This window comes from Lepidochelys kempii, chromosome 2, assembly GCF_965140265.1.
Source record: "Lepidochelys kempii isolate rLepKem1 chromosome 2, rLepKem1.hap2, whole genome shotgun sequence".
NCBI lineage: Eukaryota > Metazoa > Chordata > Testudines > Cheloniidae > Lepidochelys > Lepidochelys kempii.
The window spans coordinates 195558581-195685362 of record NC_133257.1 but is presented as its reverse complement, the minus strand read 5'-3'; the positions used below and the strand labels follow the sequence as shown (position 1 = coordinate 195685362).

Genomic DNA, 126782 nt, shown 5'->3' with positions numbered 1-126782 from the left:
ACTCTGAGTGCTCAGTGCTGTGGCCTGTCAAGGAGCTCATAGGCTGTTCTAACCCTACAAAAACATACTGGCACACTGTTAGACCCCCCCACACACACACACGCAGCCCAGCCACTAAGATCTGTTTAAAGTCAAAAAGCCTGTGGCATAATCCAGTGTGAAAACAAACTAAAAAGCACAGCCGATACCTTTGCAAGGAAAACCTCAAGGAACATTCAGCTCTAAAGAAAGTAAGCACTCTGCTTTTAATATGTGCCAATTAACCCCCACCCATTTGTGTTAGCCTAAAAATTGCCATCAATACCCTTCTGCTAGTAACCTTAATTAGCCAGGCAATCACAGTTTAAGGCCAAAGTACAAAGCACACAGAATTCACCTGTAGAGGACAAAGCACGGGCCTTTGGTTTGCTGTTGAAGGAATACAGAATTGCAAAAAATTGTCTGTGTTACTGGTTTGTACAGCACCTAGCACAGTGGGGGTCTTAAGTCTTTTTTAGGGCTCTATGGCTAGTAGAAAACAAGTAGTCAATAATAATGCATGGCCCAGCCACTGAGCTGTACTCACTGCAACTCAGGAGGTAGGCTGGGAAGATGGCATTGAGGCTTGGGGAGAGCAGACTCCTAACACAACTTTGAGCAGCCTGTGCCTGGACCCAGCATCAGGGGGCTGACAAGGCAAAGGTGGTCCTGGCCCCACTCCTCTGTTTGAGGTTTCAGTTGTGATAAAACACTGCATATTGAAGAATAATTAAGGATGCTTCCTTTGCAGGTGTCACTAACAACAAGTACTGTACTAAACTTTCTACATGGATGCACTGGGCCTTGTCCTTGACCCCTTTCTGGCCTCTTTGGGCAAATGTTTATGTAAGCGAGTTTCATGAGCGTGACGGCTAAGGGGGTGGGGAGGAAGGGGCGCAATCCTCACAGTGCTTAAGGCCATGCTCAACTGTGAGAACTGCTCACGCATGTCACAATTGGCATAAGTGATTGAGGCGAGGGCTGTGCAGTCTATTGCAGGCTCAAGCCCAGAAAGCACACGCCACCCAACTGCATCACAAATAAATTTGAGAAAAGCTTACTCTGTTCCCAGGTAGACAAACAGGCAACATGTAACTAAGTACAACTGTCCGCAGAACTGGATGTGTTGCTACCACTAATTCTGTAAGAAATTATTTGTTCAGCTGTAATCTCTTCTTTTAAAAAAACACGTTAAACTAGTCTAGTATGGGCCCTGCCTGAACTTTCTTTGCTGCTTTACGGTGCTGCTTGCAGTAAGCAAGTTTGCATAATGGGGAAGCCTACGGTAGTAGCCCTCAATGGTAAGGCTGGCCAGGGGCGTTGCTGGGCCCAATCCTCGGTAGGAGGCATATCTGGAGAGCAGCGACTGCACTCTGCGTTCACCCCCTGCACAGCTCTGCTTGAAGGTGCAGGATTAGGGGTTTAGGCTGAAAGCAGCAGATATATCATTGTTATCTGAGTGCCACGTCTTGGGTCCAATTCATCCCTGCTATATCACCTCTGAAGTCGATGGCATTAAAGCCGGTATGAATCCAGCCTTTTGTTATCTAGAGCTTTTCCTGATGAGAAGTGCCACCCGTATTTATTTTGATGTATCTGTTTGTCACTGGAAGATGCTGCTATTTAATGGTGTAGTGGCAAATACCCCCAGAACTGGTATTTAATATAGGTTAGGATAGTTCACCATAGAGCTGAATACAAAAAGTTAAACCAGCAAACAAAATCCAGAAAAATGGCCAGCTCCATCAAAGCACTGCACGCAACTCCCAAATGATGTAATTTCATCCTGATTGCCAGTGGCTGACAATTCACTCAGCTATTTAACAATATAATTCATACTTTTAAGTCTAGACAAACAGAATCCCAAATGTTTGCAGGTTGTTCACCAAGGTTTGTGGCTCAGTCAGGAAAGCAGGTCATTAGGATTGCTAGAGGAGTCATTCCCATTATAAAATTAATTCATTCCAATTATGAATGAGATAGGGAGCACATAAAGGAAAGGAATTGAAACAAAGATAGGCACAGCCACCCGACCCACACTCTCCACAAGCATTCAGCTGTAAAATTAATTGCCCACTTTTCCTGAGGCCAACATGATTGATTTCTCTCCTAAGAATAATATAAAATAATACAGAAGTGCAGATTAGCACAGCTCTTACACCCATCAGGAACTAGCAAAAATGGTCAACCATCCTTCCCCCAATAAAATAAATAAATAAAAAGCAAAAGCCTCCTGTAAAAACACACAATGTTTCATACAAAGATTTCAGTTCCAAATATTGTATATGGAATATATTAAATATAAGGACACAGTAAACAACAGTACTCTTTACTCCAGTACTGCACTCGTGGTTACATGGTTCTGCGCAAAAATTGGTTATTAGCTATATTAAAACCTCTGCCAGAACAGACGCCATAAATGTAGTAGGCTAACAAATGATGCCATGGAGACTGGCAAAACTGCAAAAAATTGCTCCATCTTTGTGCCAGCCTTGAGCCCCTTTTCCTTTCATTCTCCAAGTCTCACCTCTGTGCCTTTCTGACAGTGCCTCAATGCATGAAGCAAAATGTGCTGTCCTCAGGAATCAGAGAGCAAAAGCAAAAGAGGAGTTAAGAACTCTCACCACCTGGAAGACCAGCCCTAAAATGGCCACTTTAAGGCTCCAGCTCTTGCTGCATGCCGGATTTAAAGGGCCAATTCCCAGAAAGGCACACTGAGAAAAAGAGTTCCTATCAAAGGACAATCCTACAGTGGTAAGGGTTAGAGAGCAGGTAGTTACAAAGGCAGGTGCTGTCTTTGTTTTATGTACCGCTGCTATCTCACACCCGCACCCTGTTTAGGAAGTCATCACAATCTCTTCTTTCAAATTCCGGGAATAGTTAGAGTTTAATTTGGGGATGAAAAGGGCATTTATTGGACTACATTCCCAAGCCAGCAGCTGTTGCCACTTGAGGGGGGATATCTGGCCACCTGACCAGTGGCTGGGAGAAGCACCTGGGAAACAACTCTCTTTGACGGAATCTAAATAGCGGTAATCATAATGGTGAATGTAACAAACTAAACAACTGAATCCGTTCTGATGGCAGTAAAAATGAGATTACCTCCTCCTGCTGCTGGCTGCTCCTCAGCAATCATCTAATCCTGTTCTGGAATGTTTGCATTTTCACCCACTGCGGGATCTATATGGATACAGGAGTCCTCCTCCCACAGAGATCCTTGCAGGATCAAAGTACAGGGAAAAACACTGTTAAAAAAATGGGGGGAGGGATGCAAGGGGAGTTTCCCATTTAAAAAAAAAAAAAAGATAATTTTTGATGAAAAAAATATTTGAAAAATTTCAACCAACTCAAGTTACAGGGTTTCCATTAAAGGCTTTAACATCTTCATTGGCATTAGAGTTTTTCCAAGACCACATTTGCAATAATATTTTATGATCAGGTCCCAGTTACCAAGATCATGTTTTCTTTGAATGCTTTAAAACGAGCTTTATGTTGAGATATGTGTAAAACATTGCCATAATGCAAAGGGAAATTATTCCCTTCAAAGGGCTCATCCAGAGTAAACAGACAGACCATAATATTTTTTTTCTTTTTGGTCAGGGTGCATAAATATTTACATATGTGAGTTTGATTGGCTGCAGTACTTATCAGTTCACAACTCCATTGCTCAAATGGTGCTTTATAATAATAGTCACAAGACACAACAATTAATGAATATTACATCAAATGGAGGTTTAACCATCACCCTGAAATTATTTCCATTCATGGGTTTGTCACAAAACCTTTCATATTCTTTTTATTGTACCTCTTGCTGTGCAAATTTCCTTGTTTTGTTTTTCAGTGTAATTTCTGATTGATTATTGTGTAGTTACAGAATTAGCGTAATACCATCTAATTGTATATCTGAAGCAAAAACATCTAATTGTGTAGAGTTAGATTCAATTTAAAGAAAGAAAAACCCTGCACCACGATTTCTCATGAGTTGCACAGTGCATTTACCCAACAGGGCTGTTTTGAATGTATCCAACCTGCAATTAGCATGGGCAATTATGACATAATGAATATGTGCAATTGCATTATTTCAGCATGTAAGAACAACAACAACATTTAGCTTTTACCTTACTGCATACATTGCTGATATTTTCAAAGTGCTTTACAACATCAACCAACTCACCTATAGGAAAACTGGACTGTTCACAGGTGGAAGATATCTGGGGGTTGGCTAATTTCCAGGAGCCAGGTGCCTCACTGCATCTCGCAAAATGATCACACCCCAGTGTCTTGTTGAGTCAATGGAGGTAGGGAATGGGGAAAAAGGGCTGGATCTGGTTTGGGGCTATAAAAAGGAGGCTCTCAGAAATTAGAGGGACAAGCATGGTTCAGATGGATGGATCCACGAGAATACATACAAGTTAGAAACTAGGGGACGACTTCTGTCTGCAGTAAATCCCACTACACCACGAAATAGCCCTTCTCCTCAGGCTGATGCCGTCAGGTCCTGCCACCGCACCTCTCAGGCCGGGAAGCAGGAGGAGGAGGTAGGGTATGCTTAAAGAAGCAGCTGTAGGTTGGGGTCTTCCTGAGCTGAGAAAAGATCAATACTAAAGAGCAAACCTAGGCCCACACGGTGACAATGCAACCCAAACAGAGCCTCAACTCCATTTTTTCCCACTAGTCCCACTAATATGGATACCCAGGTTCCAATTCCAGTAATGGCCGATGGGCCAACAGAATATTCAATTTTGGCATCACTCCTCTGTTGTCTGGAGCAGTTTCCACTCAGGTTAGCATGGAGCAAGACAGGCTTGGCTAGAAACTCCGGCACCAAAAACAAAGAAAGAAAAACTAACTCTTCTTAGGCACCGAGCTGCAGATTACTTTTACGTTGTGGCTAGAGACGCTTACCATTCTGTGTTAGGGCATCCCATTTAACGTTCTGGACAGACAAGCCCTCTGTCTTACGTCTTGGATGCAGGGGATCTACTGAGTTTGCAAAATGAGACTGAGAGCTCTGCCCTTTAAGGGTCATAGGCTGTTAGGGGGCTTATTCCTTCACCCACTTACTTCCCTGGTCCTTCTCGCATGAACAAAGAGCAACAATACCCGAAGTCCAAAGGTGCAAACAATTCGATGTTTATTGGGGTGAACTTCCAGCAAGCATGATTCCAGTTTCCTTCCTTAGTATCCTCCTTCCCAGCTCTGACACCACAGAGCCTTACACCTGTGTCCCTGTTCCCATTCCTACCCTTAGCCAAACATGATTCCAACTTCCTTACTCCCATTCCCTGTTCCCATTTCCCCCTTTAGCAAAACATGATTCCAATTTTCTTACCCCCATTCCCTGTTCCCATCTCACACACCCACATGCCCATGCCCACCCCCACCCACACCCTTCCTCATTGACTACAGGTTATATAGTAAAACTTGAGTTCTGCTTAGCTATACCTTAACCAATCATTTTCCTGAAATTTAACTAACCAATCCTAACATATTGTAACATGATTATGTAACCAATTATATCCCACTACCTTAATTAGTGGTACACCCAGCAAAATTAATTATACAGCAGACAGGAACAATCACAGAACCAGACAGAGATTATACAGACAAACAATAGCAAAGTGGGAACTACAATGACAAGACAACACAGAAGTGAGGATTTCACATCCCAGCTATTGATAAGTGAGTTCTTGCCAGACAGGATTCTATCAAACTAAGTTTCCTTTTACATTTTCTAGGCACTTCCCTTTCTCTGGAGGTGATAGGAATACAATCCTGTCCTGATAGTGCCTAACCAGCCCAATAGCACCTTATTTCAATGTGACTAGTTTGGAATGTGAGGATGTGACCGTTCGCTTCCCAGCTTATGGCTGCCTCTGCTGCTTAGCCAAAGGCCTTAGCCTAAGAACAGGGCCTCAGACTGTCACAGTAAGAGAAGGCCCTTACACCAGCAGATAGTGATTTTGATTCTTTTATACCTCTATAATTAGCCAAGTGATAAGAATACACCTAAATTCTTAGAGTATAGGCCTTTACAGACAGGCATGAATATCTATATCCTAACACTGGACAGACAAGCCCTCTGTCTTACGTCTTGGATGCAGGGGATCTACTGAGTTTGCAAAATGAGACTGAGAGCTCTGCCCTTTAAGGGTCATAGGCTATTTGGAGAGCATGCTGATGTAGCATTTAGGGTTATAAGTGAGAAGACTTCAGTTCTGTGTGATGCCAATAAGGATAAACCTCAATCCCTTCAAAAGAGAAGTTTAAGGAGGACTCAGGGCAGATAAACCTAGATAGTCTGACTGTTACACAGCTTGAGACAGGGCACAGCAACGCCCTAGGCAGGCTAAAGAGAGTTTTTGATGGCATGCGAAACCACTCCCAGGTGATTTTTCTAGGAGCAGAAGCAGTCCATGCCTCTAAAATGGCCATGGTCTAGAACATGACAGATTCTGTCCTCACCAAGGTAGCCCCTTCTAAAATAACCCAGAAATAAGGGGTGGCATTTCTAGACACTGTACACTATTTAGTAGACAGACATTCTCCTAAAGCACAAAGGAGCTTTATTAACTGTATAAATAAATACAGATCACCTCCCCATCACCGGACGAAGACCCAGACTCCATCACCTCCCCAGAACAGGACGAAGACCCAGACTGGACTTAAAGTGATTAAACAATTTTGCAGAGTACAAAAATTTCTAAATGGATACTTTAAGAATCATTACTTAACCCTGTGACCAAGGAGACTGTTTAGCAACTGTGTACTTGCAAGACGCACATTTAAATATACCAGCAGCGTTAGGGGCCAGATTTTGGTACTCACTGACTCACACTACACCATGAGCAGACTATGGTGCTTCCAGTATGAGAAAGGGTATGATAACATTTCTTAGGGTTAGACTAAGTTAATCTTCTTTGCTTTATGGGGGATATGCATCCTTTGCTTGTAAAATTCTATCCAGACATATACTACAGCATTGACAAATCAAAGAAGCTTCTTTGTAGTACAAAAATCCAAATTTTGGGCTATGATGTTCAGTGCCCAGTCAAGCAAGCCCTCCAAACACAAGATTTATCCTGAAGTCAATCGGAGTTTCATGCATACAAATCTTGCAGGATCAGACACTATGCCAATCCTATAGAGGAATTCTTACTAGCAGGATCTCTATAGTCCAAGATTATTTCTCCTGCATGTGCTGTACCTGTTTTATGTGTGTGAAATTGCAGATGGAGAGAGAGGCAAAATTCCCAAAAAAATAATTATGCTCCAAGTTATTGCAATATGCATGCACATAGGGGAGGGCACAATTTGGCTCATTGTATCCTCAGTCTAAGAACTTCCTTTATGACAGATAACACCATAATACCAAATCCATGTACGTGAATCATAAAAGGCACACATCTAAAACGGTTTGGCTAGTGAGACACCAGTAATGATTAGAAAGGAAACCAAAGACAGTGAGTCAAATTCTGTCTTGAGTTATATCTGTGCATTGGAAGAATCTGGCTCAGTGCTCTGAATGATGGTAATTCCCTGACCAGAAGAGGAGGAGTTGAGTGATCATTTCATTTTCAACTGAGATACTTCAGAAAATTAACACTACCACTTGCTGCAAAGACTGTTTAACTTTTGCATTTGACAGTTTAACTGAGAAGAGGAGTAAAACTGTAACACATCCTTATGCCAGCTGTTTATCAAAAATAATATGGGCAGTATTCTTCTGTCGCCACATATTAATCACCCATAGCCTGCACCAGGGGTAGAGCGCACCTGACATTATCACACCCATGCTGCTTCTTCCATCTGGAGCACCCACCCTTTGTCCTTCTTTAAAGGCGACATGGTTTTTACATTTACAAATGACAAGCACAGCCTCCCTTTATAAGAGTGTCATTTACTTTACTTTTTATTCAAATCATTGACTAAAAAATAGACATTTTGCATTTATTAGGTCTAAATAAGCTACTATAGGAAAATGCTGTTACAGTCCTGAAGAAGGACCCGCTTATTACATACCTCAGGCGTTACAGGGAGCGGACGGCAACAGAGAAAATACAGAGCTCAAATAAGTTAATTCCATCATACTGTAAGGTTAACCTTCACCTTTCAAGAAAGCAAATACAGTACAAGTGTAAATCCAAGAAATATTTTGTGCAAACATTCAAAAAAAGTTCAATTTGGCTTTTGTTTAAAAATACAGCTACTGCTATGACAGAATTGGAACTATGGTGTTTCAAACAGACAACCAGAAGTGTACAGTGACTGTCTCAATCACTGGAAATAAAGGAAAGCAGTAATTTGTTAAGATGAATGTAATCGCATGGTGACACTTTTCACTAGTAGGAAAGACAGAGGACCAAACCGTCAGCTGGTATAAGCTGGGATAGCTCTATTCAAGCGAATGGAGCCAGGCTGGTTTTTATCAGCTGAGAATCTGGGCCAGAATCAGAAAACGCTGACACTTTCTTTTTAAGCCAGAAAAGGAGAATGGTTACTCTACAGCATCTATCTCAAGAAGCAACAACAAAGCAATTCTGAGAACTCAGCGCTCTTTAGGTTCTTTGCACACCAGTCAAGAGGGGGTGGCTGTCTACCAGAGTAATTGGGTGCTGACCTGCTGAGTGCTTAACTTTAAGCAGGTACTTGAGTCCTTTGCTGGATCAGGGCTTTAAATTATGTTTTTATGGTGGCTGGTATACCCAGAAGTCAAAGGTAAGGCTACGTTTTAGTCACGGGTATTTTTAGTAAAAGTCACGGCCTGATCACGGGCAGTAAACAAAAATTCATGACCTGTGATCTGTCCATGACTTTTACTGTATACCCCTGGCTAAAACTTGGGGGGGGGGGGCAGCGCGGGAGGTGATGCGGGAGGCACAGGCCGGGGGGAGGGGGATGGGGGACAACCACAGGTGCTTGGGATAGGGCGCGGCCGGGGGGATACCACGGGTGCTCCAGTGGGGGCACTGCAGGTACTGGGGAGGGGGGTGGACCCCAGGGGGGTGCCTCGGGTGCTTGGGGGGGCCCTGTGGGGGGGGCACTGTGGGGGAGGGGGGCTGGGACAGGCTCCCTACCCGGCTTCTTTGCTCTACGTGCTGCTGCCTCCACTCAGCCCCAAGTCCTGGTTCTGCAGCTCCCATTGCCTGGGAACCACGGCCAATGGGAGCTGCGGGAGTGGTGCCTGCAAGCAGATGCAACACATGGAGCCCTCCCCACTCCAGGTAAGCACCGCCCACACCTCAATACCCAGTCCTTAGCCCCACCCCCCACCCCCAAACTCCTGCTGCTGGAGGGTCGGGGGACCCAAGACTGCCCCAGCAACAACCAGGCACACCAGCTGCTGCAGAAGTCACGGAGGTCACAGAAAGTCGCAGGATCTGTGATTTCCATGACCTCCATGACAAACACAGAGCCTTAATCACAAGTAGTGTTTGATGATGTGAACCAGTAAGTATTACAGGCAAAAACAAAAGGTTAGGTTATGCCAATGATTTTTATCAAGAACTCACCAATACCATCAATGATGGACCATGGCTCAAAAGTATCCATTCCCATATACTCTACAGAGGTCTATCAAGCTCTTGTTCCCATCTAGTGCACTGATAGTGTGACTGATACTGATGAACTTTCCACACTGATGTCTTGGAGACTAAAAATGGGAATGTTCTACAATACTGGATACTACCACAATACATGAATTGAAAACATCCAGCACTGCATTTAAAGACAGCTTTCAGCAATACAGATACATTACAACAAGAAAGTTCATATTGGTTAGTGCTTCCTCAGAGACAGATTATGGAACAAAGAATAAATCATCAAAGTAAGTTAGTGTCACAAGTGAAAAATGTGGCCATTTCCTTAAATTTACTGCTAGAACTCCCACCCAAAGATACATTTATGATTTCTATTTTTATGGTTGAAAGAATAATTTTATAGACAGAAAGGATTAAACTAGATCACTCACAAAATTATTTGTCAAAATATGCTGTAATTCTGAATAACTATAAAGGTTAGAATTTAATTTTGGTATTTCACTTATTATTTTTTTAACAATGTTCATATGCTAAAATCACAGACAAATTTTAACTTATACAGCAGCTTAAGTTTAACGCCAAAAAAGAATTGCACACTGATCACACGAGAGCTAGCGTTTTTTAAATCTGTAGGAAAATTATAAGGAACCATGAGAAATACAATGCTTTGTTACATCAATTCTTAATAAATAGCTACCCTGCATAAAAACCACACCCCTTTAAGATAAATATATTTTTCTAACTTTTTGGTTAAAATTTTATCATGCGTCTAAAGCTGCTAAAGAACTGCTTACACTTTAAAAAGAAAGGAAATAGGAACAGTAGTTCAGAAACTATACGTATCTCCTGTTGACAAAAAGTTAAAAAATGATACTCTCCTCATTCCAACATTCTCAGCTCTGCTAAAATCATGATAGGTTTATGTGTGGTCAAACGCTGATTGGGCCCATTTTGTGCTGGGCAATTTGCTGGTTTAGGGGCTTTCATTAAGAAAGCCACAGGACCCCTAGCATGAGGCCTTACTAGTTCAATCACCAACTGGGCCTTTATCCTTAAATGCATGCCAGGCTAAAATCTTAATGTATCAGAGATGTGCTTTGATTTTAATACTCACTGAGCTAAATTCATGGCTGACATAAGCAGGCATGACTCCACTGAAGTTAACAATATCATGCCCACTTATGTCAGTGGCCAATCTGGCCCAGTCTGTCCACCAGTACCTGCCAAATATCTGCCTTATTAGCCTATAGGAGATCATTCTCACAAGGTGATGCTTCTCCGAACGGTAGTGAGGGTGACATTTAGGCAGCTGCTGTAAGCAGTGGCACAGCTATGACCACTTGTAAGAACAGATGCTCAAGTCCAGAGGTACTCTACCTGCGAAATCCTTAGTATTGCTACTTGTTGAACTTTCAACTACCTGTTACAAAATATAATACCAGTAGGCTACAAGCATTCTTGATCGGTAAACATCAGGCATATAAGCAGCGCCTGGTGCTGCTGACCTACAGCTACAAGTCTCTGCCAAGCAAGTCAATCTCGTCCAGCAGGAAGTCCATGTCCTCACGGCTCACCTGGGGACTGATCACTACCTGGCGAAAGAAGTTGACTTTGCCACGGTGGGGTTGGTACCCTAACATCATGCTGCCTTTCTTCATCATTCTCTCTTTAATTACAGGAGCAACCTACAGTGGGGAAAGAGAACAGGTGTTTAAAGTTGTAAGCTTGAATCATATTTAGCACCAGGACAGGGGTTCTCAGCCTGGACGTTGTGACCACCTTGCCTTGCCGCTAAATGGGAGGGAGGGTCCCCAGTATGGAAAACGTGGTCCAGTTAGGAACAGATTGAGAACCATTGAGTTAGGACAAGATCTTGCCACCCTTTACTTACATGAATTGGCCCACTGATTTCAATGGTACAACCCACATAAGAGTTCTTTGCATGGATAAGGGAGATCAGGATTGGGCCTATGCATATCTCTATCTACCTATGAACAGCCATATTGGGTCAGACCAAAGGTCTATCTAGTCCAGAATCCTACCTTCCAACAGTGGCCATTGCCAGATGCTTCAGAGGGAATGAACAGAACAGGTAACCCTCAAGTGATCCATCCCCTGTTGCCCATTCCCAGCTTCTGGCAAACAGAAACTAGGGACTCTGGCCAATAGCCATTGATGGAACCATCCTCCATGAATCTAAAACACAATTTACATTTTCAAAGGTCTGTGCAAACACCGACTAATTAATCTTTACACTTCTAGTGTGTGACCTAAGTAGCTGAATGATGGTTACCAAAACCAAATGCCTTACTTAAGAGCGGCATTATCAATCAGCAGTATGAAATGTTGCAATGAGTAATACATCAATCAAGGCTAGAACCTATCCCTGTCTGGCTACTGCTTTTTGTAATTGTTTATTATAAACTGAAACAAATGTTGAGAGATAACTCAAGCCACCTGCACATTAACTAATCTCATTAGCTGATCTCAACTACCACCAGGCCTTGATGTCAGTGGAGTTACTCTGGATTTAAATGAGAGTGTGAATGAAGAGCAGAATCTGGCCCACAACCTTACAGTTTCAGTCCATGCCTGTTTCATCTTATATCATACCAATAACTCAGCCACACACAGTTTCCTTGGGCCTTTATGACCAGTCTGGTTACTTCTCCAAGCTGGTCATTAATCCCTCAGCACATGCTCTGAGTTTCAATCTTTAGGGCTAGCTTTTGCCTTTAGGCTCAGGCCTGAGCACGGGAAGGGTGTGGGGCACAAGGAGAAATAAGTTACTGCAGCCCTCAAAAGGTCACAGTTGAGCTCCCACACGTGCCCAGCCTGTGATTAGTGAAACTGACCTAAGATTCTGCCCCCTCCCCAACCACTCGCTAGGAGGAGACGTATCTGGGGAGCAGGCACTGCCCTCCGTGTGCACCCCCTGCACAGCTGAATAAGAGGCAGCTAAGTGCAGCATCCAGGTTGAAATCCTGGTTCCACTGAAGTCAATGGCAAAACTCCAACAGATTTAAATGGAGCCAGGATCTCACCCCTTAGGTTTTACTGTTTACTTAGTGACTAGTGCTGCCACACTTGTTCCCGTGAGCAGCATGTTACTCTGCAAGTAACCCCATTGCAAAGTAAACATGAATAAGACTCGCTGAATAAGGCCTGGTTTTCTGAACCAGCAAAGTATTTCACCACATGCTTATCTTTAGGCACGTGAGTAGAGCCACGGAGGCCAATGAGCTCTTCACATGCCTAAAGTTAAGCATGTGGTTACATTCTGTGCTGGACTGAGACCAGAGCAATCAGCTCCTGGCATGACCAAGCCCTTTATGAACATGACAAAGTCTTGGCCTGATTCTACAGGCTGGGGACTGACTGGCTAAGCAGCAGTTCTGCAGAAAAGGACCTGGGAATTACATTGGCGAGAAGCTGGATGTGTGTCAGCAGTGTGCCCTTGTTGCCAAGAAGGCTAATGGCATATTGGGCTGCATTTGTAGGACCATTGCCAGCAGATCGAGGGAAGCGATTATTCCCCTCTATTCAGCACTGGTGAGGCCACATCCGGAGTACTGCATCCAGTTTGGGCCTCCCCACTACAGAAAGGATGTGCACAAAGTGGAGAGAGTCCAGCAGAGAGCAACGAAAATGATTAGGGGGCTGGGGCACATGACTTACATAGAGAGGCTGAGGGAACTGGGCTTATTTAGTCTGCAGAAGAGAAGAGTGAGGGGGGATTTGATAGCAGCCTTCAACTACCTGAAGGGGGGTTCCAAAGAGGATGGAGCTAGGCTGATCTCAGTGGTGGCAGACAGAACAAGGAGCAATGGTCTCAAGTTGCAGTGAGGGTGATCTAGGTTGGATATTAGGAAAAACTATTTCACTAGGAGGGTGGTGAAGCACTGGGCTCGGTTACCTAGGGAGGTGGTGGACTCTCCATCCATAGAGGTTTTTAAGGTCCGGCTTGACAAAGCCCTGGCTGGGATGATTTACTTGGGTTATGTCCTGCTTTGAGCAGGGGGTTGGACTAGATGACTTCCTGAGGTCTCTTCTAAACACTAATCTTCTATGATTCATATTTTAGGCATTTTAAAATTTTTTCAACGTTTTCTACATTCAACCGTATCTTCAGAACAGCCCCTCCCCTCACCCTTTTTGGCGAGATTTTGGCTTTAAGCTGAGCAAATAGAGCTACAGATCCAGCCTCAGTTCCTGCAGTAATTTATTTCAGCTCTAAAAGCCTGTGGCAGAAAATGCTACTGGATCCAGAAAAGAAAAATGATGGTGCCAACCTTTATTTAATAGCATTATTTCTACATGGCACGTATGCACACACATTTCACTAGGTAACTCAAGCAATTTGTTTTGATATAAACATCTCATGGTTAGTCAATGTATTTTACAAGATACCATTCTACCACGCTAGTTTAGCTGTGGATCCTCATGATGATCTTGGCTTAAAATCAATTTTGGATTTAAAGAAAATATTCTTGGCTCTAGCTCAGGGTGGGCAAATTACGCACGGGCCAAAGCTGGCCCATCAGGGCTTTGGATCCGGCCTGCAGGACTGCCACCCCCATGGCACAGCGAGGCTAAGGCAGGCTCCCTGCCTGTCCTGGCCTCACGCTGCTCCCGGATGTAGCTGGCACCACATCCCTGTGGCCCTTGGGGGGGACAGAGGGCTCCACGCCCTGCCCTCACCTACAGGTACCTCCCCCGAAGCTCCTATTGGCTGGGAATGGGGAACTGTGGCCAATGGGAGCTTCGGGGGAGGTACCTGCAGGCAAGAGCAGCACACAGAGTCCCCTTCCAGCCGCAGGGACGCAGTGCCGGCCACTTCCGGGAGTGGAGTGGCACAGGGCCAGGACAGGCAGGGAGCCCGCCTTAGCCCCACTGCGCGCCACTGCCACCCCAGAGCCACTCCAGGTAAGCAGCGCCAGGCTGGAGCCCGCACCCCAACCCCCTGCCCTGAGCCCCCTGCCGCACTCCTGCACCCCAGCCCCCTGCCCTGAGCCCCCTCCCTCCTGCCCTGAGCCCCCTCATGCACTCTGCACCCCCTGACCTGAGCCCCCAGCAGCACCCCGCACCTGTCCCCCACATTCATGGCCCTGCATGCAATTTCCCACCCAGATATGGCCCTCAGGCCAAAAAGTTTGCCCACCCCTGATCTGGCTTAATTTGTCTCTACCACTCCTTGTTGTCTTTGTACTAAGTCTACTTTTTTTTTATTTAGTGAGTTTTTTAAAAATTGATAGAGTTAGAATTTTAATTAAAATCCACAACGCGACATAAGTATGAATGAAGTACATTATGACAATGAATAACAATGCAGAATTCAGTCTATTCCCAGAAGTTTGCCTTTTGCCTAATAATACAAACAAGAGAGGAAGAGATTAGTAGTGAAATCAGCATTAATAAAGATTTGGAGGAAAGAGGACAATAACCACAACAAACCTGACAATGAGAATTTGAAAATTCAATACAGCATCAAAAGTTTTAAAGACAGATTGTGATCCCGTTGCTAATGCTGAACAGAACCTTGCATCATGTCCCATAAAAGCCAACGGGACTACTCATGGTTTAGGTATTACTCAGTGTGAGCAGAGGGATCACAGTACTAGTTTATAGCTGCAATGTGTGTGTAATTTAGGGCTTGTCTACACGGTGCACTAGTCTGCCCAAAGAGGTGTAAATTCTCATGTGCACTAGAGTGTTGCACACTAACTGGCCCATGTGGACCCCGGTGGCAGGCACTGTAAGTTCCCTAGTGACCATCAATGTATATCTGTTTCAAACAGGACTACATTAACGTGCACTAGGGAACTTCTAGTGCATGCTAGCTGGGGCCACGGGGTCCAGTTAGCACACAACCTGCTAATGAGCACTAGAATTTATACCCCTCTGGTGCAGACCAATGCACCATGTAGACAAGTCTCTAGAAACAAACGTTATCAAAGACAGCTCTGCCAATATAATATGTGCAAAACCACCACCCTCCCAACCTGGGTTTTTATCTGCATGACAAAAACCCCAAGGACTTGCCAACCTTGGTTGTTTTATAGTATGAGCTACATTATGCTCGTCTCAGGCTCTGTCTACACTACAAGCTAGTGCTGTGATTCCCATACTGGTGTACACATAACTCACGCTAGCTCTCATTCAGCTAGTGCAAGTATAAATAACAGTGTAGCAGCAGTGGCTGTTTCTTGGCTGAGCCATACCGAATACAAACTCGCCCTGGGAACCGATGGGTCTGTATTTGGCATGGCTCACACGTGCCTCCATTGCAGATCCTGGTGCTATTGCAGCTACACTGCTATGTATTTACACTTGCGCTAGCTCACTGAGAGCGAGTGTGAGATGGGCGTTCACAAACAGCAGAATCACAGCAATAACTCCTAGTGTAGACAACCTCATTTACTCCATACTCAAGAAAAACTTCCACTGAAGGACTGCTGGATATGGCTGTGCCACATGAGCCATCCTTACTCACTCTCCTCTGCAGGTAGTCACACTGCAGGTAGGTATTACTCAGCATAATGGTGGCTGAATCTGCCTCTACGCTTGGGACCAAAGCCATTTCAGTACTGTCGCACAGTGTGAGCCTTGGGGCAGAATTTGGACCTTTGAACTGTCCTTGTACAATTTTCAAATGTGAGTTGGACAGGGTAGGGTTTTGTGAGCTTGTACATACAGGTTTATTTGCTCCAAATATGCCCTCTCAGACACAGAATATATTTGGCATGATGGAAATTCTCATGCTCCAATTTGGTTTGAATGTCCTGGTCCCTTTTACCATTACATCAAGTTAGTAACAGTTCAGCTCTTCCACTCTTACTACTACTTTATACTGCACTCAGAAGGAGTAATTATTTGTACTCAGGTAGTGCTCAAAAGCCCCAGTTAAGACTGGGGCTACAGTGTGCTGCTTGCCACACAAATACAGAAGAGAGACAACTTCTGGTTTACCCCACAAGTGGTCCCAGTGGACATCCTCATAGAACAAAGGTGTAACAGTGGCAGACCTGCACCCTTATTATAATAATTTCTCAGGCTCTCCTTTAAGATTCAAATGCCATGGGCAATTTTAATATTTATTGATGTTCTATCAGTTATTTCTTCTTTTGAAATGGATTCCCTTCATCTCACTGAGTGCCGTTCCAGCATGCGTTCTGTAACTCGCCACCTCAAACTGTGCAGTAGTACAAACAGAGATTGTGAAAGCAGAAATATTGAGAGCATCAGCGTCAGCAATACTGGGATAAATATACTGTGCTACAGCAATGCTGGTCTCATGGAAATAGGAGGTAGAAAATCTCTTAAATTATCTAGTTTATCATGCTGCAAATGAAGGCCTGTCCCCACAACACATTCTTAAGTGTCTCTTTCCCTTTGTGCACTATGAAGCCAAGCACTTTCTACTTACAAAGCACAGCTGCTGGTTTGCCATCAAGTATTCTGAAGGAACATGGCTGGGTTGTGGTAACAATTTCACCCATGATCATTTCCACTTGGGGAAAAAAAGGAGCAGAACATAACACACAAACTCTAAGCACAAGCCTCAGAACATAGGCATTAAAGGTTGGCTTGCATGTAGGGCCTGATTTTCAGAGGTGCCAACCATCCATAACTGTTCGGAGCTGCCGGTGCTCAACAGCATGGAAATCAGACCCTTAGTCTATAGGACCTGATTCTGTGAGGAATTCAATGTCTTGAACTTCCACTGAAATAAATGTGAAGTCAATGGGAGCAGAGGGTGCTAAACTACTGGCAGGAGCTGCTCAGCACCTAACAGAACAGATCCCTAGGAAAGCAGTTTGGTAAGAGTGAGACTGCTTCACCTTTCCAATTATTTTACTCCTGGATTTACTTCAAATTATAAATCAAATTCTTTATTTTGCACTTCAGAGGAATAGTCTCAGAATGGTAAGTGAAAGGCAATCTTAGCCCTAAATTCTTTAGCTCTCTCAACAGCTCAACTTGGGCCCTTTGGCAGTGGAATTGCTCCAGGTCTGCTGTGCAAGATAAGGCAGGTGCTAGGGAAGCTATTACAAGGAGCGCACACCCTCTGCTCTGCATAGCCTCCCAGAGCACTGCTACACAGGGGAATTTGGGGGTCTAGACTGGGGGATAGCTACGGAAGAAGTATCTGCTGCAACCTGTATTCTTCTCCTAACTCATAGCAGCTATCCAATTATTAGGCTGGGTTAGCAGCCACAGAGTAGTACAGCTCCTCCTCCAAAGTTGTCCAGCACCCAGCCCTGTTACTCAGGTTGGGGGGAGTTTAGCATTAAGGTTTTAGTTGCCTGCATTTTAGAGTCCAGTCTGTGGCTGACACCTGCACATATTTGTGAGGAAGTGGGTGCAAGGATCATCCTGCCCTGCACAGCCGCCAAGACAACTCCCTCTATGCACCCCACAGGGGACAGAAAGCAGTGAGGGAAGGAGGCCGGGCCTATAAGGACAGTGCAGTTTGCAAACTCCTCATGTGCATCAGGGTGCTCTGGGAATGACGGTCTCTCCCTGAAGCTCTCCTCTCACATGGGGTAGCTCTGCATGACCCCAATGCAGGGCTGTGCCTTTAAAAACACTATCTAGTCCTTCACTGGCATACTTGATGGTATTTAATATTCTTCAGAATGGTGAAAACTCCCATCTGAGCTCAAGTACAGTGTCTTACAAATAAACTCTATTCAGCCCCCAGCATTAAGGCCTAGCCATCAGAAGAGTCGAGCAACTGCAAATCCTGTAGTCGTCAGTAAGAGATGCAGGTGCTCAGCATCTCTGAGGATTAATTCGTGAGTTTTGACACTAAGATCCTCCAAGAGAAGCTGAAGAAATGTCCATTCAAAGCCATCCACTATTACACCAACTACCAAGGTGTAGTAGGTGTCACTTCAGAGTGACAATGCTATATGAACAATACAAACTCCTGGAACAACTTCCTGGCTCATGGAGGAATGACTCAGGCATTTGTTTCCGTGCAATGGGAAATCTCAAAAGTAGCTAGGTTGAACACCTGATATTTTAACCACAGCACTCAAGTGGGACCCTAGCAATCCAGCGTAAGTCACTCAGCCTCATACTCTGCAATATGGAAACTTAATGAAGGTTTATTCTAATGAAAAATAAAACAAAATCTAGATAAAGGGGCTTGGTCAGATGTTCTGTACTAATCATTCCAAATCACATTGACACATTGATAAATAAGTTGTAAAGGAGTGGCCCCCTATTACAAGACTGTGATTCTGTTATTTTATTGGTTGCAAAATATTTAATATGTTTGGGCTACAGAGAACAGTAACCCAGCTCTCTTGTTCTGATTAGACAGATTCACTAGGCTACTGTTCAGAATATCCCCACTGCCTTAACATTCCTTGGTTGTGGGAGAATATCTGTAAAAAGTGAAAGAAATTCTCCTCACAGGTCAGAATTTCCCCAACAGGCATGTAACACCTCTTACATCTATACAAGAGCAGAGTAATGGCCAGCCTGGATGAGACTAGTGTTCCTTCTGGTGCAGTATCCGGTCTCAGACAATGACAAGTACCAGACAGCCCCATATTGGACAATTATAAAATAACCTGCCTATAATGGAAGTTTCTTTCTAACCCCTAGCTTATGTTCTGACGCATGAAGATTTATATCCAATGATAAAGGATACACTTTCTAAAATAACTGTGGATGTTCTCATTGATATGGCCAACAGTTTTAAGCCTAATAAACTCAGACAAAATGTGCATAAAAAAGAATGTTCTTTCATTATCTTTAGCTATATCCCCTTTCAATTTCATTGATTGTTCCCTGGTTCTTAGTAAAGAAGAATGCCTGATTAGTTTCTCTACACTATTCCTTACTCTGTATACTTCTTTTATGGGACTCCTCTCTAGACAACACTGTCCAATATTTTCAAATCTATTCTCTCTCCAATATATTTTCCTGCCTCAAATCACTCTCGTTACCATCTCTGAAAGCCCTCTATTTCTGCTCATTCAGAACCAAAGGCACCTCTGAACTGCTGTAGTATTATATGCTATGGGCCCAGTCCTCTTATGTGCTGAGCTTCCACAGCTCCCATTCAAAACAGTGGGAGTTTTTAAGAGTGTGTGTATTTGGAGACCTAGACTTTGTGACTTTCAAATTTATTTTGTAATTAATGTCAGGCACTCCAGAGCTAAGGCAATAGTGATCATTTATAAATTGATGAATAAATGGGAAGAAAAATGTTGGAATAGCTTATGAAAAGCTTTTTTGGTAGAATTTCCACCCTAAATCAAAGCATAAAGTACCAAAAAACTCCTGATGCACTTGTCCTGTCTGTAAAGTTTGACCAGGAATTTCACAGGTACTGTAATAAGCATTAGTCTAAAGAATTTCACAAAGACACAGTGTCCTCCAGTACTAAGGTTAATGTTAGTATCTTGGTTGAATAATATTTTACAAATCTTCCAGATAAACCAGACAGTTCCCAATTTACTGCAAGCTCATTCACCAACGAAGGACTGCCCCACAATGTATTTTGAAGTGTTGCCTTCCCTTCAGGCACATTCTCAGCCTGGGCTTGGCTGTCATCTCTTGCCCCTGGGTACCCTCAAGACCTGCCACTCCTGGGCAAGCTCACTGTTCCCTGCGGGAGTTGGGCTCACTCCCAGGGCCCTTTCAGAGTCTATTGCCAGTCCACGGCACTGCTCTACACGTCCAGCAACAGGGCACTGATGGAGAGCAGACGTCCAGAGACCATATCAGGGCTGCAGTGTCTGTCTGCCCTAAACAAAAAGGTGGTGGAGGGAAGGGAAGGCTAATCATTGCCTTGAGCTTGGGTCCCCTGGCTATCAGGCTTTCCTAGTAACTTCTCTACTTGGGAAAACTTTCCCACCTTGCTCCATGGCCAGCTTCACCTTTTTAAGCTCCCCTTTTCCAGGCAACACATGCTCTGCAGGTGCACCTAATTGGCACTGCCTGAGTGCAGGGACGTTCGTTAGGCTTGCTGTCAGTGGGATGGGGGCATGTCCCATCACAGTACACACAGCAGACCTTCTACTTACAAAACACAGCTGCTGCTCTGCCAGCACTTGTTCTGGATGTTCTAGTCGCAGAACATGACAGGGTTCTTGTAACAATTCTACCAAGGATCCTTTCCACTGGGGTTAAAAAGGGAGAAGAATGAAGTTGGAAGATGCAATCTGGGGGAATTTAAGAAGCCTAAATCCTCCCCTGATGACTCTTGCCAAAGGAAGACAACTTGCCAGGGACCACTCAAGATGGAAGGCCATTCGACACACCACCATAGCTACAACATAGCCATGTGAATCTGCTGCTTCTGCTTCACTCCAAAGCTATTCCTATTTATGTTAATAGTAACCTACATGCACTGGACCAGATTCTGCTCCCACTGATTTCAGTGGCAAAATTCCTCATTTACTTCAATGGGAGCAGAATCTGGCTATCTAAATTTTCTCCAGATCCACAATTAAGACGGTAGCTTACAAAAAGATTTTAGCTTTAACTAGGAAAAACCACTTGTAGTTAAATCCATATACTTTGTAGGGATCCACAAGAGTCACTTTCTGGAAGGTCGCAGGATACTGGCAGATCAACTACAGTATTAAGGATTTCAGCTGCTCAGATGATGAATCTTTCCAAAGTTTCAAGTATCAGAGGGGTAGCCGTATTTGCCACTCTTACAGATCCAGACTAAGAGTCCTGTGGCACCCTATAGACTAACAGACTTATTGGAGCATAAGTTTTCGTGGGTGAATACCCACTTCGTCGGATGCATGTATTCACCTACGAAAGCTTATGCTCCAATACATCTGTTAGTCTATAAGGTGCCACAGGACTCTCTGCCGCTTTCCAAAGTTTGGGACACTGCAGTAGAATTTGGCAGTAGACATGTAGTGGAAAGAAAAAAAAAATCTCCCTGCTGATAAAACTCAAGAAAAATCACAATTTCATAAAAATGTAAACCATTTTCCATTCTTGCCTTAGCTATTTTGCTAAACGGAAGACAAGTTTATACATGAAACAGTCTCATTTGACTACAAAAATCTGTTTTGGCTACAAAGGAGGCATTCATGATTCATGATTTTGCCTTAAGTATTTGGCCATTTTTGGTTATGCAAAACTGCTTGCTGCTAGATTGGCTGGACCAAATTCACAGATATTTAAAACAGAATGAGTTACTAACCTGGGCTCTGAGACTTGCTGCCACAGGGTATTTTTGTTGTTGTTGTGTAGACATACCCTCTGTCTCCCTGTGGCTCAGTTCCTCATCAGTAACGTGGGAACAACTATAATTTCCTCTTCCCTCACCCTCATTATTGGACTGTCTTGTCTGTGAGATTTCTCAGCAGGGACTATCTCTTATTAGATGTTCATACAGCACGTCGCACAGCGGGGCCCCAATATCACATGGTTTCTCTGGATGCTACTAGAATATAAACAACATTTACCAACAAATCTTGCGAACAGTTGCCACACCACAGCTGCCAGTTTTTTTCCTATTCTGAATACAGACGATGACTATGGAACCAAAGATACCAATGAGTATTAACTGTCGATATACTGACCGCTGTATACAAGTAAGCAAACAACTTTATTTGGTTGTTTATAATCACTACACTAACTCCCCACCATAAATATATGGAAGCAATGGCTCTTTCAAAACATTTTAAAACTAAGAAAACATTCTCCATTGTTTAGTAACTTCTTGTCTTTGTGTTGGAAAATTGGTTGCAGACTTTCAATGAAAGCTTTTTCTTTTTTGGTGATAATTAAAACCAAACCCCGACTATTTGTCAGATGTCACCCCAAGTGGGACAAGCTAAATACCAAATGTTTGCACTCCCAATCACAGCTTTGTTCCTGTAGCCAAGGCGCTCTGTAAAAACCCAAACATGTTTTTCTTTTGTCTAGAATTTGTTCTGGGCCCACAGCCCTAACCCACTAATAAATTATGACAAAACATGACTGCGCCAGCATTTCCCTCGTGTCATACCATACGACAAACAGAGAAATAAATACAATTTGTAAAAGTAACAGTAAACCACTTCCACATTCTTCAGAGCTACTAGAGAATCAAAGTGAGAAATGGATGCCTCTGTATTTTTGCTCTGCCACGGATGTTCTCTGTGCATTTTGATCTGGGGGCTGTGGTGCTACACCTTCCATAAAGCGATCTGTGTGCGCTCCTCCCATTTGTTACTTTCTGTGACCAGGAACATGAATTAATTATAAAAATTTCTTGACCAATAATATATGGCAGGTTGGCTAAGCTTCATCTTGCTTCAAACAATTGTTTTAGCCATTCATTTATGCAATGATTACAGCTGTCTAATGCATCACCTTTTTATTGTGCGTCTCTACCCAATATTGCATTTGACTTATCCTTGATTAAACCACAATATTTACACAGGGCTCCCAACCAATCCCCTTACTAGGGTCCTACCAAATTCACAGTCCGTTTTGGTCAATTTCACGGTCAGGATTTTAAAAATTGTTAATTTCATTATTTCAGATATTTAAATCTCAAATTTCACAGTGTTGTAATTGCAGGGGTCCTGACCCAAAAAGGAATTGTGTGGTGGCTGTTATTGGGGGGGAGGGGAGTTGCGGTACTGTTACCCTTACTTCTGTGCTGCTGCTGGCAGTGGCGCTGCTTTCAGAGCTGGGCAGCTGGAGAGCGGCAGCTGCTGGCCGGGAGCCCAGCTCTGAAGGCAGAGCCGCCGCCAGCAGCAGCGCAGAAGGAAGGGTGGGGCATGGTATGGTGTTGCCACCGTTACTTCTGCGCTGCTACTGGTGGGGTGCTGCCTTCAGAGCTGGTCACCCAGCCAACAGCCACCGCTCTCCAGCCACCCAACTCTGAAGTCAGAACAAAAGTAAGGATGGCAATACCACGACCCCCCAACAATAATCTAGTGAGCCCCCCCATAGCCCCTTTTGGGTCAGGACCCCCAATTTGAGAAATGCTGGTTTCCCCCATAAAGTCTGTATAGCAGAGGGTAAAAGCACACAAACGACCAGATTTCATGGACCGTGAAGCATTTTTCATGGCCGCGAATTTGGTAGGGCCCTAGTCATTACAAAGGTGAGATCTAGCATTTAATGTGAAGGGATTCATTTCACTTTACGTTTTCAGAAAACTGATTTAAATTTATGGTACTCATTTTTAAAAAGGATGAGGCAGGAGAGAGAGTGCAACTGACTCAGCATTTACAGATGAGTGCATGGTTTTCTACAGAAACTACAGAATGCAAACCACCACAAAACAAAAAAAATCAACTTTCTGCTGATGGCATCTGACTCAGATAATGAAAATGAACATGCATTGGTCCACACTGCTTTGGATTGTTATCGACAAGAATCCATAATCAGCACGGACGCACGTTCACTGGAATGGTGGTTGAAGCATGAAGGGACATATGAATCTTTAGTGCATCTGGCACGTAAATATCTTGCAACGCCAGCTATAACAATGCCATGCAAACGCCTGGTCTCAATTTCAGGTGAGACTGTAAACAAGAGGTGGGCAGCATTATGTCCTGCAAATGTAAACTAACTTGTTTGTCTGGGCGTGTCATAAATATAAAGGGAAGGGTAAACACCTTTAAATCCCTCCTGGCCAGAGGAAAAACCCTTTCACCTGTAGAGGGTTAAGAAGCTAAGATAACCTCGCTGGCACCTGACCAAAATGACCAATGAGGAGATAAGATACTTTCAAAGCTGGAGGGGGGAAAAAACAAAGGGTTCTCTCTGTCCGTGTGATGCTTTTGCCGGGACCAGAGCAGAAATGCAGGTCAGAACTCCTGTAAAAAGTCAGTAAGCTATGCATTAGATTCTGTTTTGTTTAAATGGCTGATAAAATAGGTTGTGAGGAATGAAATGTATATTCCTGTTTGTGTCTTTTTGTAACTTAAGGTTTTGCCTAGAGCGATTCTCTATGTTTTGAATCTGATTACCTTGTAAGGTATTTACCATCCTGATTTTACAGAGGTGATTCTTTTACTTTTTCTTTAATTAAAATCTTTTTTTTAAAAACCTGACTGCTTTTTCATTGTTCTTAAGATCCAAGGGTTTGGGTCTGTGTTCACCTATGCAAATTGGTGAGGATTTTTATCAAGCCTTCTTCAGGAAAGGGGGTGTGGGGCTTGTGGGGATTTGGGGGGATAGAAGTTTCCAAGTGGGCTCTTTCCCTGTTATTTTTGTTAGACGCTTGGTGGTGGCAGCAATAAGGTCCAGGGACAAAAGGTAAAATAGTTTGTACCTTGGGGAAGTTTTAACCTAAGCTGGTAAAAATAAGCCTAGGGGGTTTTTCATGCAGGTCCCCACATCTGTACCCTAGAGTTCAGAGTGGAGAAGGAACCTTGATAGGGCGATTGGCTGAACAAGAGGTAGGCCCTGGCTGGGATGATTTAATTGGGGATGGGTCCTGCTTTTGAGCAGGGGGTTGGACTAGATGACCTCCTGAGGTCCCTTCCAACCCTGATATTCTATGATTCTATGACTTGCAGGCTCTAAAATTTTACACTGTTTTATTTTTGAATGCAGGGGTTTTTGTACATAATTCTACATTAGTAAGTTCAACTTTCATGATAAAGAGATTGCACTACAGTACTCGTATGAGGTGAATTGAAAAATGATTTCTTTTGTTTTTTACAGTGCAAATATTTGTAATCAAAAATAAATATAAAGTGAGCACTGTACACTTTGTATTCTGTGTTGTAAATGAAATCAATATATTTGAAAATGTAGAAAACATCCAAAAATATTTAAATAAATGGTATTCTATTATTAACAGTGCGATTAATCATGATTAATTTTTTTAATCGCTTGACAGCACTAGTGATTAGGTTTTCCTATCTTTCAATACTGGCAAAGGAAGGTTCCATGCAGGAATGAAACAACAGCTTGTCATCTTGAAAGAAAGAGATACCAACAAAAAACATCCCTTTTTACTTTGTATGCATAGGGATGAGCTTGTGTTTTCCTTCTCCGCTGGGAAAAGGAAATCACAATGCAATGTGTGTGGTGGGTGTATGTTACAGTAAGCAACTTACATTATTTGGTGACATAAGTTCAAAAACCCAACACACTTCTCCTGTAGAAAAATAAATGTCTCTTCAGAAATTTGGAATGGTTCCCTACTGTTAAGAACTCTTATTCCGTTTGCACAAGCCAGCTTCTGGCATAAGGTACATATGTAGCAACACTCTGTATTTGCATTACAGTAAAGATCAGAGAGCTGCAATGAGCCTTTGTTCATTTTTTTACACTGGATCTAAAGGCAAAATGAGCATTAAAACAAAGCCAGGTTCTTTGTATCCTTTTCTATCTTGTAAAGGAGAGTAATGACCTTCATGGAGGTTGCTGACAGTTTCTCTGCAGGGAAAAAGTGGACTGTTAAGGGAGGCAAGACTGTCTGATCTGATCACCCTATTTAACAGAGAACACATTACTCACCCTCAAAAACCAAAATCAATAATTGTGCCTGGTTTTATTCCTCACCAGTAATTCTTTTTACCTTCCTCAGACTCCTGTTTCAAGCCCTGATCCGGACATGAAATGGGCACTGCCAGACCCCTCCTTCTCCATGGACCTCTGCTGAAGTCAAAAGGGCTCCGAGAAGGCAGAAGGGTCTGTCCACATGCATCTCATTGCAGGATCGAGATTGTGCTAAGGTCACACCATTCCCTCTTCTCCTAATCTCCTATCTATATTCAGCTATCAGTGGTGTGTTGTATCTGACATTTTTCTTCATGACGGAAATGAGAAATGTTACAAAGTCTCTATGCTTTAAAATGATGTGTGATCAGGGACTTGAAACAATAAAACAACCCCACAAATGCATGAGATTTCATGGCATGAGTGGGTAGGGGTGTGTGTGTGTGTTGGGGGGAGGGCGGGGGAGAATAAGAGGAATTGCTGAAATAAGAATTTACACCTGCAGCCTTTCACAAACTGAGTAAGCAAAAGATGCACAAGCGCTTCTGGAATTCCGGTCAACAGTGTTAATCATATGGGGCTAGATTGTGGCAGCCCTTAGACAGCTGAGTTGTGGGTAGGATGAGAGGGAGAAAGAAACTTCCTATATAGCCTGTGTAAGGCCTTGGCCGAAAGTGCAACCTCTGCCCTCCAGGGACTTCTAACAAGATGTTCCCCACACCCTGCAAGCAGCTCACCTGAAAGTGGGTGAGTATGCATGGAAAATAGGCAGGAAGCAGCCCTGGCTGGCCAAGAAGTGGGGGTGAGGGGGAGGTGAGCGGCATCCCATAATGGGGCCTAGAAACTTACACTTGTGAGTATGGAATGGGGGAATTCCAGAAACTTTTTTGTTTCTCCAAGACCAGTCTGTGAACTAGATTTTTACTATGGGCAGCAGCTAAGTGCTACAATCTACACCACAGTCAAAGTAACTGAAACGTACCACCAGAAAAATAACCCTAATGCAACCAAAAGTTTCAGCGGAAAAATGGTTCTAACAAATGTTGTATGCTGTACTCATCAAAAGCGGTGTACTTATCATTAATAACCCATACTATGTTTTGTATAGATGTCTGGAAACAATATGTTTAACAGAAACATAATAAAGCTAACAAAATTCTAGATCTGTTGTGGGATTCCTTGCCACAAGCAACCTATGGCAACTATGCAAGGGTGACATTTAGCCCTGCTGTAATATCACCTTTACTTGAGTTGAATTAAGAATGAATTTGGCCCCATGACTTTAATTACCTTGACATACTTGCAAACCCCCTGCTAATCTTTACTCTTGGTGCCAACAGAATTATTTGTGTGAGTTGAGGCTACTCACAGAAGGCTTTGCAGGACTGGCCCAAAGGGCATCGTGCTCATTTCTTGTAGCAAAGGCAGAGAGACCGGCCACCAGATGGGTTTCAGAGTAACTGTTATTGCTCTCATTAAATACATTATAACTGATCATATAAAGTCTTTATTGCTTTACTATAAATAGGAGTAACAACATTTTTAGTTTTGTGGAGCATTGTTATAGGAATATTTTAATTAAGCAAGCAAAAGCTTTAAGCTTTCATATTTCTAGTACTCCATATGAGCAAATAAATATTAATTAATATTTTTAAAATGCAGCTTTCAAGTTCACTGTACAACACTTCAGTCTGGAGACAGGATTGCAAGAATCCCCTTTTCCTTACACATCTCCAAGGGTTGAAGGTCCAAAGGAATTCTGAAACCTGCTCTGGTATCTGCTATATTAACAGAATTAAAATTTACATGTAACATTCTTTTTAAAATATTTATACACCAAATCACCTTCTTTTGAAGAGATGGGTGGAGTTTGGAGGATGACAAGGAACAATCTTGTCTGAGATTTTCTGTGACTTCTGTATTGTATTTGCAAACTCTAGGTCTTAGTGCTTCTCTGGCCAAGACCATGGGACAGAAATGAGTGTGGGTCACAAGACACAATTTGTAAGGTATTCTGCCTCTCACAACTTTTGCCTATGCAGAAGTGTTGCTAAAATTGAGGAAGCTCTACAAAGATCCAAACAGCCCTTCCAGTCATCGGCATGGTTCCTCTCACATCCCACGGCACAGTGGGGAGGGTCCTGAAACTGGAAAGGGAGCCAAGCTGGGCTGGGTGATGGCAGGTGGCTGTGATGGAAAGAGACTCTGTCAGGAGAAAGACAGGTTTATAGGCATATGATGGGGGAGGGAGTCGGAAAATGGGAGGGACTCTGAGAGGATAGGAACAGAACCAGATTTCTACCAGGGGACAGGAGGGCTGGAAACAGAGGCGTTTACAGGTGATGGAGTGGATCAGTAGCATTGTGCAGCTGCACAACAGGAATACGAGCAAAGATAGGGTGCTGAGTTTCAGGGACTCAGGAACCAAGTCAGACTTCAGGCTGGTGAGGTTGGTGGGAAGAGATGGGAAGGCTCTATAGTTAGGATGAAGAAAAGGAGTACTTGTGGCACCTTAGAGACTAACTCAATTTATTTGAGTATAAGCTTTCGTGAGCTACATCTCACTTCATCAGATGCATAAAAGTGGAAAATGCAGTGAGGATGTTTTTATACACACAGACCATGAAAAAATGGGTGTTTATCACTTCAAAAGGTTTTCTCCCCCCACCCCACTCTCCTGCTGGTAATAGCTTATCTAAAGTGATCACTCTCTTTACAACGTGTATGATAATCAAGGTGGGCCATTACCAGCACAAATCCAGGGTTTACCAAGAACATTTGAGGAACGGGGGGAGGAAGGAAGGGGGTAGGAAAAAACAAGGGGAAATAGGTTACCTTGCATAATGACTTAGTCACTCCCAGTCTCTATTCAAGCCTAAGTTAATTGTATCCAAATTGCAAATGAATTCCAATTCAGCAGTCTCTCGCTGGAGTCTGGTTTTGAAGTTTTTCTGTTGTAATATCGCAACTTTCATGTCTGTAATCGCGTGACCAGAGAGATTGAAGTGTTCTCCGACTGGTTTATGAATGTTATAATTCTTGACATCTGATTTGTGTCCATTTATTCTTTTACATAGAGACTGTCCAATTTGACCAATGTAAATGGCAGAGGGGCATTGCTTGCACATGATGGCATATATCACATTGGCAGATGTGCAGGTGAACGAGCCTTCAGATGTTCTTGTTAAACCCTGGATTTGTGCTGGAAATGGCCCACCTTGATTATCATATACATTGTAAGGAGAGTGATCACTTTAGATAAGCTATTAACAGCAGGAGAGTGGGGTGGGGGGAGAAAACCTTTTGAAGTGATAAACACCCGTTTTTTTCATGGTCTGTGTGTATAAAAACATCCTCACTGCATTTTCCATTTTTATGCATCCGATGAAGTGAGCTGTAGCTCATGAAAGCTTATGCTCAATTGGTTAGTCTCTAAGGTGCCACAAGTACTCCTTTTCTTTTTGCCAATACAGACTAACACGGCTGCTACTCTGATAGTTAGGATGGAAAAACCCAGGGTGGAGCAATCTGTGCTGGCCTTATGGGGTAGGAGCAGGTGAGAACTCAAGCAGGAAAAACTTTGGGAATCACATTCTTGATGATTTTCCACCTGTAGGTTGGTATAAACTTTCGCTCAAATTTTGCTTTTGTGCCTGAACATCACAGTGTTTGGGAGATGTAGAGGTGTCATCTCACCCATCCCCAATAGCCCCATCCAGTGTTTTCAGTCCACATTCAGTGAGGCAGAAAATACTGGACTGAATGTTGTCTAGCTTTTTCCCATTGGCTGTGCCACAGGGCCAGCTCACAACACAAGGAATCATCCCTTTGCATGCTTACCGAGGACTTGAACCCTTCTGCAAATTGGGGGTTGCCTTTAACCTTAAAAGTTGCCAATTTCATGCAAAAGTCTTAGCTCTACTACCAACATCTTTGCTGGTTAAATCACCAATGCAGTAATTTTCTAAATTTCCCTACAAGCAATTCTGTCTAGCTTTGGGCCCCAGTGCACATGCTAAAGTGCTTTGCTAGATCAGGGCCTTTGTGATTTACTTGTCAACAGTGGGATACCAAAGAGAGAAAAGGTAAAATAGTTTCAAACTCTTGCTTTTGCTGAGTTTCTGCACTGAAGTTGTATTTTTACTGAATACCGTGATAAAAGCAAGCCTTAATAGAAACAAATTGCATTATTCTGGCTGAGTAACCTTCCTTATTAGCCAGTTTTTAAATTCCAAAATTCCTATGTTAATTAAAAAAACCCCATGTGAGCAGGACTCCCTGAACAATCTGATGATCTTTTAAAGTAGTTATGACCTAGTTTAGAGAAGTTGCCTTTGATAGTTTGCTAAACTTCCCTTCCTTTATTGAAGAGGTCTGTACAATTTAATAGAGAACAATAATCTTTCTGTAGCGTTTTTGAACCATTCTATTTATCAGTGACTTAGGGTGAGATTTTCACAATGATTCTGCATTGGCCTAACTATGCTCCCATTGAAGCAATGGTAGTTTCATCTCTGACTTATAGGAACAGAGTAACACTGAGCACTTTTGAAAATCCCACATAATTCTTTATTAAATTTTGTAAAATGCCTTAAATATTCTGCTGAAAGGATATAATTCTCTAATGAGTTCTATATGTTTTAGAAGAATTCCTATTGGTTATAACCATATTACATATTATAGGTAAGGCCCTACCAAATTCACAGCCATGAAAAATATATCAGACTGTGAAATCTGGTCTTTTGTGTGCTTTTACACAATTATACAGATTTCACGGCGAAGACCAGCATTTCTCAAATTCGGGGTTCTGACCCAAAAGGCAGTTGCAGGGGGGTCACAAGGCTTAAGAGGGTCACAGTATTGCCACCTTTACTTCTGCGTTGCTGCCTTCAGAGCTGGGTGGCCAGAGAAGTGGCGGTTGCTGACCAAGGGCCCAGCTCTGCAGACAGCAGCACAGAAGTAAGGGTGGCTATACCATACCATGCCATCCTTACTTCTCTGCTGCTACTGGTGGCGGCTCTGCCTTTGCCTTCAGAGCTAGGCTTCTAGCCAGCAGCTGCAGCTCTCCAGCCGCCCAGCTCTCACAGCAATGCCGCTGCCAGCAGCAGCGCAGAAGCAAGGGTAGCAATACCGCGACCCCCATCCCCATACCTCCTTTTTGGGTCAGGACCCCCATAATTACAACACCATGAAATTTCAGATTTAAATATTTGCAATCATGAAATTTACAATTTTTAAAATCCTGTAATCGTGAAATTGACCCAAATGGACTGTGAATTTGGTAGGGCCCTAATTATAGGACTTCTGGATATTTTTGACTAATCAGATCTCTTTATAGAGTGATCTACACATACATACATACATACATACACACACACACCTACATCTACTGTATGTTCATGGGGAAGAAACTTATTCCATTTCAATCCCATTGAGAAATTACTTCTATTTAAACAGGGATCTATTTTTAGGTGTCCTAAAAATACTAAAATCCAAAGTTCTAGAAGACTTTACACCTCAGTCCACAATAGAAAGCTGGATGGTTTTGAAAAAACATTACAGGTATTACCATCAGCATACACACAAGATATATCTCAATGCAGAGGTGTGTACCACAAAAGCATGAGACAAATATGCAGATGCAAATCACCATGCAGCACCAATTTTTCCACCATCATTAGCAATGATTTTTGAATATTTCTGCAATCCTTTATACAAGCAAACCTAATGGGAGTTTTGCCTGAGTAAAGGATGTAGGGATTAGACACCAATCCTTTTTTGTAATTGGAGTGGAAATAGTGCTTCCCACCAATATACTACAGCAAAGTAGAAGGGCAATTGAACTCTACACACTCCGATGCTGGTGACAGGGAACAACTAAGTGCTACTGTGTGTATTAAATGAAGGCCAAACTCAAGATTTATTGACCTGAGAGCAAAAAGGTCAATATTTATTCAAACAATGAATCTTGATATCTGACTCTAACAGATGTTAATCTGTGTATTATAAAATCCATCCTAATTACGCTAATTACATTCAGTGTACTCATGAGTTCTGTGCCAATATTCATTACTATTGCATAGGCTTCTGATAATTAATCTAAATGCTAGGAGATGAAAATACTTATTTTTGCTACTATAATTTTATATTTGTACATTTTATTGGGTCCCCTGAGTTGAGTTCCCCCTTCATGCTACTGCAGATAATCCTTCTATTCAAACCCCAGCAGCAGCATAGCCATGCATTTACACCATTGTCAAGCTCTAATTAGATTTAAACCTTAAAACTCTTGGAGCCAGATTAAGATATTTTTAGGCACTATGGAGGAGTTGGAGGGGGGAGGGGTGGACAAATGGAAAGAAAGTTGCTTCCCCAAAAAAGGCACAGGTGAAAACTGAGTACTTAGGCCATGTTATAGTGCTTTTCATTTGTAGATCCCAAAGGACTTTACAAATGTGCTTCTTAATCCCCATTTTATGCAGATGGGGAAACTAAGGAACATAGAGGTTAAGCTGCCCACAGTCAAATAGAGATCAGCAACAGAGCTGGGAACAGAACCTAGGGCACCTAGTTGCCAAGCCAATGCCTTATCTGTTGGGCCACACTGACTCATAGCAGAATTTTACCATTAATATGTATGCTGCACTATACCTTCAAGACTCTTCAAGCAGGCTGTGCAAAGACTCCAGGTGCAAGAAGTCAGCTTCACAGAGCCAGAGACTACACGCTTCCCCCACAACTGAAAGCAAGGTATGGAAATTCTACAAGTCAGTGCAGCTATTGCCCATATTAGCCTGCTACTCGCAGACTATGGAACACACTGCGTGGGCCAAAGTCACTAATTCATTGAACCAATGGCAACAGGTGTGGATGGCAAACAGACTGGGGGAACTTGGTGCATCATGGAAGCACAGCCAATGTGTGCACTGAACTGATGTTTCCAATGCTTTTCCTATAGTATTTAAGCCAGCAAATTATTTCCTGGTCTTTTTTCATTGCAGTTTTTGGAACTGATGCTTTGGAACATTTTATGTAACATGTACTCTGCCTTTGACTGTGGCAGGAGAGCACGTAGCCCCATACACACCACACAACTGTGCCTTTCAGACTCAAGAGGCCTAAATGCAAAACAAGTCCAGAACACAAGGGAAAAAAACCAAAAGGCACCAAAGAAGCTTCAGATGAGTTGCTCTGTAAATCAGGTGTTCTATAAGTCTCACATGTCAAAGGTCACTAACTTAAAATAATCAAAGTGAATCAACACCAGGTTTACAGGTCAACTTGAGTCTGAGGGCCATCTCTTAGCAGGAAGAACAGCTCAGGGGAACATGTAGCAGCCCATGCCCACTTTCCTTTCCATTTCCAGAGACAGATTTATAAAATTTGGGGCATACAAATAACCCATTACAGTTGCCAAGCTGGTCACCTGCAAGTACCTGCTGTGTGCATGTACACAGACTATTTGAATGTATATACTCTGTACATGCAAATGTAAGCATGCAATAGTGCAGATCTAACTTTATAAATCTGACCCATGATGGACTCCCAATTAAAAAAACCCAACTATTACATGGCATAACCTCTCCATACCCAAAGTCCTATGGGGCACTTACATAGCCACTCTGCATGCATCCGATGAAGTGAGCTGTAGCTCACGAAAGCTTATGCTCAAATAAATTTGTTAGTCTCTAAGGTGCCACAAGTACTCCTTTTCTTTTTGCGAATAGAGACTAACACGGCTGCTACTTTGAAATCTGCATGTAGAGTGGCTACAGAATAAGGCTCTCCTATTAACATTCTAGAAACTCTAAACTGTTATTTTAACCCCAGATGATTTTCATTATAACCAGATTAAATTAACAAAACTAGTGTATCAATCATATCATGTGCTCAGCAGCTTGGAATCTTGCTTGACACTGTATTTCCTATACATAGATCTCCACTTTAAAAATATTTTCTATACACATCCCAGTTTCCTTTTATTTATTTTTAAATTCTGCAATCATCTGTGAGTGGATACTTATCAGTTACCTCTATCACGCTGCACAGCCAATTCACCTATGTCACTGATCTCCCTGTACAAACCTTGTCTTAATTGCTGGCCTTTCCAGAGATTATGATTATGATTCAGTTTATTCTGAAGATGTAAATGCCATCCATTCAGTAAGTTTCTGGACTAGATCCTCAGCTGTACCAGAATTATGCTCAGCATGCAAGCTAATTTAGAGCAGCCTCAGAACTGCTCAAAGTTACATAAAATGATTCAACACACCTGTTCCAAGAACTGCAATAAAAATGGCCAGGAAATAATCCTGCTAAAATAGCATAGAAAAGTCCCAGTTCAATGGCACACACTAACATCCTCTCAGGGATTGTTACACAAATGAGGGATGACAGGAGACCACTACATTTCAGCCACTGCCACACCCACTCTCATCTCCAGCACATCAGAGTTATACAGAGCTGTTTACACCAACTCTTAGCCACTCTGAGAGGAATTCCCAGCTTCCCATTTAGCGGAATTTTATGGGTTCTCTGTTCCTCTCAAGAGGCACATTGGGGCTGTAGTGGAGGCCATAAGGTAGCCCTCTTGATCTTACAGTCCAGAATGTTGTGCGTTTTCCTGAAGGGAACCACACATGCACAGTATTCATTGACCTTTTCTAGATATTTTCAATGGTTGACAGTATTTATTAGTCTTCCCCCCGCCATCACACAGAACTCCTTCCACAAGCTCTAAACCTGAAAGTTATTTTCCAGCTTTTACCAAAAGGAAAGTCTTTGGCTGATTCTCTGTTATAAAACACATTTTCCAGTTATATAAATCTAAAATTCGTCTTACATTCTTTCCCTTAGAAACTGGCAATGCTCTCAAGACACAGGGATGAGAATTATTATAGGGATAGTTTTTATAATTTTGGATCTGGCAGTATAAAATGTTTCTCATCAGTTCAGTTTGAGTCTTACCAAAATCCACCCTCAAACTTTCTGAACAGAACTTCACATTTCCTCTCATTACCTAGTACTACATATTTTATCACATGATAGTAGATTTCTGTAGTCAGAGACTGGATTTCAGGCTTTTGCAATTAAATGGAAACTGGTATATTTGAATTCCTTGATTGTGGCAAAGACACTAATCTGATGCCAGTTTAAGTCATGAGACATTTCATGGATATCTGGTAATGACAGTGGCAGAAGCATTTCCTTGGTTTTATCAAATAACTTGATAATTGCAGTAACAATATCGTAATGATGTACCAATTCCACAGCACCTTTCAAACTCCTTGCTTCTTCTTTACTCTCTAAGAAGATTCTGGAAAAAAGATTAATCATTCTGGGACGGAAAAAAAAAGTTTAAAAGCTTGTCAAGGAAAATAGTATCATGTATTTTCATTTTCTGCTGTGGCAGTGGTAATTTAGGGAAGGAGAGGAGACTAACAACTTGGATTGCTTTTGATCTCCATCTAGTGAGTGAATTAAAGAATTGCATGAATGTAGGGAGTGACTTCCTGATTTGGAATTAAGCAACAGTACAGTTCTTTATATTGTTTTAAATTAACCCTCAACAAAAGACTGAGTAAGCTTGAAAGAGCAGGAATTTCCAAATGGCCACGGTTGTCTGATGAAAGCCAGATGTTCTGCAATGATCTTATTTTCTAATCTCTTTGCTACATTCCTTGCTCATTATACGATGTTTGCTCAAAATTCTACTGGAAATATATATTATTTGATATATTTTTCACTTCCAAAATCCATTCTGTTGGGTGTTTTTACTATCAAAAATGTGTGTCCTTTTTGTGCTTCACATCATCTATAATGCTTATCTGTGCATCAGAGACACTATCTCACAGTCGGTGGGTCAGTAACACAACAAACCTGATAAAGGACCTCTGAGCAATTTCACTGTGACAGTCCCTGGCAGCTTTAGGCTTAGCAGTGATGTAGATGAGTCAGGCAAGCTTGGCTAACCCTGGACTGCGTTGGCTAAGTAGGTCTAGGTTCTGGCCAGTGGCCACTCCCTTCAGAAAACCTATTACCAGGGACTCCTTACATCAATCAAAGCACTGAAACTCAGTGGCAAAATCATTACCTAAGAGCTCCTTTGATCATGCTGGCTCTGAATGAGGGTTCACACAGCATGCACTGAACTCTTCAAAGTCCTGTCTCAGGATGTACTGGGCTCAACATGAAAACTGGGGTATATTCTTTCAGGGCACAGCTTCTTCTGATTGTTCCAATTCCCTGTACAAAGCACCAAGTTCACCTACAGTATTATGGTACTAGATACCAATGTTGAACAACAATATAGTAGTCCAAAACTTTGGTCAAAAATCGAGAAGGAATATCCCAAGAAGTTGCAATACAATGCTCAAGGCCTCTGCCCTGCAGTGAACCAAGAATGGCTGAAAGAAGGATACGGATATCTTTCCATATAAAAAAGCAGCTTCCAGAGCTCCTGATCCACAGATACCCCAAGTCAGGGAGTACTTACCTCCCTGCTTCCTATTAGATGCCATGTCATGTCAGTTCCCCATGGCCACAAAGGGAATAATTACAGACCATCTGTAGAGCCCTGGGCAGATGCAAAAATTTGGATCCACATCTGTGATAATTTACTTGTATCCGACCCATGATCTGCACTCCACCTTTTTATATACATCTATCCACATTCGCATTTGCATCTGCACCAGCCCCCTACCTCACTAAGAGAGCCCTGCATGGATACCAAAATTGGATCCACATCCAATCTGCAAAAATGTTAAAAACAACCGCAATCGCGTCCGCAGATTAAGATATTGCCGGATATAAAGCAGATATTCACAGATTTTCAGGGCTCTAACCATCTACTCAGGCTGAAAGCCATACATAGCAATTGGTCATAAGGGACCTCTCCGTGTATCCTTTTAAGTCTTCACAAAGGCTGAGTAGTTTCTTCCTTGGATGACTGACAGTTCAAATGTCTTCAGTTAAAAGTATATACTAGTTTCTCAAACATTTGTGGATTCAGTTCTCAGTGGATATACATGCTATGTTGAATATAGGATTGTATATCTTTACAAACATGCTTTCACATTTCATTGAACACCAACCTCTCAGTGATAACTACATTCAAAGTAAATATATACTTTCTATTCTAAATCTTAATACTCTGTATAAAATTACATATTATAAAAAAAGGATAGCAGCAATTGCTCCTTGGAAGGTTGGAGAAAATTCACACATACTGTAGGATCTTCCCTAACAGCAGCTTGTCTCCTCAGAAAACAGCACACTGTGGACACATCGGTGAAAATTATGTTCATATAAAAACTGAAGAGAATTTTTTTTTTTTCTTTTTAGCAGTAGATTTTGCATGACTGCACCCAGCAGACATTAACAGTGTGTATGCTAATTAGTAGCTCAAACCTATTCCTGTTGTTCTGGTGCCCCCTAATGGTCTTACTAGTTCACTACCTGCTATGGCTTCAGATATTTGTTGAGCAGAATTTTGCAGGGTTAAAAATGCATGTGTGGCTCTATGTACAGTTACAGTGGTACTGTTTATGTATCAGAATGGCTGCATTCTGAAAACAAGTCTAGCTGTTAAGATTCAGCATAGATTTCAATACATATTGAATGCCCAAGCACTAAAGCCGTTTAAGTCCTTTACCAGCTTTTAACTGGCATGAAAAATGAATCACAACTGAGAGAATGCTTCACTGGGAAGCTCAAGCAAGGGATATGGAATTTTCCATAGAATCATAGAATCATAGAATATCAGGGTTGGAAGGGACCCCAGAAGGTCATCTAGTCCAACCCCCTGCTCAAAGCAGGACCAATTCCCAGTTAAATCATCCCAGCCAGGGCTTTGTCAAGCCTGACCTTAAAAACCTCTAAGGAAGGAGATTCTACCACCTCCCTAGGTAACGCATTCCAGTGTTTCACCACCCTCTTAGTGAAAAAGTTTTTCCTAATATCCAATTTAAACCTCCCCCACTGCAACTTGAGACCATTACTCCTCGTTCTGTCATCTGCTACCATTGAGAACAGTCTAGAGCCATCCTCTTTGGAACCCCCTTTCAGGTAGTTGAAAGCAGCTATCAAATCCCCCCTCATTCTTCTCTTCTGCAGGCTAAACAATCCCAGCTCCCTCAGCCTCTCCTCATAACTCATGTGTTCCAGTCCCCTAATCATTTTTGTTGCCCTTCGCTGGACTCTCTCCAATTTATCCACATCCTTCTTGAAGTGTGGGGCCCAAAACTGGACACAGTACTCCAGATGAGGCCTCACCAATGTCGAATAGAGGGGAACGATCACGTCCCTCGATCTGCTCGCTATGCCCCTACTTATACATCCCAAAATGCCATTGGCCTTCTTGGCAACAAGGGCACACTGCTGACTCATATCCAGCTTCTCGTCCACTGTCACCCCTAGGTCCTTTTCTGCAGAACTGCTGCCTAGCCATTCGGTCCCTAGTCTGTAGCTGTGCATTGGGTTCTTCCGTCCTAAGTGCAGGACCCTGCACTTATCCTTATTGAACCTCATCAGATTCCATAAGGTATGGTTTAGAAATTTCAAGGTTAGTGTTGTTTATAAAAAGAACCAGATTCACAAAACAGAAGCCTGCTTGCAGGGTTGACGGAGGACATGAATTTCCACAACCCAGCTGAGATGCCACACATCCAGCCAGATTGCAGGAAAGCCCTGCAATTGCTGCTGCATCCCTCTTCCCCAAAGAAATACTAATACTGCTGCCAACCCAGCCATCTATCACTACAACCCACTGTCATCCCCCACCCCAGATACCTCCAGCACCTCCCACCATATCACTCATTACTTGGCACCCCCAAACACTCTCCAGCATGCACCCATCCCAGGAAGAGCTGCCAAGTTTTGTGTAGCTCCTTGTTCTACCTTTGTCTGAGTCACAGTATAGAACACAAGGTATTGCACCCAACCCTAGGTACCTATTGGGACCTCACTATGACCAAAAATGATGAATTAGTCACTTGACTAGCAGTTAGAGGATGAGAAAGTACTTTCCAGTCCATTAGTAACTAAGGAGGACGTTAAAGAACATCATCTACTAGAGATAAACATTTTAAACTTAGCAGGCCCAGACAACTTTCACCCAGGAGTCTGAAAAGAGCAGACCGAGGAGATCTCTGGCCCATTGTTAAACATTAAATTGATGTTAATGTTTAATAGATCTTGGAATACTGAAGAAATTCTGTAAGACTGAAGAGTGCTAATGTTGTGCCACTATTTTAAAAAGGGCAAGTGGGATGATTCAGGCAACTACAGGCCAGTTAGCCTGACATCAGTCCCAGGCAAAACAATGGAAAGTCTGATATGGGATTCAATTACAAATTAAATGATAGCTATTTAATTAATACCAGTCAACATGGTTTTATGGAAAACAGGTCTTGTCAAATCAACTTGATTTCATTCTCTGATGATATAACAAGTTTGTTGTACTTTATTAACCAATGCCTAAACACCTTTAAAAATCTGGCCCTTAGGTGTTCTGATGCTGAGTGTTGCAGTGCCTAACTTTTAGGCACCTAGAAAAAAAAAATCACAGGAACACCACTGTGATTTACAAAGCCTGAGAAGAGCACCTAGGCTCTAAACAATGAATGGGGAGAGACAGGCACATTAGAATGCGATCCACAAAGCAGCACACTAGGCGAGGAGCCATCTAAGCTAGCCAATAGGAGATGGAAACCGGAGGGGTGTGCTAAGCCCCACCCCTCTCACAGAGATAGATGACTAAGACCAGGCAACAGGGCCATGCATATCTCTGCCAGCGATTCATTAACTGGGAAATATGGGCGCGCCTGTGTCTAACTCACAGTGGGGTCTGCGCTGGTAAGTGTGCTCAGAAGCCACCTACCTCCACACAAAACAGTTGTGAGGGAGGGCAGAAAGGAGGATGAGGACCTCCCTTATGACCTTTGGGGATGTGAAAGAGCACTGATTCAAGTCCCCCCTCTGCCTGATGAGAATGGATTTAAATAGGGAACAGCCACCTTTCAGGTGAGCGCTCTAACCACCAAGCTATGGGATATTCTGATGTGGGTCTCCCTAAATCTCGCCTCCTGAAGTTGTTCCACTTTAATTAAATAACTGAATAATGACATATTAATTGGACCAACAAAAGAGTTAGAATGACTCTATAGCCCAGTGGTTAGGGAACTCACTGAAGAGGTGGCAGATGTCCATTCAAAGCCCTTCTCCTCATCTGGCAAAGGCAAAAATATAGGCACCTACCAAACTTTTATTCCAAAAACGTAGGGACAGCATGAGTTTAAGCACCTCCAGGCTTAGGCATTAGCCAAGCAGGAGTTTTGTGAATCTTAGTTGTGCCTAAAAACAGTACTTAGGCTCCTAAATCTTAGCATTAGACACCTCAGTACCTTTGTAAACCTAGCCCATAGTCTTAAGGCTTTTGACTTATTACCACAAGACATTCTGATTTAAAAACAAACAGGATTAAAATTAGCATTACACAATTTCAATAAATTACCCGCTAAATGGATTAAGACCTGACTAAATAAAGATTTCAAAAAGTGATGGTCAATGGGGAGGCATCATTGAATGAGGGTCTTTCTAATGAGGTTCCATGGAATTCGGTACCAGGCCCAACACTATTCAACATTTTCACCAATTAGCTGGAAATAAATATAAAATCTCTGCTGATGTAATTTGTGGGTGACACGAAGATTGGTGGAGTGGCAAATAATGAGGAGGCCAGTGCAGTCAGACAGCGTGATCTGAATCTCTTGGTAAGCTCTGCTCCTTGAAACAAATTGCTTTTTAATACAGCCAAATGCAAAGGTTACATCTAAGAAGGCGGCATGCAGGCCATACTACAGAATAGAGGACTGTGTCCTGGTAAGAAGGGACTTTGAAAAGAATCTAGGGGTCAGAATGGACAAACAACTCAACATGAGGTCCCTACATGATGCTGTGGCAAAAAAGGTGAATGTGATCCTTGGATGTATAAAGAGGGGAGAAGAGAGTAGAAGTAGGGAAGAGGGCATGCTAGAATACTGTGTCCAGTTCAGGTATCCAGATTTTTAAAAAGGATGTTGAAAAATTGGAGAGGGTGCAGACAAGAGCCACAAAATTGATTCAAGAGCTGGCGACAATGCCTCACAACGAGACTTAAAGTGCTCTATAAGTTTAGCTTACCAAAAAGAGGATTGAGTGGTGACTTCGTTACAGTGCATCAGTACCTTCATGGGGAGAAAATATTAGGTACTAAAGGGCTGTTCAATCTAGCAGAGAAAGGCATAACAAGACCTTCCAGCTGCAAAATGAAGCCACACACATTCCAAGTAGATACAAATTTTCAACAATGAAATAAAGGTGGAAGATGAGCTTTGTTCCAGTATTTGCTCCGCAATAGTTCCCAGAGGCACTCTTTGGCTGCTCAGGCAGAATGCTTCCAGAACCCACTACTTCTTCGTGGTCTCTCAGCATACTCTCCACACAGTGGCTTAAAGCAGCAATCTAGCCATACCTTTATATTGGCAGCCTTTATGTAATATCTAGTTAAACCATCGTTCCCATTATATGAGTAACTTGGGTATATTTTTGCCATCTCTTTCAAAAATTCCCCATAACAGAACTGAGTCTTGCAACCTAGTGCCAGTGTTCTGCAGTACTGGTCGTGAGCAACAGGTTCCATTTCCAGGACCAAGTTCATCCCTGGTGTAATGGAGTCCCCCAAAGGAGTTACTAGGGGCAAAATTAGCCCAACTTTGTCTCACTTTCTGGGCTAGCATGGCAGATCCCCCCTAAGAGGTGGGAAAAACCAAAGGGAACATTCATATGGTTAAACAGTCACTGTTTTCTGGATGATTAAGGAGAAGCTCCAAAAGGGAGTCCAGTCTGGTCCTCTGGCAAACAGATGACCCGAGGGCTTCCATGTTTACGAGTGAAAGAACCTCACGGCTTCTACCCAGGAGAAGATAAATTGTCCAGCTCATCAACGTGTAATTACTTCTTTCATCACTGACATTCCACCACACCGGGCACATTGTCATCATTCATTAACTTTACACTGAAACCAGCAGAATGCTAGGATGCACCAGGCACTTACAGCACACAGCTGGTGCCGGTTACCCTGGACAGGAATGGTACAATCAGCTGAGCTGACCGGGTAGCAATGGAGTGGTTAGGTATAAATTAGGGGTGTAAACACGGTTTAAAAAGTTAACCACTGAAATGATTAAAAATATTTCATTTAAATGGTTAACTGATTAAGCGGCTGGGGCCGATCCAACTGGTGCCGCTGGGCCTGCTCTAGCCAGGGAGCGCTGCTCTGGAGGCACTGCTCCAGCACTCCGGCCAGGTGGTGCAGGGCAGCTGGGGTCAGCAGACTGGGCAGACAGCGTAGGGCCACTGGGGTTGACGGACTGGGCGGCCAGATCCGGGCCACTGGGGCCGGCCAGCCCGCCAGCCCAGGGTTAACAGTTAAGGCCAGACTTAACCGGTAAGACTACTGCTTATGCAGCTAACATTTTACATCCCTAGTATAAATGGGAATGAACACTACAGCGCAGTATTAATGACTACACTAATATGGTGAAAAGGTTTGTAACCAGAGACAACCTCTATTCTTGTGGAAAAGGTTTGTTCAAAAAGCCGATACCAATAGACAACCCAGTGTTCATTACTCATTTATAAGATTGTGATTTACAACAATTATTACTTCTGACATTTAAGTAACTTCATAAATATTTTACATAACCGAAGACACTCCTGTTACCATACACCGGCAGTAAGAGAAACTGCCTTTAAACTGTGCAAACAAAGACCATTGCAATCTGTATTACACAGACACTTTGTAATCCTTGTGAGGAAAATTATTCACTAACAGTTAAGTGACTGCTAATTACAATTTTGCTTCAGCCATGTTTGCTTTTTCACTGTGGATGAAATCTACCCTGTGCAGAAAGGCTACACAAGGTCCAGGCATCACTTAAGTCCCATTTAAGCTCCTCAAAGTTGAAATATTGAATGTTAAATTTTAGAAGGAATAATCGCATCCAACAGTTGAAAAGCCACAGGCTTTGTTGTCAAAAAATATCTGTTGAGCAATTGTGAACAGTGAACAAATCAGTAAGTCACAGTGTGTTTGCAGATAATTCAAGTACAGAAAATAAGGGTTACACTGACCCAAAAAAAGGTGTTCACCCAGAATCATCATCATTGTCGCATTTACCTCCTCAGTCTATGAATCCTCTCTCTAATTCAAACTGTTTCAAGATAGCATTTATTCTTCACTTATCCTCTTTAAAAAACTCCCTCAGTGAAGTTCAGCCCCTTTCCCCTCCCACCTCCAGACATGCATGCTTGTCAGTAGGCAGAATTTCTGTGTGGGGACTACAGGACAGTTGGGGGAATGGAATCCACTCCCCAATCCACAAGCAGAGAGCTGGGCATCTCTGCAACCCCTCTAACTGCTCTTTGATTTCCTGGACTGAGAAAGGGGCCACACTGCCTAAGCAGACCCAGAACTATAACTATTGGACACATGTAACTGAAGACCCAGTTTCATGCCCCAGATACCCCGCCAGGCTCCCCCTCTTGAGGAGTCAATGCAGAAGTGCTGAGCAAAGGACATGTTCAGTTTCCTATGTGCCTCTTCTCAAATCCCCAGCATCCAGAACAATAATAAGGCAAGGTACTGACAAGGCCTTATGAATACTGCATACAATTCAAGTCACCCATGTTCAAGAAAAAAACATTCGAAACTAAAACAGGTCCAGCGAAGAGCTACTAGGATTATTGGGGAATGGAGAGCCTCTCTTATCAAAGCAGACAAAAACACCAAGTCTCATTTAGCCTAGCAAAAATAAGGCTGAGAAGAGAGATGATTGCTCTTTGTAAATACATCAGGGCGGACTAAATACTAGTGAGAGTGATGAGCTACTTAAGCTAAAGGACAACATTGGCACAAGAACAAATGGGTATAAATTGGCCATGAACAAATTCAGGCTGGAAATTAGAAGGTTTCTAACCTTCAGGGGGTGTTCTGGAACAGCCTCCCAACAGTAGTTATGAGGGCAAACAACTTAATTAGTTTTAAGAGAGCTGGACAAATGTATGGGTGTGATTATATGATGGGGTTACTTGAGATGGTAGGGGCAGGGCTCAGCACCCCTGGGGCTCACTTTTGGTTTGTGTCTTATGTTCCTAAAAGTTCATGCTTCAGGGCTTCAGCTGACCAGGAAGGGATTTCTCCATCATCAATATATTGGGGGCAGAGGATCTGGTCTCCTTCCTCTGAACAATCAGGGATGAGCATGGCTGGAGATGGCACAATGCAAGCTGTAGCCATTAATTCTGTGCATTAAAATCTGATCTATATTTGTTAAAAGAGAAGAAAAGGCCTTTAGTCAGGTAAAATCTGGGCACAATGAACAAAGCTTCTAGCGAGCTCAAGATTCCAATTACTTAGACATTCTTGGGATGCTTCAATTATTGAGTTCTCCTGTGATGTATATCAGGTTTCATTTTGATCCCTAGTCCATTAAACATTTTCTGTGACACATTCAAAATAACTGCAGTTTGGAGTTCAGCATGTAACTCAAACTTGTTTTTCTTCCATCATTGGTTATTAATGTGTGTACAGCATGGAGAAAGACACTGCATAATGAAGAGGTGCACAGAGATGCACGAACACAATGACACTTTATAAAAGAAGCGTATAGCACCGTACAGAAGTAAATAGAACTAAGTAACACAAAATTAACCTCTTGTTGAACCTTGGAATCCATCTTCCCGGGGGGAAAAAACCCACTAGAGCAGGTATAAAAGATCATATTAAATACCAACTGATATTTTAAAACTTCAAAAGGGAATGAAGGAGTAGAAAGTAAGTACTCAGATTTAAGCAGAGCAAAAATTATGCTGTTTGTTCAAAGGGGCCGGATGGAGTCAGGGATCCAGACACACTAACTGAAGCTGACCGATTATGCAGAGTGTATCACCATGCACTGGCTAATACGTAAGCCTCAGAATTGAAGATATTTGATGGTAAATAGGGCAGGAATGACAAAAAAATTACTTTCTGCAAAAATCATACTGCTGACACAAAATCCTCTGCTGCCTGGGAGCCCTAGTTTTTTTTTTTGGGGGGGGGGGGGGGGCGGAGGTTTAAGTAGCTGACAGTAAAATAAGTAGTAAGACGTTGACTATGCTTATCAGAGAGAAACTGGCAAATGCAGGAGATGTAATAATCCAACATCTTTTTCTAAAAATTGAGGTTTAACTCAGTGCCACTAGAGAGTCACCATTACTCCTAACCTAGTTCTACCACCGTCATTTCAAGAACAGTAATGTTTATTCTAGATAAGTCTGATAAAAATCATCATATCTGAAAAGTGTGATGAGCAATTCCTGAAAGCCTCCTGGAATCTGTGGCAAAACATGTAATTTTTGTTCCATTTAATCTCTACAGCAATAGCGAACGGATTCTGGAATGCGGCTGAATATGGCAAAACATGTCCAAGAGTTGCTATTATTGAGCTATTTTGAAACAATTATGATGAATCAGTAAATGCATGCATGCAGGGGTAGGAGTCAGGAACTCACATTCTAACCCCGCTCCATCTATGGAGCGAACTACTTAATCTCTTTGCCTCAGTTTCCTCATTGGTAAAATACTACCTCATTAATTACCTAACTCTCAAGGGTGTGCTCAGGATTAGCTAATGACACACATTCAGCCTAAATTTCCACTAGTTTCCGATGCTCTTTAAATAGTGTCAGCACTAGCAATTTTTAAAAAAATTCAGTCTATTTTCTGGCTGGGTGGTGTTGCACCATTCAACTTGCATGGTAGAGAGGGCTGGTTAATCCAGGACATGCCAATTTCTTCTTTGTTCCTCTTTTCAGCAGATTCTGCTCGTGACTATTTTCTCTCCATTCCTCAAATAACTCCTAATACTCCCAGCCTGATTACCACTGTGGCTCTCCAGTTTTACACCACTGTAACTACTGAAAGCAATGGAGTAACTGAGCTGGTGAATCAAAATCACTATTTCCTTATTAGAATGCTTAGACAGTCTACCTTTCTAACTCTTCGTCAACATAAACACACTGACGGAGGATATCATGGCTCAGAAAAGCGTGTCACAGGCTTTCTACCATGGCCTCATTTCCTATACGAAGAGACAAAGACTGTCTGAGAACTCACTTATCTGGGACAGACGTGGAGACAGATTTTCTTCTTCCTTACTTCTACCCGTGAGTAAAGGGAGGGCAAAATTCTATTGTTCAGACCTGGTAAAATGCTGCACCCACTTCAAATTGACGCAAAAGACTATTTTGTTTTTATTTAGGCCAGGCCTACACTGCAGACCTATCCTGGCATAACTATATCGCTCAGGGGTGTGAAAAATCCACACCGCTTAGCAATGTAGTTATACTGACCTGACCCCCCACGTAGACAGCGCTATATCAACAGGAGGTGGATTAACTACGCTGACAAGAGAAGCTCTCCCATCGGCGCAGCAGCGCCTTCACTACAGAGGCCCAGCTGCATCAATGCATCTGCCCCATTGTTGCACTGTACGTGAAGACAAGCCCTTAGAGAGAAGCCAGCCACAGGAGAATGCCAGTCCACAGCTTGAGGTGCCTTTCCCATCAGGCAACACAATTTGGAATGGCACAAAGTGCAGGGAAATGAAGAATCCAGCCCTACCAAGCCCCAGCATCCTTGGAGTCTATGGTCCTTCAGTTTGGGAAAAAAAAAAAAAAAAAAGGCTCTTTACCCTCTTTCTCCCAGGAAACACCCCCATAAAAGCTGTCCACACTGAGATATTTTGAAATCCAGAGGGTTTATTTTAATTCAATGCTTTTTTTAAAAAAAAAAATATCAATCTGCAAACAGTATTTCATGTGCTGTGGAAGTGTCCTTTCAACATCTGGAATGGAAGTATGAATGAATTGGGCCTTTTGAGGTTTTACTAAGGCTGCATAGAAGATTTAGAAGGCCCAGGCCAAGTGGAAGCAATGCCTTCTGCAGTGGTTTATCCCTCCCCCCCACACCACAAAAGTCCCAGTCTTGTTATACGCTATAGCTCCGCCCTAGAGGGTTCAGTCTTTCACTTTGTTTCTGCCATTCTCCCCAACCTTGGTGTTTTAATTTCCTCTTTGTCTCCATCCTCCCTAATTGTTTTCCTTCCTTTCTGGTCCCTCTTCCATGACCATTTTGGCCATGATGGGTTTTGCCACAATCGAAGACTGTGACAGAGTGCAGGGAGTGATTAGGGGAGCCTGCACTCTGGTCACTTAGATGCTAATTAGTGCCCCAGGAGAAGCTGATTGGGGGTAATTATCTGATCAGGCTGGTGGGACCCATCAGTTGGACCCATCAGTCCAGGGCTGATAAAGCAGGCACAGGAAGGAAGTGGAGGGGGTCAGAAGAGGGAGGAACAGGGCTAGCTGAGTCTAGTCATTCAGGGGCCTCAGACTGGGGAGACCTCTCTGCCCTCAGGTCCTGCTGAGAGGGCCTAAAGCTTGGCTAATATTGTATATAGGCATGGGACTGTGGTGATACTGGTGAAGAGAAACTGACAAAGTTTCACTGAGAGCACACCCGGTGGAACCTGTGTGGTTTCTAAGGGAAGAGGACAGGAGTGGAGACTGGCCCCTGTTACACATGGGGGGTTGTCCAGGATTGTGATTCCCCCAGCTGTAGTGACAGAGGACTAGATAGGGAAAGCCGGTGCAAAGAGACAGCATTTGGGTGATGGAGCAGACACTACTATGGTTAGTGGAGCAACAAATGGAGATGCAGAAGGCTATGCAATTGTTCCTGGCATCCTACTAGGTGGAACGACAGTCCCTCCTTGCGTGGAAGGCTGAGCAGCAGAAGCGTCCACAAGAGTTTATAAAAGAACAAGCACAAGCACAGCAGCAATGCATACAAGGTCTGGTGAGTCTCAGTACCAGGAACAGGGGAAGAGTTGGCTGCAGAGAAGTAGGTCTGAGCAGCAATGTAACCGCCGGCAATGTTACCCTTCAAGTGTAGACATACTCTTTAAAGCTAGTAGTCCTGGCATTGTCCCTTAACAATTCTCAAGCAAAGGGGTGGCTTATCTTGAGCCAGTCTTTCCTTACCTGCCCGTTTTTGAAGACATTCTCCAGTTGCATTAAGTTATTATAGTCATGCAGAAAACAGCCCGACAAACAGTATTAATAAATTATTACAGAGCATCTCCCAATCCATCATAGCTATGACTGTCGGGCCAATCCCACTCCCATGGATTTCAGTGCAAATCTCTCCATTTATTTTAATGGAAATTGGATGAGTCCTTATATAAGGACTCTTTGGCTCACACAGACTGATTCTACAGCCCATGAGACTTTGCTGAGATTAAGAATTACTCATGTAAACAAGAGTTTACAGAATCAGGACTGCAACACCTACTCTCCCGAAGTACACATTTTTAAAGTCAAATTTCTTAATGAGGAAAAGGGAAATGTAAAGTAATGTAAAGAGAGTGATGGGGTAAAAGAGAAACTCTGAGCCCAAATCCTGCATCCCATATGCAGACAAAACTCACAGTGATACCAAGGGGCCATTTGGCTGTGCAAAAACTTGGCCCTCTTGTTTAATGTAGCAGCTGTGAACTGTGCCATTAATTTTTTGCTGTCCTAAGATAAATAATGAAGGGGCAAATACTAGTCATCCAGACTATTCTAGGTCTTGCATTTCTTGCCCACTCAAAACTCCTATTGCAGTCAATGGATATTTTGGGTGTGCAGAATTGGACCCTTGATTTATATTTGATTAATACTACAAGACTCGGAAGTTGCCAAGGCAACCCTATTTCAACCCCCTTACGTTTCTGCATTGATAGACAACTTTTCAGTCTATAAATGTATCAGAACACTACTCATGTGATAGGCTCTTTTACCAACCTCGCTATCCGCTAACCAGAAACATGTTTTTCTCTAAAAGGTGGGTAGGGGTGGGAAGGAGTTAGTCTGGATAAAGGGGGAAATAACACACCAAGGTTTAGGTTTTATAGCACAGCTACATACGAGTGCAGAAAAAGTATCTTACACTCATAAAATGCTTTGCCTTCTGGTCATTGAAATATAATCAAACTAATTTTTGTAAAACTTGACCAAAAAATCCTATAAAGGACAGCATCCAAACACAAAAAGGCAAAATCCAAATAAACTTTCAGACTAAAAGGCCAGTATCAGAACTAAAATAATTTTGTATAGAAGCCGTACAGACATGACAGGAATATGATGCGTGAACATATATTGTTCAGAAATACAATACAGATGAAATTCACCCCAGTGCAAAGGACCCACCACATGGTCAATTACATCACTTAAATCCGGCTTTCTGGGCTTACCTGGTGTCTAGTATGTTCCTTTGGTCCTCTGCACTGGGATAAATTTCATCCTACATGAACACATAAAATTATGGCCCATATCCTCTTCTGAGCACAGATTCCAATGGGCCAGTAGAATAGGGAATCAACCAGAAGAAAGTTACTACTACCTTTTCTTGGTGCTGGTTTTATGCTTGTCCCAGGCCCAGCAGAGTTTGGACCAGCCTGCAATCTCCTCTAAAATATACTAGCTGGCAATGTCATTGGTCAATAGAGGAGATCTGGAGAGCAACATGCTCCAGCTGCACCCCTGACAAACCCCTTCTCCACCCCAACATGGCCCTGGACAGGAGGCTGCAGGGGTGGCATGACCAGGAACCAGCTATGAAATCTCAATGCCTTGTGGGGATTCTCTCATGCAGCAGTAATCCCCAGCTACAGTGATGGAACCAGTTTCCTTCCTCTGTGCTGCTGGGGCCCTGCAAACAGAGCGGGGGGGGGGGGGGGGGTGCAGAACCTGACCCCTCTATGAACAAAAATGCACATGGATACCTGTAGTTATGAAATGATACCATTTGAAGTGTAGAGGGGGCTGGGTTTAAATTTCCACTTTCCTTTCCCTCCCCTTCCCATATGGTAGGGAGCATCACAGTTTTCAGTTTTCTTTCTTTATCATGTCTTTAATTAGCTCTATATATTCCATTTGCTCCCTTTGTTTTAAAATCATACCTATTTACAGTGCATTCATAAAAGAATGAGCAGAAAAAAACCACCAGGGGGCATGTACGGTACTAACAAAGCTATTCAAGGCTTGTCACTTTATCCAATGAGCTGCATCAATTCCAGGTTAGAAGCAATTTCCTTTATTTTGCAGTGAGAAGCATACAGAGATCCACACTAATTTCCTATTTGATTGTAACAAAAGCTTCCCATTTACCAGGACACGCCACTTATTTTTTTTTTTTATAAGCCCAAGAAAGAAATCCCTCCTATCATCTTCTTTTACTTTTTCAGAATCTTGTTTTAAAGCATTTGGTTTGAATCCATTTTTGCTCTGGAGTTTGTGCTGTGTGCCAGGAATTCAAGAGGCGTTTTAGGTGATATAAGCTCTTTAGAGCAATGACTCTCTCACACTGTGCATGTGTACAGGTCCTAGCACAATGAGGCCCTGGTTTTCAATGGGACCCCTAGTTGCTACTGTAAGCTTGAAAATATTTTAGTCTTTTATGGTAAAGTGCTGAATGCTCCAAATAAAGCCCATTTCACTACATTACTAATGTCTGGCAACCTTATTTTTCCCCTCCACCTTCATTGTCTTCTGCTCTTTAAAATGCCCCAGTATATACTCCGATGAAGATCTACTGTTGACAGTATCATATCTGCTTCTAGTGGTATAGCAAGTCCATTCCCCCTCCCCCCCCTCCCCCACCCACACACAAATTTTTGCATTTATAGGAGCCTGCATTCTAGTTTTATATTCTGTACAAATTTACAGTAAGCATTAAACGGAAAAATGCTTTGAGAGAGATAACAGGTTGTGCAGGACAACAATAGCTGTGACATCAAAATCAGATCACGCCATGACCTCAGCCAGTCCTGACTCATGCCCTGCACCACGTGGGCCATGAAATCTGGAGTAAAGCCAACGTGCAGGTAAGCTTTAAGGTTACTTTGCACCACTCTAATGGCACAAAGTCCCCTTAGCAAGGCTGAGTATATGGTCCCAGTGCTGTTAGCTTAGCATCTTTCACAAGCACTAAACTTAAATAACCTTAGAAAATCATGTATAATTCTGAGTTCTATTGCTGATTATGCAGTGTAATAAATCAGTGACCTGCACAAGGAATTTCTAACATACATCCTCACTTAATTATTCACAGACTTGCAGATCATCAAAAAAGTAGATGACTGATCTTTGTCTAAATGAAATAATTTACTGTGTTTAAGTATGGTATGAAAAGATATTGTAAATTAATTTTTTTTAATGTTCGTTTTAGTGAAATAATGAAGATATTCAGGAAGTGCCAGCAGTTAAGAAGGAAATCGTATACATCCCCACACTGAATTATGATGACATGATGCAACAAGCCTCTTAAATCTTCAGCTATCTAGGTCTTAAGCCTCTTGGCAAGGATTGCACTCCTTACTACCCTCTTTTCTTCCACCTTTTCACTAATTAGTTTAGTATTAATTATTAGATTAATTATTGTAAATTATTTAAATCAACAATGAATCATGGAACTAAATTATACTATGTTAAAGACATTAACCCCCAGGTGTTCGAATCTTTCAGCTATATTCTTTTCTGCTTCTCTCTCTCATTGAGTGTCTTTGTTGCACTTTGTGTCCCACATTTGCCTCCCCCCCCGCATTGTTGGGGATGGAGAAATAAAATAACCACATAGCTGCTCCCTGGATTATTGGGAAGGCGAAGGAAAACACTCTTCCCTTCCTTTGTACAGAAACTCCCTTTCTTTCCTTCAAATCCTTTCTTACAACCCACTTTCTACTGGGATGCACAGTCCCGTTCCAACCTTATAAAAGCTAACTTAACAAAGCTAACAGAATGGGATATGTTGCGGTATTTACACCACAGCCCTGATAGGTGGTGCGTGGAGCTGCACTGCTCCACGGGAAGCACTGGGGAGACTCAGGAAGGCATTCTCTGTGTGCCTTAAGGTGCTCACTCTATTCCATCTCTACCCCTTCCCTCCTCCCTAGTGCACCAGCCCTTCTACACAAGTGGGCACAGAGAAAGGTGGGGGGCCATCACCTCCCCTCTTCTATGCTCCTCCCTGCCCCGTTTTCAGAGTCTTGCTCACGGAGGGCACAGGCACTGTTACAGTGATAGGCCATTGACAGTTGTGTATGGAGGGGAGAGGAAGCATCTTGCGTTAAGGGGTCCTCATGATCTGACCCAACATGAGCGGCGTCTTGCGATACGGAATATGGAAACCTCTCTTTCCCCCCCCCTCCCCCGCTTGGGGCCATAGAGCACCTAATGTACTTTATAAGCTTCTTGGTGCAGGGACCATGGGCCAGATCCTCAGCTGATGTAAAACAGCATAGCTCTGTTGCAGTCAATGGAGCTCTGCTGACTTTTACCAGCTGAGTACCTGACCCATTTTTGCTTATGGGGCTTGTAAAAATGTTAGGTAATACTTTTTCTTTTCTTTTTTTTTTCTTCCTTTTTTTATTTTTTTTTAAAGAATAATATATTTGGAGGAGAGAAGATCTCATCCCAAAAGACAGAAGTATCCTGCTTTAATTCAAAGGGGGTCTTTTTGTGTTGTGAGCACCATTGGGAGAAGAGCTGGGCTCTGCAGAAAAGATTTCCTAGCTGTGTCTAGGATTTACATATCCTCATTCCACCTTGAAATTCTACTGCCTAGTTTAATGTATGTTAAAAGGAAAAGCAGAACAAGCCACCCACCAACAATCAGCTAGGCTCACTTTGTGGCAGAGTTTCTTAGTCAAGAATACACAGATATCCCAGTTTCCATTACTTTTCTAATTAATCTTAACTGTTGGCTCCTCTTTAGTTAATTTACTCTGATCAAGGAATTTAGTACATTTTCAAAATATTAGTAATTTTCCATAAGAGCGACAAAAGTTACCAAAAGTTACTTTTTTTCCATTCTAGTCCTACTTCCTTTTATGGGTTGCTTAACATCAGAAATGTATTCTTAAGCACATCTTCCCTTACAATATCCATTGATAATGCAAGACAAGTCCCAAGGACAATGTTAAGTGTATGAAATAGGTAATGAATGCTCTGTCTAGACAAGAGATACAGACAATACTGTTTCTCTTCTCTCAACTCCATCGTCTAACAGTTTTGATAGTAAACTGAATACTTGCGTAATATCTGCTTTTGTTACATTAAGAAAGAAACTTAATTAGCCTTGTCTAAATAGAGAGCATAATAAACTTAGAAATCCTACTAACATCTATTTAAGGATTAAATAACATTCTATTGATGGGTTAATGGTGGGCACATCCAGGAGCTAGTTCTCCTTCTTCCCTGGCAGAAGGGATAATCATAATAAACCAGTAAGCCATATGTGTACTACCCACCTGATGGAGCTTCTTCCAGAACTCAGGTCCTTCCTCCATTTTTCTTAAGCTTGATGGAATGTACCAAAAGCAAATGTTCGCATACTCTGGCTGAGTAAGAGAAAAAATGATTGCTTATTTCTCTCTCATGTCACGTCATATTCACGAGAGCGGGTCAAAAAGTTCTATTATATTTCTGTGAAATTTTTCAGCTAAAACATTTGAGCTTGAGAAAGTTTCATCAAAAAAACCTCACCAGATTGAAGGTGCTTTTGTTTAGTTGCCATAGTAAAAAACCGCAACTGCTGACTTTTATATTTTTTCACCCCCTTTACTCTTATACAATGCCTACACCCACCCCTGCTTTCCCCATCCCGGACGGGAAGGGGAGTCTTCAAGGTTTTACACACACACACACACACACACACACACACACACACACACACCTTCCTTTTCCAGTGGAAAAAAGGAAGAGGGAAGGGAAGCAGAGAGAAGGTGGGCATTTTAGCAAAATTTCAAAATTAAAACTTAAATTTTGATTTTTCCTTAATTTTTAATTTCAAGTAAAAAAATTGAAATTTCATCAATTTCATCAAAATTTCAACAATTTTGTATTATTTCAATAATAATGCACAAAAAAAAAAAATCAGAAAAATTTGGTTTCAGAAAACCATTTAAAAAACCCTTGTAATGGCAATTTTTTTGACCGCCTGGTACTCATACGGTATAATGATGGACCTGATGCCAGAATTCCATGCGTTTAATAAGAGTCCCAAACTCCTTGAGGTGATGTACAAGTCCTGCCCAGGAGACAGTCTCTCAAAATTTCTGAACGTGACTGTGGAACAAAGGAAGACTCTACTTCTCCACCCCGCTCCCAAGTATCTCTCTTAGGTTTTATGCTCAATTCAGAGCTTGCTGTGAGTCTCCCAACATCAACAATGACCATTCACAGTTGGTTAAAATTAGGACACTTCATATTTATGAGGCTTCTGCATGTAGGATTCACAAATTTTCCCAATAGGCCCCTACAGATTCAGCCCAGTCTCTTCTGGGACAAATGAAGGACACATAGTACCATCCAGAGAAACAGTTAATGCATCCCAGTTCTGTTCAAACTTCCCCAAAAAACTCCACCTCCTTAACAGTGACCTGTCATGTCTTTGCAATTCAGTGCTCTACTTGAGGGGGGGCAAAGGATGGAGAGGATTAGAACATACCTCCCCACTACTAAACCCTACTATACCCACAGTTCTCACTGATGCTGGCTGAAAAAGAAGGAACAAATATTGAAATAGGGAAGAAGATAGCTAGATCACACCATCATTTTGCCCCAGTGCAAACGCTGCTGGTAGTTCCAGACCTCCTCCAAAGCACGTGGAGACTACCTAGACCATGCCAAATTCTTTCATGAAAGGGCACTGGGAACTATTTATAGTTGCTGACTCACTTTAAACTGCATTTAATACATTATTTGATCATCAAGGAGAATATCATTATCAGCAGGACGAGATCAGCAGACTTGCCACCTGCTGCCAAAGAATGAAATTAAGTTCAGCTCTAAAAGTCTCAGATTTCTCCAATAGGAATGGATCAAGCCCTGGACATATAGTAGTTTCCTCATGAGCTGAAGCTCTAGCTGACTAATATGGGGTTTTAATCTCAATTCTGTTTCAGGGCAGAGGGTGCACGCAGTCCGTGGCTTAACTTCCCTTCATCAGATGCAGCCGTGACTCAGTTTCCCTTCATTCACTGGGTAGGTTAACCCTCTGACTATGTGAGAAAAACTCTTACCTTTTCCAGAGTCAACAGAAGTCTAAGAAAAACTGGCTCCACTTAGCCATTTTTCACATAGCTTCCAGTCCCTTCCTCAGGGCCTGAACTATCTTACCCCTTCATGCAGCGAGTGAGGGCAAAGCTTTTCTCCCACCTTCTCTAGAAGTCCCAGCCTGGGGCCTCTAAACAATAAACAATTGCCCAATCCCGCCATCAGGCTCTTTTGCCCCAGGTAGTTTCCTTCATGGGCTTCCTTGCACAAACCTAAAACCCTCACCCTTGGTGCAGGACTGACACTTCTGGGTCACTGGCAGCCTTTTCCCAAATGGGCAGCTTACTCCTCCTTAGGGTTCTTATTCTTCTGCAGGCCTCTTCCCATCCGTTCCTCCTTCCCACAGCCCCTCCTTGGCTACTTTCTGCAAGTCCCACCCATACTCCTGCACCCCGGCACTGGAGAGGCTCACCAGCAGCTATGGCTGCTCTCTCCAGGTTTTTCACTCTGTAGAGGACCCCACATCAGATTGGACCTCTTCCCTGAGCTCTTTTACATCTCTGCCTTCCCTTTCCCAGCACACATTGCTGCCAAGTTGTTTACAATTCCTACCAGTTCTTCTGGACTACAAGTTCCAGAACACCTTGCCACTCAAACAGGCTTGAGACAAGCCAAAAAACCTTATTACCCAGGATAATCCTCCCCCACCCGCACCTTTGTGCTCTTTCCAAATTAGCAGAAGTTTACTGGGAAAAATTTGTTTAGAATTTCTTTCCACTTCCACTCCAACCATGATAGTTAATGGATAATCAGCAAAAAAGCAGCACAAATATAAACCCACATTTCAATTTTAAACAATTCACTTGTTTTTGTTTTTTTGTTTTTTTTTAGTTCTCTTTCCACCCCGTTGCTCTGCATGGGTCTGCTGCTCCCTTCCTCCTCCTGTCCCTTTTTTCTCCCCCTATGCCTCTGCCATCCTGTTATTCTCCATCTTCCTGCCTACTCTGCTCCTTCTCCCATTGCTGCCTTTCACTTACACACACACACACACACACACACACATCCTCTAAATAGACTCCCCTCGTCGATGTCCCCAGGTGCTTCCTCTAAATAGACTCCCCTCGTCGATGTCCCCAGGTGCTGATCTCATTGGCCAAAGAGCTGAGCAGGGGCAGGAGCCGAGATCCCTGCTACTCAGCACATTCTCTGCAAACAGGATCTTCATCAATTTACTTTGCCATGGAGTAAATTGGAAGGGAAAAAGAAGTTATCAGTAGAGCTGGTTGAAAAGATCCAGTTGTTCTGCCCTGGAAATTTGGGAGTGCAGGGGAAACGGTGCACAGGGTGGGGGGTTAAATGAAGAAGAGTCCACTTTCAGGACAAAAGTTTTAACTGAAAAATTCCAACCAGCTCTAGTTCTTAGCCATAGCTCTAGGATGGGTGGTCCTTTTGCAACCCTACCAACTGCCATACAAGGGGATTACTCAAGCCATACGTCCCAATACCTACACAACCCCAGAAGCAAGGGAAATGGACAGACTATGTGAAATATGGACAATATGATGTGGTTTAACACTTCTGTGCATCAGCAATTTACAAAGTTTATTTAAATATGCACCCAAAATACAGACGGACATTTGACAAAAACACAAACTCAGTTCTATAGTCACGTACCTCCAACAGAAGCTGGAATCCTTCTCTTTTCTTAATTTCATCTACTAGATATCTGTAAGTAAACACACAATGTTACAAGATGTAACAGAAATACAGGATATGCAGGTAGCAAAAAATTGTCTTGAACAAGTTTAGATTTCTTAATAGCAGAGCTTAAAAATAGTCTCTATCTGCTGTAAAAATACAACAGCTAATGGGATAACCAGCTCCCGAAAATAAGTAAAGACTGGAGCCAAGTGGTGAGTGATGGTGTAGACCAAATGCTGCCCACTTTCAGGGGGAGCAGAAGTAGGGCCTACCTGTATTAGAATTGTGAGCTGCACTGTACACTGCACTGTAGCAACTTTTTCCAACATTGAGGGCTTGTTTACACTTAAAATGCTACAGCAATGTAGCTACACTGATGCAGCTGCGCCGCTGTAGCACTTAGTGGAGACACGATCTACATCGACAGTGTAGGTACTCCACCACCCCGAGAGGCAGTAGCTTTGTCAACGGCAGAAGCTCTCCCATTGACATAGTGCTGTCTACCCTGGGAGTTAGGTCACTATAACTGCGTCGCTCAGGAGTATGGATTTTCCACACCCCAGAACAACATAGTTATACTAACGCAAGTTGCTAGTATAGACCACGCCTGAGTTGTTCTCCATTAATAACTCACTTTCTGTTCCACAGCTGAAAGCTCTGTGCTGTCAGAAGTAGGCAGTGAAGTGAAATGAGATGACATTTCTCTCAGTCCTGCCACTGCCCCCAGTTCTCTTACTCTCTCCTATTCTTCAGCAGCATGGCCCCAGTGCACGGGGCCTCTCTCTCTCTCTCAGCAACCCCCCGGTATCCTCACAATTCCCCTTTTACACAACAATATATATCACTGATGCACAATAATCCCTGGGAATTCTCCAACAGTGCACTAAAAGAAAAATTTCCTCTTTCACTAGCAGCAGAAACACACTAATGTAATAAGCGAAAATTGATCTGAACCAAAATCCTGGATCCAAAAACCCTCAAATTACAGAAATATTTGGATCTTGACCCAAACATACAGCAGGCACAAATCTTCACAGAATTCTAAATCAAAAAGGGTGGATTTCACCCCATCTGATTGTCAGAAGACTTTGGGTGTGGATCCAAAGTTTGCAGCTCAGTTCCATCTCTAGTCATAAAGGTAGTAATTAGAGCTGTGTGTGGAAGATGCAGGTTCCATTTTGTAAAGGATTTCAAAGTTTGGCTTTGTTCCAAATCATAATGAAAACTGAAAATTTTATAATTCTCCACAAAGGAAAACTCAAAAAAAAAAAAACTGTTTTGGGTCAATGAAAACATTTCATTTTGATGGAATCGAAACTTTGCAACATTGGCTATTTTGTATTATAACATTTTTAAAAAATTAAAACAAGGTAATTTCAAAACAAAAAATCTAAAGATTTTGTTCCAAAAATGTTGAAATGGGACATCTCACTATTGTCGGAACTTTTTTCCACATTTTTCTTCTGAAACGAAACAGTGGTAAAATCAACCTGATTTTGCGACATGTTTGAAGTTCAACAGAACTGCATATTCCAATGCAATATGGTTCCATCAAAGTTTTTCCGACTGGCTCTAGAAGTAATGCACCAAGAGTAGAGATAGTCAAACTATTCATTGTGAACAATTTGTCCACATTTTGCCTTTTTTTTTTTCCTGTTTGTGAATTGTTCAGAGTTTCATTTGTTATTCATAATTGTTCAAACTATTGAGGCTGAAATTTTTTTGCTCTTTGAAATGAGCTCTTTGAAAGTTGTTCACTGCCTGTATTTGTTATTCACTTTTACTGCTGTGCAAGTAGTCACCTTAGCCACATGGTATTGTTTCTGTGCCCTAACTCGATCAGTATAACTGTAATAAGGAGTGGAAGTGTGTGATCAAGTCACCCAGTATTTGATTTTCTGAAGTTAGGAGGAGCAACCCTGCAGGATTAGGAAATGGTTAGGACATTTAAAACCTTTTTTTCCCCCTAGACCACTTGAGTCAGGTCTTGCCTAAGACATCACTTCTAGAAAATTTTAACTATTGAATTATTACAGGCTGGGATCAGATTTTAAATTACAACTGACAGCCCGACCCCCGCACCTCACCGCCCGCTGCTGACAGCTGGAACCCCGCACCTGGGGCTGAAGCATGTAACTTAGCTTCCCAGGGCCTGCTGTGGCATGAGGTCCCAAGCAATTGCCTTGCTTGCCACCCCCTAATATTGGCTCTATACTTGCAACCCCCTAAACCCGTCCTGTGACCACTAGCTTGATAAACATTGGTCTACAAAGTCTGTTTAATGTTACACAAGTTACCATCTCTATTTAGCTTATGTACACATATCACAAAGAGTACAATTTAAAAAAAATGCAGAAATGATAATCACAAAGCATTAAAAACAGACTCCCCCTTCCTTATTTACAGCATACACAAACATTAATTCTAGAAAAGAGTACCAGTTTTTTAAAATGCAGAAATGATCATTTTAAGTTGCAACAACAGCAATACTAATGGTAACCACAACACATAATATGCAGAAAGTACAGTACATACCACAATGGTAGGTACAGCAGCACTCACATTTATAATAGCTAGAAAAAAATCTGACAGTTTGTGTTGTTTTAGATGAGAGGTTCTCTTCTTCATTGTGTGGTCATGGAGTTGCTTCATCATCAGCAGTTCAGAGGGGTCGGTATCAGGCTGTTGCTCTACGTACTGAAGGAAGAGGTTTCCTGCTATTGCAGCATCACAGTGAGAATTTTTTTCCATCAATCCTTCCTCAGCAGGCTCTTCAGATACACAGTCGCTGTCAGCATGTAGTACAGTCTGTATGATTTTGGCATCATCCAATAAGGGATGGCCAAGGTAGTTAGTATCATTTTCAAGCCAATCTGCAACATCATCTTTGTCGACTTCTGTGCAGCCAGGAAGTCTGTGGAGAAGATCCACAAATGCACTGGTCTCTTCTTCAGCTGCCAGTGCTGTTGTTGCAGCTGCAAGGTCATTGTTCTGAATGTCAGCAATAACTTCAGGCCACAGATTTTTCTACAATTTTTGTAAGGTTGACCTGGAGATGTCTTCCCATGCTTCTGCAACCCCGTATACAGCTTCCTTGATACATTTTTTTTTTCCAGCGCTGCACCATATTTCCTTTGTTCTTAGCTGCTTCATCAGACATCAGTAGTCGATTAAGAAGATCCCGTTGATAGCGCTGTTTTAGACTTTCCAGGACGCCTTGGTCCATAGGCTGCACAAGAGAGGTTACATTTGGAGGGAGAAAAAAACCCAGAAGTTTGAGTCACCTTGGAAGGTGAGCCATCAGAGTGAGTGGTTGCATTGTCCAGCAGTAAGATAGCTTTCAATGGTGTTTGTTCAAATGAGCTCACATGCTTGGAACAAAAGTTTTAAAAAACTCGATCACAAAACAAAACACTGTCCATCCAGGTTTTTCCCTGTGATTTGTAGATGACTGGCAAAGCATCCATCTTTAAGCACACGCGGATTCATTGCTTTACCAATGATAATTAACGGGAGCTCGTATGTGCAACTAGCATTAGTACAGGCCAGGGCTGTCAAACGTTCTTTGCTCTGTTTGTAGCCAGGCACAGATTTTTCCATTCTGGCAGCAAGTCCCGTCACAGTTGTAAACTTGTTCCAGAGACAAGTTATGTTCAGTTAAGATACTTGCCTTTTTTTTTTTGGTCAGTCAGAAATAACTCCTGAATCAGTAGACAGCTTTTCCCAGGTGACTGTTAGTTGTCGGATGTCATGACGCTTTTTAAACTGACTGAACCATCCCTAACTAGCACAGAAACATGGGTCCCCTTCTAAACCTTGATGAAAGCCTTAAGCCTTCTCACATAGTGAAGGACCACTAATAGGAACGCCTCTCTCTCTTGCCGGTATAAACTACAGATAAAGGGCTTCATCTAGACCAGCATCATTCAGTTTCTTCATGGTCTTCTAGTGTGCAGAGTTGTTGAGTTATTCATGCAATATTTAAGAATTTGCTCTGCATTGTGTTTTCGATGTCCAATACTGTGTTTCTCCCAATGCTATAATTTTGGGCTATTTTTGCTAGTGACTCCTTTTTAAAATTTTATTAATAATCTCTAATTTAGCATCCAATGCCAGTACTACACGTTTTTGCTTAGTAGCGTCAATCGTTTTACAAGACTGAAAACATGGCATGCTAACACTACCATGGAGGTGATATCAATTTCCCATGATGCTGTGTGCGTGCGGGTGGTTCTGTTAATAAGAAGAGCCACATAATGGAGGCTCGGATAAACTGGGTTCTATGGTAATTATATGTTGCCATATTCACACAAAGTAATTACATGTGACATTTGCACGCACAGCCCCAGCTGCAAAGGTTGCAGCCAAATCCTTGTCAGGCCTATTTAATTGCTTCTGAGGCTAAGTCTACACTATCAATTATGTTGGCATAACGTATGTCCCTCAGGGGTGTGAATAAGCCATCCTCCCCCCGAGCGACATAAGCTACACCGACTTAGGCACCGGCATTGACAGCACTATGATGCGGGAGAGCTGCTTCCGCCGACACAGATGTGGCCACTCATTGGGGGTGGATTAATGCAGCTGACGGGAGAGAGTGCTTCCATCAGCTTAGAACAGCTACACGAGAGAGCTTACAGCGGCACTACTGCATCGGTGTAAGCTCTCTAGCGCAGCCATAGCCTGAGTAAAGGCACTAGGTAAGGGGTTTTGTGCGGCCCCTGCTGTGAATGGAGTGGTTGCATACTTCTATCTGTCTTCTTTAACTACAGTGGCTCCAGGACACTGGCCTGGAGTTTGGAGAACATTGTTCCCATGTCACTGTATTGTTGTTAATCGCTGTGTCCCATTCCACACACAGCAATATTCCATACATCTAGCTACCTGCATTTATTGAATGTACTTTATCTCCGGTTTGTTCGGTCAGCAACTGCAAATTCGTAATGCCAGCATGAGTCTGTGTGTGCAGTCAGCATGATCAGACCCCATAAAAGTCCTTTTGCCAGGATTCTGGCCAGGGTCTGGGAATATTTCAATAAATCTGCCCGTTTGTTGCGATACTTAGGCATTTTTCTGCTTGTAACTGCTTTTACTGGTTATCGCCACATACAGTGAGCACAAATAGAGGGAGAAGGAAGAAATCTGTCAGAACACCAACTTTGGGCCCTGTGTACCTGCCAGAGGAAAGTCCCAATATGGGCACCACCAGCACAGTTTCATTGTCACAGTCTGGCACTTCAGCTGAGATCCTGCAGAGATTGTTTATCCAGGGGCTCAATAAAGAATACCTTAGAGAGCATACATTTTTCAAAGCAGAGCATGGGGAGTTGCCGTGTTGTTTGTGGTTAACCAGACTTGTGCATGTGACTCATTACCCTTAGTGTATATCCATATAACCCGATTGCCATGACAAAGTGCTGATGTCAGCTCTGAATGCTGTATCTAACTGCATGCTGCTGAGATCCTTCCACCCGTCTTATCAAAATGAAGCCAGCACTGAATCTCTCTTTCAAAGTCCATTTAGATCAGCAGTTATGTTCGCATTATAGTTTGCCACCTGGTCACCATGATCAACCACAGTACTGTTCAGGTTGACAAACCGAAGCATAGAATAAAGAAAGATGCTTTATCATTATTGCACCAAGGATTAGACTGATTTTATTATGGGCTCGTTAGCAAACTGGGCAAAGACCCACCATGCCTCTGGAGGAGATATTTTTGTGGACTTAAGTGAAACAAGTTTGGTGACCGTGACTACTGGCTAGATGACATTTGTCTATATCATAAAACTACAGCACCGAGCACAACAAACAATCTGCTCAGAAGAGGTCCTAGACTGAAATAGCCAGTGTTCCCTCATTCATTTAAAACAAAACTTTACACGAAAACACAACACCAGTCCTCGTTTTTGGATGACCTAAAATGAGATCACCTTGTTTTTGAAAGAGGTTAGCAATTTTAAAATAGTGTTAGCAAGACGGTTTGCACTGTAGAATAGCTCTCCCCCCATGGCTAGCATTTTGTCTTTTTTTTTTTTTTTTAAATCACCCACTGAAACAAGGTTAAAAGTGGTGTGTCGCTGACATCTGATGTTTCTCTGACCACTGTTCACAGCCAAAAAATGGAGCCACTAGAAAATCCATCACTCTCGATTTCTAATGTCTGGTCCATTTGGCACCAGTGGTGTACATCTTTCCATCATTGACAGTGGAACTGTATTTTTATTATCCCTGGACTGTGGAATCACAGAAGGGGCGGAGTCCTAGTACAACAACTTCATAACAGAGCAGAAAAAACAAGAAGTATTTGAAATTAACACTGCAGAAAATGAGGGGGATCCAGTAGTGAATGAAGCTAGGTTTCAGGAGGAGGGGTCCCTTTAGAAAAGGAATCAGACAGAAGTGATACGAACTGTGGAGATGATGGTCTAACACAACATCCAGATGTGATCGCAATCTTGTGACATATTCTAAAATGCAGCTTATTCCACAAAGCAATAAGGGAATCTAATTATTTGCCACCAGGACTAAATGTAAAGAAAATAATCTCCGAAGTGATCAGCTGAGCACTCTGTCATAAGTACTTTAAAAATAAGTCCTTTCAAGTAAATAGCTTAGGAGCACTCGGATTTGATCTAAATGAATGCTATGAAAACACGATTCACCTCTTTTAAAAAAAAAAAAAAAAAAAAAAAAAAAGGAAGAAATCAATGCAACGGCCAATGGGCAGAGTTTGATGCAAAGGAAGCACAGAATTGCAATCAGATTAAAACCTTTGCAACTCTGCCTGGCAGTGGAAAAATTCTCACCTTCAGATTGTAAGGTCAATGGACTAGCTCCAGGTCATATTCAGGAACGCTAAAATATCATCTCTACAGCATCAAAGTAAACCCTACTGTAACATAGCAAGAAAAAGGCTGCACAGTTAGTCGTGTAGTTATGAAATCTGTTTTAGTGCCCAGGGAAACAGATGTCTCAGCTCCCAAGTGCCCGTGCCCATGCAAAATCAAGATAGCAAAGCAGCTACTGTACAGAATATCACTGGTAGCTGTTATCTGATTAAGGCAATTTCATTAAAAACAAAACAAAAAACCCCACACTGTCACTTAGAAACACCACCAGCTAAATCCTAACTATCAAAGAAGGTATTGATCCCACCATTAATCTGTACATTCTCAGTCAGATGACCTGTGCCGGTGACCTTGATGTGGCTGAATCCTTCTACTGATAGCAGAAGGAACTGACGCGCTCTGTATACATATATTAACAGAGGGCCCTGAAGTGCACACAAGACTGCAATTTACTCAGAAGACTCTAGGGACATTTAAGCAGCAGAATCACGACAGTAGATTTAGTTTTCAATGACTTCCATCTAGCGCCACCTTTTTTCTGTATAATACACATATTTTTAGGCAATTAATGTTTTAGCTTTGTCTTTATATGGAAGTGTGGAAGAGGAACTGTCCCTTTAACTTGCACCATTGTAAACGCTAGGGTATTACTCTCTCTGACATGGTATTTGGCATCAAATTAAAAATAAAATATTAACATAGGTCTGATAAGTATTATTATTTATATTTATTATTTGTATTTTGAAGCCAAGGAGCCCCCGTCATGGATCAGGACCCTGTGCTAGGACCCTGTGCTGTACAAAAAGAACAAGAAAAAAAAAAAAGGACATTATTTTAAAAGATCAGTGTCCATGCAAAATAACCCATATAAATAATTCTCTTCCTAGAGCCTCTGGCAACACCATCTTGGAAGTGCTCATTGAGGGAGAATTTTACACAGTGCACAATGAGCTTATGGAACTTACTGATACAAGACAGAGGTCAAGAACTTAGCATGGTTCAAAAATAAAAAAGGATTGAAAATTTATAAGGATAACAAGAACATACAAAGATACACTAGTAGAGAGGTTTTGCAGGGATGCTTTAGGGAAGAAGCCAACCTCTAATTAATGGGGCTTAGAAAGAAAAATTCCCTGTGGACCAGGTATTCTATAAGATCCTGCTGTACGGTTTCTTGCATGTTCTTCTGAGGCACAAGATACAGGCCACCAATGGAGTATGGACTTGATGAAGCACTTGTGAGATCCACTATGGTAATCCCAACCTTAATTTTTAAATCCAGGTTCTGCACCTGACTTTCAAGAACATTATAGCTCATGCTCAAACATATTTTAAAAACAAAGCATTAATTTCAAATGCCTCTTGGAAGCACTTGCAAATGCTAGAGTGGTGGGATTTCTTGGCTGCTGCAAGGAGCGAAGCCACAGATGCTAACACACTTTAAAAACGATGGCACTCTACATATTAAAACCTTGTCTGCACCAGGGAGTTGTAGGGGAAGGGGAGGAAAACCCACTCTCCCTACAGATGCCACCCCCAATTTGGTGGCATAAAAGAGCCATAAAGGGGCTGCAGTGGCCCCAGGGAATTTCCCCAGCATACACTGTCTATGGCATGGAGCATGAAAGAAGGCAGGAGGAGAATGGTAAATTCACCTCCAGCTGGATACAGCACAGAATCTGGCCCAATGTGTTTTGGTATTAATGAAAAACAGCAGCGCTTATTCTAAATTAGATATCTGAAATAAAAAGGGTGTTCTTCACTGGACCACATCAGTTTCCAGATCACCACCATTAGGCCTAATACAGATTGATGGTTTCCCTTTAATTTGGGCCCTGAACTTTATTTTATCCCTAATTTATCAATTATTAGAAGATTTTAAAGTTACAAAGGTTTAAGTGGTTTCAGGATAGACCAGAGGCGGGTAAACTACAGCCCGCGGCCACATCCGGCCTGCGGGACCGTCTTGCCCGGCCCCTGAGCTCCTGGCCCGGGAGGCTGTCCTCCCTCCTCCACAGCCATGCCATTGCACGGTGCAATGCTCTGGGCAGCGGGGCTGCAGAGCCTGGCCTGACCCGGTGCTCTGTGCTGCAGGGCACAGCTGCCTCTCTTGGTGCAGCTGCACTGCCAGTCACCGGTGCTCCAGGCAGCACAGTAAGGAGGCAGGGTGTAGTGGGGGATTGGATAGAGGGCAGGGGAGTTCCAGGGGCGGTCAGGGGCATGGATAGGGGTCGTGGCGGTCAGAGGGCGGGGAACAGGGGTTGAATGGGGGCAGGGGTCCTGGGGAGGCAGTCAGGAAGGAGAGGAGGGGTTGGATGGGGCGGCGGGGGGCGGTCAGGGGACAGGGGGGTTGCATGGGGTGGTGGGGGGCAGTTAGGGGCACAGGGCAGTTAGGGTCGGGGGGGGGTGGATGGGGCAGGAGTCCTGGGGGGGGCTGTCAAGGGGCAAGAAGCAGGGAGGTCAGATGGGGGCAGGGGCCGGGCCATGCCTGGCTGTTTGGGGAGGCACAGCCTCCCCAAACCAGCCCTCCATACAATTTCAGAAACGCAATGTGACTCTCAGGCCAAAAAGTTTGCCCACCCCTGGGATAGACAGTGCGCTGCAACATTGTTCTGGAAGCTTCAGTCAATTAAAATAAAAAAACATTCAAATTTGAGATCAGGTACCTAGCTAAGGCAAGGGCTCGGTTTACTCTTTCCTCAAGTCCTGTAGTTCCCAATGCCTTCCATGTCATCCAGAACTTAAATGCATCTGGTCGTCTGCTACACTGGATAGACTTGTCTCCTGTGTCGTAGCTGACATCATAGAACTTGTCCTGCTGGAACAGGTAGGAGGCCTTGGCAGAGTAGCATTTCTTAAGCAGGTCCTATTTTAAAATAAAATAAAAGTTTAGACTGCTGCTGTGCATTTAAAAAAAAACCCTTTGAGAGTTTCATAAGCAACATTATAAGTAGGAAATTCACTTTCAATTAAGAACGGATGTAGAATAAAAGCTTGACTACAGAATTTAATCTGGATTTGCAACTGTGTGTTTAAGTGGCAGCCATGCTGCACGTTTTCTAAGTAGATCATGAAGCCTATAAACATGAAACCTCACTGAACATCTCATATAAAGAACACAATCCATTTTTTAAATTTCAGTGTGCCTGACTAAAGGTATAGTTCATATTTCATTTCTCCATATCTGTTGCAAGTTTGATTATGAAATGGTACAAGGTGTCTGGCAACACTTTTATTAAAAGTCTCTATTTCTGTAACAGAATGTACAGGTTTTAATCTGCATTACAATACATCACAGATAACTCTCTTGAACTGGTAATAAAACAGAAGAAAATATCTCAAGACAAAATCCAAGGGATATAAAAGTGATACGAGTTACCTACCAACATACGTAGAATAAAATCTGTTAGGAGGATGAGAGAATAATAAAAGGGAACTACATTCCTCACTTCAAGTCACTATGTCTTCCTCCTTCTTTCCTTGTTCCTTCAATTCCCCTTCAAACTTTGTGCTATGGACTTGATTGAGGGGCACAAAAAGGGAGAGCACTCAAGGTGGCGTGTGTGGGGACTGGACACTATCAATACCACTAGCTTCCCAGAAGGGCCAGCAAATCACCACCCTGTCTCACCTCCATACTCGCCAGCAAAACTGACCTTGTAGGGAGGAAGCTCATGCTATCACCTTGGAAAAAGTGGTACCGTAGCTGCTCTCCCCTTGCTCTCCTCGGAATGGTAATGCTCCTCCTCCATACCCACAAGTTGGAGCAGTGGCTGGAAAACCACAATTGGGCCCTACATTTGTAAGATTTAAGAAAGCATCCTCTGTCCTTTTAGGAGATTGGAAGTCATGGTGACAAAGGCAAGCAGATGGAATCTTCAAATCAAACAAAAGGTCAGACACTGAGCCTTTTCCAATCCCTAAAGTTTCTTATAGTCTTATGTTCTTCTGAGTGGCCACACACCAGCTACAGTAATCTACCTGTACAGCCATTGCATCACATTAAGTCAGTTTTAAGAAGAAAGCTTGCTCTCATGGGTGGACATCTAAGTCAACTAGCAGAACAGATAGTGCTACAGTTTGAAAAAGAAGTAGTGGTGTTCAAAAAAAAAAAAAGTGAGTTATTTGGTTTGGCTCCTATGGACTATGCCTCACAATTCTTTATAGTATTTCAGTTGTGAGGGTGAGGCAGGTATGGACACGGCGTTATCAAAATATAACATAGCTGCATTGCAGAGGGTGTAAGGAATCAGAACCTGCAGCACAGCCAGTCTCCAGGCAATCTGAGGAGCGGATCTGGCCTGTGGTAGGCTGCCTCATTGGCAATAAGAGTCAACAGACTAGTTCTTAAACCCAGCAGCAGCAGTTTGGTGGCTGCTCAAAGCATTCGCCCATGACTGTGATAGCTTCTGGCTTGGAAACAGCCCTGCCCCTGTTTTTCCTCATTCCATGTAACCTGGTTCTGGCCCATGGCTCCAATTACTGATGTCTGGCTCCTACTGTAGCCACCAGGGCTCACTCTTACTCTAACCACCAGTCAAAATCACCCACATCCCTGTCTCTGACAGAGAGCATCAAAGGATATTAGTTCCCCTCATGTCATTCTTTCCTATGGAAAATAATGATGTCTATCACAAAAAGACCTAACATGGTGTGTAATGTTACTGCAAGCCATGGAAGGTCACTCGTGGAATAGACGTGAAGAACACCAGTTATGGAAAAGGTAACTGTCTTACCTCAATTGATGTGCGTGCTCGCCCGCCACATGCACCAGTGCCGGAAATTTTTCCCCTAGCAGTACCCATAGTGGGGAGCGCCCCCCAGAACCCCCTGGAGAGGCGCCTGCCTGGCACGGTATAAGGGGAGCTGCATGCTCCTCCCCCCCCCCCCCCAGTTCCTTCTTGCCAGACAACTCTGACAGAGGGGAAGGAGGGTGGGATGTGGAACAGACATGAGCAACACATCTCAAAGAACACCAGTTACGGAAAAGGTAACTGTCTTTTCTTCAAGTGATTGCTCATGTGTATTCCACAATAGGCGATTCCAAGCTACATCTGTTGGAGGTGCGTAGAAGTTCACAAGTTCCCAGGTCGGAGGACAGCCCTGCTGGACCCGGCGTCATCCCTGGTTTGGGGGACAATCACATAGTGCGAGGTGAACGGGTGAACCGAAGACCACATGGCGGCCCTACAAATGTCCTGGATGGGGACATAGGCCGCGAAGGCAGACAACGAGGCCTGCGCCCGAGTTGAGTGTGCCCTCACAATGGGTGGCAGGGGGACACCCGCCAGCTCATAACAGGAACGGATGCACGAAGTGATCCAACTGGCACGCTCTGCCAAGGCGACAAACAGTTACGAGGACTTTCTGAATGGCTTGGTCTGCTCGAGGTAGAAAGCCAGAGCCCGCCGCACATCGAGCATGTGGAGACGGCGCTCCTCACTGGACGCATGAGGCTTGGGGCAGAGGACTGGTAGAAAAATATCAGAGACAGAGACTGGCAGAGACCACCTTCAGTAGGAACACGGGGTGCGGGCGGAGCTGGACCTTGTCTTTATGAAAGACCATGTACGGCAGCTCGGAGTTCAGGGCTCTGAGCTCCAAGACTCGCTTGGCAGACGTGATTGCAACCAGGAAGGCCACCTTCCATGAGAGACGAGACCAGGAGCACATGGCCAGTGGTTCAAACGGGGGCCCCGTGAGACAAGCCAACACCAGGTTTAGGTCCCACTGCGGGACCGGGGTCTAGAATACGGAAAAAGACGGTCCAAACCCTTAAGGAACTGGCTAGTCATAACATGGGAAAATACCGTGTGCCCTTGCACCGGCAGATGGAAGACTGATATGGCTGCCAGGTGCACCTTGACTGACAAGGACGCCAGGCCCTGGGCCCTCAGGTGGAGGAGGTAATCAAGGATAAGCTGGATGGGGCGGTCACTGGGGGAGACACCCTGGTCCACCGCCCACCTAGAAAACCGGGACCACTTCACCAAATAAGCGTGGTGAGTGGAGGGCCATCTACTTTCGAGGAGGACATGCTGAACCTGGTCTGGGCACATCCTTTCCTCTCCACCTAACCACTGAGCAGCCATGCCACGAGATGAAGATCTGCCAGGTTGGGGTGGAGGAGGCGGCCCTGGTCCTGAGAGAGCAGGTCCGGGGGGAGTGGCAATGGCCACAGCGGAGCTACCGCCAGGCCTGTGAGGGTCTCGTTCCAAGCCGGGGCAATTAGGAGGACCCAGGCCTTGTCCGTCTTTATCTTCTCCAGGACCCTGCTGATTAGCAGGAACAGGGGAAAGGCATAGAGAAGCCGGCCTGACCAGGACAGGAGAAAGGCGTCGGAGATAGCGCCCCTCCTCGGGCCCCCCTGGAGCAGAACCGGGGACATCGCCAGCTCTGCTGAGTTGTGAACAGGTCCACCTGGGGAGTTCCCCACCTTTGGAAGAGCCAGTGGGCCACTTCCAAGTGGAGGGATCACTCGCGAGGAAAAGTCCCTGCTCAAGTGATCCGCCAATTCATTCCGGGTGCCCGGTAGGTAGAAGGCCTTCCGATGGATGTCGTGGGCTATACAGAAGTCCCACAGCCTGAGGGCTTCGCAGCAGAGGATCAGGTCCCGCCTTGCCTGTTCATATAGAACATTGAGGCCATCTGCTGCTGTCTCTGGACTGGGAGGAGCGGCAGTGCCGGGATCTACGACGACCACGGGACTACGATCTCGACGTGGAGGACCAGTACTGGTGGTAACAGCTGCTCTGTGAACGGCCTTGAGGGGCAGACCCGCAACAGCGAAAAACCAGCGATCGATGCCCAGGGCTGCGATGTCTTGGTGGAGACTTGGAGCAGGAGTCCGAGTTGACGGCATCAACAACTGTGCCGTGATCAACTGCAGTACCCTCTCCAAGACGAGGACTGATGGTGAAGCCCGCTGCAGTCCCAGCCGATAATCGCTCCTTGAGGATGAGCAGTGCCACAAGTCCCGGACGGACAGAACCCAGCCAGACAGTCTAGTTGGCGTTGTGGGCGATCCACCTGGACTCTGCCCCGAGCAATTGCTGGGCAGTGATCGGTCGGGAACGTTCCCTCGACCCTTTCTCTTTAGGTCCGAGGCTTAAACAACTTGCAAATCTTGTCCCGGGCCACCTGGCACCTTTCGCTGATATGGGTTTCTCCCAAGCAGCGCAAACAGTCTGCGGGCAGGTCACTTCTTGGCATTGAATACCTACAAGAGCTGCACGACTTAAACCCCAGGGCACGGACCATGCCACGGCCTGGGCTCACTGACTAACTAAACTAAATAAACAGCTAACTAACTACAGGTACTAACGCTGAACGAACGAACGAACAGTTCTGGGGACGAGCTACAGCAAAGCAGGAGCACAGCAGTTCCGATGCACCTTCACTGGCGGCAAGAAGGAACTGAGGGTGGGGGGAGCTTGCAGCTCCCCTTATACCGTGCCAGGCAGGCGCCACTCCAGGGGCTGCGGGGGGCGCCCCCCTCCCATGGTTACTGCTAGGGGGAAAACTTCCGGCACTGGTGCATGTGGCAAGCACGCACACCTATTGTGGAATACATGAGCAATCACTCGAAGAAGAAATTGCTATCACCAGAACTGAACAGCTTCATAATTGAATCCGTCAGACTACAGACACAGCAGGTGTTTAAAAAGTAGTCCTATCTACTTGGAGTACAGTAACTCCCTGCTTTACGTCCTCTCGCTTAATGTTGTTTCGATCTTACATCCCTGCTAAATTACAGAACATGCTCCATAAACATGCTCCATTTAAAGTTGTGCAATGCTTCGCTATAACGTTGTTTGGCTGCCTGCTTAGTCCACAGCTGGCAGCCCCACATCAGCTCCCCTACACCACCCTCCCTACAGCGGCACCCACCCTCCGGCAGACCCTGCGAATCAGCGCCTTCCCCCACCTACCCCCGCCTCCTGCCCGTGGCAATCAGCTGGCTTGTGGCGTTCTGGAGGGAGCGGGGAGGAGCGAGCGCACAAGTTTCCCCTCTCTCCCCTGCCTCCCGAATGCCACAAACCAGCTGATTGCCATGGGCAGGAGGCAGGGGAGGGAAGGGGGGAGGCTGTGCAGAGTCCTCACTCCTCCCCCCACCCTCCTGTCCCCTAAACATTGCATGCCAGCTGATTGCTGTGGGCAGGAGGGAGGTGGGAGGAGCAAGGATGTGGCACGCCTCTCCCTCCATCCCCAGCCTCCTGCCTGCTGCAATCAGCTGGCTTGCAGCGTTCCGGAAGCAGGGGAGGGCGGGGGAGCCTGCGCACTGAGCCCTCGCTCCTCCCCCCTCCCTCCAGAACACCGCAAGCCAGCTGATTGCCCGTGGGCAGGAGTCAGGGGAGGGAGGGGGGAGGAGCGAGGACGCCACATGGAGAGTAAAGGGGGAGGGGAGAAGAGGTGGGTTAAGGGTGGGGGCTTGGGGGAAGAGGTGGAGTGGGCGGGCCAAGAGTTAAGTCCCCGGCCCCTGGTGCTTGCAGAGTAGGGGAAGCTGCCGCTGCTGTTGTGTGACGTGCTTCTCCTAGCCTACAGCACCTTCAGCCTCCTTGCCTGCCTCATTGTCTCCAGTGCCAGTGGGCTATGCCTGTGTGGGGTAAGGCAGGGGCACCTCCCAACTATAGTACTGTACTGTATGGCAAAAATTCTCTCTCTCTCTCTCTCTCTCTGGAACCTAACCCCCCGCATTTACATTCATTCTTATGGGGAAACTGGATTAGCTTAACATCGTTTCACTTAAAGTCGCATTTTTCAGGACCATAACTACAACGTTAAGTGAGGAGTTACTGTAAATGCTAATTCCTGGGAAGGTTACTCAGGAGAAGAGAGTGATTAATTCATGACGGGAAAAATGAAACTTATTTCACTCTATCAGTGTATGCAAGCAGAAACAGGAGAAGTATTGCCCACCTATACCTCCCCAGAAATACCGGTGAGCCATCTCTTTTCCATCTACCTATCCTGCTGATGCACTAGTGCAACGTGCTGAAGTAACTCTGCTGAACACAGCACCTCCTGTCAATCTGTGACAGCACCAACTAAGTCCAGCTGATTTTTATGCAGCATAGCACATCACCGGGACAGGCAGACAGAGAAGTCACCAAATCATATGGAAGATATGGAAGGGATGAAAGAAACACACCAGCACAATGCAGTGAACAATGGGGAGAGGCAAAGGAGCAGTGGTTGCAAGTCGACCTAAAATTTAGTGCAAAGGAAGGAAATATTTAGCCCTAACTGTTTAATGAATGCCACCTAAAGACTAAATACTGCTCCCATCCAAATGGATGAGAGTTTTGCCATGGACTTTGATGGGAGCAAGATCAGTCTCCAAATGCTGGAGACCACTTCATCCTGCATCTGAGTGACTGAGCAGCTTACTTCATGATCTAAAGCAAATAAGTTACAGGAACACCACGTGAAAATTCAACCCTGGTATAACTCTGTTGAGTTTAGTGTCATGGGTGAATTTGGTCCCATATCATTATTTGTCCTTTGTGACATTGTATACATTTTTTACAAGTCCCTACTTTGCATCGGAGAGTGTAGTAAAAATAACTTGCAATTGCTTTCTAATTATCTCCACTTCCATAATACAGCAATGACAGACCCCAACTTTAAAGTTGCATTTAAAAGATAACAGGAGGACTTACAGAGTTGTCTTTCACCAGAAGAGCACAGCACTGGATTCCTGCCATCAACATTTTATGGGGATTCCAGGCAACAGAATCAGCCCTGGGGAATTGAGGAAAGAGGAAAAAAACAAATGATTACCCTATAATCACAACTGTAAATAGTGAAAAATACCCATATATAGTACAAATGCCTATAACAGATTTCTGAATCTTCCCCCCTGCCCCCACCTACAAATTCTGTGGTCTCTTCAATTAAAACAATACTTTGGACATACAAACCCCAAAGAGATTCTTAAGCAGTGCCCCTTCCCAATTAACGCCCTTCCTAGGTGTTCCCATAAGCCATTAAACTATTTACCTGTGAATGCCATGCAGAAGCTTGCGATGCTTCCTTGACATCAAAGCTGAGCCACCCCAAGATGCCTGTTGAGATATTTACATAACCAAGACAATGTTATTTGTATATTCTAATGCTCTATAAGTATTCCCACTGCATTATTTTATAAAGCCTCAATAATCCATCTTATTCGAAAGCAATACTCTGTTTTAAATGTGTGTGATCCTTGCTCATGGTGCCTAATTGTATACTCAGTGACATCAATGTAACCATGTTGAAATCAAGTTGGTTGCACTGGTGTCTAAGAGAGCCCAAATCTGCAAATCTTGTTCACTCGCTCTCTGTAGCACTTACATGAGTAGTGCCATTGACCTCAGTGACAATACTCTCTCAAGTAAAGGCTACTCTATGTAAGTTGCAGAGTCAAGCCCAAAATTTGGACCACTGACTTTTACTATGGAATACAACGTCTGCAAGCATGTGACAGCAGCACCTAGGGTCTGATGTTGCATCACTGAAATCCATTATCAGAGGGGTAGCAGTGTTAGTCTATATCCACAAAAACAACAAGGAGTCCAGTTCTAATTTTCACTCCATGCATCTGAAGAAGTGGGGTTTTTACCCACAAAAGCTTATGCCCAAATAAATTTGTTAGTCTTTAAGGTGCCACAGGACTCCTCGTTATTTTACTGAAATCAATGGAATTTTTAACATTGATTCAACATGAGCAGGATTGGACTCCAACTACCTAATAGCTGCAATGAATCTATAAGTCTCAGACATTAATGAAGAGTTTCCATGCAGCTATGCATGGAAAGGGAGATTGTGGGGCACACATCACATAATGTGCTCAAAGCCTTTTGTAAGAAATTATTACTAGTAATAAAAGAAAAGGGCTCCGTGTTGAAGGCATTGATCTTGCAAAGAGCTCCAGTCTGGCAGAACCCATGCTTGTGCAGAGCAGGGACTTAAGCAGGGATCCACACAGGTACAGGGACCCACCCATGCAGAATCCATTGCAGAACTTGCACCCAAGTGATTTAAAAACGCATATGCAGAATGTTTGTGTTAAAATGTACCTGGCAGGGATTTCTGCCTAAATTGGAAACATTTTTCCAGGAACTAAAAAAAAACAAACAAAATTTTGTGGAAAATTTCAGAAAGCCTCACAGAAGAGTCCTATTAAAGATCAATATTTTTTCTGAATGGGTAATGCAAATAAAATGGTTTTTATACATATTTATGAAGCAATTGTTATATGATGGATATACTGTTACTGACTGGAAGTTAGGCCAAAAGCCATGTGATAGGATTGCTGTTACTGATTGAAAGTTCGGTTCCCATCCCTGCACAGCTCTGGAATGATCAAAAGAAGTGGAACCACTGCTGTTCTGCTGTATGAGGCCAGAAACCAGAAAGGCCATTTAGAAGGATTCCACAGCCCCCTTCATGTTGAAGAGCCAAGCAAAATGTTTCTCCGCTCAACAAGAATGCTCAGGGGATTGTGGGTGGACTAGAAGAGAGGTAGGGGTGTGGTCCGTGGGTCATCAAATTATCTAGATTCATTAGCAATGAATCCCACACAGGGGTGGGGCACACTGAGCTATGGCCGCTACTAGAGCCCAAAGATAGCTCTAGGTGCTATACCTGTATGTTGGGGGAAGGGGAGATTCTGAGGCCCCTATATCCTACCTTGGCCCAATTTTTTCAGGGAAATGTGAATTTCACGCTAAGGGTGAAATCTTGACCTGATTCAAGTCACCGGGCACTTGCTCAGCTCCAAAAATGGACAAATTCATACAATTAGATTACTCAGAGGATTAACACACTGTGGTAGCATTTCACTTATGAAGACCTGATTTAAAACATAACTTTAGGTCATAGCAAGTGACCTAGACGTAGTAGTTTCAGTCTGGTCCCCAGACACTGTATTTAGCCTCACCCTAGGAGAGGTCTCAGTCCCGGCATACTATTAAATTAGGGGCTGAGGTGCACTGGCACAGCTGTGTGCTGATGCCTGAACAACCCACATCTGCACAGTGCCTTCCTCTTACTGAAGTCCGCAAAAAGGAAATGCCAAGACTGGATCCTGAGAAGTACTGAGCATCCACAATTTCTATAAGTGTAATAAAGTAGAAATACCGGATCCAGGTTTTCAAGACGCAAGTATGGGAAATGCAAGTATTCATAGGAGCAGCTGCACGGAGGTAAGTTGCATCAGGTGGTCTATAATTTATCTATATCAGTATCTGTTTCAGAGGCAAAAGGCTAGAAATGGTATCTGTCATAACTGGGAGATAGGAACAGTGAAGGCACACCAGGGAATGAAAGGTTAAAATCATGTCTTACAGGCACTTATATGGCTCACTCTACGGCAGTATGAGAGTACCATACAGTCTTATGTATGTATCCTCAGAAAACCCGTGAAGTAGGAAAGTGCTATTATTCCCATTTTACAGATGGGGAACTGAGGCTCCAAGGAAATAACTGACTTGCCTCTCAGATCATACAGTAAGTCTGCAGCAAAATAGTGAATTAAACGCAGGTCTCCCAAGTCCTAGGCTAGTGCCCTCACCACTGGACTACTCTTTTTCTCATACAGGAAGGAATCAAATTTCAATAATAATACTCCAGCTGTGAATCTCAAAGTCCCACAACTTCCCTGTAACTATTAATAGTTATTATTCCAATTTTACAAATGGGAAAGGAAGTACAAGGAGGTTCACTGAGTTTCCCAAGATCACACAGCAATTCTGTGGAAGAGCTGCAAATAAACTTCATTTATGCTAAATGCCCACTCATTGGCTAGGGGACTGATCCGACACCCATTCAAGTCATCAAAAAAGCTCCCATTAATTCAGTGGAAGTCAGATCAGGTTCTAAGACAATACAACTTTAATTATGTGTGTGATAACAAACTGAGCTTTTCATTTTTATTCAGAGTTCCTCTTTAGACAATACAGACAAAAATCATCACATAAGGCCCTGCATTTCATAATCAACAAGTTAACTCTTGAAATACAGCATAACTCTTTAAAAAAAAGAAACACACACAAAAACCACAAAAAGTTCTGCATCCACAAACACAAACTTGTAATTTAAAGTGTTGTGATTTTTTTTATATTTGGAGAAGGAAATCTAATGAATACGTAGTTTCCCTAGTATTGTTTGACACAGGGTAAGATTTGGAACTGAGTTATACCTGTGTAAATCTGGAATAACTCTACTGACTTCAATTTTAGACAGCATGGTGAATAGCTCTTGGGATTGAAGCCAATGGCGTGACTGATTCACACCAGTGTAACTGACATCAGACTATGGCCCTGCTGTATAGAGCACTTACATCTACTCAAAATCATTTGATTTTAATTGTTCTTTATTTTTTCAAAACTATAAACAGGGCCATATTAGGTGTTCTCTTGATAACCACTGGACTGCACAATGCATAAATCAGCACAGAACTAGGCTTTTAGCGTTCAAACGCTATTTTTAGTGTACATGGGGTTGCTGTTTCTTTTCAGAATGGCCTCTGATCACCATGACTCCTAAAGATTATTTCTGAATTACAAGTTCCTGTGTTTACTTGTTTTCTCTTTCTTATATTCATCACTGATCATATTACAAATATCACTTGAGTTCTTTTCTGCAGTTACAAGAGTAACCACTCCACAATTCTGAGCTTGAATAGATATATATGGCTATACAAATTAAAAATATAGGGTTACAACCCCTCTACATGCACACACAAATACCTACCACTAAAAGCGTAAATAAACCAAAGCCCCACTATCAGCCTACAGTAAGAATTCTCAAACTTTTTCATAATGTGGGCCACATCTTAATAGCAAAGTTGCCGTGCTCACCAAATAGCCTCCCATTCATAATCGTGCAGGACACCTCCCCTTCCTCTGGAAATCAAGTAAGATCCCTGAGGCAACTACAGCAATTGTACACACGGAAAAGTAAAATTTTCCTAATATTAAATTATTATTTTTAGCTTCTTAATATGATTTATCAGCTGGAAACAAGAAAAGCCAGCTCTCTGCAGGCCACTAGCAAGTCCTCCTCAGACTGCAATTTAGGAACCACAGGCCTAGGACAATTATCAGATGAAAAATATTAGATTTAATAAAGCAATGCCCTAACCATGCTATTTCTCCAGCACTTCTATTAAAATGAATAGGGCCAATCCATCAAATCAATGGCAAAACTCACTGACTCAATTAGAAGCATGATCAGGTTAAATATAAAAAAAGTTTGTATTTAAAACTCAGGTCATTGCCATTGCAAAAATCTTAAAGTGTTCAAAATCAAAACAAACAAAATTAAATCTTCCATATAGACCCAGGTCCAGATTTTCCTCTGACTACATCGGTATAAATCCTGAGTAATTCCATAGACTTCAGTCAAGTTATTCTGGATTTATACTAGTGTAATTAATAAGCAGAATCTGGGCTACAAGATTTAATTTTAGATTAAATCATTTTAAAAAATTAACTCTTCGTGTTCATACCAGTAACTCAATGGTTACTCCAGACAGAGATGATAAATTCAACTTTCCAAACTTTCACTTGTATAAGATTAAAACCTTATCATACAATGAAAAAAAGGGTTAGAGAACATTTTATTCTGAGCAGCCCAGGAAAGTTTAAGTGGGTCAACAGGAAAGCCAAATCCACGAATGTGCGACAGCCATCAGTTATTGCGATTAATGCAGATTTTGCTCTCATTTAGACAACTATAAACTCGTTGACTACAAGTCTTGCTAGTCTCACTGGGAACATTTGACTTTGACCCAACTAACAGTAATTATGCTATATCCAGCCCATATTAAGAAGTTGAAAGAATTTGAAGGAATATTTCTATACAATTCTCCTCTTCAAAAACTGCATCGGGTTTTGTTGTGTCTTTTGGGTGGGAGGAAGGAGTGGGAGGCGGTTTAGAAGCATTCTTAAAGTACAATCTGGCAATCTGCAAAAAGACTTTGACCAGGTTTCAAAACCCACTTCTTTGCTGGTTTTCAGCAGGCAGAACTTAGCAGAGAAAGTGGCTGCATTTCTGCTGCACATGCAAAGAATGGCAAATGGAATTAAACTCCTGTCTAATTTCTGAGTGCATGGAAATATCACAGCTGCTGAAGAAAGCATCAACAATGCTGAAGCAATACTAACAAACTACATGGTATATAAACTAACTTACATCCACATGCAGCCAAAGGCCATGTTTTTCACAGATATCAGCTATTTTATCCAGAGGATCAAATGCTCCCAACACAGTTGTACCAGCTGTGGCACAGACCAGAAATGGTGCTGCCCCCTGTGAAATGATCCAAAACAAAGAAATGTCATTTGCACTGTTCACATCCTCTAATATGCATGCTGAGCTAAAATATAACGAGGTCTAGAAAAATAGGGCAGGCATAACAGTGTCTACATTTTAGTTTCTCAGCAGTAAAAGGCTAACATATGAGGTACTGTATTTTAAAGTGCTGACTTTCAAAAACCAGCATTCCTGGATGACATATGGTTATGGGCTGGAAGCCACTAGATGCAGACTATATTTTGACAGTTCTGAGCCCTGTAAAGATGAAAGCATGCTGGATAGTTGACATCTCTCTTTTTTCACTCTAATTGTCATTTCACAATCCTTTCCCTCACACTACTGTGTTTGCTGCAGTTCTGCCGAATACTGACGGCACCATTAGCTCAACTATCAGGCAAGGAAGTGACTCCTCATCTCTCAGGGGATCCCACCTGCATTACCTTGCAGTGTTTGTATTCTTCACCCTGCTTAGTGCAGAGGTAGACTGAGCTTGGTAACATTTTCTGCCTTAGCAGGTGCCAGCATATTCTAAAGCTGGAACAATTATCACTAACCCGAATGTCAGTGGCCCACAGCAAGTCACTGTGTCTGTCCTACTCTTCTAAAAATAGTAAGGATTATAGGCAGTGGTTAAACATATAGCGAGATCTTCTTCCATCTCTCTCTCAGACAGATTAGATAGATTGAGTAGTGAAACCTTTGGCAGCTTTGAGGTCTCTGGCAATTCTCTTTCCCTTTTGGCCTCAGCGGCAAAAGTTTTCCTTTTTAGTTAATCCTAGCAGGGTGATTACAATAGTAGGCGGAATTCTGCCCTTCCGATACAAGCTTGTAGCTCTTACTGATGTCAGTGAGACTTGCACATGCAACCAGGTTTGCAATTACTTAGAGAAGCTAAATTCATCTCAAGCAGCACTGAGCGATGGAATTCTCAGGTCAATGGGAGCGGTTAGTCCTCTGCACCACTCAAGGTCATGCCCAAACTGATATTAAACTGTTGAATTTGGGATTTCATCAACTACATGTTTAATTTTAGGCTAACAAGAGGGACCTCTCTCCGATTTATTTTTAGGGCCAGATCCTCAGCTGATGTAAATCAGCGCAGCTCCATTCATTTCAATTTATAGCAGTTGACAATCTGGCAATGTGATGTTTTATTTCGAATGAAATCCAGATCAATCACTTACTTTTAAACATCTATTGAAGACATATAGGCTTCATTCACAATTACACTAAAACAACCTTACACCTAACCATGTCAAAGGGCCTTGCGGGGGGAGTCAATTTTACTTACACTTCCAGAGCAGTGTAAAGTGGCCTTAGTGTAAATGAGACTCAGGCCCATATGTTCACAAAAATCTCAATCTGTAATGTCCCTCTGAACTTTTGTTCATTCCTCTCACAGTCTAAAACAAGTCAACTAATCTGAAACACAACAAAAGAGCCTGAAACTAAAGTACCCAGTGAAGCAACACTTCCGCCATGGCAATAACTCTATGTACTGATTACATTTAACAAAAAATAATTAAAGAATCCCTACTGGTCTGCTCCCACAGTAAACGAACAGGCAAAGCCAAAACTCCCACTGAAGCCAACAAGGGGTTTGCCAGAATTAGGCCAACAGGATTGGGTCCTCTATGAATTCTTGATAACGACCATAACATTTTTAGTAAGTAAGGGAAGCATGTTTTTATTCTGCTTGCCGCTATATTTAAGCAAATCCTCTTTTCTGAGTTTTTTTCCTTTTTGCTTTAAGTTCCAGGTCTAGTTGTATCTTGTTAGTAAAGAGGCCTAGGGTTTTTGTCTATTATGCCTTATGCAGTGTTAGTCCCAGGATATTAGATAGACAAGGTGGGTAAGATCATATCTTTTTTTGAACCAACTGTTGTTGGTGAGAGACAAGTTTTCAAGCTTACACAATGCTCTTCTTCATGTCTGGACTCTATGGAAGCTTGTCTCTCTCACCAACAGAAGCTGGTCCAACAGAAGATATTACCTCACCCACTTTGTCTCTTTGTTATGCTTTATAGAACACTCATGCAGTTCCACCACTGCAGAATTGGAAAAAATAGTCCTCTGGTGTGATAAGAATATTTACTGCAATTCACCGAGACATATTGCTGTGGAAAAAGTAGAAAATGGCATTTAATCAAGGAGAGAGGTACTTACAGAACCTAAACTGAAATGAGAGAACCTTTCAAAGTGCTTGTCATTCCCATTTCAAGGCAAATGAAACAATAATAAACATCAAAGAAAGAAAATCTGTAACCAGAACATTTTTAATAAGGAAAAGGTTTTCTTTTCTATAAAAATCAGTGCAAAACAAATGGATTTAGCCCACTCTTATTTTAGGTGCTTTTCTTTAAAATCATCCCAAAAAAAAAATATCTATCAACAGTTCATTCACAGGCCAAGAAAGGAAAGTCCTTTTCTTACCTGAGCAAGGAATTTTTCCCTATTAGCCCAGCTAATGTATTACTTTTTAGTTGCCCAGTTTTATTTTCACTTCTGCTTTCTCCTACCTGCTCAAAATGAGTGAAGTGTAGCTCTTCTCCTTCAGCTGTCTGGGAGAGGGGAGGGGGGAAGGAGGAGGAATTTGTTTTGCTATACAATTAAGCCCACAATAAATCAGTAGTCAGTCAACTAAATATGGTACACAGTGGGGAAATAACTGTCAGTTTTTGGTTAAGGATATACCTGTAAGTCAGCCCTTATTGAAAGCTCAGTGTCTTTTTCATTTACTCAGTGTGCAAGGCAGGATGGTGCAAGGCAGGTTGGGACTGTCACTTCTGACTTCATTGCAAAGTAGGTGTAAGTGTCAGCCCCATTGTGTGTGGTCCAGCACATTAACATCCTAGATGACACACCAGCTGTCTGTATGCGATTCCCAGATTGAGAACTAAGGGCTCAATCCCAGCCCTTACTGCTTTGATGCACAAGTTGGGTGCATAGAGGAAGGCCCAGGTAGCCAACCCAAGGAGAGATGATCTGCATCTTAGGAGTCATGTTGTAGCCCCCAAGCTAGCGAGTTCATAAGCTACTGTCAGTAACAAGCACTAACTGGCAAACTGTCGGCACACACTTTGCTGCTGCTCAAAGGAGCAGCAAAATACATCCCACAGTGCATTACCCTATCCCTGCAAATGCTACCCCCACCCATCTTCCTGGATGTCAGGATCCCTGGAGGAACATAAACACTGGATGGAGTCTCTGATCCCTGTCACTGCCGTGAGCGGGGTGGAATGTGATACTACATGCTAAGACAACAGGCCTTTATTGCACATACTTCCTAATATTTGCTGATTCTTCTCTTATAGCTTTTGCTACAGTTAAGATTGTTACATTATAAATCAAGAAAGCAGCAACAGTTTAAAGCAATGCATTCATCATGTCAATTTACGAAGGCTTGAGGGCAAACGGAATATTGTGAGCGGAAAAGATGTACGAGAGTCCTTCAGAGCAGCATTACTTGATCTCATGATTAACACGAGCAAAGGCCTTGGGAAACGTTAATTGCCTTGTACAGCATATCCCCCGGAATTCCTGACTTACTGAACAATTTGTGGCAAGCAGGTTGCACGCATAAGAACATGTGTATATGAACTGCCCTATTGTAACTTTCGCTCACTCTTATTCCCCTTTCCTTCATTCAAATGCACAAGCGCGCAGCCTGCATACTCGCTCTCTCCCCACCTCTCACCTCTTTCCTGGCCCGCTGGACTTGTTTCTCCAGTTCCTCAGGTATCATCTTACCTCTAAGGGACACAGATTTAAAACTTTTTCAGTTATGTTCAAATAGGTTACTTACTTACAGCACTACTGCATTTTAAAAGGATCAGACCATGGCAATGGCTCCGTTTCCTTACCTTTCATCTGTTGTGATGAAGTAAACATTCTGCGTGCCAATCCCCAGGAAAGAAGCTGCCTTGTTCATGGAGTAATGACACTGAGTAAATGAAAAAGACATCAAAAAAGTAAACAAGCAATTTAAAAAAAGCTTGACATGGCGCATAATGACATCAATATTTGACAAAGGTCACAACACTAACTATATTTCCTAATACAAACAACAAATTGTGAATGCTGTGCAGAAACAAAATAGCTAAAGTCAAATGACATGCACTTAATGGTACAGTAGATAAAGAGGCAAAGAGTAATGTGGTTGACATTTAAGATATTGTTATGGTATCTTTTTATCAGTATCTTCACACAAATGTGCACACAAAAACCTGCTTCTCATTTATACTAAAGCAGGGATTCTCAAACTGGGGGTCAGGACCTCTCAGGGGGTCACAAGATTATTATATGGGGGGTCGCGAGCGGTCAGCCTCCACCCCAAACCCTGCTTTGCCTCCAGCATTTATAATGGTGTTAAAGTGTTTTTAATTTATAAGTGGGGGGGAGGTCGTGCTCATAGGCGTGCTATGTGAAAGGGGTCACCAATACAAAACTTTGAGAACCACTGTACGCAGCACAAAGGGGCCATAAAAGTAGAAATAAACACACACTAGTCCACATTACACCACTCTAGCAGTGTGAAGGGGCCTTAAAGTGGGTGTTTACATTATGAGAGTGGTATAAAGTGGCCTTAGTGTGAATAAGAATCAAGTTAACAATCTCTGCACTGTAGTTTGCAGTTTTTCTTCTGTTTAATGCAAAGATTCAAAGTTTCATATTTTATCATAATTCTAAATTCCATATTTGTGACCTAGGGCTTGACTACTCATGGAGTTATTCTAAAGTAACTCCATGTGAAGACACTTACTCCAAAATAAGAGTGCCTTGTTCTGATTTATCTTAGTTCACGGTCACAGTTAGCTATTGCACTTTAAATTCACACCCTGCCTTAATCCAAATTAACCTTCAAGTTTAGACAAGCCTTGAGGATTCGATCCTGCAAGGTACTGAGAAGCACCTGCAAGATGCTAAATGCATTCATCTCCCATAAAAGCTAGTGGATACTGATGAGCCCTTAGCATCTCACACAAGCTCTCAGTATCTTGCAGCATTAAGGCTTGCCCTAAATCTGACAGAACATATTAAAATTGCTCTTGTTGGAAAACGGAAGCAAATCCTTCATGTTATTATTTTAGGGGTTATAACAACAACATACATTCCAACAACCCTGACGACGTCTAGAATTGTTTCTTTTCATACAGGAGATGAAGCCAGGTGGTTAATTAATTCCATTTTCTTCCACAGGGTTCACACAAATGCAGTTACAGAGGAACATAACTATGAAAAATGTACAGCACTTTAATGTGTGAGTATGAATATATCAAGGGTATTCAAGCCTGTCACGCTTATTTTGATGAGATGGATCATCTCAAAGGGTTTTCTTTTTCTTTTCTTTTTTTCCTTTTCTTTTTTCTTTAAACCAGGAAATTTTTCCTTTCAACTAAATGAACACAAAATACTAACAGCTAATATCAGTCAGTCAATCTTTAAAATGTTTAATTTTCTAACATGACACATTCACAAAACCTTTAGGATTCATTCATTTAGACTACTGCAAGAATAATAGTATACATAGGTGGACAATTAAGCTTGTGTTACATCAAATTACATCACTAACTGGTAATATATTATAGATCTGCAATGTTTTTTGTTCATGAGAGATTCAGATTCCAGCAACAGAGAGTTTCAAATTATTTCTGAATGATTAAATAAATTAATAACAGCAATTTTAAAATATAAAAAAGCTAGCTTATACCACTGACTTTTAACACTAGGTTCAAATGAAAAGCACGACACTGAGTCACTTGGAATAATCAAATTGCTCCAGAAAGCGATGGATCTGCAAAATCTAGAAGTTGGTAGATAAAAGCAGATCACCGAATCACAGTGGAGAGGGGCAAGGAAGAAGAACATAAGTGCAGCTTCAGCATTTGAGATACTGAGAGACAAAAATAATGGGAACTGACTGAATCCCCAAGAAAAACAACATGTAGCTGTGTCATTTCTGGACTTTAAGTCCAATCTGATCCCATTGAAATGGAAGATGTGCCACGGATTTCAATGGGAGCAAAAACAGACCTTAAGTGTATGGCCAGAAACTATCACTATAAAAAGGATAAGAGTTGTGCCAGAGCATAGCTTTGGAGTGCTTCCACCACGGGACTAAAAGAAGGTCTCCAAAATATACTGGCTTCAAAGATCTCTCTTATTATTTCCTAAACACACTAATGTAATAAGTTACATAGCACCATATTAGCAAAAGATACACAGGTATTTACAGAAACTAGAGTCAAATCTACAGTGTCAATCCTTTATAACAGTGCTTAGAGTTCCCATTTTAAGTAAGCTCTTTGCAATCTTCTTTTGAGGAAGATATAATATCTGTAATCATTCAGGTTGGAAAAAGAAACCTTTTCAAACCACAAGACCAAATTGAATACTAGTACATTTAAAATGGGGTGTGGGGAGAGTATATGAGATTATTTTGACTAGGGAATGAAAGACTTAGTATTTTTTGTTGTAATTCCAAACACTATGTAACCTTGTCCTGCACTCATGCAGACAGAATAAAAAATTAATATTTACTTGTTTTTGAAAAGTTTTCTGGAAACCAAGCACATAAAGCAACTATGTTATTATGAGATGGCTTTATTACTCATTATGTCTATTGTAACCTCAGTAGCAGATCAGAGGGGTTGCTTAATATCGTACTCTCATACTTAGTTTACATGAGGGTGGGCAAACTACAGCCCGCGGGCTGGATCCAGCCCATCAGGGCTTTGGATCCGGCCCCCGGGATTGCCAGCCCCATGGCACCGCGGGCCCTGCACCGCTCCCAGAAGTGGTGGGCACCACATCCCTGCAGCCCCCGAGAGGGGCACCAAGGGCTCCATGTGCTGCCCTTGCCTGCAGGCACCACGCCCCGCAGGTCCCATTGACAAGGAATGGGGAACCGTGGCCAATGGGAGCTTCGGGGGAGGTATCCACAGGCGAAGGCAGTGCTTGGAGCCCTCTGCCCCCGCCTCCCCCAGGGGCCACAGGGACGTGGTACCGGAGCGGCGTGGGGCCAGGGCAGGCAGGGAGCCTGCCTTAGCCCCGGTGCGTGCCGCTGGCACCCTGGAGCCACTCCAGGTAAGCGGTGCTGGGCTGGATCCCGCACCCCAAATCCCTCCTGCACCCCCTCGCACAGCCCAACCTCCTGCCCTGAGCCCCCTCCTGCACCCCCTCGCACAGCCCAACCTCCTGCCCTGAGCCCCCAACCCCATGTCTCACCCTGCACCCCCTCCTGCCCCCCAACCCCTGTCCTGAGCCCCCGAATACACCCTGCACCCCCTCCCACACCCCAACCCCAGCCCTACATTCATGGCCCTGCATGCAATTTCCCCACCCAGATGTGGCCCTTGGGCCAAAAAGTTTGCCCATCCCTGGTTTACGTGTATGATCAAGTCACGTCGGAGGGGTTCCATTTCATCACACCAAAAAACTACCAGCATTAAAGTATCCATTGCAATTTCTCATGCATTTCTTTTCTTCTCTTATTCTCAATTTCACTGCATTCTCAACTTTCTGGCCCACCACAATGTTCTTATTCCCGAACAAAATCAGATAAGACTCAAATATAATGAAAAGGAAAGTGATAAAAATGTGGTTAATGACTGTAGCTTGAGTTGTACTCAGTTATGTATTACAGGTTCAGAAACACTAACTAAAACTCAGGAAGGCAGGATACTAATAATTTTTCTGCTGCTACCTCAAGTGATACTGAGGAACTGTCCAGCAACGATATGTGCAGTTTCCTCCATAAACCACCATTTTTTCAAGTATCTAAGGATTTTGTATCTTTTTGAGTTAGAGTGTATGTTATCTAAACTTACTTTACCTTTCAGCAAAAGAGCAGAGACTGCCTATAATGGCATGTAACCAACCTGTGACTGTGAGCAGCAAATGTCCCATCACCAGCCATTGGTGATGGAACACTAGATGGGGAGGGCTCTGAGTTACTACAGAGAATTCTTTCCTAGGTGTCTGGCTGGCAGGTCTTGCCCACATGCTCTGGGTCTATCTGATTGCCACATTTGGGGTTGGGAAGGAATTTCCCCCTGGGTCAGATTGGAAGAGACCCTGGGGGGGTTTCGCCTTCCTCTGCAGCATGGGGCACAGGTCACTTGCAGGTTTAAACTAGTGTAAATGGTGAATTCTCTGTAACTTGAAATGTTTAACCCATGATTTGAGGACTTCCCTAACCTCTAGCTGAATTATTGGTCTATTACAGGAGTGGGTGGGTGAGGTTCTGTGCCCTGCAATGTGCAGGAGATCAGAACAGATGATCATGATGGTCCCTTCTGGCCTTAAAGTCTGAGAGCAGGTCTATATTAGAAGTGCTACATCGGCGTAGTCTGGTAAAGATGCCTTATGCTGATGGGAGAGCACTCTCCCATAGGCATAATTACACCACCTATGCAAGAGGAAGACAGTGCTTAGGTCACTGTAGCCTGCGTCACTCAGGGGATGTCTTTTTCACACCCCTGAGCGACGTAAGTTAGGTCAACTTAAGCGGGAGTACAGACCTGCCCTCAGTCTAACACCTCCTGAAGAACAGTACCACATTGACACTGAGTGCCTGCCTGAGAACACCACTGCTGTGCAACACTAACAGACCACCTCCTACAGTGCTAGAAGCTCAAATGTAAGACATGGCTTTGAGACTAAGCCATAAAATGAGGGCCGTAGACCACTCAGTATGCTCTGACCACTGTTGATGCTGAGCAGTATCAGCTCATTGTCTCCTTGTGCTCCTCCATCTCTTTGTCTTATCCACTTCTTGTCTCTATTTAGATAGTAAGCTCTGCAGGGCAGAGACCAATCTCTTTATTGTAGGTTTGTACATCACAACGGGTCCCTGGCCCTTAGGTACTATTCAATACAAATAAACAAAACATGATTAATAATAGAAAGTTGTCATTATGGTGTATCAAATTCTTGAGTTTAAGCAGTTTTTCATATAACTGCAATAATCAAATCATATCTGAGGCAAACTATTTTGAAAAACAGAAGTGAGATAATACCAAATCTGGGTGGAACAGAAGTAAACATGGGTCAAAAATTAGGATCTCTACTAAAATATATGTCTCCTCCCTTTTAAACTGATAAAAATTCTAGCACTTCTGTACAATGCCAATTAAAATAACTAAAGATATTACAACAAATGCTAGGGGCACAGGTAGAAGTACTGGGTATGTAGGTACCAACAAGAGAGAGGAAGGATGGTCTTGTGGTTAAGGCAATAAAGAGGGATTCAGGACAGCTGGGTTCAGTCCCTGACACTGCCACAGAATTTTTCTCTGATCCTTGGGCAAGCCATGTGATCTTCCTGTGTCCAGGTTCCCATTTGAAAAACTGGGATGATAAGTCTTTGCCTTGTCCATTTATACTGTAAGCTTTTTGGGGCCGTAAGCACTTAAGGGCAGGGACTGTACTATTACTGTATTTGTGTACATTTCCAAGCAAAATGCGGCCCAGATTTCCACTGGGGCATCTAGCTGCTATTGTAATAGAAGTAACAATAATAGATAAATAGATACCACCACCTGTGCCAATCTAATCTCAAACACAACTATACTCAACCTAGTTTATTTAAAGGGTTGTGAATGTCACAAAGCCCAAGGGGCGGAGATGTAGGTGGGAGAAAAGAGGCTCTAATTAAAGGCTGAAGCTCTGAAGGAGGATTAGTGCCCGTGGGCATCCCTCCTACTCCAGTCTCCCACCTGAGTTTTGCATATGTTATGTTTGAAAGCTTTAAAACAGGAAGAAGTTTTTAGATTCTTTAAAGTAGGTTATTAAAGCAGCGTTGTTCAGAGAGCTTCAGTGAAAGGTTTTGCTAGGATTCTCTTTGTTGGATTTGATTCTCCACTCCAGCCAAGCTGTGCTCAGAGCCAGTGGAGAAGGGGGACTGCAGGGAGCCAGTTGTAGCTTTCTGACTATTGACTGCCTGGCCCCAACATAAGCTTAAGCTGCAGGATAGTAGCTTTAACTTACATTACTGATGGATGTTCCTGCTAGACCTTATGTCAGTGGGAAATCAAACATAGTGGAGCTCTGTTTCACCACAACCCCTCCCCATCCTGCCCCTGACACAACCTCCTCTTCTCCCAACACCAGAGATAGGAAGGAGGTGGAGAGTTTCTCTGTACAGGGGGAATTCACCACCAGTCATCTCCACACACCATGTTTCCCACTGTATGAAGACGACCCTTTTATTATGCTTGAAACAGCATTCGACACACAATCAAACAATGGAAATGTACAAGCACATGCGGAAGAAAAAAAAACAGTTCATTAATTAAAAGTCTATAATGAATATGGGTGCAATTTCTTTACCTCTTCCGATGTAAACAGGACTAGTCTTGGCAACCCTGAAAGCCCCTTTTCCTTTATGTCAGGACAATATTTATACCTAGCTAAGTTCATAGCATACATATTAGAAACAGAGCCACCTGTAAAAAACAAACAAAAAAACACACAAAACATATTTGATTATATTTTAGAAATTCAAACAAACAAGTACCTCTTGGCACTCATCTTGTGCTGTTAGCACCTAGCTCATAAATTAAAACCACAAAACTAGCCTGTAACTATATCGCTCATAGCCCAGTCCTTACTCAGCAGCCTGAGAGATGAGAGAAGAAAAGGAGGCTTTGCTGCTTGCTTGGAAGGTTAAAGGATCTGGGCTGTAGTGGACCAAATGGCAGGGGAATGATTCCAGAAACCAAGTCCTCAAAGAGAATGTCTGGGCACCAGTTCCTTCTGGTATACATTGTGGGATCTCCAGGGCCTCTGCTGATCTCAATGGTGGCAGTACACCAGAGAGAGAGAGATGGTCCCTTAGGCAACCAGGTCTCAATCCATTTAGGGAGGAAAGGGGAAAGACAATGAGGAGGAATTGAAAGGAGTTGAAGATCTCTAGGAGACGATCTGGAAGGGAAATGGAAGAGCTCAAGGAGACAGATGGGATTTTTTTTTAAAGCAAGATTGGCTTATATGAAAAATCAGTTTTATGGAAGCTAAAATAATCAAGATACAATTAATGCACTAAAGAACCTTTTAGTGTCCTCAGGTATGTTTTGAGTAAATTTTCTTAAAAAAAAAAAATCTGCAGAATATGCAGAGGTTTTTCTAAAAATATACAGAATCTAGGACAACCAAAAAAAAAAAATCCACAAATTTGGTACAATTTCCCACAAATTTCCCATGTCTTTAATTATGGTTAATTTACTTTTCTACCACTTATTGGTGGGATACATTAACTATTTCTCACCCCCTCCACTAACTATATTTTAACATTTTCTTCTCTTTCACAGGAAGCAGGTTGAAGAATCTTACAGCTTGGTTTCTTGATGCTAATAACTCGGGACAGAAAGATTTTGGGGCTAAACTGTTACATTCCATTCTCCCTGTGCACCTGTATCTGAAATATATTGACAATATTGCTACTTTTAAAAAAAAGTATTAAAATGTAGCCTTTAAAAAAAAATTAACCCAGAAATATTTCATGGTCTACCTGCTCATATCATTTCAAAACAGTATCACACCAAAAGGAGTTTGCTCAAGTCATTCCTACTAAGATAAACATGGACACCCAAAATGTAGGCAGTGTACACAGAGGTGTACCCTGTCACACCACTGACTGGCTTTCATGCATACAGTTACAAAGATGCTGACAGAAGAGAAGAGTAACCGGGAATGGTGAGCACAAGTTGTACATGTGATACCCACTGATATAAAGATGTAAAGTGCAGGGGTGCACTGCGCCTGACCCTCATGTGGGTGCATGGGTCAGGCATCTTGCACAAGGGACAGGCTCAATCACAGCCCTGTGCTAGAGACTGACAACCAGCTCAAAGGCTGTCCCCTTCGTAGCAGTCAGTGGAGCTGGCTAGCAGTACAGAACGGAGCACTGCAGGGTAGTGCAGTATATGAACCCCTCCTACATGCTCCAGAGACACAATCACCCTCCGAGGTAGTACAACTTCACCCCACATCTCAGCGCCGGGCTCTATGTAAACTATATAACGTGGCCCATAACAGCTAATACATTGCTTGGAGGCCTCCTGCAATGTATTTTGTAAAGCACTTGTGGCCCTCTGAAACTATGACCACTTTAAATAACCCAATCTCACCCCAAATTCAATCTGAGTTACTTAGCTCATACTCATAGAACTGGAGCCTGAGACAGCTGCCCACTCAGGTCACTAAAGGTGATCTTATCATTGATATTAATGAGAACTGGGTGGGCTCCAATTCCAGGGTCTCTAGAATTCGTTCTGTGTAATTTTTTTTGTTAATTGATCCATACAGCTGCTTTTGTTTCATGTGACCATACAGATTCATAGGATTTTTATTACGATGGTCTAGAAGCTTGGGTAAAATAACTTTATTAAAGCCAAAAGTCCTTGCGTCATCTGATTTTGTATGCTTTTTTGCGTACACAATACAAGTTAAATAATCACAAAATTCTTAATCTGTAGTTCTCTGCAGTTTCTATAGGTTAGTTTGAAATTCGGAAGATGGAAGGCTGTTTTCTTACCTGGATTAAATATGCCATCACCTTCTTTCCAGCCGACAAATTCAATCATTCTCTTCAGGACTGCTTCTTCCACTAACAAAAACACGGGGGACACCTCATATGTATATCTGAATAAATATAAAAGTATCATGATTGGCAATAGACTGCAGAACTTATGGTCACAGGATGTCATAGAGATTAAGAATTTAGCAAGATTCAAAGAGGGACTGGAGATTTATATGGATAACAAGAATATCCAGAGTTTATAATGTTAATGATAAAAAAAAAGTTTTGGGAGGAAGTTAAAATCTCAGGCTTCTGGGTTTAAGCCAATCTCTAACTATTAGGGGTTAGGAGGAAACTTCCCTCAGTGGCAGTTTATCCCACATGAATCTACTGTGCAATTTCTTGCACCTTCCTCTGATGCATCTGGTGCTGAATTTCAATATACCGAAGGTCTAATCCAGTATGGCAATTTCCTCTGTTCCTAACAGCATCATAAAACTGACCTTTACATTTTCAAAGCAATGCATAGGGATTTCAGTCATGTGATTTAGATTAAATGAATAACAGCTAATAAAACCATATGCTCCTGGGAAAAATTACCCATTTTATGTAAGTTACCCTTTTGTTTACTACACCTTTACATCTGCCTGCCCAACCAAGAAGCCATTTGTGCTCAGTTCAGTGCAGACTATTTTAGGGGAGATACACACACTGTGCTCTCTCATGGAGACTTTACTTTTGTTCTTTTTTATTATCTTGTTCTCTTCATCAAAAACAAAAGTCACTCGGGTTGAAAATGTGTATGGAAAACATAACATCCATGAATGTAACTAGACAATTTCTTGTGGGTGTTGAACTGTAGGAGCTCTTGTTGCTTCTGTAGTTTGGCACCCAAAACACTAAAGGCTCTCCCTACCTGAAGCAATTGTACTTGGACCCTAGACTTCAGTTCTGTCTTCCCCATATTGCTTGTTTATATTCCTATACAACATTTGTGCAAATTCATTGTGGTGCCCATACTTAATACTATGTGGAGCAAATACTGAAGGTGGCTGAAGGACTCCACCGGGCATGCTTACGAGAGTTCAGCTAACATCAGTCCTAACTTTGGATCAACTTTAAAATACCAGTCCCAAAATGGGAAAAGTTTATTTAAGGGCATATAACTTTGGAATGCCATGGACAAGAAAGAAAAATGGATCAATTTAACACTTCATACCAAACACACACAATGAAAACAAAAAAATAACATTTGTACAAGCTGCACCTTGAACACCCGGGAGCAGATTGAATCTCCGTTATAATGGCATAAATCCCAAACAACACCAGTGAAGTTACCTTGTATTTACATTGGTGAAAGTGAGATCAAAGTCTTGCTCATTGAGAGGACAGCCTTTATCTGAATAAGTTTGTTTTTAAAAGTATATCTAAATAGCATATCTAAATCCCCTAAATAAGAACAAATTTACAGGTAAAAGGGATGACAAACAAAAGCCCTTCAGTGGGGAATCTTTACTCCAAAATTAAAACCTACAGACTGAAAAAGGCTCCAACAGCTTAGCCAAGTTTCTGTTGAAGTACATGGTTATGTGATGCAGAACCAAATTCTGTTATCTCCAGGTTCCTGCTAGAAGTCCTCTGTGTTAATGTAAAGAGAAACCTGAAGTGGGTATTCATAATTTTTTAAAAATCTGGATTATAATAATAGCGTTCCAGGGTTATCTCAATGAGTACAAAAGAGAGACACTTACACACTTGGGTTTAATGCTTCTGTAATGAAACGAGCCACTAAAGAGTAATAATCAATACCAGCATACAACTGATTGAAAAATCTTGGATGATCTGCAGATTTAAAAACGAAATGTAAGTACTCCTGTATACGTCACAAGTGAAAACAAACACAACAGCATCTCTACTGCATGACTACAGGATGCAGATATATAGATTAAAACATTCTACATGGTCAAACAGCAGCATTTTACTTTATTATCCCTTTTGTATCCATGTGACTCTCCTTTCCCCAGATTGGCCAAACTTTTCACAAAGGGTGAAATTCGCAACTGTGCTCAAACAAGGTGTAAGTGGGACTTAAATAGCCTTCTTCATAGGGTTGAATTTATTAAGGCTGCTTGAAAACTTCCTGCTGAAACTTTTGAAGGAAAATTTGGTTTAGTTTAAACAAAAACTTTCTATGAAAGTACCAGTTTTTTCCTCAAACATTTTCAATTTTTTATTGGAAAACTGAAAGCTTTTTGTTGAAAACAAAAAAAAAATAATAATTCAGTTTTCAGTTTTGACCCCCCCCCCAAAAATTTCCACTGAAAATTTTAATAAAACACAATTTTTCTCATTTTCATTTATATTTTCTGCTGAAAAAAACTCCACCATTTTCAGACCAGTTCTAGAATATACACATACAGCCTCATCTTGAGAGACAGGAGCTGAGGGCAGTCTGACTCTGCACTCTACATTTGGCTTCCTAAATTTCACTCTCCATTTTAACCCCGCACTTAACTTTTATCTATCCCATCAGTGTTCTTCTTTCCTATCCCTCCCTGCCAATTTGAGGGGAAGTTTTCTATTTTTTAATTTCCCTGTTAAGTTACTTTAAAGAGCCAACCTGTCTGGAAATGCTTTTCTAAATGTTTCTTTTTTTAAAATTGTGTTTCTTTCCCTTACCAGAATTTCTGAGATATCAAGAAAAAGAGAAACTGTCTTTTACCCTATTACCTTAATTTAAGAGGCACCATTTGGGGTTCTGCATTATTAAATAAATGAGAAATTATGTTAAAGTTCTCATCATAAAATCAATTCAATTCAGGGTCCACTACCATCTGGACTACAGTTCATCACATTGTAACTAGCTATTATAAAACCGGGTGAATTCATGACAGACTAGAAGTCTTAAATCTGAAGCTTTTGCTAGCTTTTATAGTTAGGGTAACGTTATTTGTGCACCTTGATTTTGTATTTAATTCCTTTTCTAGGGTGGCACAGTGCAACAAATGAAAATGTAAAAAAAAGTTACAAAATGAAGATAATATATTCCTCTGACATTGTAATGACATCTGCATATTAATATTGCCTAGGACTCTTCAGATAAGCACAGCTAATTTCTGTGTTCTTCAAAAACATATGCTCACTCTCAAAAAAAAATTTTTATTCTGTAGCAACAGCATCTTTAGCAGGAAACATACCCAGTAATTTATATCAAATGCCCTTCACACCTTCTCAAATACACTGTGCGTATAGGATATGTAGCTATGCTTCTGAAATTCTAACTAGGCTTTTGATACACCACCCTATTTCCTAAACAGATGTTAATCATTTCTTTTCTGTTGATATTGGTTATACAGAATGCTTTTCATCAAGTTTTCCTGCCTGAGGCCAATTCTACAAGGTGCTGGGTGCCTTTTCTGAGATGCTGAGCGCTTATTCCCCATTGTCTTGAGCAGGAATTGTGGCTGACCAGCATTTTACAAGGGGATACGCAGCAAGTAGCAGGATTATGCTCCAGGTGAAATCTGTATCCATTTGTGAAAAAAGACAGTATATACCTCACTCAGTCACCTGATTACATTTAAAAAGCGATTTAAAGCATGCATTAAGGTTTTGACTTTCCTTTTGCAAACAGACTGTTTGCTATGCGTTAACAGTAACCGCAGTGCCATTCTTGACCAACCGCCTGACTTAACCTTGCCTTATTTGCATTAAATGGCAGTGACTATGACATCACTACTCACCAACCAGACAGCAGGAAGTCCTATGCAAAGGTCTTGGGGATTCATAAAGGTCTTTCTCCTGCCTGATTTGGTAAATTGTTATATCATATTCCATACCTGTCTAGAGGCCAAAGGTGTCTTTCAGGAGACTTTAGAATAGCAGAGTCTCCCATTAACATCAATGGTAATCCCTCGCAGGATTTTTTTAATGTCATCATACAGATTTTAGTCCCCCTCAGAAATCCATCTGATCACTGTGAGGATCCAGGTGGCTTGGCAGGTATGATACTCTCATTTTACAATAAGGACTAGATATGAAGGAGAGAAGAATTACTTATGCCAGCATTTACTCAAACAGCTATAGAACAGCCAATTAAAGCATTCATATGCCTTCATATAGTTACAGGCAGGTAGAAAATGTTGACATAGCAAATGTCACCTAGTTTCCTGAAGGGTAACAAAGTTTAGGAGAAAATACCCTGACTTCAGCATTTTTGATGATAATAAGGTAACACAATTAGAACTCAAATTCCTACTAGTTTTGACGCTGTATCGTATAATGTCCTGGCAAAGTTGCAAGAGTCTCTGATGGGGCTCTCCGGTATCCCTCATTTCCAGATCGAGAAGTTTTTTCAGTTTTTCAGGAGGCTGCCATTCACAAACCTAATGATGGGGGAAATGTCAGCAATGAATACATGTTGGCTGAGGTGAAGACAAACGTTATGGTAATAAAACCTCACTCAGCAATGGATTCTGTAATGTAATGGTTTCCAAAGTAAGAAAATTGCACTTAAAAGTGCAGCACTACTCTGAACAGCGACTGTAAAAATGGCCTCATGGGATCCTATTTTTATTGTGTCTCAGGGACTCCCTGCTCAAACCTGTTCTGGTTAAAAGCAAAAAGATTATTTTTCTAACAGCCAGAGCTGCAAACTCATCCTGGAATCTGGAAACCAAGATGAGTTGCTTCTGGTTTGTATATCTTTATTAGGCGTAATAAACCTGTAGGCCAATTCTGCCTTCAGCAACCCCCATGATATGCCAGTGTCTTCAAATGCTGTTGTGCCAAGGGCATGGAGCTGGCTCATGCAGCCCACAAACGGGCAAGGCCGGCCTACCTGTCCAGCACCTCTCTCAAATAGCTTCTGCAAATAAGGGTGCTACAGAACCCAGATAAGTCTGTAATACTGCCTCCTCCAGTGGTAACATAGCTACCTTTCCTCAGGGTTGAATCTGCCTCTGGCACAGATGCTCTTGCAGGCACAACAAATTCAAGGGTAAATTAGGCCCCAAGACCAAGGGGGAAAAAAAAAAAAAAAAAAAAAGGTATTCCAATGTAATGCAGGCAACGTTTTCTTGCAAATGTATATTTTAATTTAATTATGCTATTAAAAGGTTTCATGATGCCACATTTTTAAATCTAGGCAGCTATATTTTATTTCAAAACCTAACCACGCCGTCAAAGCAAGTTGTGCCCTTTATGTGCTATAAAACTCAGCTATCTTGGAAAGCTAAAGTTTGTAATCACTCATATCTATTACAATATATTTTCAAACTGATTCCAAGGCTTTACCTTCTCTGTTACATCAGCAGCTTTCCGTATGACCTCCTCCATTATGATCTTACAGGCCTCTTCTACAAATTTCTCTCCTGCTTTTGAATCTGTTATCGGGCCGTTCAGAATGACACCATTCACCAAGACAGCATTCTTCTTCCTCTGGAATATATCCTGTTTGTTACTATCAACTGTAAAAGAAATGTGATTTGGTTAAAGTGATGCGTGATCAGCTAAATCAGTGGTTCTCAACCAGGGGTACATGTATCCCTGGGGGTACGTAGACATCTTCCAGGGGGTTTACCAACTCATCCAGATATTTGCCTAGTTTTACAATAGGCTACGTAAAAAGCACTACTGAAATCAGTACAAACTGAAGTTTCAGACAATGATTTGTTTATACTGCTCTGTATACTATGTAAGTACAATATTTATATTCCAATTGATTTATTTTATAATTATATGGTAAAAATGAAAAGCCAACCATTTTTCAGCAATAGTGTGCTATGACGCTTTTGTATTTTTATGTTTGATTTTGTAAATTTTTAAGTGAAGTAAAATGTGGGGGTACACAAGACAAATCAGACTCTTGAAAGGAGTACAGTAGTCTGGAAAGGTTGAGACCCACTGAGCTAAACCATTAGCTGGAAAAAAAGCACTCTCTCACTACTAACAATGTATTAAACTCTGTACACGCAGCCCAGTGTAATTAATGAAGTCCTTAGGGAAACAATTGCCATGGATCTTTGCATGCATTAAGAATGCAGAATTAAACCCTAGAATAGGAAGGGAACAGCTTTAAAAATAGAAATTATCTAATTTCATTAATTTTTAGATAGATAGATAGGCCAGCCAGAAGGGACCATTATGATCATCTGATCTGACCCCCTGTATAACACAGGCCATTGAACTTCCCTTAGAGTAGATCTTTTAGAAACACATCCAATCTTCATTTTAAAATGGTCGTCGATAGAGAAGCCACCACAAACTTTGGTAAATTGCTCCAATGATTAAGTCCTCTCACCACTGAAAATTTACACCTTATTTCAAGTCTGAACTTGACTAGCTGCAACTTTCAGCCTTTGGATTAGGTTATACATTTTTCTGCCCATTGAAGAGCCCATTATTAATTATTTGTTCCCCATGTAGATACTTATAAGTTGATCAACTCAGCTCTTAACCCTTTCTTTGTGAAGCTAAACAGATCGAACTCTGAGTGCGTCACTATAAGGAGTAGTTTTCTAATCCTTTAATCATTCTCACGGCTCTTTTCCAAACCCTCTCCAAATAATCAACATGCTTCTTGAATTATGGGCACCAGAACTGGTCACAGTATTCCAACAACATCACACCGGTGCCACATAACTTCCCTACTCCTACTCAAGAGTCACCCGTTTTGCATCTCAGGATCACATTAGCTCCATCACAACACCCAAATCTTTTGCAGAATATTTAGATAGTGGTAACATCCAAAACATGCTAGGAACCTTCCACATACAGAGGAAGACATGGTCCCTGCCCTGAAGAGCACACAGACTGAAATAAAAAAAAAAGATGCGGGAGGTGACAAGCACCTGGCTTATTAGCTCCATATTAAGCACACTAGGTTTCTTTGTCCTCTGACCCTTCCTCCACCATTCAGCCCTTTTTCTTTCCTCATGGAGCAATTCCCAGCATCATTTACAGCATTCTTATGCCCTTAACTCCCTCCCTCCATCCCAACATCTAGCCTGATTGTTCTGACCATACCACCTTTGTCCCTCTCCTTCAATTCTTCCACTGGCTCCCCCTTCGCCACTGCATTAAGTTCAAGCTTCTCACAATTGCTGAGAAAGCCCCTTCCCAGCTTTACTCCTCCCTACTTTCTGCCCTGGTCTCATCATTTCACCCCACATCTGATCTGCTCTCCAATGATGCCACATCTTGCTTGTCCACTTCTCCCACAACCATCTCAATGCTTTCTTTCTTAACACCCTATGCATTGGATGCACTTCCTGAGGTGCTCCACAAAGCCCTTCTCATCATCCCCTCATATAGATTCTTCCTGAAGCCACACTGCTTGTATATCATTAGGAAACTACCTGACTAAGGCATCTATTTACCTACTTCACTTATTTATCTCATGAGAGAAGATCAGGAGTCCAATTTTGACTGAGATGAGCATAAAGTGGAGGGTGAGACATTCAGGAGGAGATGTCAGAGAAATAGGCTGAGATGTGAGATTGAACAAAGACAGGCCAGAAGTGGAGAGGTAGTTTTGCGGCTATTCATGGATGCAGAAGTGGTAGTTAAAGCCATGTGAGTAGATAAGGTTACCCTTAGATAGTGAGCTTGGAGTGAAGAGAGGGTCTAGGACAGAGCCTGTGGGAACTCCCATTGGAAAGTGATGAAGGGGAAAACTACCAAACAAAAGAGACACACTGTACAGCCAGAGATGTGGCAAACAACCCGGTACTTCAATAGGGCAAGAAGGGTCAACATCTCAAGCAGGAGGGAGTGGTCAGCAGTATCAAAATGCAGCCGAGAGGTCAAGGAAAATGAGAATGAAGCGGAGACCCTGAGATTTGAATAGGAAGAAGTCATAAGAGACCTTGATTAAAACAGTTTCGGTCGAATGGAGAGGACAGAAGTCTGGTTTGAGAGGGATCCAAGACAAAGTTGGGGGAGAGGAACTCAGGGTAAAGATTGTAGACTGCACATTCTATGAGTTTGAAGGTGAAGGGGGAAAAGGTAGTCAGAGAGACAGGCAAAGTATAGTGTCTTCACCTCTTGGCACCCAGCACTCTTTCACATGTAGGAAGCATTGAGAAAAATTCTGCCAAGTTTTCTGAGTTCATTATCCCTTCCACTATTGACTTTACCATGAGAAGGAATGGTAGGGCATGAAGTTGATTTATGCAACAATATCCCATTATTAGTCTTGACAAAATTCAATTTTTATTTTTTTCATAATTTCAACAGTTAATATTGATGTTTATTTTTAAACTTTTTTCACTATTTTTATTAATTTCAATATTCACAATTTTGGGAAATTAAGGGGTGTTAGACAATAATTATTTAATTACAATAAACCAGAAGATTCAAAAAGTTAAAGCTTTGTCATCCTTAAAACACAAATGGGCTGACAACATCACGTCAAAATATACAAAGTAAATATCCTTAAATCAAACTCCAGTAAGTTTGCAAGCAGCATTTTTCTTATTTTGCCTATCTGTAAATTTTTATTAACAAATATATTTTTTCACGATTGTGTGTGTGTACAGTGAAATCAACATTTACCAGCATTTACCAATAAAAATCAATCCTTCCAAGCCTGCTCATGATGTATTAGGATAAATCATTACTCTATAGATCCCTTATGATTATTTTGTCTCCAATCATACAAGACAAAAAAGCAAGAAAATCCAAGGTCAAGTCTGTCAATCTGGACTTGATTTTGAATCTATGTAAATCAGGAGTAATTCCACTGACAAATTGAGAAACACTGGCTTAAAATCAGAGATACTAATTCAGACCAGTGTTCCGAGGTATTAGATCATTACATATTACTGAAGGAATCTCTAGAAAAGAAAGCTCTGGCTCCACAAAGGAGCTACTCCTACACATTGCTCCATGATCCCATCAACAGTTTGGCTCTTTAAGGAGCAGTGCTTATCACTGGCTCTCTTGATTGTGCCTGTGAAATCAAAAAGTCCTCTCCAAAGTGACGAGGAAACTACAGGCATGGCACAAAAGTGAATGCTGCAAGGGGCCACATTAACTTATGTGCCAATATTCACTGGGTTACAGGCGGTGGCTGTTCCTGGTCCCACCCTGGCATGATCAAGAGTTTTCTAGCCAGGATCCTGCATTATTGCCATAGAAGGGCTCGCCTAGACTTCGGTGGAGTGGGGAAGCAAACTGTGGAAGCACCACTCTCCCTCTTCACATTCTTTTTAACTCTCCAGTCAATTTTTAAATTCTTTTTTAAAAAACTTTTCAATCTCATGTTGTTAACTTTCTGCAGGCACAAAATAGCTACTCAATTTTCCTCTCATTATTAGGACATATAAAATCAAATTCTGACCTGAAGTGGCCAGTCAGTCCTCCCATGAACTACCAACTTTAATGGAAGCTAGTATGCACATCTATAAAAGTATTATTTGTACTATTAATATTGTTCGAGAGAAGAATATGACTCTTAATTGGTAAATTTAGGTTGATAACATGCCCTCTTGTACCAAACTTAATATACCAAGCTTTTTCATTTTAATTAAAAAGATACTTGTTCTCTTGTAGATCCAACATAGAACCTTGCGAACAGGCAAGTAATATTCCATCCCTTCAACTGAAAGCCACATAGGTCAATTCCCATCTTGCCTTAGAGCACAACTCAGCAGGAGCATTGTACACAATTTGCAGCTTTGAAAACTCTCAGGGGGTTTTCTCTATGAAAACTAAATTGATAGATTTCAGAAGATTTGCAGGACCTGGGTTTAGTGAGGAATGGGAAGACACCTACCTGCTCTTCGGGCACACTGAACAGTGAATTAGGGATTATTTTAGGATTTAGATTCAGTTCTCCCTTTGATGTACGTATGACCTCCCATAAATGTTAACAGAATTTGCACACACAAGGGAAAATACTGTCCCTCTCTCTTCTACAGATGATGTGAGCTTCACATGCAACACCATTCATTTAGATCTACAGAGCAGGGGCTGGGACTAGGGCTAGGATCTGAGGAGGCCACAAAAGGGATAGAACAAACCCTCATGGGACTCTGTGGAAAAGTTAGTGCAGCCTTGTTCTACAACCATGGGGTTGGTTGTAGGGTAACAACCTTCCCTTTCCCAGCCTTGCATTTTTGCAAAGACAGGTTACCGGTCCCCAGACAGATATTTGCAGATCTTGGGGCAGAGAAGAACACTGTGGAGACAGCTGATTATTTCCTGCTTGTCCCCCCAACCCCACAGAAAGGATTAGACTTACGTGCAGATCGCAGGGGACATCTGGCCCTTAGTTTTTATTCAGTCCTTATTCAGGTAATCTCCCATTCCTTTAAATGGGAGTTTACTTGTTTAAGGACTTAGTAAGGAGGGTAGAACTTGGCCCTGGGTACATTCTTAAATTAGTCAGAAGAACAACATGCTCTCCATTTACACAATCAATTTCTCAGTAACTTTTGGATATAGACTTCCACGTCGGCCTATGAGCCAAATTCTAGGCTGGAATATACCATATGGATGTGGCCTCAATGGAAATTAATACGAACTACAAATTTTTGCATCCAAAAGCAGAATTTGGCCCTAAATACACGTTTTCTGTGTTGGCTGGGTTTGAGTTTTGCAGACCAAAATGTGGACTTAAAGTATTGTGACTCTTAAAAATATCACAAGATTTGCTGTAAAAAACTGCTGTTTTACTTCAAGCCCCATTTGCTACTCTTACATGAGAATCTGAGATTTCAATTTTTAATATTTTTATAGTAAATTGTATCCCTCATGGTTACGAGAACAAAGCTTGAAAACATGACCAGAATGTACCCTAAAAGTTCAAAAGACAGAAGGCCAGGAAAACCCCAGAACTATTTTTTTTTTTTTAAATCTCACAATTTTTAAGCAAAGCTTATGACTAGGGCCCATCAAATTCACAGCTATGAAAAATGCTTCACGGACTGTGAAATCTGGTCCCCCCTCATGCAATCTAGTCTTTTGTGTGCTTTTACCCACTACTATACAGATTTCCCGGGAGAGACCAGCATTTCTCAATTTGGGGTCCTGACCCAAAAGAGGCAATGGGGGGGGTCACAAGGTTATTGTAGGAGGGTTGAGGTACTGGTACCTTACTTCTGTGCTAACTTCAGAGCTGGGCAGCCGGAGAGCAGCAGTTGTTGGCTGGGCAAACACTTCTGAAGGCAGCATTGCAGCAGCAGCGCAGAAGAACGGGTGGCAATACCATACCATGCCCCACCTTTACTTCTGTGCTGCTGCTGGCAGTGGTTCTGCCTTCAGAGCTGGGCTGTGAAATTGACAAAAATGGACTGTGAATTTAGTAGGGCCCTACTTCTGGGGGCCCAACTCATGGTGGTTGTTTTTTTTAAATGTTCTGGATTGGCAATACTGGACTTGAAGCAACCTTTAGTTTTCACTTTTAAATGACATGGTAGCTGGTTTAAATTGTGTGCTCTTAATACCTGCTTTTCCAAGCCCCAGAGCCAACAACGTCATTTAAAACTGTATGGAAGACCCAAAGCTTTTAACTGTACTTTTCCTTTTAAAAACTATTCCAAACATCATGGTCAAAAGAGCATTACTTTATTGTCTATATCTAGTGGGCTTTCAAAGCCCCTTCTAAACAACTGAGTTTTAAAAACACACACAGTGGGTCTAAGAAAGCCCTTTGTGTTTCACAGGTAGCCCACATGCTAAGACAGCATCTTCCCCCATACATTTCTTATGTAATAGTAGGCACATGATCTACAGATGGTGTGACAGCGACAAACTTCTTTGTTTTGCATTTTAAAAGCTAGAAGCAGCATTCTAAGCAGAGTCAGAGAGAAGGCACACACAGAAAGTGCACCAGCAAGTGCAATTTCAGGTAAATGGCTCAAGCATAGAAGCAATACTAAAACATTAGCAAATGGAAGTGCTCTAAATCTGAGATTAAGGATTACTGACTGCTCAAGATGGCCTGTGACAAACAGAGGGCCTGATCCAGCTCCCATTCAAGGCAACTGGGGATTTAGCCATTGGCTTCAGGGGGAGCAGTATCAAGCACATAATTCTGAAAGTACAATATTCTACCTCAAAACCTTAATATTTTCAAACCAGCATTCCATTTTTATGATCAATATTATTTTCCTGAAAAGCAAGCATAAAATTTGAGCACCTAAAGTTGAAACGATACACTCAAACACAAAATACTCTTTGATGTTACCATCTTTTTCACCATACAAGCCTTACTAACAGTGAAATATGTGATTCTGTGTTTGCATAAAATAGAAAAACCTTTGCTGCTATATTCTTACTCTGCAAAATTAAACTGGAGCCTTGTGCTTGACACATTCTAACAGCATTTATTTGAGTAGAATAAAATGCCATGGGGAGATTTACTACTTACAGGAGGCACAGAACAAGAGGGGGATGGGTAAGAGGTTGCACTGTAAGGGACACAGCTTGTCTCTAAATATAAAGTGCCAAATCCTGCTCAGATTACTCATGAAATAGTCTCATGACTAAGTGAGTAAGTAGAGCGGGATTTGACCCAAAAGAGTAAATTACAAATTGTAACAAATTAATTTCACTAACTTCATCTGCATTCATCCTAAATAGATTTTAATTTTAAATCATGGATTCAACCTCTCAAAATTGTAAAAATTCTTTCTTGTATTAAATACTAAAAGTACTCTGCATCAAGTGAATTAAAAATAAATGGACAAATTCAATTTTGAACTGTCCGCCCTCCAGCGTACACTGGTTTGTTGTTATTGTTATGCTGCACATTATAATATTAAAACTTAATCTGTGTTGGCCTATATGATCATTGTTATGTATGCCAGGGAATTCAATCATGATATAGATTTTTTTTAAATAATTGCTTTGTAAATGTCCATGATTCAAATAAAGCTGGTCTGGTGATACGGCAAAATATATTGTTTTATAGCAAACCCATTTCTCTGGCCTGCTACTAAGGAACAGCTAAAGACGACAGATGAAAAGTTTGCTAGAATGGATCATACAATGCTCAAAGTTGCAATGTTATGGGGTCGGAGTGGTGTGATACAGCTGCTCTGGTGCCCTGGGTGGATCACCCAAGTGCAAAAGAAATCCTCAAGCATTGCAGAGTTGGCACAGTAGCTTCTATACCACATCTCCTCCCTGCTGCTGGTGAAGGGGACATAGCCTGAGGAAAGGAGGTATGGACAGAGTGCTTGCCGTTGGAATGCTCTAACTTATACCTAAAGACCGTCCCTGCACACAGCAGCCCCAGGATTGTAATAGTGGAAAGGTGAACCCTATAGTGCAGAGTCTGAGCCGTAGACCTCTTTTACCAAACACATACAAATCCCAGAGTTGGCAAGAAGTCACCTTGGCCCTGGACGTAGGATAGTGCAGCCTCTGGGCTACGCTAAGTTGTGCCTGGCTGCAACAGTCCCTGTTCCAGTAGACAGGAATCACTGAAGTTGGACTATGCTTTGAACAAGCCTTTTTACCCTCCGACGTACCTGATTTGCTCTATATGACAGGAAGGATTAGGCGGAAATGGCATGGACATGGCTATACCAGCCATATGCCGCACAAAGATTCCTCTGTGCTGGGTAATCTGTTGTCAGGCAGCTAAAGTGGCAGACTGACATGAAGCACCCTCATCAGGAGCCACATCCTGCCCCTCATTGTTTCCAGAATCCTGAACAGATGCAGTCTGAGTGTGAGTGCTTACAAAGCATTATGCCTCTGCCCAACCACCCTGATCACTGAGTACTTACTAAACATGACAGTATCAAGTAGGACATTTTAAAAATGAAATAAAAACAAACAACCAAAAACAAAGTCGCAGGGTTCTACACTGTAGCCGGAGCTCAGGAGTGGATGTTAATATTTAAGAATGACATTTTGATGTCCCAACCAAGTAACTGAAAGAGTGATTCATGCTGTAATATTTCCAATTAGGAAAAGAGGCTGAAGAAAATTGGAATTCATCTTAATTTGAAACTGAGAAATGGCAGGTGTGGAGAATGAAATAGAAATCCTAACTCCATGACCCCAATGAGATGCAGCCTGCTTATATGTTCTAACATTTAACAGTCACAAATGATCTAACAAGCGTATCAGACACAAAATGGTTCTTATTTAAATTAAAAATGGTCACATTAATAATGAATATTTTTTGCTGAACTAGGGTGACCAGATGTCCCAATTTTATAGGGACAATCCTGATTTTTGGGTCTTTTTCTTATATAGGCTCCTATTACCCCCCACCCCGTCCCGATTTTTCATATTTGCTGTCTGGTCACCCTATGCTGAACAACCAGTGTTGTCCTCTTTCCTTTCTGTAGAAAAGCAGATATATATCTATCAGATGTGATAGAAAGAAAAGTACTGCATATGATATTTTCAGGTCCATGACATGTTCAAATAGCTAAAATTTGATTGGCGGTTCCTATCCATTGGTCCCAAATCACCTATAGAAATGCCCTCTGACTCCTCTGCTATTCACTAGGTCATCATGAGAAAAACTGAACATAGGTCCTTTTAAATGGAGGTTTTCCTACATGATTTTAAAAGCAATGCATGACAGCCTTTAATTTTATGCAAGTGTTGTATTCTTGTTTTGGTCATTTAAAAACATTAAATATTTAAACAGCAATCTTTGCAAATTCAACTGAGGAAGCAGTCATTTAGTAAAACAGCACTCATGAATCAACACAAGTTAAAATGTAGAAGTACATAATTAAAAAGGAAACTTCACATTTCTTCTCTATGTGGTTATTTTTTATTAATACAATTGCAGCCAAAATAACTGTTTCCTGACTTTTTTAAAAATTCATACTGTACATTTTACAAAATTTCTGCTTCAACAAAGCACATTTTAACGGTGGTGATCTTAGTCCTTATGCTAACTACATTTGTCACATTACCTTCCCTAAACTCCTCTAAGAAAGGGAAGTTCTATCAGCGCTACCAGACTTTCCGCATGACCTTGGGCAAATGACTTCATCTCTCTGCTTCAATACCCCACATGTAAAATGGGGATGATTGTGTATACATACATATATATATATACACACACACACACCCCTTACCTTTACCTATAATATCTACATAGATTGTAAACTCTTGGTGGCAGGGACCATCTCTTTCTGTGTATATGTAGAGTGTCTAACCCACAGTAGGGCCCAGATTTCCGTTGCGGCCACTATATATAAATAATCATAGCGTAGCTGTTCCTATTTTTGGAAATGGGAAGACAGGCACAGAGAGGCAATGTCATACAAGCAGGTCCATAGCAGAGCCAGGATTAGAATTCACAGCTTCAGTCTTCCAGCCTCATTACACCAAACTCTTGTCAAATAAAGCTTTGGGCACATCTAGGGGAAGCCCCACGTTCCATGCACCATTAATAACACTGCTAGTCTGACAAGCAGGGCACAATCATTGGTTGGGACCCCAGCTGGACTCCATAGATCTTACTCTGCATAGGGCCAGCTATGCTTTTAAGTTATTTAGCATACATGTGTGTTTTTTGCAGTACCCCTCCCCGAACTTCAAGAGGCAGGAATGATGACAGTGCACATGAATGGCTCCCAGCCAGACCCAGACAACCCTCAAGGGAGAGATATTCAGGGTCATAGTAGCCTAGAGCCAGGAGTGTCATGCATGCTAAAATCACCAGCTGGCTGGACAGAGATCACATGGTTCAAGACAGCTGAAAAGGCAGCCACAGGTAAAGGCAGTACACAGCTTTCAACTCTCCTGTACTTGTGACCTACCTTTCACATTTTTCCCAGCTGCCCATGGCAGGATGAGTGCAGGCTTTTCTTGACCATTCTGATTACTTCCCTTGCATAATTTGTCATTTCAGGTCAGCTTCTGCATTGTACTAGATGAATGTTATATATGCGCGTTGCCTGCTGTGTCTCATTTTGCCAAATTTCCAAGCTCTGTAATACCATATGTTCGCACCAAAGACAGCAACAATACTGTATGATTGAGTAGTGCTTGATAGAAAAAGAGGTTTCAGAAGACCGACAGGGTCAACATGGGAGACACATTGAGACACACATTGGCAAAACAGCTCACATAGTCGGGGTGGGGAGGAAGCATCAAAGGAGAGAACCATGCTTCGTAAGACCCTGCCATTTTTCAGTAAAGGGGAAATCACACCTATGAGGATGCCTAATGTTGCATAAGACTGGGCTGCTGAGATCATAGAATATCAGGGTTGGAAGGCACCTCAGGAGGTCATCTAGTCCAACCCCCTGCTCAAAAGCAGGACCCATCCCCAACTAAATCATCCCAGCCAGGGCTTTGTCAAGCCTGACCTTAAAAACTTCTAAGGAAGGAGATTCCACCACCTCCCTAGGCAACGCATTCTAGCGTTTCACCACCCTCCTAGTGAAAAAGTTTTTCCTAATATCCAATCTAAACCTCCCCCACTTTAACTTGAGACCATTACTCCTTGTCCTGTCCTCTTCCACCACTGAGAATAGTCTAGAACCATCCTCTCTGGAACCACCTCTCAGGTAGTTGAAAGTAGCTATCAAATCCCCCCCTCATTCTTCTCTTCCGCAGACTAAACAATCCCAGTTCCCTCAGCCTCTCCTCATAACTCATGTGTTCCAGACCCCTAATCATTTTTGTTGCCCTTCGGTGGACTCTTTCCAATTTATCCACATCCTTCTTGTAGCGTGGGGCCCAAAACTGGACACAGTACTCCAGATGAGGCCTCACCAATGTCGAATAGAGGGGGACGATCACGTCCCTCTATCTGCTCGCTATGCCCCTACTTATACATCCCAAAATGCCATTGGCCTTCTTGGCAACAAGGGCACACTGCTGACTCAGTATAAGGCAAAGCCTCAGATAAGGCAAAGAGTAGCGCACACAAACCAAGGGCAAGCAGAGGGACATTCTGAGACAGCCAAGTCATTAACAGACCAGCACTCAGCTGATCCCTCCATAGAGTTATTGCTACCTGAATAAATAAATAATTTTTTGCTCAGCAAGGACTACCAACACCTAGTAATTCTGATGGTGTGCAAAAAAAAAAAACACAAACACATGATCCTTAGTTTTTTAAAAAAAAAACTAAAATCTTATTGTTGCTTGCCCGTATTTAGTAATATTTTCATAATAATAATAATGGCTGTTGATTAATCGCAGTTAACTCACATGATTAACTCAAAAATTGTGATTAAAAAATTAATGAATTACCATTTTAATCAGTGTTAAATAGAATACCAATTGAAATTTAAATATTTTACATGTTTTTCTACATTTTCAAATATATTGATTTCAATTACAACAGACTATAAAGTGTACAGTGCTCACTTTATATACTATTACTTTTATTACAAATATTTGCACTGTAAAAATGATAAACAGAAGAAATAGTATTTCAATTCACCTCATACAAGTACTGTAGTGCAATCTCTTTATTGTGAAAGTGCAACTTACAAATTCAGATTTTTGTGTTACATAACTGCACTCAAAAACAAAACAATGCAAAACTTTAGAGCCTACAAGTCCATTCAGTCCTATTTCTTGTCCAGCCAATCATTAAGACAAACAAGTTTATTTACATTTGCAGAAGATAATGCTGCCCACTTCTTGCTTTCTGGTGACACTGTAAATAAGAACAGGCATTTGCATGTAGGATGACCAGACAGCAAGTGAGAAAAATTGGGATGGGGGTGGGGAGGGTAATAGGACCCTATATAAGAAAAAGACCCCAGTTTGGGACTGTCCCTATAAAATCGGGACATCTGGTCACCCTATTTGCATGGGACTTTTGTAGCCCAAGATATTTACATGCCAGATGCACTAAGGATTCATATGTCCCTTCATATGGAAGTATGGGCTGGATGAATGCACTATAAGGTGGGTAGAAAGCTGGCTAGATTGTCGGGCTCAACGGGTAGTGATCAATGGCTCCATGTCTAGTTGGCAGCCGGTGTCAAGTGGAGTGCCCCAGGGGTCGGTCCTGGGGCCGGTTTTGTTCAATATCTTCATAAATGATCTGGAGGATGGTGTGGATTGCACTCTCAGCAAATTTGCGGATGATACTAAACTGGTAGGAGTGGTAGATACGCTGGAGGGGAGGGATAGGATACAGAAGGACCTAGACAAATTGGAGGATTGGGCCAAAAGAAATCTGATGAGGTTCAATAAGGATAAGTGCAGGGTCCTGCACTTAGGACGGAAGAACCCAATGCACAGCTACAGACTAGGGACCGAATGGCTAGGCAGCAGTTCTGCGGAAAAGGACCGAGGGGTGACAGTGGACGAGAAGCTGGATATGAGTCAGCAGTGTGCCCTTGTTGCCAAGAAGGCCAATGGCATTTTGGGATGTATAAGTAGGGGCATAGCGAGCAGATCGAGGGACGTGATCGTTCCCCTCTATTCGACATTGGTGAGGCCTCATCTGGAGTACTGTGTCCAGTTTTGGGCCCCACACTACAAGAAGGATGTGGATAAATTGGAGAGAGTCCAGCGAAGGGCAACAAAAATGATTAGGGGACTGGAACACATGAGTTATGAGGAGAGGCTGAGGGAGCTGGGATTGTTTAGCCTGCAGAAGAGAAGAATGAGGGGGGATTTGATAGCTGCTTTCAACTACCTGAAAGGGGGGTTCCAAAGAGGATGGCTCTAGACTGTTCTCAATGGTAGCAGATGACAGAACGAGGAGTAATGGTCTCAAGTTGCAGTGGGGGAGGTTTAGATTGGATATTAGGAAAAACTTTTTCACTAAGAGGGTGGTGAAATACTGGAATGCGTTACCTAGGGAGGTGGTAGAATCTCCTTCCTTAGAGGTTTTTAAGGTCAGGCTTGACAAAGCCCTGGCTGGGATGATTTAACTGGGAATTGGTCCTGCTTCGAGCAGGGGGTTGGACTAGATGACCTTCTGGGGTCCCTTCCAACCCTGATATTCTATGATTCTATGATTCATGCTTCGGCCACCATTCCAGAGGACATGCTTCCATGCTGATGACGCTCATTAAAAAAATGTGTTAATTAAATTTGTGACTGAACTCTTTGGTGGAGAATTGTATGTCTCTGGCTCTGTTTTACCCGCATTCTGCCATATATTTCATGTTATAGTAGTCTCGGATGATGACTCAGCACATGTTCATTTTAAGAACAGATTTGACAAAAAACAAACAAGGTACCAATGTGAGATTTCTAAAGGTAGTGACAGCACTCAACCCAAGGTTTAAGAATCTGAACTACCTTCCAAAATCTGAAAGGTATGAGGTGTGGATCATGCTTTCAGAAGTCTTAAGAGCAACACTCTGGTGGCATCTGACTCAAATCATGAAAATGAACATGCGTCAGCCCGCACTGCTTTAGGTTGTTATCAAGCAGAACCCGTCATCAACATGGATGCATGTCCTCTGAAATGGTGGCTGAAGCATGAAGGGACATATGTATCTTTAGCGCATCTGGCATGTAAATATCTTGCAACGCCAGCTACAAAAGTCCCATGCAAATGCCTGTTCTCACTTTCAGGTTACACCGTAAACAAGAAGCGGGCAGCATTATCTCCGACAAACATAAACAAACTTGTTTGTCTAAGCAATTGGCTGAACAAGAAATAGGACTGAGTGGACTTGTAGGCTCTAAAGTTTCACACTTTTACTTTTGAATGCAGGGTTTTTTGTACCTAATTCTACATCTGTAAATTCAACTTTAATGATAAAGAGATTGCACTACAGTACATGTATTCGGTGAACTGAAAAATGCGATTTCTGTGTTTTTTACAGTGAAAATATTTGTAATAAAAACAAAGCGAGGACCATACCCTTCGTATTCTGTGTTGTAACTGAAATCAATATATCTGAAAATGTAGAAAACATGTAAAAATATTTAAATTATATTGTATTCTATTATTGTTTAACAGTGCAATGGCAAGATTAATCGCAATAAATTTTTTTAATCGCTTGACAGCCTTAGCAATAATCAAAAACATTTACTGAAAAGCAGCTAGTTAGCTACAAATGTGCCTACTCTAGGTTTGATAAGCTGGTTCCCTACTAAAAAAAAAATTGAATTTTCTATAAGCATATTTTTAAAACTGGGGACACTAAAAGTGTCTCTGCCTTTAAATATTTACTTCTTGTTTGTTTGGATCTCATTACATTTTCAGAGGTGTATTCCTCTTTTCACTCGTGCACTTAACTCAGTGATACATGTGCATTCAAAGTAGAATTAGACCCCTTAGATTCTGTGACTATAAGGAATCAATCATTTTATGATCACATCCCCTCAAACTGCCTTCCATCTTCACTACCAATTCCTCCCTCTTGGTCAGAGTCAAATCTAAAATGGCTGTGACCCTGGTTACTTCCTCCACTTTATGAAACAAAAAGTTGTCCCCAATACATTCCACAAATGTATTGGAAATTTTGTGTTTTGCCATATTACTTTTCCAACAGATGTCTGAGTTGTTAAAGTCCCCCAGTATTATCAGGACTTGTGTTTTGAATATTTATGCTATTTGTTCCAGAAATGCCTCATCCACCTCCTCTTCCTGATTTGGTGGTCCATGTAGTCACCCTTATTTCCCACCCTCCCCTTATCTTTACCCAGAGACTTTCATGTGGTCTGCCTCTCACTTCCTTCGGGACCTTAGAACAAGCGTGTATGTTCTTGATGCATAATCCAACGCCTCCTCCCTTTTTATCTTGCCTGTTCTTCCTGGACCGCTCTATACCAATATTCCAGTCATGAGACTGGACACCAATTAAGTCATAATTTAGCTTATGTACTAATACTTCCAGTTCTTCCCGTTTACTCTCCCTTCTCCTTGCATTTGTGTATAGACCGCTAAGATTCCTTCCATGTACACACATAAACCCCATTATTGCTAATAAGAGATGCCCATGTGCACAGAGGACAAACACACAGAAATATTGGTGCAACTTGACTGTGTCCAGCCAATTCTTCTTAAATGGCCAATTCTGATGCTTTACAAACAATTGCCTCCAACAACCTCTGCAGTCCGTATCTGCAAATGATCAAACAAAAAGAGTTGCTGGAAAGTTAACTTTTGTTATTGCAAAGTTGCAAGCAAAAATGTTTTTGATGTATATTTTGGACATATGTTAAAAAGTTACTGTCCTACATTTGAATATTTAAAAGGAACACAAATGCAAGTCTGTATTTCAATTTTTCCATGCTTCATGTTTAAACATACTGTAAATGTTGATGGAAATCTAAATGCCCTTCAAATAACAAGACAGCTTACATTAAGCAGGAAGGAATTTAGGCATATGAAATATAAATTGTCAAATAAGCAATAAGAACAGTTAACATGCAATAAGATTCCCAGTGCATTATAATGTGACAATTTCTAGCTATGTAATTGACAAGGTATCTTATTTAATTAAGACATTATTTATCATACTTCTCAAATGTCAGGTTAAGCTATCTTACTAAACACTCTCTAAATGCCAAGAAAATTTTTTGTAATTTTAATGAAGTTTGCATGTACTTATGTATAACGGCTTTGTTCTATGCTATCTTGATTTTTCTTGCAAGTAATTGATATTAACATACGATGGCATGTCTCTCTTGTCAAATGAGATTTTAAGACACAGAAAGGGATTTATCCTGCAGTCCTTACTCTGGTCAAGCTACCAGGCAACCTTAACTTCTGTTGCATTTGCAAGGTTGTACATTACACAATTTTAGGTGGAAGCATCCTGCATGAAACAGATGCTCTCTGGCTCATCTCTCCATTCTGCCAGCAGCAGCTACAGTGTAGCTCCCCAATCATGCACTATTCACACAGAAGAGCAGCCAGCAGTTTAGAATTAAAAGGGAGCATATTGCATAAACTGTGCTCCCTGTCCCCTGTGATTTTTGGCACAGATTCTCTTCTGCTCTATTTGATGGGCTAGAAGGGGTTCGTACGAGACTCTTCTAAATGGGCTCTAAAGGCTGAGTCTATGAAGGGGGATCTCAGCTTTCGTGTTATTAAAAAATATGTAAGTTTCTGGGCCTGTTCCTTGCCAAGATAGACTGGCAAAAGTTAATTGACGTGAGCATGCACGTACACACAAACATTTAGTTTTTACATACAACTTGTTAGTTGAAGTAGGGGTGTATCCCAAAGAATCATCTTGCGGATTCTCCCCACAAGCATTAAGTTGGTCCTGTTCATAATGGGTCATAATTTATGGAGAAAAACTGGGCTACAACTGACAGCAAGTGATTTGAACTTGTTTCACAGCCTGTCCAAAAAAAATGCTAAGGTTGGCTCTGCTTGTTAAAAATTTTCAGCCCTTTCTGAGAGCTCCCACTATTGCTGTGACTGCAGTAGCTGCTGCGAGAGCTCTAGATACATACCAGGGATGAACCAATGTCACCCCTGCAACTCTTTCCACTTTGCCAAGCATGGCAGTAGTGCAAAATGAAAGTCATACTACTGCTGCACTGAGTGGGAGTGCTGTAGTCACTGCACCCCACTTCTCCTCCCACTGGTGCCTGCACTTGCCCTACTAGGAGTATTAAGAGCAGGTACTGGAAAGGAACATGGAGCAATTTCCCACCAGCCAGAGGAGAACTACCCATGCATCAGCCCAAAGATCAGCTCTCAAAACTCACACATACTACAGGAGACCTCCAGCAGTCAGGGGAGATCTGCCCACCTCAAGAACTGAAGAGGACCCATTCTCCAACTGACTACCCAGCCCATCACTGTGGGGACGCACTGCCCACCTGACCTACCCCAACTACCTAAGTCGGCAGGACAACATGCCTGCAAACCACAGCCACGAGTGGAAGTCACAGAGCCACCCACCTATCACCACCACTGCTGCTGTGAAGAACACCTGCCAGATAGAGAAACAACTTAGAGGACCTTCAGTGAAGTAATGGGCAGAGGGACGCATAGCTGGTCAAAAAGTACTATGCAAGATGGTGGAGGGATGGAAGATGGAATGATTCTTGGGTATAGGGAAAAAATATGAAAGTCGCAGATATTTTTTGAGGAGAGAGGTGGGGAGAGAGCACAGAAGTATCTTACACAAGGAATGTCATGTGCACGGTTGACTAGGCACATCATTTTAGAGGGAGCCCCTTATTTAAATTTTTATAAACACCAAACACCATTGCACACCAGAAGGGAGCACAAGGCCCGCTAACTGTGCATTTGAGTGAGTCTGACACTTAAATTAGTGGTCACTAAAAGTTTTTTTTTGAGTTTTGTGTCGGTAGAGAAAATTAAAAATTTGTTTGAGATCAGTAATTTTCAAGGAGGCTCAGTCCCATGTGGGTATCTCTCACACAGTAGGATGTCTGGAATTACAGTGTACACTACGGCATATTTCACAACATACCAGAAATGTCATGTAGCTTTATGACATTCATTTGACTTATGGGAATCTAAACAAAAAAAAAAACCATGGTTCTTAAATAATAAGAATCCAGAGCTTTCATTTAAAAGTATATTTTATTGTTATTTTTGCTGATTTACAATTTTCCCCCCACAAATAAAATGCTCAAGATTTAAACCCCAAAACAATGTAAAAAAGTTGAGATCCTGGGAGGTGGGAAGAATCTAGGACACAAGCTCTCAACCTGTGGGTTGCAACCAGGTTTCAGGGGTCTCAGCAACCCTTACTTTATGACTGGAAGGAAGGGGGCTCCAAAACCTTTTTTCTGTTGTAACAGGGTCATGGTATGGAAAAAATTGCACTGATCTAGAATATTCTTCTTGCATTTATGGGAAGTACCTTTTTTTAAATTTCCAGACTAGCAACAGTTTCCCCCATTATTTTTTAATGAAGTATAAACATACTTGTGTACAACAACTTTATTCTACACTATCTGATTTCTTGCAAACATAGCTTATTGAATAGAACAGAATAGAATAGAATCAGGGCCAATGGGGATTAAAAATGAATGAACAAAAGACCAAACTAATGGTAATGTAAAAAAAAAAAAAAACCAACAAGAAACAGACTAGCCTAGTCATTAATGTTGTAGACATCAAACAAGTAGATAGCTTCTGCTACATGGGTTCCATCATAACATGGGACAATCGCTATGAAGATGACAAGAACAAGCAGATAGCTACTGTCAGCAGAACGTTCATGTGCCTTATTAAAAAAGTTTCAAACCTTAAATCAGTGTCTACGACAGATAAAACCAGATTATACACAATGGTCATTGTACCCACATTACTTAAAGGTTGTGAAACATGGGTACTGACAAAAGCATCTGGAGCAAAAGCTATAAACATTTGAAATGAGGTGTCTGCACTATATCATAGATGTGACATAGCATTTCTTAGCCCTGGTCTACACTGGGGAGTGGTCCACCTAAGATACACAACTTCTGCTACGTGAATAGCGTAGCTGAAGTCGGCGTATCTTAGGTCGACTTACCTGGCCGTGAGGACAGCGGCAAGTCAACCACTGCCGCTCCTCTGTCAACTTCGCTTCCGCCTCTTGCTTGCTGGAGTTCCGGAGTTGATGGGGAGCGCATTCGGGGATCAATTTATCGCGTCTAGATGAGACGCGATAAATCGATCCCCAATACATCGATCGCTACCCGCTGATCCAGGAGGTAGCGAAGACCTGCCCTTAGGCATTCTAGCCATCTATAGAAGACTGAAAGTACAGAACATGATTACAATCATCAAAAGGCAGCAACTACAATGGTTTGGCCACGTTGCTAGGCGTCAATGAGACAGTGGTATAACATGGTATTCAAAGCCATCCAGGCAGCACCTGATTTTCAGAACAATCAGGCTCAAATGGTGGTTCAAAACAAATGTTGATGGAATCTGCTCATAACCTTGGCCCTATCCAACCTCAGCACTGGGGAAAGGAGAGGATGATGATGAATAGTTTTTTCCACTCAAGAAACCAGTAAGTTGCACATTTCTAAATTTTTGCAAGTTAATGGTATAGCAGTAAGCTAAATGGATAAATGCACCAAATTATATGCTCTTGATAGTTATCCTGTCAATCCTCATTAAAGGTACCAAAATTATATGAAAAATAGGTCTCTCATTCCTAACTTCTATGAACTTATGTTTTAAGCTTTTTTTGTCCATTACCTGTTCATTTAACAGCTTTCTTCCTTTTAATATAGCTCAGTGTACTTCTATAATAACTTTCAGGTGTAATAACTAATGCATTTATAAAATAGGTTTATTTTTCTTTTCCTAAGATACTTGCTTCAAAGAGCATCATTATGTTTCTGCGCATACTTATGTCCAGAGCAAGGGGTGGTTGGAGGGGCTAAGTATTATTCTTTAAAGAGCACTTATTTTAACAAAAATACTGAATTACAATATTCTATAGTGCTTGTTCAAAACACTAACATTTTAAAGGGTTTTTCATAGATTACTGGAGCACTTTTATAAAGAGAGGTTATTTATATCCAACACCCATTCATTTTGATGGGCTCCATAAATTGATGTGAAAGTTCCTTCTATAGGAGGAATACATCAAGGAGAACAGCAAACCACCTTTCACACCATTATCACAAGGAAATTCCTCAGAACGCTCCCAGCTTCCCCCCCACCCGTGACATCCCAAAGATGCCTTCATTCCAGGCACTGCCCCCCAGCTCCAAAGGCAGATGATATTTCAGTGTGGGAAGGCAGGGAAAGGTGCACTCAGTAGAGTTGCCAATTTTGGTGGACATATTCGTGGAGGTTTCATCACGTGACAATCTTTAATTAAAGATTAATCCAGAGGCAATGTGTGGTGTGGAACACACAGGGTCACATGTATGTCTGTCTGTCTGTCTCTCTTTCCCCCTCCCTCCTTTCCCCTCCCCCCACCCGATTTCTGGGACACCCAGCAGTGAGGAGGTAGTGGCTCCCCCTGGTGGCAGCACTCACCATGTGTCTGTACAGCGCAGGGAGGGAGGAAGCAGCAGGGCAGCTGGCTGTGGGCTGAGCTCCCTGCTGCTACTTGGTGCTGCTTCTCCTTCCCTGCTGCTGGAGTCCCAGTGCTTACCGCTGCCTGCTTTGCAGACCATCCACTGAGGTGAGTCAGGGGAGCATCTTCTAGATCGGGAAGAGGGCCTGCTACATAGTGCTTAGCACCAGGTAGCTCAGGTGGAACCCCATCCAGCCAGAGAGCCCCAGGGAGCAGGCTGGAGGCGGGGGAGGAGAAAGAATGGGAAAAGGGAGACAAGGACCCTGCAGCCTCCAATGTGCCTATCGAGAAAGTGTTGTGGGGGCATCATATTCCCCCCTCCAATAAAAAGTGTCTTGCTAACCGAGACACTCAAACCCTGAGCTCCATCACACCATGGTGCCACCCACCCTCATAGGTGCCAACTTCTGCTCCTGCCAGTGGGTGCTCGACCCCCCCCCCGGGCCCAGCCCCACCCCAACTCCCCCCCTTCCCCCAAGTCTCCACTCCCTCCCTCTTCCTATCCCTGCTCTGCCTCCACCCTGTCCCCAATTCCACCCCTTTCCTCAAGTCCCTGCCCCACGTCCTCCCTTGAGTGCATGGTGTCCCTGTCCCTCCCCCTCCCTCCTGGAGCGCCGCCAAGGCAGTGGGCAGAAGTGCTGGGAGGGAGAGGAGCAGGAATGTGGCACACTGAAGGGAGGAGGTGGGGGGGAGCTTCGCTGCCAGTGGGTGCAGAGCACCCACTAATTTTTCCCCATGGGTGCTCCAGCCCCAGAGCACCCATGCAGTCGCTGCTTATGCCCACCCTGCTGGCACAGGAAGGACTGTGCATCCCAGCTGTGTTGCCCCTTTTGTTTGTCTTGTTTTGAACACTTGCTAATTGACTGAGGCTAGTTCCATCAGGGAGTGATGCCCGCAAGCTCTGCCAGGGGCTGGGCAGCCAGAGAACAGGAGGTGGTAGTTGTTAGTGTCTGTTGTCTACCTATATATTAAGTTTCAGGGAGTGGAGACAGAGGCAACAAGTGGGGCGGTCGCATGCCCCCAGAGAAACTTTCAATTATCCCCCCCCAGCAACTCGCCACAGTTAGGTGTCACCCTGAGCCCCGGCACCTGTGGCCTTAGCACTGCATAGCCCCAGCACCCCTGCGCTTGCCGCATCAGTTATGAATGCAAAAAAATTGCTTGAGCCCTGGCCCTTGGCAACCCTCGCACCCAGGGCAGGCTAAAGAAGCCACTGTGCTGAGAACGGGGGCAAGTCCCCCCCCAGCCCAAGAAGCCTTCCCCGGTGCAGAGGGGACGCGTGGCAAAAGCCCACCCCCAGCAGCTACACCCCCTCCCCGGAGGCAGCCCAACCCCCAGGTTTCCCGCCACCCGGGGAACCCCAGCTCCACCGAGCTGAGGACGGGTCTGAAAGGGGCGAGGGGTGGCCAGCGAGCGGATCCCCAGCCACGACCCCCTCCCCTCCCCGCGGAGAGGCAGAAGCCGGCCCTGCTCCCGCCAAAGGGAAGAGCCAGAACTCAGGCGCTGCCCAAGGTCGCCTTTACCCTCCATCTCGCCTCCGGAGCCGGCGCTGCCGTTCATGGACGCGCCCCGTGCAGAGCGCGACCCAAGCGCTGTCCCGGCGGCGGCTGCTCGGGTGTCCCTCGCCCTGCGCCGGAGCCCGCCCTAGGCAAATGGCCGCAGGTGGAAGGCGGCGAGGCGAGCGTCTCCCGTCGCGCAGCCTCCGCAGCCCTGACCTGCCCCTCCAGCAACAGCTGCTGCTGCCGCCCGGCCCCTTCATTAATAACTTGGGCGCTGCTGGCTCCCTGCCGACGCGGGGAGCTGCTGGCGCCGCGAGGGGACGCAGCGGGCCCCAGTCCCCTAGTGCAATAAATCCCCGCGTGGGCGTGGTGTGACCGGCCCCGGGGCTGCGGCACGGGAGGTGTTGGAAGCGCAGAGCTGTTCACACAGCACCCCCCGCAAACACACACACACACACACACACGCTTTGATTGAATTCCCCGGGCAGTGGCGGGGTCCCTCTCACGCGCAACGGGAAGGTTGTTTCCAGGCCCAGTCCTCGGTTTTGCCTCTCAGTTACTGATGAGCGGCACATGGTGCGGAGAGGGGGGAGGAACAATTTGAATAAGGGAGATTGGAAAACAAACGGAGCGAGATTGGAGTTTACTCACTGGAAACACACCCCGCAAAAGCCTGCCTGGGGAAGAGAGCGCTTGTCTTTCAATTAATCCTCGGGGAGGGGAGCTGCCTCCTTGTCTGGGAGATTTTAACGGCCTCAGGGAAAGGCGTGCTGCAAAATCCTTCCACCTAAAGCAGGGTGGGAGGAGAGTTTGTGTTTTGTATATTTGGGTTGTGTTACACCAGGGATTTCCCAACAGCCCCCCTGAATTTCCCCAACACCTTCCCCGCCCCCCAGTTTTGTGAACTAGTTACATGCAGGTTTCAGAGTAACAGCCTTGTTAGTCTGTATTCGCAAAAAGGTGCCACAAGTACTCCTTTTCTAGTTACATGCAGTGTTGCCAATTTAGTGATTGGAAATTTTAATTGAAGCTGAAACATTAATACACAGGTTAAAAGCATATAAGTTGTATGATAAAATGCATGTACCTGAAGAAGTATAATAGATGTGAAAAGCAGGAACATAGACAAGCTTTCTTATACTGTTGTTTTTATTACAATGTCAGTGTGTTCATTTCAGCAATGTTGGCCAACCTGATAATTTCAAATTATAATTTGTAAACAAAGTATAAAAGAGCTCTCCCTGACAGATAGTGATGGGGTGGGGGGAAAGGCTTCAAGACCAGATTATATTTAATTCACACCTAATCTACCTAGGTATCCAGTGAACAGTGCTGTGTTGCCCAAGTGATAGATTTTGGCTGGGGTTGGGTTACAAATCACTTGAAGGGGGGGGGTGAAATGTTGTTATGCTTATTGTAGGATTAAAGGGCAGTAAAACTGTACTTAGGCTGTGCTGATTGAGGGCATCAAGAGAGAGGGTGGGGACAGGTGTTTTGCTTGATGGTCTGCCTGAGTCACCAGTACTATTTGACCTGCCCTTCCCCAGTGTTTAAAGACAAAGCTGATTAGGCTCCATAGATATTCTTTTGTTTTGTTAAGTGACCACTACAGCTGAAATCACTGACAATCAGGTCTAAGTGCTTAGACCTGCTGTGGGACAGTGTTTCTGTGGAAGAGATGGCCCAGTCTGCACTAGCAGCGAGGTTCCCCCACTAAGAGTTCAGCTGAAATCACTGAGAGCTGGGTGGAACCTCAAGACACCAACTGCAGAGGTCACAGTGGCAGGTAGCAGCAGAGGGTGATGGCGCAGGGCCATTGACAACAGAGCGATGGAGTGAACGGTGGCACAATGAAAACAGCGGCCAGAGCGAACAGGAAGCAGCTGGAGGAATGAGCAAGGTGCCTTCTTGCCCCCTAACTGGGGGGTGAACTCATGTCAAAGCACCTCTGAACTCTGAGTCTCCACTGTCCAAGGACAACACCAGTGAGTGTTAATGAGGCTGTTAAGAATGCTGGAGACACAACACAGTTCATGCGAACAAACATGGCTGTGGCATCATACTTTCTATTTAAGCAAGAGATACCACACACTACAAACTGGAGGCCAATGTTAAGTGCATTGTCACTTGTTCATCCTGAAGTTGAACACTGGTTCTGAACAAGACCAGCAAATGCTCACTATCTTTCTGCAAGAAACTCAACTGACTGGCCAGACGCATGTGGTGCAACAGTGAAAGACTTAACAATTTAAAAAGTGAGGAACTCTCTCACTGCATTCAGAAAATTTGCATACATGGCTGATGAATGCACCAGTGCAAATGGGCATCAAGTATTAAGTCATTGTGTACATTATCTTGATGTCAGTGGTAGGCCAGTAGATGCATTTCTAGATGTTCAAGTTATAGAAGACACATCAGCTGCATCTGTGACAACCCACATCTTAGAAGAGTTAAATGCTTGTCAATTGGACCCCAAACAGATGGCTGCTTGTGTATTTGATGGAGCTGCAAATTTCTCTGGAAGACATGGTGGAATTCAAGATTTGCTCAGAGAAAAGTGTAACCCTAATCTCTCCTATACACTCTGCAGGGGCCATCTACTCCAACTAGCTCTAGTACGAGCTGCAGACTCTTCAAAAGACATTTAAAAAGCTATAAATTTAATGTCTTCATTATATTCTTTTTTCAGCAAGAGTCCAAAAAGACTGAATATCTTGGAAAATATAGAAGATACACTGGGACTGAAGTTCAAATTAGTCCAACCTAGGAAAACCCTCTGGCTTTCTCATGAGTGATCCTTGGCTGTTGTCTTAAAATTACTCCAGCCGTTATTACTAGCTTTAAGTAGTGAGGCTGGTGGATTACTTTTGCTATTATGTTCAGAGAAGACTATTGCCATTCTCTTTCTTGTAAGTCTACTGTTGAAACCACTTGGGTCATTAAACAATGCCATCCAGGCATCTGCTACAACAGTAGTAGATCTTTGTCCAGCAATAGAAGCTACATTTGGATCAATTAGGGGGCTATCCATTGAAAAAGTACTGGAAGAAGCAAAGACTTCAGTCCAGAAGTTGACTAATGAAGGCATTTGTATTGAATCCTTAAGTGAAGAGGACAAGAAGTGTTTGTTAAGACAACTGAAAAAGTACACAGACTTGATTCTTAAAAATCTACAACGGTGACTTCTAGATTCTACTCAACCTCTGTGTAGCTTTTACAGATCCCTGTCCTATAAAACACTGACAGTTGAGTGGAGTGAGGCACTACCAACAATGGGGCTGCCATGTGCTCAGGACAGAATAGAGAATTTGAACACAGAGTGGAATGTGATATGACGAATGAATGAAGATTTGACTTCAACTTCTTTTTTATCGTCACTAGTGGCTCGACCTGATCTTTGTGCTATGTTTCCTGTGATGAAAGTAGAAATTCATCTCATGCTACTTGCAGTCACAACAACTACAGTTGACTGTTCTTTTTCGTCATTGAATAGAATTTTGTCTTTTGAAAGACGTCGCTTTCTGCCTGATCATGTGAATATCAATTGAATATTGAATAATTATAATTGAATAATGAGCATATCAATTGAAGGAATGGAAGTACCGGATACATGAGAAGCCACCAAAGATGAACACATTGCATTCAAGAAGTTCATTAACAGAGTTGTGCAAAATTATAACAAGAAACCAAGAAGGATGTAGATGTAGTGCTTCATAGAAGGGCTTGAGTACCCAACTTTAATTTGTATGATGATTTAAAAACATTAGTAAAAACTGAAAAATGTTTCATGACCATTTTATTAGATTTAACTATTGTGCCACACAGCCCACCTTCACCCTCATGGTCTCACCCCTCATCGGTCCTGACCCCCGCTCCCCATAAATTCAAACACACAAACACCCCCCCTAATTTCAATTCCTGGGGAAAACAAGGGTTGTGTTGTTTGTTTGTGGGTTGTGTTTTGTGTGTGGTTCTTTAGCCACCTAAATAATATTGCAAAACGAGTGGAGCTCCCTAAATGAAAGCGAAAGTGATTAAGTTTGATGGTGTTTGTAGGAAGTAAGGAAAATATAGGCCTGGGCGGGTTGAGTTACTACAGGGTCAGATCTGCTGAGAATTGCACCAAGGTAACGCCAGAGTAACTCCATTTAAATCAATGGAGTGATATGTGAAGTGAGAAGAATCTGACTTTGTGGGTATAAATAGCAAGCACAAAAGGGTGGAAAATTGGGAATATGGCAATTAGGGCATTATCCCGAACTGTGACAGTGTGCATCAAGGAGATTTCAAAAAACTTCAGAGGGAGATGTTCAGTGTCTCCAGGATGCACACATGCTCAGAGCAAAAGCTTTCCTCATAATAGGGAGATTTTTTTAAATGCCTTTAACACTGATCCAAAATGAAGAATTCTTCCATTTAAATGAGTGTAGATTGCATGGCATTGGGGAGTGATTCCACTTTGTGATTTTCTGGAAAGATGAAGCCACTACTGCATGAAGTTGTAGTGGAGTGAGATAAATGCCAATATGTTCAGGGGACAGCAGCCTAAAAAAAGCCACGGCATACTCTGCCCAGCCATTAGGGCTATTTTAAGGCCCTTGCTGAGTGAATTGTGTCTGACCTCATTACTGTAGTTCCTTTCAGGCCACTGATCCCATTCTTCCCTACATGTGAATTCCCAGTTCTAAGACCTAAACTTTTCCCTTTAATTCCATAAGAGTTGCCACCTTTCCAAAAAAATAAAAACAAGCTATGTCTGGTACAGACTATTAGAACTGTGGTAGTAAGGAGGCAGGAACAGTATCCAAATACTTAACTGATAAATCCCCTACTGGCTGATGTTTTTCACTAAAATTCAGGCTGAATTAAACTTTGGCAAAGATTTTTCAGATGTTCTTTAGATCTCCAGAGGTGAATTGCACATTTATTCATACACAGTATCCTAATTTGCATTGCTAAAAAAAAACCAAAATAATATAACCATTGCCTAGCTTCAATGTACCCGACAGTAAAATGTCCTTAAAGTTTCTAAGTTATAGATGATAATTTTCTAACACAAAAGGTATCCAGCACAAGGTAATGATTTTGGACCTTACTATGTTGGATAAAGATGAATTAATCACTGGACTGGAAGCAAGTTGTTGCTTAGAGACCAGTGATTGTGATTTGAGTACATTCAATTTGGGTAAACAGAGGACAGTCCCAACCAGTAATGTATGTACTTGGTGCTTCAAAAGGCTTAATTTCCAAAGCTGAGGAAAATTATGAGTGAACATGACAGGGAGGAAAAAATTTAGATAGGAAAATTTGAATTAAAACTGGGAATTTTTAAATTAGTTTATTAAATGGCCAAAAGCCACAATTCCACAATAAAGAAAGAGGACAACTTTGGCTAAAAGCCCATCCTGGGATGGTGGGGGGGGGGGGGAGAAAACCTGGATTTGTGCTGGAAATGGCCCACCTTGATTATCATACACATTGTAAGCTTTACATAAGCTATTACCAGCAGGAGAGTGGGGTGGGGGGAGAGAAAACCTTTTGTAGTGATAATCACCCATTTTTTCATGGTTTGTGTGTATAAAAACATCTTCTGTATTTTCCACAGTATGCATCCGATGAAGTGAGCTGTAGCTCACGAAAGCTTATGCTCAAATAAATTGGTTAGTCTCTAAGGTGCCACAAGTACTCCTTTTCTTTTTGCAAATACAGACTAACATGGCTGTTACTCTGAAAGGAGAAGGTAGCAATTAGAAATAAAAAAGCAATGTATAACAAATGGAAAAAGAGGAAATAGATAGCAAATCAATTTAAATTAAAAGTTATAAAGTGCAAAAAATTAATAAGGGAAGTTGAAGACATCCAGGAAAAGTCCATGGCTGGCAGGGCTAAGGACAATAAGGAGTTTAAGTATATTAGGAACAATAGAAATCCTAGCAGTGCTCTAGGCCCATTACTAAATGTGCATAGTAAAAAATTATTAATGATGCAGAAAAGGCAGAATTGTTCAATGAATATTTTTTTTCTGTATTTGGAAAGAAACAGGATGATGTACTTGTATCACATGAGGATAATGAATTACTTTCCTATCCATTAGTAACTAAGAGGATGTTAAACAACATCTATTAGGGATAAACATTTTAAAAATCAGCAAGCCCAGATAACTTGCACACAATAGTCCTAAAAGAGCTGTCTGGAGAGATCTCTAGCCCACCGATGTTAACTTTTAATAAATCTTGGAATACTGGTGAAATTCAAGAAGACTGGAAGAGTGCTAACGTGCCAATATTCAAAAAGGGCAAATGGGATTACCTGGGTAACTACAAGCTAGTTAGCCTGCCATCAACCCTCAGCAAAATAATGGAAAATTGAGATAAGATTAAATTGGTAAGGGATTACAGGACAGAAATATAATTAACGCCAGTCAACATGGTTTTATGGAAAATAAGTCTCATCAAATAAACCTAAGTTCATTCTTCAATGAGTTTACAACTTTGGTTGGTAAAGGTAACTGCATAGATGTAACACATTTAGATTTTTGTAAATCATTTGACTTAGTACCCCAAAATATTCTGATTAGAAAATTAACATAGTACAATATCAATAAAGCACATATTAAAAGAACTGTCTAAGTGACAGATTCTGAAACATAGTAGTCAATGGAAAATCATTGCCAACTGGGGGTATTTCTAGTGGGGTTCCACAAAGATTGGCTTTATGACACTATTGAAAATTTTCACTAATGATGTAAGCACATATAAAATTATTGGTGATGAAACTTGCGGATGATGCAAAGATTGGCAGAATGGTAAATAATAATGAGTACAGGTCAGTCATACAAGGCAATCTACATCAGCTGGTAATCTGGACCCATTCAAACAAAATGCATTTTATTACAGCCAAGTGCAAAGTTATACATCTAGGAACAAGATATGTAGGCTTTACCTAAACAATGAGGGGCCGTATCACGGAAAGTAGTGACTTTGAAAAACATTTAGGGATCATAGTGGACAAGTAACTCGAACATGCACTCCCAGTGTGATGCTATGGCAAAAAGGGTTAATGCAACTGTAGTGAGGCAGAGTGGCCTTCCTCCTGACTGGAGAGCGAGGGAGCACTACACTTGGTAGAGAACATGGGTATCGGCTCCGCCAGTTTAGGAAGGATGGAGGTCGAGAAATGGATTAAATGGCTTGCTGAGAGCCAGCAGCAGCAGCAACAACTGCTGAAACAGCTCCAGAATCAGCAACAGCAACTGATTTGAAAACTGGGGACCCAAAACCGTGCGCAGCAACAACCGTACTTGCAGCAGCTTGCGGCACTTCTGCCGACCCCAGGGGGCTCCAAGCCCATGGGTGAAGTGGCCCCAGCTAAGCCGATTCTTCTGTCCCAGAGTGCACAGGGAAGTGAAAGACTTTTGTGACTCCTGTGCTGAGTGCCAACGAGCAGCCCTGAGGGGAGTACCGAGGGCACCCCTCATTCCGTTGCCAGTGGTTGGTTCTCTATTCGACAGGATTGCCATGGACCTCGTGGGGCCCCTCCCAAAGAGTGTCATGGGATTCCAATACATCCTGATGATCCTAGATTATGCCACACGCTTTCCAGAAGTGGTTCCCCTCCAAAACATCACAACCCGAATGATCACTGCGGAGCTCTTGAAAATATTTGCCCGGGAGGTCCTGACAGACCTAGGGACTATACATCGAAGCTCCTTTGCGAAATCTGTAGCCTCCAGGGAAATAAAAAACTGCAGACCTCCATGTATCACCCGCAGACGGACGGCCTTGTGGAGATTTTAACCAGACACCGAAGGAAAAGTTGCAAAAATTCCCTCCGAAAGACCTTCACCAGTGA

General features: G+C 42.6%; 1 protein-coding gene across 3 annotated transcripts; it reads right to left on the bottom strand.

The window, feature by feature from the left end:
- Positions 1-10065: 10065 nt before the first annotated feature.
- On the bottom strand, positions 10066-119098 carry GADL1 (glutamate decarboxylase like 1). Of its 3 annotated transcripts, none has more exons than XM_073333370.1 (15): positions 118956-119098; positions 96851-97023; positions 95814-95940; positions 93307-93397; positions 91571-91677; positions 89365-89480; positions 82896-82975; positions 82730-82784; positions 78910-79026; positions 73732-73796; positions 73392-73473; positions 66396-66595; positions 56853-56904; positions 53432-53521; positions 10066-11242 (listed from the first exon to the last, which is right to left on the bottom strand). In XM_073333370.1, the coding sequence occupies exons 1-15, from the start codon at positions 118990-118992 to the stop codon at positions 11069-11071; spliced, it is 1566 nt and encodes a 521-aa protein (XP_073189471.1). In that variant the 5' UTR covers positions 118993-119098; the 3' UTR covers positions 10066-11068. The 3 variants fall into 3 exon arrangements, with proteins under 3 accessions (XP_073189471.1, XP_073189472.1, XP_073189473.1); XM_073333371.1 differs by lacking the exon at positions 10066-11242 and adding an exon at positions 21885-21984; XM_073333372.1 differs by lacking the exon at positions 10066-11242 and adding an exon at positions 44181-44358.
- Between the last annotated feature and the right edge of the window lie 7684 nt (positions 119099-126782).

Coding starts and splice junctions, on each gene's coding strand:
- GADL1 (XM_073333370.1), bottom strand. CDS start 118,992: ATGAACGGCAGCGCCGGCTCCGGAGGCGAGATGGAGG. Junction 82,976..89,364: donor TCCTGTTTACATCGGAAGAG/GTAAAGAAATTG, acceptor TCATTTACTCAG/TGTCATTACTCCATGAACAA. Junction 82,785..82,895: donor TTCATCACAACAGATGAAAG/GTAAGGAAACGG, acceptor TGTGTCCCTTAG/AGGTAAGATGATACCTGAGG.